General features: G+C 44.4%; 2 protein-coding genes across 2 annotated transcripts; both read left to right on the forward strand.

Moving 5' to 3' along the window:
• The first annotated feature begins 6,871 nt into the window (after positions 1 to 6,871).
• Positions 6,872 to 67,138, forward strand: NDST1 (N-deacetylase and N-sulfotransferase 1). Its single transcript, XM_072145578.1, has 15 exons — positions 6,872 to 7,103; positions 34,242 to 35,040; positions 42,025 to 42,507; positions 42,607 to 42,694; positions 43,387 to 43,541; positions 43,827 to 44,012; positions 44,573 to 44,701; positions 52,173 to 52,355; positions 55,631 to 55,727; positions 56,901 to 57,024; positions 58,018 to 58,192; positions 58,288 to 58,458; positions 58,642 to 58,751; positions 61,582 to 61,684; positions 64,315 to 67,138. Exons 2-15 carry the CDS (start codon positions 34,531 to 34,533, stop codon positions 64,432 to 64,434), a joined length of 2,634 nt encoding a protein of 877 aa, XP_072001679.1. The 5' UTR covers positions 6,872 to 7,103; positions 34,242 to 34,530; the 3' UTR covers positions 64,435 to 67,138.
• Positions 67,139 to 80,610: 13,472 nt separating this feature from the next.
• RPS14 (ribosomal protein S14) lies at positions 80,611 to 86,311 on the forward strand. The gene is made up of 5 exons (XM_072150608.1): positions 80,611 to 80,744; positions 81,590 to 81,740; positions 81,827 to 81,988; positions 85,496 to 85,572; positions 86,196 to 86,311. Exons 2-5 carry the CDS (start codon positions 81,592 to 81,594, stop codon positions 86,261 to 86,263), a joined length of 456 nt encoding a protein of 151 aa, XP_072006709.1. The 5' UTR covers positions 80,611 to 80,744; positions 81,590 to 81,591; the 3' UTR covers positions 86,264 to 86,311.
• Positions 86,312 to 109,416: the final 23,105 nt, after the last annotated feature.

Genomic DNA, 109,416 nt, shown 5'->3' on the forward strand with positions numbered 1-109,416 from the left:
ACTATGGACAACCCCTACAATATAAAATAATAGACAACCCCTACAATATAAAATAATAGACAACCCGTACAATATACAATATTAGACAACCCGTACAATATAAAACTATTGACCGCCCCTACAATATAAAACTATGGACTGCCCCTACAATATAAAACTATGGACAACCCCTTTAAACATCCTTACTACAGCATGCTATTGCTGGCAGCAGCCTCCTGATTAAGTACCTACCACAGCAGTGGTCTGGCAGCTGGGTGGCATGTCTAGGCCCAGATGCTTGTAGCTCTCATTATAAGCGGCGGAGCTTCCTTTTCCCTTCTGGAATGCAGCGGCAGAAGACTTGTCTCAGCAAGCTCCTACATATATAATTCTGCTCAGTTATTTATACGTCTTCTCCAAAGGACCGGTGTGATTTGTAATTATAGCATCGCAGTGAGCGTGCGCTTCAAGGTCTCCATTACTGTACACTACACGCCACAGACACTGGTTACCGGGTATAACTACAGACTACAGGATGTTACCACAACATGCATCTGCCTCAATGCAAAGAAAAACTTACCTTAATACAAAGCAGTGGAGAAATATGGGATATTATATGGCTGCTCTGCACTTGCTGGCAGATACTGATAGACTAATGTCTGACCTACAGTATATCATAGTATCATAGTTTATACAGTTGAAACATGTCCATCAAGTTCAACCAAGGAAGGGATTGGATGAGGAAGGGATTTAGGGGAACCAATTCTATATAACATAACCATCAATATTATTTAGGTGTAAAAAGGCACCTAGACCCTTCTTGAAGCTCTCTGCTGTCCCTGCTGTGACCAGCTCCTGAGGCAGGCTATTCCACAGATTGGTTATGTTTTCTTTAAGCCAAGAGGAAAATCTTGCTCAACTGCTTAAAACAAACATTTACATTCACTCGGTCTATGAATTGAATTAACTCTACCATCTATTCATCTATTTTTACGTTAACGACTTCAGTTTAAAAGGAAATGAGCTGCAGTAACACTACATGACCACTTTACGGTGGACGGAGCCCTTTCCTTCCAGATCCGTCCATGTATAGCTGGAACAGGTGTTGGATCCCACTGACCTTATATAAATGACCTATCTTGAGTATAATTCATCGATATCAACGATATCCCAAACCTAGAAAACCCATTTAACCTTAGACTTGTGCAACTACATCTTTTTAGCATTTCTTATGTCATATTTTGGAAATACCTTGAGATTATCTGGAGATAATTTGTTGGATCCAACCTGTGGATACCAATCTGCAGAAGTCTATGTACTGTTGAGGAATGCAAAGGTAGGGTAGGGAATGAATGGTCCCAGTGCTGCCATTTTACTATGTGAGTAAAATTACTGCACCACTGAACCTAAAATGGCGGTTCTGTTGCTTGATTGTATTGATTCTGTGAGACTCTACACTGCAGAAGTACAGTACAAGTGGGTGTCATTTTATAACCCCAACCATTACTGGAAGGTAGTATTCTGTCCTAATTTGGAAAAAAGACTCTAAAAGGGTTAACATCAGTCTGATACCTAGAACCTAAGGCTACCGGGTAGCTGTATGATAGATCAGATAGGAATGGTAAAGGATTTTGGAGTAGAATCCTGATTACTCTACCCAATCACAGTAATTGGCAGTGACAGTCCTGATTACTCCGCCCACACACAGTGATTGGCAGTGAGAGTCCTGATTAATGATTAATCTGCCCACACTCAGTGATTAAAGGTGAGAGTCCTGATTACCCCGCCCACACACAGTGATTGACAGTGAGAGTCCTGATTACCCCTCCCACACACAGTGATTGACAGTGAGAGTCCTGATTACTCCACCCACACACAGTGATTGACAGTGAGAGTCCTGATTACTCCACCCACACACAGTGATTGACAGTGAGAGTGCTGACTACTCCGCCCACACACAGTGATTGACAGTGAGAGTCCTGATTTCCCCGCCCACACACAGTGATTGACAGTGAGAGTCCTGATTACCCCGCCCACACACAGTGATTGACAGTGAGAGTCCTGATTACTCTGTCCACACACAATGATTGACAGTGGGAGTCCTGATTACTCTGCCCACACACAGTGATTGACAGTGAGAGTCCTGATTTCCCCGCCCACACACAGTGATTGACAGTGAGAGTCCTGATTACCCCGCCCACACACAGTGATTGACAGTGAGAGTCCTGATTACTCTGTCCACACACAGTGCTTGACAGCCTTTGGTGTACACATACTTAGGCTATATTCACACACGTGTGCCTGCTGTACCATAGCACGGCGGACACATGGCGACGGGGAGAGGAGGAGCGCTGCTCACCCCAACCCCTCTCCATAGCAGTGTATGGCGCACAGCGCCGTATTCCGGTGAAAGCTAGGTCATGTCCTATCTTCCTTCCGGGTATGGAATGGTACGGTGCCGCACGGTGTATATATTTCCCCTGTATATATGTCCCCCGTATATATGTCCCCCATACGGCCGTGTGAATGTAGCCTTATACAGGAAAAGCTGTCAATCAGTGTTTGTGAATGGGGTAAGCAGGACTCTTACTAGCTCTCCTGTTCTTTTTCTGGGGAAAGAAATGTGACTTTCCCTTCTATTCCTAGAAAAGTTTTTAAAATTAGAGAATCACTTTATCACTAAACCCAGTTTATAGTTTACATGTGACTTTCTTTTTAATTAATGATTCCTACCTACATCACAATGAGTTACTGCCTTGTAAAGACTTTGCTGGGTTTTGAACGCACAGGACAGCCTCTTCTCCATGCTGATGAGATCTATAAAGTGTTGCACAGGCTTACAGCCACAAAACACTAATGCATAATGTGTAAAACTGTCAAAGCTCCAAGGAATATTTATATCTTCAACCTCCAGCATACTAATACAAACAGCGAGGAAAGACAGTCAGGCAAACAGATAGATTCATAATGATAGATAGAGAGATAGATCGATATGAAATAGATAATAATAATAATTCTTTATTTATATGGCGCACACAGATTACGCAGCGCTGCACAGAGCTTGTCATATCAGTCCCTGTCCCCAATGGGGCTCAAAAACTCATCACCTTACCAATATGTTTTGGAGTGTGGGAGGAAACCAGAGGACCTGGAGGAAACCCACGCAAACCTGGAGAGAACATACTTGAACCCAGGACCCCAGCGCTGCATGGCTGTAATGCTAACCACTAAGCCACCATGTTGCCCTATAGATATGAAATAGATAGCCTGGGTACAGTTACAAGTAAACCAGGGACACTTACTCATAGATCCAGGAATCAGGACTGTGGTAATCTCCTTATATTTGTTAGCCATGGCCTCCTACTTTCTAAAATCAACTTTTAATGTCATGCTAATGAGCCTGAAAGGCCACTGGAGCGGTTCCCATAGGACCTCCATGCTGTAGATTCACAGGCTGATACACGGTCTCCCCACCCTCTGCCTACTGTAATCTCACTGCAGCACATGAAGTTTAAGCACACAGTTGGAAGGGGGAAGTGGACACGATGTGGGGTATGCACATGGGTAAAACATGAAGAGATATTATGGTCTGGTGCCTCAATAAGCAAGGGCAGAATACCTGTGTAATAGAACAGGGTTATTCCTTCTTTCAACTACATACAGTGACAACTTCACTGTATAGAGGCTTCATCACATTCTAACCAGAGACGTTGCAATCTAATCTGTACAGCACAGCAAATATCTAAGAAATTTTCTTTTTAAAAATTTAAAGAAAAAATTCTTAAATGTACTCAGGATAACAAAATAACACATTCTCTAATTCAATGTTATTAACAAAAATACAGCATTTCACAGATATAATTCTAACCTGTCTTCTATCCTTGGATACGACCATAAACTCCTGACTATGGTCAGACATATTCCTCTGGCATGAATAGCTTCTCTTGTACTGCAGGAGGAGGAGCAGGAGAAGGAAGACTCTACAGGATGAGGGACCTCCTGTCCAGCAGCAACTGCAGAGGAGACAGCAGCAACTATATAGGCAAGATAAGCTTTGGATCTGATTAGGGGGGGGGGGGGGGAGTACAGCAGGGAGTTTGTGTTTTATTGATTATGTGAGACACCAGAGCTAAGTGTGTAATTGTGTCTTATATCCATCTCATGACTCTGATCTGTCTCTTTTCCTATGTGTCAAATATTTGTAGAACGTTCAGAGGCTAAATAAAAGTGTAGCTAAACCCTGTACCCTGATAATCTAAGCACATTGACAACACACAGCATCTCATACAGTACATAAATCCTATTGTCCTGGAGGGGAAGAATCCCTTACCAGGATGAAGAAAAAAGCAGACTAAAAGGGATATGAAGAAATATAAAGACTTTTATTGCGTACAGTACATTTTAAAACTTGTTAAAACATCAGATGATGAAATAGGAGGACTATAGGGGACATCACCGGACAATTCATGGAGGCCAGTGGATATATATATCAATGGGAATAGACAAGCTTAAATGTTGGTGAGCTTTCCAAAAAAAGTCACATCAAAGGAAAGTACATATTCAATAAAGTAAGCACCTAACATAAAGTTATGCTGTTGTAAATGTCTTACCCTGGTAGGTAGATAACGCACTCCACAGTCCGGGATGGCACCTTCCCCGACGCGCATTTCGGCTCTATTGAGCCTTCGTCAGTAGCACAGATGAATCATGAAGTGTCTGCTTAGAGAGTCCCCACCCACACTCTGGAATCTTACACTGACCAACACTGAGCTAAAACAGCAATAAAACTGAGTAAAATTATAAAGTAAAGGGAATAAAATTATCTATTGTGTAGACTGGTGTCTCTGTAGTTCCACCAGATGTCCAATACCCCAGGAAGGGAGCTGCTTTTTTCCCACCTTCCACTATTGTGTATAACATCAGATTGGTAGGGGTACCAGGTATCATAGGGGCCTAGGGACTCATGGGCTGATCCCAGTACAGGATTATAATATAGGCGGTTTGGGGAGTAGCCCGAAACAGAAGCCTTCTAGGGGGCCCAGATCACCCGAGGAAGGACCTTCACTCATGAAATCCTTGTACATCTGTTTCTGCTGTCAATATACATGTAAACAAGGGCCATTTCAGGACCTTTGAAGGTCCTCCAAAGGACCTGAAACCACAGATTTAAAGCACGTACAAGGGCCGCATCCTCCATTCCCCGAGAAGCTTATTGTATTACCATATGTAGGAAGTGAATTCAAGGCTATAATATTCATACAGCCCAGGGCCCACGGCAGTCTTAATCCACCCCTGTTCTCTCCATTGGGGTGGGTGACTGCTGTATAATACAGTACACACCTGCTGCTAACATGTGTGCTGCCATCTTGGTTGAGATTGTAACCCTCTAAACAAACACAATAATTAATATGTTGTGAGGGATTCATGAGAGCTTGTAAGCCAGAAAACTGGCCTACATGCCCCGGAATAGAGCAATTCCTGTGGAAATGTGACTATTTACCCCCTTATGCCATCAATACGCCAAATTGTTGGGCAGGGGTATGCCCCGTGTCCGCTCATGTAGATTTGTCCGTCTGCATAGCTGCCAGGTAGATGCATCAGGAGACCCGATATATCAGGCGTGGCAAGAGGGGCGGGGTTTAATCATACGGTGTGCGATATAACAGCTTAAATATCCACCTAGTCATGATCGGGTCTCACAATTTCCCATCCATCAAAATATAACAAAAATTATCCCATGCCGTAAACCCTGAAACGGAAATACACTTTTTAGACTCTTTTTCGCTGTTTTGACAACCCATAAAAAAGTGATCAAAGCATTGTACTGCTCCCAAACTGGTATCAATGAAAACTCATCTCTTATAAGTAGATTGTGGGGCTAAAATATAGTGAAAAGGTATGAAATCATAACAAAAACTATATAAAATTTTGGTATCTTTGGGATTGTACCGACCCAAAGTAAAAGCAGTAAAAACAAAGGCCGGAAAAAAAACGGCGCAACAACGTTTCTCATCAATTTCACCGAATTTGGATTTTTGTCCAACTTCCCAGTACAGGCAGTCCCCGGGTTACGTACAAGATAGGGTCCGGAGGTTTGTTCTTAAGTTGAATTTGTATGTAAGTCGAAACTGTATATTTTAGAATTGTAGATCCAGACAAAAAAAATTTTGGCCCCAGTGACAATTGGAGTTTAAACATTTTTTGCTGTAATGAGACTAAGGATTATCAATAAAGCTTCATTACAGACTCCTTACAGCTGATCATTGCAGCCTGAGACTATAGTAACATCCAGAGAGCTTCACCAGAGGTCAGAGGGGTCCGTCTGTAACTATGGGTTGTCTGTAAGTCGGGTGTCCTTAAGTAGGGGACCGCCTGTACATTGGATATAAAATACTGCCACTTGGGAGTCGAAATTAGTTGTGCAAAATAGGGCTTTGTAAAAGAAAAAGAAAAAAGTTTGGAAAACGGAAACGCGAAATCAGAAAGGGGTTAAAGCCATTGGATCAGATCCTGATGGTTCGCAATATTGGATGACGCTGAAACCTATATACTGATTTTTCGCTACTTTCGCTGATCCGGTAACTAAATAGTTGCTTTCTAGTTGTAATAAGAATATCTTTATCACAACATGTTGCAACAACGGGTAACATAATTTAATGGGCGATGTAACATTTTGGAGACTTTTTTTGATGAATCGTAGACACATAAGATCAGATTTCATTCAGTCTGTTGCGATGTACCGCTACTTTGGTGGAGGAATGCGAATATTCCTTAGCACTGATTTATTCCCATGCTGTGTGCCAGGTTACAGGTTGCCACAAGTTGGTAGGAGTAGACGGGCACAGGCTGTCATGTGGCTTGTGGCGGTGGTTCCCCCTTCGGGTTGAGGGTGGACTCTCAGCCCCTGCGGCACAGCATGGGTTAATGTGAATCAGCCTTTGTGAAGGCTTTGCTAACCTCCCCCTCCTCTCAGCCTCTCCTCCTCCTCCCCCCTTCCCTCCTCCCTCCTTCTGTAGCTGTGTTGCAGGCACTGGATTCCCCCTTGCAGCCTGAGAAGGCTTCTCCCTGCATAGGGAAAGGATCAAGGATTGGGCCCAGGAGATCCACAGCCATGGACATTGCAGGTAAAGCTGGTACCGGTGGTGCCAGGCGAGGCTGAGGGATGCGGTGTGTGTGGACATGTATATAGGAGACGTGTAACATTGTATGTGTTTGTGATACATTGTATATGATTGTGATACATTGTATCGGTGCCGTGTGGAGGGGCATGGGTGCTCCGCAGCCTCCAGTGCTAGGAGTGGCGAGAAGCCTCCACGTGTGGCACCAGTTGTTTGTCTGCGTCTTGATGGGACTGGGCAGGTGAGGGGCACTTAGGCCACATCCTGGGGATAAAGTTACGGCTGCAGGCTAGAGACAGGAGCGGTGGAGAGACGTACCCTCTGGAGCCGTGCCTGGGAGAAGGCCTGAGGACAAGACGCTAATTTACGGGGCAGGGGTGTCAGCTCCTTTAGGGTGAGGGGTAATAATTTCCATGACATAGACTATAGTGGCCAGTAAAGTCCCCCCCCCCCCCCTCCCCTCAAGTTAGGCGACTACCCCTGTTTTTCGGATGTAATGGGTCCAGCAGTCAGTCCTACTCCGAATCTGCGTAAATGAATGGGACGGTGAAGGTGCCCCCTCTTCTGTCTTTGGGGGATTAATAATATGCCTGGAATTTACAGCGTAAAAGGGGTTTTCTGACGTGTTTGCCAGACGCCATAAATAGTGATATCAAGTGGTGACTTCGGGTCACACTCTTTTATTGGAATATCCCTTTAACTCCATCAAAACCTCTATATGGTATAACATCTGTATGGAAAATTCGACACCAGTGATGCTGCTGGATGTTCTCACTCTCTTCCCGGATCCTAAAAATATTGCAATATTTCATCATTTGTATATGCACAATTAGATTAGGTATGGGGTGAGAAATCCAAAAATGTTCTCGTTTTAGATATCGGAAATAAAGAAGCAATTCTGTCATAAAAGTAAACACAATGTGGTTGTGACCGATTATAAGGGGGCTTTATAGTGCCCATGGGGTAGTCACAAAAGTATTAATAGACCCTGAAAAGTGTCCACAGTTATTTAGGGTTTATTTAAGTGACCACACAGGATTTTATGTGTTTTTGTGGAACCTCTTCTAGCCATGACTGGTGGTTGTCATCTGTATCGGAGCGATACTAACTTAGAAAGTTTAATGCACTTCTCAATTTATATGAAAAAAAATTGCAGAAATTATGTGAACGCTGCCGGTTAAAGGTTTTTTTTTTTCAATATGGATATTTATGGTGTATCCCTTTAATTCCATATCTATAGGATCCATAAAATAGGCCAATCTTATTTGCATGAAAGAGAGTTGTTCCCTCATGTCTGAATGTGGTTTGATATTGGATAGATCTTTTATTTTGGGCTTGAAGACCCCTTTAATTAACGTAGGTGCTGGGCATCTATCAGACATTTACGGTTATCCTGTGGCAACAAGATTTAAGGATTTTTAAAATATCTTTCTTTATTTTAATGGTGGAAGCAGTGAAGGTGACCACATATGGCCTGAGGAACATGGACCTCACATTGGTCTCATACCTTGGTTCCACCAAAATTTGTTCAGTCTGGAGTATGAGGCCAATGTGAGGTCCACGTTCCCCCTGGTCATCTTTTCTGCTGGCACCTTTAAGATAAAGAAAAAAAATCCTTTTCCGTCTGTAGTGATTTATTATAATTCGTTATGAAATGTATTTGGGTCACGGACGTATCTGGCCTAGAACTTGCGCCTTGTGTTTTGTATGGGCCCCTTGGATATAGAAGACTCACATTTTGAATGATCCCATCTCCATTTCTGTATTTAAAATGGGTAATGGGGTCATTGGGGAGATTTATCAGATCTGTCTGTGGTAAAACTGTTCTAGTTTTACATGGCAACCAATCAGAGCTCAGCTTTTGTTTTTGTTTGTTTAATAAAATGCTGTGGGAAATTGAAAGCTGAGCTCTGATTGGTTGTCATGCCAGCTGAAACAGTTCTGCTCCCAGGGACCTCTGATAAATATCCCACAATGGATCTTATTTTGGGGGGCAAAAATTAACTACCCTAATGGCCCAGTATGATTATGTCATGCCGCCCCCTCTTTTTATGTAAACTACTTATGGGGACCTATAGTAACTTTTTGGACTGTTGCTAATGGGAATAGTGGATATGTACTAATTTCATGTTCCTTAAAACTAAAACTGTCTCCTGGTGGAGTCTGAATGGCCCCTAAACCCTCATCTAGGCACAAAGCAGGGATTAGAGGTGATAGACTTGCAAATTTTATACACCCTTGTGAAAAGGCCTGTAATCTAAGAAAAACCTTGCCCTGGGGGTAGTCTCTGAGAATGCATGTTAGTGACAGTATGGTTGGCCTCTACTTGTACAGTGTACAAGTAGCTCGGTGTCGAAATTTCTAGATTTTACCTACTCAAAATCACATAATGTCCCAGTTATTACACATCACTTTCATTGATATATAACACAAAGAATAAACTGTAGTCAGTTGTCCTCATTAAGGCAATCGATGACTATAACTAATAGAGTAGATCCACAATTGGCCAAATTTTTTTGTTTTTAAAGGATTAGATCTACATCTGTAGAATAGAAAAACAAGAAGTAGTGTTCCTTGGTCTTCACAGGTGTCTACTCCCTGGTCTTCCTTAGTCCTGTTGCCCTACAGAGAGTTTGTTCCCATAAATTCACCCTATGCGCAAGTAGGATTTGCCGAACCTAGAGATATCTCCGCATGTTTAGTAGTTATAGGTTTGGTCCGGTATATCCTTCATGGGCACATGGGAACAAACTCGCTTGTGGGCAATGGGCCTAAACACAATAGGACACTTGCTTCATGTAGTCATTGACCAAACAGGGTCAGGTCTCTAGTGATTGGTGATGGAGCCCTAGAATTTAAGACCACATCATAGTTTGGTATCATCCGTCTGGCATTTGGAGACCTTGTCCCTGTTTTGGGTGGATGTTGAGCCTTCGTTGTAACTCCAGGTTGAGATATCATAAGAGTCAAATTATCTTTAGCCTTTCTGTCATATTTTCCAGAAATTGTTCTGGTTTCTTGCACCATGGCCAAAAACATTGGTTCTTCGTATCATGGTAAGATGTAAGGTCCCCATACTTTCTTCAGGGCCTAATCATAATGGTGGTTGTCCCTTCTTGAGGAATACACCTTATCATATGCGTTGGAGTAGATCTAATGATTGTCATAGTTTGCACCAAAAAAAAAAAAAAAAAACAAACACCTTCCACCACATTTATCAAGGGTTTTTTTACTCATTTTATTGACATTATGACTAAAGGGGTGTGGCTTTGATAATGGGTGTGGCCTGTATTGAGCCAAAATAAAATTACATCTGAACGAAATACTAGGAGGTGCAAAGTTAGACTAGACCTACATGTGCCAGATTTTTGATCCAGATAAATCCTGTCTATATTACAGGTAGATTCGGTCAAGCTGAGATTTCATATCCGTTGGGAATCTGTAAATTATAGTGCTGACCTGAATCACCTTTGGGTCTTCCCTGGGAAGTTTGGCCAACAACCCAACTGGACCATGTCGGCTTAATACTTGTGACCCTTATGGGGATCCATCCCTGTGTTATGGGTGTGCTTCTTCTTTGAATGATATATGTTTGTACATGAGACCAGGTCTTTAGGGTAGAAATGATCAAAACATAAAACACTTTTAAGATGTTTTAAAGTTAACCTAAATTTTGTAGGACAATGTGTACTATAAAATATTTTTATCTGAATAACATTATAAGTCATTTTAGTGGACATCTATGTAGGACCCAACATGTTTAGCAAGGCACATTGATTTCAATGGGTACCGTGTAATGCTTGGCTTCCCCTGTGGAGGCGCTGCAGGGACTTTGATATCCAAAAATGTAACTGAATATAGAAGTCCCTGAGCTGTCATCTAATATAATGCCTGCTAAAGGTACACTCCAGTGTGTTAATGTTCAAGACAATTGTGTTCGGTGAACCCTTGTGTCATGCCCTGCCCCCTTAGGTCTTGCACTAACATTTACACTTTTGTGTGAAATGTCCCTTTTTAATATTCTCCGTTGTTAGTTTTCTTATCTACAGAAGATAATGGGTCATAACTATCCGTAGTGGATATTATGGGCAGTATGACTGGTAGCCCAGGACCCAACCCTTCTAGGCGGCCCATGGCCACCCAAACCACCCACCAAATTTTATACGGAAAAGGACCTTCACTGGTCCTGTTCTCATCACATGTACATAAGAACCATTTCAGGGCCTTTGAATGTTCTCCAAAGGTCCTGAAACCACAGATTGAGAGCAGGCAGAAGGGACGCATCCTCCATTCTCCAAGAAGTTGGAAGTGATTCCAGACTTGTAGGGGCTATAATATTCTTACAGCCCAGGGCATATGACAATCTAAATCTGCCCCTAACCATCTTCTACTGCTGTGTCAGTCTGCAGTGGAATTCTATTCATTGAAATTAAAAGATTCTGTATATTCGTTACGTGATCTATTATATCATACTTTCATTATTTGTGATGAATCTTGATTAAGATGAATGAAAATAGAAAAATTTGAATATACCCATCGTTAAGCAATCCGTCACTGCTAATTAAGTAAGTGCCCCCTCCCCTCCCTCCGAGGGGCTGTGACCCTATTCCATTTTTGGCTCTGACATTTCATATTCCAGGCTTGTCACAATCGGAGCCAACACCTTTTTGTGTGGATTCCATATAAAGTTCTTTGTTCAGCGTCTCGGGTGTATTGTTCTTCAATGTTCGGTGCCGCCGAATATATTTGCTCTGTTTAAATAAAGGATGATAATTTGTGTCTCAGTCAAAAGCTACAGTGTGCGGCGGTGACAGCCGCGCTCGGTACAGACCTTATGAGAATCCGGCAGTGTTTAGAAACGCACTCTATGAAATCTAATGCTTTTGCATCCCAGAGGCAATTATGGCATTTAAATCCTTTTACGGCACAGCATTACGGGTCCGGCACTGACGTGACTAACAATTTTTCCAGCTTTGTAAGCCGTTTGCTGAGGCTATTATGAAGAATAATAGAGGAGGAGGCCTGGGTTTCTTCTGGGAGAGCGAGGTATCTATGTATTGTCTGTGCAGATATCTCCGTCACCAGATGGAAGCACAAGGTGAGTTATTTAGGGAGAGCGAGACTTTTTGCCGGTCTGAGCGGAGCGCGTTCTGCAGCAGTCATTAGCTGCCTGGGGCAGATGTGCATTATACATGGAATGTGCTGGAGACTGGTTAGCGCAGCTGTAGGTTATGTCTGGGAATTTTTTTTTCAATTAAAATGTGTGTGTAGCATTGTTCCTACAAATAACTTTGTCCAAATAGGGGGCATGTTTTCGAGAAAAAAAAAAAGTAATGCTTCTATCATCCCTTGTTGGTGGAGAAACAATGTTGAGAAAATAATTTTGCTGAGGAAAATGTCAAAATTAGACATCATGGCAAGTATGACACTGGCAGGTTGTATCGGTGAAGCCAATGCTAAGGTGCACCAGCAGGGAGAGATAGTGGGAGAAGAGTCCGGGAGCCACTAGACATGACGGTCTTAAGAGCAGAGAATTTGTAGTGGTAGTGAGAGGTATGTCCATAGTGTTGTGGCCTCAATACAAGTATCTAACAGTAGGACAGTATTAGATAGACCACCCCTATTGTCCGTGAGCCACTAGACATGACGGTCTTAAGAGCAGAGAATTTGTGGTGGTAGTGAGAGGAATGTCCATGGTGTTGTCGCCTCCATAGAAGTATATAACCGTAGGAGAGCATTAGATAGACGACCCCTATTGTCTGGGAGCCACAAGACATGACCGTTTTAAAAGCAGAGAATTTGTGGTGGTAGTGAGAGGTATATCCATAGTTTTGTGACCTCCATACAAGTATCTAACAGTAGGACAGCATTAGATAGAGTTGTCTAGCAAACAATGTATGGCTTATATTGTCCAAGAAGTGCCCCACCCCTACACTTATATTGACCCCTTTCCGGTTCAATGCCTCTTCTGCTTCCATTGTCCATGGTTCTCCAAGGCCCAGTCTTGGGCCGTGGCCCAGTGGTTGAGGAACACTGAGATAGACGACCCCTATTGTCTGGGAGCCACTAGACATGACCGTTTTAAAAGCAGAGAATTTGTGGCGCTAGTGAGAGGTATATCCATAGTGTTGTGGCCTCCATACAAGTATCTAACAGTAGGACAGCATTAGATAGACGACCCCTATTGTCCGGGAGCCACTAGACATGACCGTTTTAAAAGCAGAGAATTTGTGGTGCTAGTGAGAGGTATATCCATAGTGTTGTGGCCTCCATAGAAGTATCTAACTGTAGGACAGCATTGGCTATACGACCCTTAGGGTGGAGATCAGTGGAAAGTCAATGGCAGCCTTGTGGTCCATTCTCTTCATAATTATATCAAGTGAATGCTCAACTTCAGCGGGTCAACTTTACGAACAATCCCATCATCAGCCTGTTAGACTAAACTGCTCTATAAGACGACCATGTGGTGATGGAGATTCCCAATCTTCTACCATGCAAATGTTTCCCTGTTCATTAGTTGTAAGAATACAGGGCGCATCACAATGACCTAAGAAAAAAGAGAAATAATGGGGGCATCATTTTGAAGAGTTTTTAGAGTTAGAGAGTTTCTAAGAATTCTGGGAAAAACTCCAGAAGGGGCAGGGGTTTTACAAAAAAGGAGAGAAGTAGTCAGAATTTCCTGGTTGGAGTGAGGTCGAGCAAGGAGGTTTGGACCTAGGGACACCCTTGTCGCTTTCCACATAGGGTTTTCTGGAATGCCTGGAAAAGCCATCTAATTTTCCTAATTTTATATTGAACTGATGTGTGGCTGAGGTGACCTTATATCTGTGTAGTCTCTATATTTGAGTAGATATGATCCTCCATGTTCCTAGGTGGAGAATCTAGACGACCACTGTTGGCAGATGGAGGTCTAGATCCCTAGAGCAGACCCGATATTCAGTTCGGTTTCTGTCTGGACATATTGTTGGTCCAACAATCATTCAGGCAAATTTATTCCGCTAGCTAATATGTCCAGGACGCATGGACCAAACCCCCAATGGAAACATCGGGGCCACTCATCTCTAATTAAAGGACATATGGAAAAGGGGTTGTTTTGATAAAGTTTCCTAAAAAACTTCCAGTTTCTGAATAACTCCCATGAAACATGTATGTAAACCAGATCTATCTCGTTTTGATAAAATTTTACATTTTGTTTCCAAACGCTCATTAAAACCTGAAGAATACCAGGTACAGATCAGAAATTCCAAAATGTAGTTTGAGGAAGTCTTCTTATCTTTGCTTCTATTACGGCTACAGACATAGTAAATGTTAATGTAGGACGGGTCACTTAGGTCTTACACACGGCTTTTTCTTCGGGTAAAGAATGCTGTGTCCAGATGTTAGGTGTAAGGCTACAGGGAATAATGAAAGCACTAAAGCATTTTTTTTTTATTTTTTTTTTGTGTAGTGTTTTTTTCTTAATGTGGGACGGAGAAAAAAACTTGACTGAAAGAAGTTATAAGAAATGATAAATTTCATGTCATTTTTGTATTTCTAAAAAAAAATTAAGAAACATAATAACACGTAGTAATACAGCCTTACTAATTTAGGCTCCATTTACACAAACGTGAGCGGGACGTATGTACACCCGTACATCCTTCATGCATAGACATCAATAGCTGCATGGAACGTTCCGTTGAACGGAAAGTGAGCTCACCGTTCCGTAGTGGCAAAGAGAGAGAGCATGTGCTATCTACGGCCATGTTTATGGCCGTGCAGCATTGTTTTTTGGAAAGACGGGGGGTCGTCCCTCCTACTATTCAACGCGGCTCACGTTTGCCCGCACAGCTATGGGCATACGTTCTTGTAAATGCAGGGTTATACTTTACAAATGATTGTATAGGTGACAGCTGCAAACTTGATTGGGTCTGAATGATGCCCCCATCCACTAGCTTCTGGGACAGAATCCTTACTTCCCACGCTTTAGTCTCACATCACTTGAGAAAGGAGTCTTCTCTACTCCGAAACGCGTTGTGATCCGAGATTATCAATAAATGTTATCCTTAATATGACGTATCGTTTCTGAACTTGGGTGTGCGCCGCAACAGACAACTCCTGACCTACTTCTGCCCATCCACAAGACAGCATCCAATAGATGGAGCAATAGTTGGGCTAGAACCCTCTCTGATGCCATTCAAAGTCTTTTGCTCTGACGGGGTTAGCCAAGTGTTGTACATAGCTCTCCCCTCAGTCCTATAGAAATGGTTCAGTCTGATCGCCTTCCCATTTCACGATTTCATTTTCACTTCAACATTTAATGGGGCACATGACCCCCATTCAAGGGATTTTTGGAGGTCCCTTTAGTCAGACCCACAGTAATGTAGTGATAACTTGCTATGGCATACCCCTTTAAGGAATGAGTATAGGTGGCAATCAAATCCGGCAGGGCTGTGGAAAGTGACCATAGTCCAGGAGTGGTGTTAAATTACAGATATCGCCTCTTGTCCTAGAAGGCCGCTATTAAATCATTCTAGAGAGAGAGACAATAGACTCTTCCAGTTTTATGTCATGCTCTGTGACTCGGGAAATGACTTGTACAATGGTAGCATTGGTAATGAGAAGGGTGCAGAGGTGTGGGGCATCACTGCGAAATAACCAATGCAAGGGTTGTCAAGTGAACTGCCCTTCAATTTTTATCAATTTTAGGCCTATATATCCTGCAAATCCCTGTACAGTTAAAGATCCCAAATATATAATATTAAAGGAAATATGTTAAACTGGTCTTAAAAGGGGTTGTGCTGAAATTTTTAGGAAACTTGAGAAAGTTTGTAAAGTTCTAAAATAATAAATTCTAAATCTAAATTACATATGAAGTCTCCCACATCATTCACTCTAGTAATGTTGACTTTTAAATATAACTATTGTTATTTATTTTTTTTATTTATTTCCCCCAACCGTTCTTTACGGTAGGCCTCCTTGGTGTAGACTATGAAATTCTAGCCTCCATTGTGTGAGCCTCGTAAATTCCTCCTGATGTCGAAAAAATCTCCCACGACAGCTGTGTATGTGGGGTTCAATGATTTTCTTATCTCTACCGGTTTATGTTTGGGTTTTTCCTCCTTTTTAGAGGATTTTTATTTTGTCTTTTACATTTACAATGGCCGAGTTTGTGTCTAAACAGTTCGGCATTGGGGGAGGGGGATCCTCACCTGTCTGCGGCTCACAGCAGGATACAGCAAATTCCGACTAGTGCTCAGTGCTGACAGCCTGTCTTCCAGACATCTTCCCCAGGGAAAAGGGGGATAATCTTTCCAGGTATCCGGAGAGATGAGCAGATGCTGGTAAACATCACCTCTACAAATGAGAGGTTCCCCAGTGACTTGCTGTGCGAGGAGCCACAATTTCAAAGCCTAGTGAGATGTATCGAGACATTGTGGTCTAACGGCCTGGACTGTAAAGAGTTGACTAGTATGTTTTTTTTGTTTTTTTTTTACATCTAAGAGTTAATTATTTTTTTTACTTTTAGATACTTCTTGGTTTTATAGTGATGTGCAAGGAGACATCTTATTTAATTTTCTTTTTAGATTACTTTTGTTATGGTTTTTGACACTGGTTGGCTGTTATCATCATGATTCATTCAGGATTGTTGATGAAAATCTGCAGTAAATTGCAGTAGTTCTAAAATCCATGACTGCCATGTTTGTTCATAGAAATTGGCATTAAAGGGAACCTGTCACCAGGAGACCCATTTTTAGCTCTCCCCCAGTCCCCACAGAGCATTGTATATACGCTGCCAAAGTGTTTTTGTATTAAAAATTGGTTTTACAGAAAAAAGATATGTTATATTATACCTTTCTTTAGCATCTCATGTGTGACTAGGCAGTTGCCTTTTGGGAGGAGCTGGAAAGGAGCAGTTCCCCCCCACCCTTGGGGAACAGCTTCTCCATGTGACCTTTTCAAATATATGAAAACACCCATCACTGGGCTTAGCGACGCCCCCTGCTCCTCTACAGCCAATCCCGAGTGAGGGGAGTGATTCATATATTTGAAAAGGTCACATGTTTCCCAAGGGTGGGGGGGGAACTGCTCCTTTCCAGCTCCTCCCAAAAGGCAACTGCCTAGTCACACAGCAGATGCTAATGAAAGGTACAATATAACATCTCTTTTTTTCTGTAAAACCAATTTTTTTATACAAAAACACTTTGGCAGTGTATGTACTATGCTCTGTGGGGACTGGGGGAGTGCTAAAAATGGGTCTCCTGGTGACAGGTTCCCTTTAAGCTGCAGATACAAAACATTTTTTAAATCTGGCCCAGTAGGACTTTTTCATCTGGTACAATAATACCCAACCCCCAACAGACAATGCAGAAGTTGGTGGGGTCTTTGATGTACTGTTAGGCTAGATTCATACGAACATATGCCTGCCAGGCCGTAGCCGGTCTGGCATATGTCCGGCGCAATGGAGCGGAGTAGTTGTGACCCCTCCCATACAGATGCACGGTGTGCAAGCCATGCACACAGGGAAAGATGGAACATGTCCTATCTTTTCTCTGTGTACAGAGTGTCTCCATTGTACGTCTTTCTTCTCATTCATTTTTGTGATTATTATTTTTGTGATGAATTAGTAAAATTTATTCAATATTCATAATTACCTTGTGAATATACTATTTACTTGAACTTACACTTTTCGGATCTGATAATCTTAGAGCATAGGATTTAATAGTGGCATTCGAATCAGTTGCCCTTATCCTCGGCTCCCCACCTGTTCGGAGTGGTACGTTGTCATGTGGCGCCCATTGCTGTCTGTGGGGGATGTATGTACGTTCGGAAGCTTGCTTATGTTCCCCATACAGTCGTGTGAATGCAGCCTTGTGCCCTGGCATCTGTTGGAAACAGTATGGACCAGAGCAGAATGGAGACTTTCATCATCTACCCCCCCCCCTCCAAAATCCAATGAAGATATGACTATAGCCTCATATTGGGACAAGTTTTTAGAAGTTTATCAGAAGCTCCGGTCCATGCCCTTGTTTGTTTACAGGTGCATGGAAGTTGTGCCGTGGAACACTTTCCGGCCGGCCGAGGCGGCCAACCATGATCAACCATCACCATGTGATGGTGCTGAGATATGGGGATGGGTGGGCGTGGCCGGCCTCCTCAGCAGGCTATAGGCTGTACTGAACGCAGCTTCTGTACCCCTGTAAACAAAGAGGGGCACGGACCGGAGATATGGCGGCGCAGGACATAGAGAAGGACCGCAGAGGTAATACAACTTTATTTTTTTAAGCGGCCCTATCCCGGCCACATATGTATTTTTCTTTTGTCTTGAACAACCCCTTTGCGTTTACATCACAAAAAATTTGCCAAATTTGCATAATTTTTGGTTCCTGCTCCCTTTTGTGTCTAAAACCCCCTTGATATATGCATTGATTTTTGGTTCGGACAGATTGATAAATTCGCTTCATTGTTTTCCATGTTGTGGAGAGTCCGATGTGTCTCGGGCTAAGGATTCTGATGATCTTTATTGGTCGAGAATGTTAGATCTTGAAGTGAAGTGGTATAAGTAGTGGGGTTAACATTGCTACATTATTAATTTATTTCATAAAGCACATATATATGTTCACACAATGAAGTATGCCTGTTATTGCACACACCCCCCAAAAATTGGCAATTTTAAAAAAAATTTTTTTAACATACACTATATTGTGTAGAACGCAGTAGGTGAAGACATTTCGGGTGAGAAGAATACTAAGCAGATGCAGTTTGAGGAGCTTGTCATTACCTCAGCATCCCCTGGGTAGAGACTCGGAAAGTGGTGATTGTAGAAATTACGACAGTGTGATATCTTTCATTATTCGGCTATGGGGAATCTCCAGTAGAGGAAGCGATATAGATACAATATGGATTCCGTAGAGTAGCCGTGATGGAGGGGGGGGTGCTATTTTTTTTTTTTCTTGTATGCCTTCTCCGTGCTACAGATGAAGAATGCAGTGTGTGGGCTGAGATCTATCCTAATCTTCCATGTTTCAGTAAAGTGGAACAAGTATTAAATCTACCGAGATAAAACGGGAGCTGTTGAGCTGCTAAGGAGTACAGAGTCTTCTGTTCTGCTTCTTATTTTGGGTCAGTGATTTCTTTCTGCCACGTGTATTATGAGAGCTTATGATTACAGAAAGTTCCGAAATTGTTATTTGTGGATAAAAACTAATAATTTTTTTAAAATCTTTTAATTTTTTTGTTAGACGGACAGCATAAAAATAATCTGATCACAGTTAAGATCTGCATCAATCAGTTATGATCTGCAGGGAAACCCAAAGGAAAGTACTTGATTTCCCTACAGCACCTCCAGTGGAGAAAGAAGGCATTGCATGGTGTCTGTTTATCACAATATCAGTTTTGTAACCTACAAGTGTCTTGGGTCCTCCAGAAGGGTTATAGTTGTAGCGGTAGAATGACTAAATGGGGCATTTCGGTGTTATCCAAAACTGATTACCACCTTGAACCCTATACAATGAAGTTAAAGGGATTTTATGGGCTTACCAATAAAGTATAAAGCTAAAACCTACTTGCTTTGTCCAGGCTCAGTTTTGGTCCCAGAGCATCAATGCTGAGGATCTGCTGCAGCTGAGAATAGTGACATCATGGCTGAACATCACCGTTGTGGCTTGAGTCCAGCAGTTGACTGTGGTGGTCCCGAGTCTTGTCTCTACTCCACTTCCAGCCACGTCGGGACCATTAACAGAAAGAACAGGACATGCACCGCTGGACAGGCTTACTATATTTTTATGTTTTTTGTTTTTTTTTAGTTTCCCCAGCTCTATCCTACCAAAGGTTTAGGAAAGTTGTTGGTCAAGATCAACATGACTAGTTGGAGGGAACATGCTACTAATTCAGGTCCCCAAAAACTCCGGTTGGCTAAGGTTCATGAGCCACAAACCTGGTAGAGCTCTACCTTGTAATCGGTTGATGGACCACCGATGTCTCTCAAATGGAGTTTGTCTTGGCTATCCCATTGTCAGTTTTGTTAGGAACAAAAACCTGTATAATGGATCCCTGACATGACAAATGATTATCGAAAAAACTATCTAATTGTGATTATAGATGAATTCCTAAATTGATAATTTATCCTGCAGTCTGACGGAACAGAACAAGATGTTTTCTAATGTGAAATGTGGCGGATGCCCAAATGTGTTTCTCCAACTTTAGATAAATCACTATATACATTGATTGTTGCAAAATCGGGAACCATTTCGTAAAGGGAAACGCTGCTTCCTTAATATCATTATTTGATATTCCGGGTAATGATGGGATGTCTTGTAGGGTGTCCCATCACAGCCATATTGATATAGGAGACTGTCATGTCTGGATCCTGGACTGCTGTTTGAGTAGCGACTGGGAAAATGTACATCAATGCTTTGGGTCCAAGCTGTTGTCACTCAAACGCAGTAAGGGCCCAGAGTTTGATATCTCCTATATGATGGGGTTCAGTTGAGAACCCTCTTAAAGGTAGTCTTCCCAAACTAAAATCAAGTAAAAACTGAATTTTATAGGGCACTTTAAAAGCTTTCTAGTTGTGTTTCTTTGTTTCCCTGTCATTGTAGAGAAAATTCTGTATTTTAATTATTTGCAAATAACATTTTGTGTGCACCATGGGCAGGACTGTGTTTGATGGTGCACTGGTTTTACTCTTTCTACACAACCAGGGCCGGTACGAAGGGTGGGAAAACTAGGCAATTGCCCAGGGCTCCTGTCCTAAAGTGTCCTCTGCCAAAAGACTTGTGTGGTGAAAGGATTATCCACACTTGTACACCAGTCTTTCCAGTACAAGCCTTAAATTAGTGTAATTATTGTAATTACAAGCCAGTAATTGCCCCTTCACACCATCTCCACTGTACGTTGGCAAGGAGGGGCGTGAAGAAGGGTGCGGTCGGCAGACTAGTTATAGCCTGGGAACAAGGAACCCGGCAGGGCTTGGTGTAGAAATGTCTGCCAGGGTAGCCAGAGCCTCTTGATGTATCCAGCAGAGTGGTGGGGAGCACAAGTGCCAACGTATGAGAACTGACCCCCATTGTTTCTATAACACCCATGGGTGAACGTGTAGCGGCAGCTAACTAATTTTGGCAGAAGCTCTGTCCGCTGTCAGTGTAGTAATACTCCTGCTGTTGCCTGTGGAGTCCAGTGGCAGCGCTATTTCCTATCTATAGATCTCTATATCTATGGATCTATAATAAATTTCCTTTTTATCTCCTCTCCATCGTTTTATCTATCTCATATTTGTATTATACTGTATCTATCATGTATATTTACTCTATCTATCTGTATATCTATCTTTCTATGTCTCTCTCGCTCTTATATCAATCTATCTTGGACATAACTACTGTCTGGAAACTACAAAGAGCGCTATTGTTCAGGGCAACAGGGAGCGCGATTACATAATGTGACTATTCATAAGATATTTTTGGGTCCCACTTTTTTAATTTTTGCCCAGGGCCCAACTTTGTCTAAGATCGGCCCTGTACACAGTCCATACCACGGAGCACTGTCCCTTCACGTTGACGTGTAGACAGATACCGCTAGGAACAGCCATGTTTCTGTTGTACTGAACGAAAAAACCTAAAAAACTGAATGAAAGGTTAGCAGGAAACAGGACAGATATTCAATGGAAACAGCCCTACACAAGAAAATAGTAACTTTTGGACTTTACTTATTTACTTCAGTCTCAAAAATCATTACAGATCTGCTAGATGTCCATTGATGTCTTGGGACTTTTAATGACTTCCGGTATTTGAGTAAAAAATTAGACGGAAGCTACGAAACATTTTTTTTTCTGTGTAAAATAATAGAAGTGATAGAAACGGACACTTGCATTACAGATTAGACGTCCATTGACCTCAATTAACATTTTAAAGGATATGGTAGTCATCCATTATTATTTTTGTTAGTGGACGCCCAAAACCAGGTGTGAACTGGCTTAAAGTGGTTGTCCAAGAGGATAAAAAAATGAAAGGTGGCTCAGAGGGGACTGGTTTAAAAAAAAATAAACACTTATCTCCGCTGACTGTCATTTCTAGATCCTGGACTGCTGTTTTTGAGTAGCAACTGGGAAAACGTACTTCAATGCTTTGGGTCCAAGCTGTTGTCACTCCAAGGCGGTAAAGACCCAGAGTTTGAAATCTCCTATATGATTAGGTTCAGTTGAGAACCCTCTTAAAGGTAGTCTTCCTAAACTAAAATCAGGTAAAAGCTGAATTTATCTCCTCGGTCCCTCCCATCACTCCGGTCCGTGCCCCAAGAAAACAAACTGGGGCATGGAAGCCACACAGTGTTCAGCTTACGGCCGGCCGAGGTTGAAGGCCACGACCACCTGTCCCTATTCCCAGCGTTGTATCATGCAGGTCGGTAAGGCAAGGCCGGTCAACTCGGGTGGCTGGAAGCTGAACGCAGCATGGCTATCACGCCCCTCTTTGGGGAACTGACCAGAATGAGGGCAGCGCAGGAAGCCGGAAGGGACCGTAGGTAAGTAATAATAATAATTTCTTTATCTATAAAGCTCACGCAGCACTACACAGGGCTTTCCAATTCAGTTCCTGTCCCCAATGGGGCTCACAATCTAATCCACCTACCAGTATGTTTTTGGAATGTGGGAGGAAACTGGAGGACTCGGAGAAAACCCAAGCAAACACGGAAGTGTTTTTATTTTATTTTTTTAACCAGCCCCCTTCCGGCCGTTATTCAGTTTTTTATACTCTCGGACAACCTCTTTAATAATTTCAGAGTGGACACTTTAAGCATGGGCAGGGACACAACTCCAACTGGTAACACCCACTTGTAACATTTATTCATAAATTTCCGGCATGACTAAAAGAGGAATAATGCAGCACACAGTTGCCGTTGCAGAATTCTTTAGTAAAGAATATAAACTGATCCGGTTCTGATAGCTGATGGCTGGTTAAGAATAGGGTAGTCTCCAGCTATTGGGCTGCACTTGCTGATACACTACAAGCTCTTCAGAAATATTAAAGATCTTTAAAAAAAAAGAATAAAATAATAAAAAGAAGTATAATTTTTTTTTCTACTCTGTGCAAGATGACATTTTATCTCTTCGATTTGAGTACTGTGGAGCAGATAGTGTTTCCGCTCCATGCGAGGCGGTCTTCTAAAGCATGAAAGGCAAAGCAGGCTATTCTTGGCATTATCCTCCTAACTATTGACTTCCTACAATCTGAAATTTCCATTCACGCTCCGCAGCCAATCCGGAATATTTCAGACCATATCTGCTCTATAGGTTTAGATATGCATTTTCCCGATTCCCGAAGTACCAGTTCACGCACAGTTCACACATCTAATGGGGCTTGGTTAATTGACAAGGAACACAGTTTCCACTGTATCCATCTTCCCAGTCTAGGAGTCGATCAACGGCGGCAACACTTTCCAGATATTGCAGGCGCCCAACCGTGTGTCTTCTTTGTGATAAGACGTGCGGAGGAGGGGGGTTAAAAAATTCATCTTGTGGATGCTTGCTGTGTGATAACAAAAATAATCAGCCTTGGGCATTGTTGCTCTAGCATCTTCCATCCGATGGCGGCCTGGAACTAATTGCTGCCGGTTGTGCTCTGGCATTTGATGGATTTGCATGCTGTAAATGCCTTAAATCTTGCTTGAAAATAGAACGTAGTGGGGGTGGATATTCCGACTTTAATGATGTACTTGATAATGGATGAGGAACTTAGAGAGTTAAACATCACCCCCTTCCGTCCTTGAGCAGACCAGACACAGGAATGGTGAGAGGTTGTACAATGGCCGGTATTGTTAGTGATCCCTACAAATATTACTTTACAGGGATCTATGAAAGTGATGACCAGGGGATAGTTTTCACGGCAAAGCGTGAAGAGAAAAAGGTTAAGAAAAGACTCTACGTGTCTGACCCATCCTCGGGAAGGATGATGACTTTGAAGGATCTCCTCTCCTCGAGATCTCGGGCTACTTGTTGGTTAATTTATTTCCTACTTGGTATACGCTGACAACATATTCTGTAGTTCTGTACAAATCGTGTGTTCTTTTTGCTGGTTTTCCATTTAGCTTGCTTGTTTCAAAGGGGGTTTCCAGAAATCCTGGAAGACTCCATGGGGCCCGGGCAATGGCTAAGCAAATAAAACTCAAAAAATGCAGTTTCAATATTATGTCGTAAGTAATTAAATTACGGGGCTAATTATTGTAGCCTGAGTAAGTCTGTACCGTCACCTGGCAATTCCTGTCCAACTGGAAGGGAACCGCAGACCACTGTGAAGTGTGCACACTACCCTGAAGTTTAATTGGCAGCAGTCTAAGCTGAGCTTCGGGTCGGGAAGTATGTTCCATATTTGGAGCACTTGGCCAGTTCCTCAACAGTGCAGCTAAGCTTCAGTGAGACCAGTGAAGGTGGCCAAGATGTGGTCATGCTTAAACACCACTTTACCTCATGTTTTATGTGTATGTAAGTGTGGGGGGAAAGGATATTAGGTAATTTACCAATATACATCTACTAATAGTTCTGCTCTACTTTTTGATATGTAAAGTGAAGCCTCCTGTCTTTTACAAGAAACTGGTTGGTTCCTACAACCCAACCGTAAATTGTAAATCTCTAACCTTTCCAGAACTCTTACCATACCATTTTTGGGGGGCAAATATCAACTGTATGCAGGGCCTGTTTTAGACAAAGTGGGGCCCTGGGCAAAACTTAAAGCGGGGCCCCAATATAAAACTATTTTTGAACCGTCACATTCAGTAAGATATATAGATGGGAAATACAATACACAAATTATAGGAGATAGACAATTAGACAGATAATAATAATCTTCACCCGGGCATTCAACATAGGGGTATTAAAAGAGCAATACATCCTCTGCAGGGGGCCCCTTTAGGACAGGGGGCCCTGGGCAAATGCCCGGACTGTGTGGTATGTTTGTTATAGTTTTCCCAATATACTTTGTCTGTTTAGGCAGGGTGGGGCGGGTGTGGGGGTGGCTCGTTGGACAAATTACTGAGACAATTAGAAGAAACTAGCAGACAAGCAATAAAAAGTTTTACAAAGATCTTGAAGAAGATTCCAATAAGTGAAGCCTGGCAGCAAAGCTTGTGGATTATTGCCTCCGGGGATTTTCTAACCCTGTGCTGTAGGTTATGTGAGGAATTTGGCCACTTTTGGCAACTGTGAGATAAGATGGACATAAAGATAATCTTCTCCCATAAGGAGTTTTTTTAGTCAGTGGTCAGAATCATGGTTGGCCAAGTGGTTTTCTCTTTGGTTTGTGAATGAAGAATACCTGGATTGTTACTGCAAATTCCTCTGGACCCCCTGACCTTTGACACATGACTACTACAAGATTTCTAGTACTCTACTATATACATTTAACGGATTTGGTGTTAATCTGTTTTGATTGTTCTTGATATGGAGAGATTAATTGAGGCCTACACGAAACTAGGCCTTATGTTTACATTGTAGATCCTGTTCTATAGAGTCCGGTTATATAAGTGTAAATGTGTGGGGTGTGTAGTGGCCAAGATGCCACTTAAGATCTGATGTTGGCCCTGTTGTAGTGTATTATTGTGATTTTTTTTATTTTTAGTAATTGCTATGGGCCATGAGTACAGGCAGTCCCCGGGTTACATACAAGATAGGGTCTGTAGGTTTGTTCTTAAGTTGAATTTGTATGTAAGTCGGAACTGTATGTATACTTTATCATTGTAACCCCAGCCAAATTTTTTTTGGTCTCTGTGACAATTGGATTTTAAAAATGTTGGATTGTCATTAGAACCAGGATTAACACTAAAGCTTCATTGCAGACACCTGTGATAACTGTTACATCTGATCATTGTAGCCTCAGGATAAAGTACAGTAAATTGCCAACATCCAGAGGTCCGTTTGTAACTAGGGGTCGTATGTAAGTCAGGTGTTCTTAAGTAGGGGACCGTCTGTATATTGTTCTGGTCGTGGGATATACATTGTAACACAAGTGAAGCTATGGGGACGTTGGACATTCTAGCAAAAGTTAATACCATAGGTGATGATGTTATAGTAGCCTTGGGGTCATTTGCCTGTCTTTCAGAGGCATTGCTCCTGCATGTACCTTCCTGCACTATGGACCATGGTTGACAGATCTCTGGCCTTGGGCTATGGAACTAAATATCTCTTTCTGTAACATCTCATTCACATAGGAGACCATTCAGATGTCTCCATTAGTTATCTGGATGCTCCATACTTTATTGCAAAGCCAACAAGGCTTTTAGTTTTCTTTTTTCTGGCTTGTTTTTGGAAGGATAGGTTGTTATTTTTAATGGCACCATTTAAAGGAGTTGTCTAGGATTGCAGCAGCGGATGATGACCGCACTGCAACCTATGTTACATCTTTTTCTGGACATACTGGAGCTTGTTTTTGGAAGGATTGGTTCTATTTTTTAATGGTACCATTTAAAGCAGTTGTCTATGACTACTGCAACCGGCGATGACCGCATTGCAGGCTGTGTTTACATGTTACATCTTTTTCTGGACGTATTGGAGCTCGTTTTTAGAAGGATTGGTAGTGATTTTTAATGGCACCATTTAAAGGAGCTTTGTAAGACTATTGCAACATTTGATTAGAGCACTGCAACCTATATTACCTGTTACATCTTTTTCTGGACATATTCTGGACATATTGGAGCTTGTTTTTGGAAGGATGGCTTATATTTTAATGTCACCATTTAAGGGAGTTGTCTAACATTGCTGCACCGGGAGATGACAGCACTGCGGCCTAAGTTTACATGCAGAGATTAGTGGTGGAGGGAGGTGCAGTACTGAACTGGATTCAATTTAAGGTGTAAGGAGCCAAAAAAAAAAATCTTTAAAATCTGCTTATATTCTAAAAAGTGCCAATACCCCGACATTGGGGATGTCTACCTAAGACTGTTTTTCTTAAAGAAGTCCATTAAAAAAAGTTTATTACAGAGTGTCTATTACCCATTACTGTAGAAGAAGTGTTTGCTTGCCTGCAGCGCCTCCACAGGACAAATGAAACATTGCAGTTTCTGTCGAAATCAAATTCCTTTTGGACATCCCTTTTTACTGATAGTGGATTATCCGTATGTTTGTGCAGCTGGTGATGGATTGTAATGTGGTATCTAAATTACACCAAATACAACTATCGTCACGCTTCGAGGAGACCTGGAATCTCAGTATCTGTCACCTATTAAGTGCAGAGGTTCCTGAATGAGTTGTGATGACTTAACCCTGGACTCCATTGTTCCTCATGTGTAGATATTCTGTTCGGAGGAGTCTACTGATAAGTCTACCATAATAGACTGCCCTCACTTGTATGGTGCATACTATCTCCAGCGTTAAATATGGATAATGAAACTTAATTACTGGAAACCCCCAATAAGCATTACATAAAATCAGTAGGTAGTCTCTGAATTGAAGGATAGAATAGGTCCTCCAGAAAGCTAGACGTTCTTTGTAACTACCCTCCATTCTATGGAGTGATAGCCTAGAATTAAAGGAACACTCCAGTCAAAGCTAATTCATTGAAGAATACATGGTGCAGGACCTGAAGGAGCAGGACTTGTTTTCATTGTATTCCTTGAACCAGGAGTCCTGCTCCTCCCTTCAGGTCCTGCACAAGGTACATTTCAATGAATCGGCTGTGACTGGAGTGTTCCTTTAAGCCACTACAGATTAGTTCCCATTTAAATAAATGGGAGTTGATCTGCAGTAACCTGGATTGACCACTACACAGAGTATGGAGCTGTCTGTTTCATGTTCTGTTAATCTGATGCAAAGGACAGTTGTTCTGTGATGGTAAATCAATATCTTAATAGACCTAATAATTCTATAGGACTCGGAGGACACGTGTCCTGCAAAAGAGAAAGCATCCAGCAATGCTAAGAGGTTATTTTTTACCCTGCAGCCATGGATTCCTCAATGGGGTATAACGTGTAATTCCAAAACACTGCAGGCGGTATATGGCTCCTGTATAGCTATGTATGGCTAGTAGCTACACGTAGGAACTGGCTGAGTTGGTCCCAAGTTGTGGGAATATATTAGTTTCTATATCAGGATTGTACTGGCAGTAGACTGAATCTACCACCAGGATTAAGGATTGTAAACCAAGCACACTGACATACTTATGTGTGCCCCTTTGGCAGGATCTGCTCTTCTTTTGGCTTCTTATGCCCTGATTTTTACCCCCAAAAGCTTCACAAATTATGCAAATTAACATGAGTGCCTCCGGTCTCATTTGCATAATTTTAAAGCCTTTTTTTATAAAGACGAGTATAGGAAGCTAAACGAAGAGCATATCCAGGCAGAGGGGAATGCACCTGCATGTAAGTGTGCTTGGTTTACAATCCTTCATCCTGGTGGTAGATTTCTTTTAAAATATTTTTATTTCTAGTCTGTGAGAGAAAGGGTCTGCTGACAACCTAAAATAATTGGGAAATGCCAAATTAGGAGAAGGCCTTACTGATCCAATACACACACAATACTAAACTTGCATACCGTTGTGGATTTTCCTTTTAGATTTTAACGAATCAATCTCTGCTCACGGTCTATAGGGATGTGGCCGAACACGGCACTTTGGTATCTCTGGCACCTTCATAATTAGTGATTGGGTTCTTGAGATAGCTGATCTGTGTGCTTAGTGATTTTGGACAATCCCATTGTATTGTTATACCTTCCTACTTTCGGAGAGGCGAAAGAGGGATAAAAGTTGTGGTGTACTTGGCATGCCTCTGAAATACCCCCCCCCCCCATAAACTATTCCTTGTTCCCCCGTCCCAGCAGCTTCCGTCCATACTGTGCCCCCCTCCCAGCAGCTCCTGTCCATACTGTGCCCCACCCTTACCAGCAGCTCCTTTCCATACGATGTCATCCTCTTTATACTGTGTTCCCCCCTCCCACCAGCTCCCACCAATACTTGGCACCCCCCAGCAGCTCTCAAAGGACACTGTTCCAATGTTTCTTCATGCACAGTCTATTCGAGGAGGGCAGTGCTTAACTGTGATAGGGGGAACGCTTGGCTCATCCAGTCCTGTGGGACACGGAGCTGGGGGAAAGCTTGTCCCACACCATGGTTCTCATCCACACGCTGCAAATCTGCAGCTGTCATGTCGGGACCGGGAGGTGTGACACTACGAAAGAGAGTACAGAGGGAGGGAGATAAAAGCTGGGTCCTACAAATCTCCTCTGCATTTCGCCTTCTGGTCCCAATGAGCGATTCTTGGCGTGATGCAATGGAGATGTCCAGGACGGCGGGACAGCCCTGAACAACCCTGACTGTCCAGCCAAAACTGAGATGGTTGGAAGCCGGTGGCATTAAGGATGCTTAACATGCTACTCCAATTAGTGACAATGGGACCCCTGTTCTTGTGATCAGCGGGGGTTCCAGTATTTAGGACTGTCCCATGGATATCAACTTTAAAGTGACCTTCCATCCATAAAACTAAATTTGATTATACATTGTATATGAATAGTAGCCATACTGGATGTCCTCCATTCTCCATCTGTTTCCACAACTCCCCTTCTCCTACAATTTAAATCTCTAAGTCACATCAGATCCACTTTCCACTACCCTGAACCTGAGGAATCACACGGAAGAGAAAAAAAAACGAGTATAAGCCGACCCAAGTATAAGCAGAGGCCCCTAATTTTACCACAAAAACGTGGGAAAACCTATTGACTCGAGTATAAGCCGAGGGTGGGAAATGCATTGGTCACAGCCTCCCAGTATATAGCCTGCAGGACCCTGCCCCATAGTATATAGCCAGCACCTGCCCCCCAGTATATAGCCTGCTAGCCAGCCCCCTGCCCCATTATATAGCCAGCCCCAGTATATAGCCAGCAGCAGGAGAAGCCAGAAAGGTGAGTTTTTATATATATTTTTTTAATCGAGCATAAGCCGAGTTTGGGTTTTTTTTTTGTGTGCTGAAAAACTAGGCTTATACTCGAGTATATATGTATTTACAGTATTCTATGTGCACATTCTTACTACAGTGTAATTGTTTAGCCGCTTATTTATACTGTAGAGACGGAATAAGTTGCAGATTTTTCATCCATGTGTTACATATGCAAATACCAGTTATTAATCAGGGATTTTTTTTTTCATTTTTTTAATTTTCCGCCATACCTTGTTAGGCGTGTACAGCGCTGTATCATGACCTGCTTCTGTCTCATGTGTAAATTGTATTCCGCTGTGCTAGAAAATGCAGTCCCCGGAGGCTAATTACCGGTGTCACCTTCTCATCTACCAGGATCGGGTACGATGGGGCGTTCCGTAGTGTTCTGACAAATGGTAATGGATGGTATCGTGATCCTGTTCTCATCTCTGTCCAGTATATGTCTTTATGTAGATGTATGGAATTGGAACGTTTGATGCCATCTATAGTCCGCCCCCTCAGTCGGAGTTGTCGCTTGTGTGCGTTGGCAGAGCTGTGTGTGGGATTTTGTTAGGGTTGATGAGATCTCTAGGACAGGATTAGGGTGCGGTATGGAGCCATGTTTGTAGAATGCTAATTCTGTAAGTAGTGTTGCTGAAAGCCGTGGGGCAGAATTAGGATGACCCTCGCATTAGTCATGATGGGTACTTGGGAAGCATAGACGGCAGCCGTCCAGAAATGCTATGGGGAGTCTCGGCCTGACCGCTCACCAGTGAGAGATTAGGTCTTTGAGAAGCACCTGTCAAGGTGTGGAGACACGGAAAGACGTATCTCGCTGGCTTCTCCCCAGAGGGAACATGACCTAGATAGTCGCTCTCTCTCTCTCTCTCTTCGCCTGTCACTGGGCAGGTTTGATTCATGTGGAGGACCGGGAGGCGGAAAAGGAGAAAAATTGTTTTGGGAGTTTAGAATGCAAATGAGCCTCAAGTAATGAGGGCTTAGGAATTCCTGCAGGGCGGCATTGTGGATGTGCTCCATGCCTAATCTAGAATTGAAAGGCTGTTTGTAAATGAGGAGAGGTGATATGGTGGAAACCATTGAAATCTATCAGGGATAATATAGGGCTAAAAAGGAATTATGCTAAGCTTTTCTTTAGAAAGTGACAGCATATTAAGCCTTGCTGAGAATTTGGCGCTCACACTGGGCCGTTCACACTGGAGCTTACAATCTACTTCTCAACTGCACTCCCACAAAATACCAGTATGAGAGATGTGTAGTGCACACTGCAAGGGGTTATGTATCTGCAGGCTACATCGTGGCTAGAAGGCAATAGGGAGAGGAAATCAGAATTTTCCAGAATAGGCGGTCGGTTTGTCTCTTTTCTTTCTTTCTTTCTCTTCTTTCTCTTTCTCTTCTTTCTCTTTCTCTTCTTTCTCTTTCTCTTCTTTCTCTTCTTTCTCTTTCTCTTCTTTCTTTCTCTTCTTTCTATTTCTCTTCTTTCTCTTTCTCTTCTTTCTCTTTTTCTTCTTTCTCTTTTTCTTCTTTCTCTTTCTCTTCTTTCTCTTTCTCTTCTTTCTCTTTCTCTTCTTTCTCTTTCTCTTCTTTCTCTTTCTCTTCTTTCTCTTTCTCTTCTTTCTCTTCTTTCTCTTCTTTCTCTTCTTTCTCTTTTTCTTCTTTCTCTTTTTCTTCTTTCTCTTTTTCTTCTTTCTCTTTTTCTTCTTTCTCTTTTTCTTCTTTCTCTTTTTCTTCTTTCTCTTTTTCTTCTTTCTCTTTTTCTTCTTTCTCTTTTTCTTCTTTCTCTTTTTCTTCTTTCTCTTTTTCTTCTTTCTCTTTTTCTTCTTTCTCTTTTTCTTCTTTCTCTTTTTCTTCTTTCTCTTTCTCTTCTTTCTCTTTCTCTTCTTTCTCTTCTTTCTCTTCTTTCTCTTCTTTCTCTTCTTTCTCTTTCTCTTCTTTCTCTCTGTCTTTTTCTCTTTTTTCTTTTTCTCTTCTTTCTCTCTGTCTTTCTCTTCTTTCTCTCTGTCTTTCTCTGTCACTCACTCACTCGGGAAATATGCAAGTAACCTCTTTTAGCTACTTTGCAAGGCTGCCCCTTGACATCAAGCATAGCTTTTAGAAATCCTAATGACATGATGCAGGGTTAAAACCAAATCAGTATATCTATTACAGAAGGAAAACTGTACTGAAGAGATTCAACCACATCAAAACAGCGCTGTCTACAGTTGGGAGTCTGTTCCTACTGGAATAGATATATAGGCAGTCCCCGGGTTACATACAAGATAGGGTCTGTAGATTTGTTCTTAAGTTGAATTTGTATGTAAGTCGGAACTGTATACTTTATCATTGTAACCCCAGCCAGAACTTTTTTGGTCTCTGTGACAATTGGATTTTAAAAATGTTGGGTTGTCATAAAAATCAATATTAACACTAAAGCTTCATTACAGACACCTGTGATAACTGTTATAGCTGATCACTGTAGCCCAGGACTAAAGTACAGTAAATTACCAATATCCAGAGGTCCGTTTGTAACTAGGGGTCGTATGTAAGTCGAGTGTTCTTAAGTAGGGGACCGCCTGTACTGGTTTGTTTATAATCCCACATCATATAATAAGGCTTCCTGAAAGTCATGCTTGATTGTAAAGGACCAGCCTTACAACGTAGCTAAAAGAGGTCTGGTTTTCCATATCCCATCCTGGAAAACAAATTTGCATATTTTCCCAGAATCCCCTAGCGGAGCTTCAATGGCTATAAGTCTCCATAATTATTAATTGACAATGTCTCCATAACTCTTGTCTTTGTTGATCTTTGTCTGTTTTTTTTCTCTGTGTCTTATTCTCTAACTTTTAGTGTTTCTCTTGTGTTCTCTTTATGCCCCCTTTATTTTTTTTCCTCTTGTTCTCTCTGCCTCACTATTGTTATTGTACGTGTAACTCTCTGACATACAGTGCTGTCATAAAAGCGTCTTATGCTTTGGCCAATCTCTTATGTTTAGATGTTTCCCTCGTCGATACGAAAACCACAAGAGATCAGCTGTAAGTATCTGGCCAAGACATGACTTGTAGTTTCACTAAAGATGGGGGGGGACCCAGGATGTCTATTCCATAATCTAAAACATCAGGTGGTATGAGATACAAATCTTACGCCTGCTCCGACATTAATTCATAGTAATAAATGGAGATATGACTCTGTTGGTAATAACGCTGTGGGTAGTATATGAGTGTTACATCTGAGATCTCATCCATTACTGTCAGTCCTGGAACATTTTAATGTCATAAATTACCACCCGGTCTGATATGATCCCGTGGCTAAGTGCAAGAAGAAAAGCTATTATTCTAAAATGTGTACGGTTTATACGTTAATGGAGACCTAATGAAATCTATCAGCAGATGTGGCGGTGTGATGATGTTAAATACATTGGATTTGGATATATGATAGAACATGGCAAACCACCTCTGATCCCATGACTGTGCAATGTGGAGGTGGTCCTGTCTATAGGCCTAGGTTTACATCCGTTTTCCATGACCATCTTTGGAGTAAGGCCTTCACCATTACCCAAGGTGACCATACACATTACTCCGATGTCAACGTTTCTAGACTGGGATCAACCTGGACTGAGACCTTCCCCGGCCATAATTTTTAATATGAATACCCTTTTCTTTCACCAGACCATTGATGTGTTATTGGACAATTATGGTCCCAATTATGGTCACTGTTTGGGGACCACAAATAATCATCCTTAGACAGAACCTTCCTAGAAAGATCATTCATCCTTCAGTTAGTCATTGAACATGTTTGACTTTCGTGAATGATTGTAACTGGATATTGGTTGTTAAACTATAGGCCTACTTCTATCTAGAATGTATAGCAATCTTCAAAGCTATGTGATCCCTTGTAATTCCATGATCAGAAAATACATATTAGTCCTGAAGGCAGCATTGCTTTTGAGCTCCATCTTCTAAGGTCTAGTCTTCAGCTCCTCTACTTCAGGCCTTATCTCTTTGTCCGACTAGTAATATAAGCTTTTTAATACTGTGTGTTTATTTTTTCTCTGGTTCCCAGTGTTTTTTTTTATTTTTTTGAATATCTAAGGATTTTCTGATCTTGAGCGTTGCAACCGTTTTCATGTGCGTGAGAAGAGATATGAGCGGATTGCATGTCTTTCAAGATTCCCATGCTACTGCTTGTACTATTTGATCTACCGCAAAAGTTATTACTTGACTGAACTTTTGAGAAGTTGTTGGACCCAACTTTTGATGTTGATGACTTTGATGTTTTCTCTTACAGCCAATGAATTCCATCAATATCCTACAGCATTGCAATAGTGATTCCACAAATAATGAATGACAGCGAGTTACACCAAAGCCTTCCTCTGGCACATCATCTCTCCAATACCGCCGGAGAATCCTGTGATAATCTAGCCGTACATACTCGATTCATTCTAGGGTTGGACTTCCGATGGACATGCAATGGTGACATGAACAGGATGAGTTAAGGGTACTTTCTACATAACCAAGGTGTGTGGGCTTGTGTTAGTGAGCGCTTGTGACGCTCCTCCTTGGAAGGTACAAGGACCATGAGCTTGTTCCTCAAGTTACGGAGGTTTGGGAGGCCAGTAAGCCCTCAACTAGTTCTCTTACTTCTGTTTGCCTTCTGTCTTCTGAGTGTCTTCATCTCAGCCTATTATCTCTATGGATGGAAAAGGGGACTGGAACCTTCAGGCAATGATCCGCAATCCTTGGACTGTGATGAGCCCAAGATTAGCCCTTCACGTTTACTCCCGGTCAAACACAGACCAGTGGACACTTCTAGAACTGATCCACTGGTGCTAGTTTTTGTGGAAAGCCTGTACTCTCAACTCGGGCAGGAAATAGTGGCTATATTGGAGTCAAGCCGCTTCAAGTATCGGACCGAGATAGCTCCAGGCAAAGGTGATATGCCTACACTTACCGACAAAGATAGGGGGCGATTTGCACTAATTGTGTATGAAAATATCCTAAAATATGTTAACCTGGATGCATGGAACCGAGAGTTACTGGACAAGTACTGTGTGGAGTATGGAGTGGGCATCATTGGCTTCTTCAAGGTAAGATGGTCATGGATCTTTTATGCTTCTAGATCTATGCTTTCTAAGATCTGTTCCCTGCGGAACATGTTTTAAAATGCATCTTGTGTTAGAACAAGGAATATTTATTCTAATTCTCTATGTCTATTAGTTGTAGGACTAATGCCCTGAAATTCCTCAGTCTTATCTGGTTTCTCAAAGACTTGATGTGTTTCTTTTGAGGTCAACTCATTCGTTCTTTTCTCCTTCTCAGTCCCCAAGACACAACTTATTTTGTCCGGTGGAGTGGCCTTAATCCTCTGACAAAGCTGTAAAAGGGACATTGTTCTAGGGTCGGGGTCTCGCTGGACAAACCCTATTCATTCAGCTTCCTCTCCTGATCCCCTACCACTAGGCCATTAAGTTCTATTTAATCCTAAATTTACTAAGTTTTACAGACATTACATTTTTTATGTTATCAATTATATCTGTACTTGGTTGTGGCCGGTTTAATGTAATACTTTGATGCACAGTTGACCAGTTATTACCACCGTTTCATATTTATTTTACTCTTTGCATTATGTAAGTGTATTGACCTTGGTGTCCTGTCTTGCACTCCATTCATACCCAAAGCTAGGTTTGGAATCCATTAGCATTGTGCGGACCAGCACATCCGGCAGCTGAGAACTCCTGTACTAGAATATTTTGTAACAGGAGTTTTTTGTTGTGTCATTGCAGACTGAGGCAATATTTATATGAAAATGCTGTAAACTTCTTTATGTTCTCGACATGACGACAGGTTTTATGACATGTGTGAGAAGTATGGTAAATTTCTTTTTGGATATGAGATTAAAGGGTCACTAGGTTATTTATTGGGAGCAAGGAAAATGTATATGCTAATCAATGGTCAAGTGACCGTCTTTTGATCTTTAAGTTGGGTACTAACCACAAAGGCCACCATGTCCTCCTCCTTCAGAACTAGTGAGAGTGATATATACTTAGCACAAGATTGGCAACGTTTGACTTTTGTATGCGATGATTTTATTCGGGTTGGCTTGTTCATACTCTCCAACTTCTAAAAGTTGGTGTTCCCGTTTACCCCAAACATTTTTTGAAGGAGATGATACAACCCCATGCCTGTATAGCTGTTTGCACATGGCATGCCTGTATCACATAGAATGAGAGGCCGACTGATGTAGAAGAATTCCACCAGTCTTGGGAGTCTTGCCTACTCTTCCAGGGCTCCTAGAGAATTGACAAGTATGACTTTGTTATATGGAGCATAAATATGGAAAATTATGTCAAACGTATACAGGACTAAAGATCCCTAATGTAATACCAAAGACAGGAGCCCAGAATGAGTAAAGTTTATCAATTAATATCTGCTATGACCTGTTGGATTAAGCCGTTAGTGGAGCAGACAATTATTAATAAAGAAATACCATACATACTCGAGTATAAGCCTAGTTTTTCAGCACAAAAAAATGTGCTGAAAACCCAAACTCTGCTTATACTCGAGTAAAAAAAATATAGGTTTTACCAGGTTTTTGTGGTTAAATTAGGAGCCTCGGCTTATACTTGGGTCAGCTTATACTCGAGTATATACGGTAAATGGCCCCTCCATTTAGTTTTGTAGTAAAGTGCCCTGACAAATATTTGCTACTAAATGTAGCCCCCTATGTTGCCCAGGGATAATAAATGCCTGTTCTTGGCGATAACTAAATAGAATGAGTTAAATAAATAATTATTTTGTCTGTCTGACTCTATGGGGCATATTTATCTGCGTGGCGCAGAGGCCCTTAAATAATCGCAAATGCTCTTGCACTTGCGATTATTTGACCCAATTCGCTACCTTCACACCAGTGGACCGGAGACGCGGCCGGCTGAGCGAAGGGCACGGCTGGCCAGGAGTGGGCCGGCGTGGGTTGTTACTGTCCCTGCACCAATGCTTTCGCTGCCACCAGAGACTTTTCTTATGTGAAAAGTCTCCAGCTGCGTTCTTTTCTACGCCAGGCCATGCCTCCCGCCCCGATACATCAAGAGGCTTCTGCAGACAATGACTCCTGTTTATGGTGGTTAATAAGTGTATTTTGGAAAGTGAAGGGTGAAAATTTCAACTCAAAATTTAGTCTGTTTATATATTAGATGTTTTCCCATAAATGATAAGTACTGTTCCTGGTGAATTAGGGACTTTTGGCACCTGCATCATAACATTGCCGTTAACTAAATGATCATCCAGTTGATGGCTAACTTAAATTAAAAAAGTAATTTCATGGTAGATGGTGGCAGCACTGGAATATATGACTGATGTTGACAAGTATAATATTGTTCATTCTTCTCCAGGTTCTGCTCATCTGCTGAGGCAACCAGTAACATGGGTTATGTCTCCTGCAAAAACTGGTCTTCTCTGTATGCTACCAATGTCCACCATTAACCAACCTGATATTTCTGGGGCTCCTTTACACAAATACAACTTATTCAAGCCAGTTTTTAGTAGGATTTTTATCCCCATAACTGATAGAATCAATCCAATGATCATAATGAAGAGAACCTGGAATCTACAAGTTACTATAGACGTGGGGGGGGGGGGAATCAGCCGATGCAGGATCATTGTGAGGCTAAAGTCATGTGACACAATTTACATTGATGTGACTAGCGGGGGAACTCCAAAAAATTAAGATCTATTAAGAACCTAGTTCCAGGGACTTATATGACCCTGGATTCAACAATATGTTGTCACCATGAGGTATCTGAGAAATGTGGAGCGCTTGTTGTATCCCTTTGTGAAATCCACCCCAGGAATTTGTTCCTCACAGAACTCGTCATTGTTGGGACATATGAGATACTCTGGATTCTTCTAGGACCTCATTTATTCGTTCTCTCTGACAGAGTGTAGCCCCTGAATGACATATCATTATAACGGTGTAATTTACACTTGTTTATACAATTTTTGTATGTCTATTTTGACTAATGATGACCTATTCAGGGTGGCAGTCCAATGCATAGATCCTGGATCTAAAAGCTCAACAGAACCTGAAGAAGAAGGCTTAGCCCATTGCTTAGAGGTGGTAGAAAGGTACTACAGACCAAAAAACCAGGGTTACATGCATTATAGGTTCTTTAGGTTTGTACTTAAAGGAAACCTACCACTTTTTAAAATGGTAGTTATAACCCTCAAATACCTTGCACCAGCTCAGGGTGAGCTGGTGCCGGAGCATATCTTCATTATTTTCTGAAACTGATGTATGGCTTGTAAAACTGATTTATTCATTAGATTTCAACCCCCCTTCGGCGCACCATGATACGTTCTCGGCGCACCACGCGCATGACCGTGCGTGCGCCTGAATAGGAAGTGCCGGAGAGCTGGTGACGTCACAGAGCTCTCGGGCACACTCGCGCCTGTTCAACTTTGCACAGCCTACTCTCCGGCACTTCCTATTCAGGCGCACGCACGGTCGCGCGCATGGTGTGCCGAGAACGGATTATGGTGCGCCCAGCTCACCCTGAGCTGGTGCAAGGTATTTGAGAGTTATAACTACCATTTCAAAGTGGTAGGTTTCCTTTAAGTTGAATTTATATGTTGGAACAGGTATATTTTACAATTGTAACAGACAATTTTTTTTTATGTCCCTGTGAGAATTGGATTTCCAAAATTTTGTGCTGCCATGGGAACAAAGATTATCAATAAAGCTTCACCTCACAGCTGATCATTGCAGCCAAAGTAAAGCATCAAGAGAGATTCACCAGTGGTCACAGTGGACAGAGGGGTCCGTCTGTAAGTCCTTAAGCCTGTGAACCCATGTAGAAGTAGCAAGTTCCCTAATGGATTAAGGTCTGTATTCCAGACATGGCCCTGAAGACACAATTAATATCATTTAGATAGTCCTGTCTTGTGACTACAGACCATTAATAGTAGACATCATGGATGTGGGCCTCATGGGTAATCTTCCAAATCCACGCTCAGGAGAGCTGTGCATCAGTATATCCATGTGACGCCCAACAGAAGGCCTTCCTACATAATGAAACAAGATCCGTACTCTAGCAGTCGGACTTATCTAGGGCCACCTGTTTACATAACTTTTCCTAAGTAATCCGGCGTATTTCGCTCGGCTGAATGGAAAAATAAACAGATTATATCCCCTCTTTTGAAATTCTTGTATATGACATAATATGCTGCTTTGTTCTGCATGACTCTACACCCCCCCCATGCCACCTCTTTATGTGAAGAGTAAAATTACTATAATCATAGAAGTTGTTTATTTTTTGTTTTCTGCCTCTTCTGCTCATATATCCTCTCATGTATTGGCATGGTTTTTCTTCTAAAGCAATTCTACCAGGATGATCGGGGAGTTGGAGGCCTGTGTTTCCCTAATGCCGCCCCCCAACCTTCCACTGTATTCAGACTATTAGAAGATCAAACAAGTTTGAGAGAATACATTTGGAGGAGTTAGGCCTATAAACCTCCACCAATATGGTATTTAGGACATGTCAGGAAGCCAATAATCCTTCTATATATTGAGGGATTTTATATTATGCAGAGAAAGATCTTGAAACTATGTATACCAAGCACTTAAGTCATAAGTCATAGGATCAAAGAAGAGACAAGTTAGGATGTCCACTCTTAGTTGAATAATATCCCAAAGGTATAGTACATCATATATTACTGTATCAGCAGGTGACTTGTAAGGATTATGGGTTATCAACCAAGTCAGGAAAAGATAATTTCAATACAGCGATCAAAGATCACAAAATTTCCCCAAATCTAGAAAGATGCCGGTGTGATTCTGTCACCATTCTAGGTGACCGATTGCTATCAGTTAATTCTTTAGTTTAAAGGGGCTGTGCCAACTATTTAAGTTATAACAAGCTGACTGTTGGTGGTCTGACTGCTGAGACTCCTTCTGATCATGACATAGGCACTGTTGAGTTCGGTCCATCTTGCTTAATTGGCCTTCCACAACACCCCCCCCCCCCCTCCCAACTTAGGCCGCTACGCTTCTTTAATTATCTAACCCCTCCCACCTTCCCAAGAAGCACGCACACACCATGGTTGGATAAATATTGGCCACAGCAGCCATTTTATTCCAGACAATATATAACAAATAAAATAACATGGTATTTCTTTATAATATATGAACCCCCAATCCCAACTATAACAGTAGGGAGTCCTAGGAGATACAAAAGAGAGCATGCCATTCTGCCCACCAACTGATATTTTACCACCAACCGCCACATCTGGTTCAATGGCATCGGACCCCAATGCAGGATGGCTAAACCATAACACCGATGCCTCCACCAGCTGCCATGACAGAACAACAGGATCCCGATCCCGAAATCATTACCAAAGGTGGGCGGGGCACTTTCCCCTGCTCCTTACAAAATAGCTAATGACCCCTGAAGGAGGCGACAGAAAACCCACTTGCCTTGGCAACTCCTGCTTCTCCCACCCCATCGCAGCGCTCCCTCCAAACAGGCACTTTCATGCCGGCCTCCCGTTACTATGATGCAGTCCGGCATCTCCTTCTGCACTGGACTCCAAGCAACCTGGAAAATAGTGGTTCCCGTTCTCACTAATGAGTGGAGTGGCAGGACAAGCATGGTCCTGAATCCTAATGGCCTCCTAATTGTCCTGAATCCTAATGACAGGTGTCCATACATTTAAAGAGGTTGTACCACTTACTTAAGTTATCATAAGATGACTGTTAGGACTGCTATGATGGATGGAGTGGCAGTATACATGTTCAGCCTACCGCTCCATCAACTAGTGAGATCAGGACCTAAATTGTGCGCATTGGTGGGGGTTCAGTTCTCATAATCAGTGGGGGTCCCGGGCAGGGATGAACCTAAGCTCTGTGCTGCCTAGATTTTATGCATTGGCCAACAGCACACTACTGTCCCGGATATCATGGGAGATATTGTTGTGTGGCGTGATCATACGCCTGATCGAGTGCCCTTCTTGCAAGTCAACTCTGTTTTGGTTTATATTTCTTTTGGACCTACCCAGTCTGCCGGTTTATTTATAGCATTGTTACCTCATGTAAGTAATCTGACATTCTGATTGAAAGGCTGCATTCCAGACGACACTAATCTTTTGTTCATGACCAGCTTTCTGGTGGTAGGAAGTAGCTTGCAGACACTTCTTGTACAAGTAGGTATCCTACATTGGAAACACGTCGAAAGAAGATGTTGGAGTATAAGTGGGATGACTCTTGTATGGATTACATTTGGTGTCTGGTCTTTCTGAAAAAAGGGACTCTAGAAAAATTCTTACAAAGTATTGGGCTCAGCCTGGCACCTGTACATCTCTATTATCTGGCTAGTTTGTATGACTTGGCTTAGGCAGAGAAAGAAGGGGATTCTTGATTTACATTTTACTTGAGGTTTGCCATTTGGCATTTTTGATTTTGTGATGTATCCTCTTTAAACCAAAGTTTAAAGAAAAGCCAAATCCATTGAGTTTGCATATTGTACTTCTCCTTCTACTTTCAGAGTGGAAAACTTTTTTTTGTTTTTGTCGATCAATACAATAGACTTACTGTATTACAACTTGAAAGTGTTGTTGATGGCACGCAAGTGTTTCCTCATATGTGTGATGTTTGCCGAGGAAAAGTGATAAAATTAATCTGTAATTTTGCTTCTAGTAGCTGAAAGCTGAGACATTTAGCAAATTACTCTTTTGTTGTCACCTGAGCCCAGATATGTGGCTTGTAGCAGGTGTGAATATTTCTTCTCCTGGGTAAGCAAAGCTGTGTACTTGTGCGTTACTGATGTCTCCGGTGCAAACAGAAACCGTGTTAAACTGTGGAAATAAATGGAATATGACTCGGCTCGGGAAGAGATGGATGGGGCATGAAGGATTTTGTGCATGAATAGAATTACATTCTTGATGTATAGTGTATGCTTATACTACAAAGTGAGCCTTATTCCCGCTTCTTGGCGCGCTGACCAGGCATTATTTAATCATCTGCCAAAAAATAGCTGTGGTCATGACTCTATTAGACATAAATTTCTTTCTTTCCACTGCAGGCCAATGAAAACAGTCTACTGAGCGCTCAACTTAAAGGATTCCCCCTATATCTTCACTCCAATCTAGGCCTCAAAGACTGCAGTATCAACCCCAAGTCTCCTCTCTTGTACATAACCAAGCCTAACCAGGTGGAGAAGGGAGAACTACCTGGAGAAGACTGGACAGTTTTCCAGTCCAATCATTCCACCTATGAACCGATTCTTCTGGCCAAGACTAAGTCAGCTGAGACCATACCTCACCTGAGCGTGGACGCAGCGTTACATACAACTGTGGTACAGGATCTGGGGCTACATGATGGTATCCAAAGGGTCCTTTTTGGTAACAACTTAAACTTTTGGCTCCATAAGTTAATATTTGTGGACTCTGTGTCATTCTTGACTGGAAAGAGGTTGTCTCTTCCACTAAACCGCTATGTTCTCGTCGACATCGATGACATTTTTGTTGGCAAGGAAGGAACTCGCATGAAAGTGGAAGATGTGAAGGTAGGCGTTGTTAAATCCCTTCTCATGGACTATTTGGTCTTGTAGTTGTTTATTCATTTTATTCAGTGTCAAGTATTGATTTTACTGATTTTATTCTAGGCCCTTTATGACACCCAAAACGAGTTGAGAGAGCATATTCCCAATTTTACTTTTAACCTAGGCTTTTCTGGAAAGTTCTTTCATACTGGTGAGTGAGATGAACGAGCTACATACAATCATTCCATTTTTATAAGGTGGGTTGTTCCATACATGTTTTTATGAACATGTTACTTCAGTCCATGGGAGTCTGCTGCTTAAGAACCCCACTATGATCCATGATGGATACCCATTGTACAGGATTGTCCAATGTTCTGGCAGACTCCAGCCTTCATGTAATACTAAAGTTTTGTAAACCAACCGCAAAGGGACGGCATGCAATGCCGAAAGCCTTGTATGCTGCTTCTAATGATCACTGGATGGTCGTCCTTGTAATGAATGGTTGTCCTAAGTCTACCCAAATGGGTAATGTTCATTGAGAGCAAATGGACATTCAACCCTTATTTGTCTGTAAAATATTGGTGTGAAAACCATACATCTTCAGATGAAGAATTTAATTCCTTCTGCTGGCTGTAGAGTCATGGTCCAGACTGTCATAAACTGTTGTGTTTTAGCCATACCACCTCCATCATCACTCAAACCTCATCATTTAAGTATGACTACCGTAATTCTAATAAGGTCCAGGACACATTATAAATCATGTTCTATGACCTTCATGCTTGGCCCATCTATCTGACCCTTTAAAGAAATAATTACAATGCATTTGGTGTAAGTTTGAAGGATATACTGTAATAATGTGGATTTCATAGGCTTTTTCCAATCTACTGTGGTTTTTCCTCCTAGGTACGGACGCAGAAGATGAAGGAGATGACCTCTTGCTATCTTACGTGAAGCAGTTCTGGTGGTTCCCTCACATGTGGAGTCACATGCAGCCTCATCTTTTCCACAATCAGTCGGTACTGGCAGAGCAGATGGCACTGAATCGGAAGTTTGCTGTGGTAAGTGTGAAAGTAGAGTAACTTGTTCTTGTTCAACAATTTTGGACATTCCTAATTTCTACATCCCTGTTGCTGTTACCTTTCTCTTTGTCCACAAGAGGTTCTCGGGAGTTAGGCTTGTGTTCTAGCATGTTCCTACTGACCTCAGACACTTGGTACACTGGCACAGGAAGTGTAGATCTTAATAATAGAAATAATAATTCTTTATATAGCGCACACAGATTACGCAGCGTTGCACGTAGCTTGCAAATCTGATTAAAGTGTATGACCATGTTTGTGTCTTAGGAGCATGGGATTCCTACTGATATGGGGTATGCTGTGGCCCCTCATCACTCTGGCGTGTACCCCATACATGTACAACTGTATGAAGCCTGGAAGCAAATTTGGGGAATAAAAGTTACAAGTACTGAGGAATATCCACACCTGAAACCTGCACGTTTCCGAAGAGGATTCATCCATGGTGGCATTATGGTTCGTCCTTCTACTTTTTCTATTCTACATCGGTATCTACAGCCATACAAAAAGCAGGGGTCATTGTTTGGTATAGTAAAATCTCTATACTAGCTCTGGTGGTCTCCTCATGGAGAAAAAAAACGGAGTCTTGCTTCACAGGCCCTTCCTTAGCCAACCAAGCCCCCAGAACATTTTTGACAAGGACATTAATCCCCAAAACAGCCAACTGTTTCATTCATTCATTTTCTTAGGATAAGACATTTTAATAAATTAATCTTTTGCATATCCTGCATTATATGACATTGGGATTGTTAATAAAGGAAAATCTTGTGTATAAGGTCAGTGAGGATCAATTCCTACATTGCGTGTAATAAATCTCAGAGTTTATGATAATATTGTCTAAGGAGGACTTGGCTAAGAGGGTGGGACTTCGTTTGTGAAGGTGGGTGCGGGAGAGAAGGAAATTACTTTCTTTTGGGGTACATATAAATCAATTGTGTATATAATTAATGTAAATTAGGATATTAAAGATTGAAGGAATGGGTCTATTTTTCACAAATTTGCTTTCTTTACCACAGGTGCTACCCCGCCAAACCTGCGGCCTCTTCACTCACACCATATTCTATAATGAATATCCTGGGGGCCCTGTGGAACTGGATAAGATCATTAATGGAGGCGAACTTTTCCTCACCGTGTTGCTAAACCCTGTGAGTTCCTAAGAAAGAAAAATGATGTCTGTGGGTGTGGGCCGCTGCCGCCAGCTGGGTTGTTTATCTTCGGTGTGCGTTCATATCCCCTCGTGACATCATTTGTACTGTTCATCCCTGTCCCCGTGTAGCTATTTGTGTCCGGCGTGTGATCTAGTGCCGCAGCCCGACCCCTTTTACCGAGGCTTTGTGTAGAAGCTCAGATATATAGCGCAATAGATGAGGCTGCAAAGTCCCAGATGCGGATCCCAGGTGCTTGCGCTGAGTCTGTTCCAGTCAATCAGATCAATAAACTGCCCGGCTGTCGTAAACTATAAAAAGCCATTAAATGCTCTATCAATATTTGATGAAGGAGTAATTGTTTCCCAGGCTTCTTCCTGGAGCGTATACATTGCAGGGTAGTGATAACCTCCGCTCCAACATTTTACAGATTCATTGCTGGTAGATAACCAGAGCCAAAGCTCGGTTTCCTATTAGGTGTTTATTGGATGCTGGGGACAAGGCCACCAGGAGTAATGTCACTGAGCAAAGACCTTGATAAAACATTGTGGTTACTTATACATTTTTACTTTAAGGGGATTGTTACGTGTTCTCATAGATATACAATGGTAGCACTGGAGATACTTGCTCAGCAATTTCAGGTGCTCCCATACTATTGAATGGTGCAGCAAGACGCATGGCTGACCTGCTCTTCCATTTTTTACTGAGAAGAGGACCCCCATTCTCTTGATACGTGGGGGTTTTTTTTCCATAATCAAAGTGGGTTCCAGATGTCTGATCCACAAAGATTCAAGGTGCAGATTTTTACCACAGAGATTTTTACCACAGAGATTTTTACCACAGAGATTTTTTACCACAGAGATTTTTTACCACAGAGATTTTTTACCACAGAGATTTTTTACCACAGAGATTTTTTACCACAGAGATTTTTTACCACAGAGATTTTTTACCACAGAGATTTTTTACCACAGAGATTTTTTACCACAGAGATTTTTTACCACAGAGATTTTTTACCACAGAGATTTTTAACCACAGAGATTTTTAACCACAGAGATTTTTAACCACAGAGATTTTTAACCACAGAGATTTTTAACCACAGAGATTTTTAACCACAGAGATTTTTAACCACAGAGATTTTTAACCACAGAGATTTTTAACCACAGAGATTTTTAACCACAGAGATTTTTAACCACAGAGATTTTTAACCACAGAGATTTTTAACCACAGAGATTTTTAACCACAGAGATTTTTAACCACAGAGATTTTTAACCACAGAGATTTTTAACCACAGAGATTTTTAACCACAGAGATTTTTAACCACAGAGATTTTTAACCACAGAGATTTTTAACCACAGAGATTTTTAACCACAGAGATTTTTAACCACAGAGATTTTTAACCACAGAGATTTTTAACCACAGAGATTTTTAACCACAGAGATTTTTAACCACAGAGATTTTTAACCACAGAGATTTTTAACCACAGAGATTTTTAACCACAGAGATTTTTAACCACAGAGATTTTTAACCACAGAGATTTTTAACCACAGAGATTTTTAACCACAGAGATTTTTAACCACAGAGATTTTTAACCACAGAGATTTTTAACCACAGTTCTCTTCAGTTGTCTGCCTGGACAGAAGTTTCAGGGCTGTCACCGTTTCGGTCTAAAGTTAAGTAAAGTTCTTTGGGGACTTCCAAAATCTTCTGGCCAAATGTAGGAAGGAGATTTAAGAGAGGTTTAATGAATCAATTAAAAATCCCATTGACATCAATGTACATTTTATGTCATCCTTTGTGGTCCGTTTGGAAGATATCCGTTATCCATGCATTTTTTTTCAAACTGAGAAAAAATACTGCTCCGTTAAACCTCTGTTTTTTTTTATCGGAGGTAAGGAACAGAAGAGCGAAATGAATCGGAAGCAGCACCCCTTGCCTGTGTATTGGAAAGGGTGTTACAATGTGATATTGATCCCTTATCTTGAGGATAAATCCCTTTAAGCCTCGGGAATGGGGAGGTGATAAAGTGTAAAAACTCGGCCAAGGTGTTTTTGGGTTGTGGTAATGTGACCCAGTACATAGCTACTAGTAACCACCTCAAGTCTTTATCCAGTGCTCTCTTCCCCTCTCCCCAGCTGTTGGAGACATTTCCTAGGATGGCGTCTCCATAGAGATTCCCAGTAATGTGCCATATGTGCTATCACGCTGCAGTACAGACGACTTCTATAATGTAATCTCATTTGGCACTCTTTACTTTGAAGCATAAAAATTGCAAGAGCCCTACAGAAGCTCAAGGCTGCAAACCCATCATCTAGTCCCCACGCCGCTGCGAGCGGGGAATTGAATGTGACCCATTTTGTTTTTAGAGCTGCCTGGTACGTGAGACCAATTACAGAAATACAGGACACATATGACGTCCTTACTGCATTGTTATATATATATACTGGAAGTGCAACTCCCTGGCATTGCCCTATGGCACAGAAATAATTGCCTTACAGCAGACAATATTTTATATGAACTTCTGACGGCAAACCTGGAAGGAATTTATTATAGTGAGTAATGAGTTCCCCTGCTGTATTATTGGGTTGCTCCCGCTCAAAATTTGGCCCCTTGTACTAAAGACTTGGCAGTATTTAAGACGAGAGTGCCACTTTTGAGGTACATTTGCATGGTAACAGAAATCCCATATTTCATTAACTTTATATAAAAATAGCATAAATAAAAGACACAAGACAATGTTTTTAATGGAGAAAAATGGCCGCGATGTTTTATTATTGGGTAACCAAGAATAAATATTAATAAATAATTTCCAACATTAAAATAATAATAATAATGAATATTTAATAAAAACTGTTACTTTAAAACATTAAAACATTCAATCATAAAATATATATTAAACTGAGTCTCCCCAGCATGAGCTGGGACACCAAACCCCCACTAACAAACAATCGCGACAAGATTAAGTGAATCAACTAAGGGCGGGCTGGACGGGCTGCTGCTCTCTGAAGGTCTTGAAGAACTGGCCCAGAAACCCAGGTGACGGCTCCTTATATTCGTAAGTAAGGGCGGCCAGCTGCCAATCAGCTGACCGCCTACTATATTTCACCTGGAGACAGGAATTCCATTGACCCAGCTGATTACCAATCACAGCTGATCTTGCCTAACCACCAATCAGGTGGCATTAATTTCATGAGGAGAATTACAATAACCATCACACAAAAAAGAGCGGCAAAATTCAACTCTGACAGAAACACATGAACCCTTTCATGTACATATCAAGTAAAAAACACTATCTCCAGGAATTGTGTTACCATGTATCCCCTTCAAAATAATTTCAGGGGCCCCTATGCATAACGCCAACCCTTTGAATCTCCGTTTGCTTGGTTTCTTGCTCTTTTAACCCCTTTTAGTGTTGTTTGCTGAAATGCAATAAAGGACATCTACCACCAGGATAAAGGACTGTATGCAAATGAGCCTGAGGGGCTCCAGGTTCCATAGGTGTTAATGGAGCCTCAAGCCCCTCAGGCTCATTTGCATACAGTCTGTCATCAAGTTGGTAGATGTCCTTAAAGGTCTGAAATGTGGTAAAAGAAAAATTCTGCTGCAATTAAGCAAAAATTAAACCTCTACTCTCACAGAAACAGGGCTGCAAAGTCATATAAAGCCTCTTCAATTTCTCCAAATCCAACTCCCATATACGTGGGACATGTTTAAAGACGTTTTTCCCACTATCATAAGTAAGGCCCTATCCTGAGACCCCCACCGATCAGCAAGTTAGGCCCTATCCTGAGAACCCCACCGATCAGCAAGTTAGGCCCTATCCTGAGAACCCCACCGATCAGCAAGTTAGGCCCTATCCTGAGAACCCCACCGATCAGCAAGTAAGGCCCTATCCTGAGAACCCCACCGATCAGCAAGTTAGGCCCTATCCTGTGGATAGGGCCTAACTTGTGTTTGTGGGAAAACCCCTCTAAGTGATAAGTTTAGAGTAATAATCAGTCTTGTTATTACCATTATGATACAACAACTAAGTTATTTAGATAGGACATAAAAAATATTTATTGGAATACAAAGTTAGAACTACAACTTTAATAACTTGTAATTATGCAAAACATAATGGGGCAGATTTACTTACCCAGTCCGTTCGCGATCCAGCGGCGCGTTCTCTGCACTGGATTCGGGTCCGGCCGGGATTTAATAAGGTAGTTCCTCCGCCGTCCAGTAGGTGGCGCTGCTGCGCTGAAAAGCATTTTAACGCGCCGGAATTCACCGAGGCCGTCTGAGTGAAGGTAAGCGCGTCCCGAGCTACACATTTTCCGTTCTTAAATGCGGCGGTTTTTCCGAATCCGTCAGGTTTTCGTTCGGCCACGCACACCTACCCCCCCCCCCCCCCCCCCGATTTCTGTCGCGCGCATGCCGGCGCCGATGCGCCACAATCCGATCGCGTGCGCCAAAATCCCGGGGCAATTCAGGTACAATCGGCGCAAATCGGAAATATTCGGGTAACACGTCGGGAAAACGCGAATCGGGCCCTTAGTAAATGACCCCCACTGTGGGGAAAAAAACCGTTTTCAACAAAATTGTACTGCATAATATTTGTTTAGTGAGTCTTATGAATTTGTTCTTAGAAACATTATCGCCTCTAGCAGATCCTCCTTTATAGACGATCTCAAGTCCGACCTAATCATTTTATTGCTGGAGAACGGGCTCTCTACACTGACTTGGGTTGGTGTTAATGCAGTAACCACACGGGCAGCATCTCTAACAATTTCCGGATACATCCTTATGAACAAGTGTTGAACTTTCAGATACATATGAACAATCATGGGGAACGGTTGAACTTTCAATATCGGGCTTTTCTCTGGGAACAGCTCACATCATCATATTGCTGCATAGTCTTGCAGTGGTAGATAGCCTGAAGGCTTCTATACCTCTAGTACTTTTTCATGAGCATGTTTCTGAATTTTTCTGAATTTGAGATGTTAGAAAATAGTCTTCCCCTCCATAGTCTATGTATAGTGCATAGAATCCATAAGAGCAGCAAACCTCTACAAACATGAACGCAATCTAAAACATAAAGCATAGCTCCCAACCGTCCCGATTTTGACGGGACTTTCCCGTTTTTCGTACCCCTGCCCCGCGTCACGGGCAGCTATGATATTGTCACGGATTCTCCCCCCAGGTCCCGCTGTGTCCCGCTGCTGTGTCCGCATAGTAAATACTTTGAAAGTCTGAACTCACAGTACAGAATGGCTTCTACAGACATCGGGAGGGAATCCTTTTCAGAGAAGTGTCGGGCTTAGCGCAGAGCAGGGACCACGTCATCAGCTTCAGTATCTGTCCATATATGGTCACTGCATCTCCTAGGGTTCCCCAGAGCAGACATCGGGCAGGGAATCCTTTTCAGAGAAGTGTCGGCTTAGCGGAGAGAGCAGGGACCACGTCATCAGGTCAGATCAGCATCTGTCCATATATGGTCACTGCATCTCCTAGGGTTCCCCAGAGCAGACATCGGGCAGGGAATCCTTTTCAGAGAAGTGTCGGCTTAGTGGAGAGAGCAGGGACCACGTCATCAGCTCAGATCTCTATCTGTCCATATATGGTCTCCAGGTATTCCCCAGACACAAGCTCTTTATATAATTAAATTAAATAAAGTTTTGGCCAGGCTGAGATTCAAACCTGGGACCCTCTGCACCATAGACAGGAGCCTAACTAACTGAGCTATAAGCCCAGTGATACAGAGCTGAGGATTTCTGGTAAGTAAGACATGTTATCTGCCATTTACACTGTGACACAGACTAATGCACTGATATATAGAGAGGGATCTTCTCAGAGATTATTATTGTAATTATTGAGACTATTATTATTATTATAAATTTTATTATTATGGAGATGATTATTAATAATGGTAAAAATAATAATAATCATCTCAATAATAATAATAATAATAATAGTCTCAATAATTACAATAATCTGAGAAGATCCCTACCTATATACCAAGGCAGTATATAGTTCTTAGTTACCAAAATTCTCCACTTGTTAATCACTGAGGTGCTGTGTTATTATTGTACATGGACACTGCAGGTTCTGGGTTCAAATCCCAATGAGGATAATTTTTTTTTTTTTTTTAAATTATGATTTTTATTATTTTTAATATGGCTAAAATTTGGGGCGTGGCCAGGGAGTGATTGGGGGTGTGGCTTAGGGGGATCGCCGCGGCACGCTACGCGTGCCGCCATTTTGTCCCTCTTTCCTTTTCCCAAATGTTGGGAGGTATGCATAAAGTAGTATACAGAGAGAACATACACTGGACAATCCTTCCTTAATCTAGTATTCCTGATCACTCTGGAAGTTCTAAGATACGTGCAGACATTCCTTCCCTTCTGATCTGTAGGAGGAGCTTCACTACTGAGCGTGTGCAAAAAGTGCATTCACATTCATCTCAACTAAGAGCCTACATCCTTAGATCAGGAATAGAAAATACATTTATACTACATTCCACAATTTCCCACAACTCTGATGGGAAATAATATTCGGTACATACTGCAGTGAACGATTTGTAACAATTTATTATATATTATTATATTTATTAATATATGGAGGCACAGTCGGTCCATTTTATTCGGACTCCCACTCCACAGCCCTGCATGGAAAACAGTATTCAGATCAGTTTTTCAAAATTGGAATAGTTCATATCGGTGTACAGACTGAGATTTCTGTACACTACCGAGCACTCAGACCTTCATCTGCTATTTTGTTTTTGCCTAAAACCCGTTGCTACCAGTTGCCTGCAGATATTATCCAGCTCATTAGGTACAGCTGGATACTAGCCTGCCCCCTAGTGGTTGCAATGGTTATTGACCAGCTGATTCGTGGGAGTCAGACAGGGGGTCCCATTTTTACTAATAGGTGGACCAGCGGGTCAAGCATGTGTCTTTCCACTTGATTCAGTGCTATGTGAGTGTTGCTTTCACCCTCCTATTTACTGTCTATGGGGTCTGGAGATAATGGAGCGCTGTGCTCAGCAATTTTCAAAACTTCCATAGTATTGCATTGGCAGGACACATGCCCAGTGTGCTGCTTCATTCAAATAGGGCGGGTTCTCATAATCGTGGGGGTCCTAGCAGGGGGACCCCCATCGATTTTAAATTATCTCCTATGCTGTGGATACGGAATAACAATCAAATTTAGTGAAACCCCTTTAAATTATACATTGGCTTAAAACCCACGAGACTGAATCGACTTGCCTAATGCTGCTGCCCAGTAATGACTCCTGTTTAGATACAAGTACGATGCAAGGGCTGGCGGTCATCCCCGGCCCTAGATTGGATACGCCCGATGTTAGTTATAAGAATTTTGGGAGGACCCCTCTAATCAGGAGATTTTGTTTGCATGAAAAACATCTGTCTGATCTTTTATGTGGAGTCTCTTTGTTCGTCTTTCCTGACCCGCCGCTGTGTGACGTCTCTTTCAGATCAGCATTTTTATGACCCACTTGTCTAACTACGGCAATGATCGCCTGGGACTGTACACATTCAAGCACTTGGTGCAGTTTCTGAACACCTGGACGAACCTAAAACTGCAGACGCTGCCGCCTGTACAGCTGGCGCACAAGTATTTCCAGATCTTTCCGGAGGAGAAGGACCCCTTGTGGCAGGTAAGGAAAATACATATTAGTTATAGTGTACTGATCCTTGGGTATGGCCTTAGGACCGGCGCTCGGGACCCTTATAGCTGAGGGCCCGGTGCAGAGTTACGGCTTTGCGACTCAATGTCTCCTTCATTACTCTACTGGTAGTTATAGTTATGGGCAGATGTTTGCCTGAGCTGGTACAATACAATGGGTCCATACATAGTACTATATCTTACTATGATGACTACCATGTCTACACTTCCCATTTGATCGACCAAAAATAAAGATTCCAACTCAGCAATAGGCAGTTTGGGTGGTAGCCTGGGGCCCAAACCTTCTAGGGGTCATCCAAACCACCCACCAAATTTTATACTGAGAAGGACCTTCACCCATGAAATCCTTGTACATCTGTTCCCTGCTCTCAATACGCATGTACACAAGAGCTATTTCAGGACCTCTGAATGTCCACTAAAGGAACCACAGATTGAAACCAGGCAGAAGGGACACATCCTCCATTCCCCAGGAAGCAAATTCTAGGACCAGATATAGGAAGTGATTCCAGACTTGTAAGGGCTATAATATTCATAAAGCCCAGGGGCCCATGGAGGTCTTAATCGGTTCCTACTCCGAAGCCATATATATTTTTATCAAGGACCGGTCCCACTTTCTCAGATTTTCCTTTCATAATCAATTCTCCAAAACTCAAGAGGTCGTTGTACCACCAGGACCAGGCCCTCTGGCTGGCTAGGGCTATCTATCTAGAGTAGGGTACCTCTATGGATCATATTTTAAATTGAAGTTTTCCCTAATTATACCACACCAGTACTTCTTACAACTAAGGTTCTGGGGGTGACAGGACCTGCTTTGGGCACTCCATGGCCTCCATAGACCATTGTTACACCAGGAGGTGATGCCGCATCATCTGACAAAACCACAGATTTGGCAAAGCAGGTCCCGTAAGCCCCTAGAACTTCTTGCTTGTCTAAGGTAACAAAGACTGAACTTACCCACGCGGACTTCAAATCGTGAGCACCTTCTTTGCCCTCCAAAGGTTTTCCTGAAACCCTTTTAATAAGACCTTATGGTGGTCCTATGTGGACAATAGTAAAGTTTTTCATTTTCCTTTTGTGTTTATATTATATTAATACAAGCGTAGGGCAGGAGTTTTCACACACGGGCCCCAACCCTTCTTCTGGCCCCTACTTATAAATAGCTATTAAGATTTATGACTGATTTATTTTTTTTATTTTTTTGTGTGTGATTAACATAAAACTTCATCTTGGTGGGACCCATCACCGCCCTCCTTTCATAGCAGCATCACTTGAAGCCACCGGAGACCCTTTAGCCCCACACATTGCAGTGCACTTTACTGCTCCATTATGTTTCTTTCCAATTATTATGCTAAAAACAGACTGGAATTTGAACAAATTCCAGAACTGCTGAGAAGTGCGGCCCCCGAGGGAAGGTGATAGGTTATTTACTACATGGATCTATCATCTCTTCCCAGAACAAAGCCCAGGACACCGCAACGCAGAGCAGTAAAGGGATCATTACTTTAAGAGCAAGGACTCTTAGCGGTCGGACACTTATCCCCTATTCATGGTGTAATTGTTATTAGGGCTCTGTTAATATAACATCTTCCATTTGTGTTTTGCCATATACGCCAGGGAAATCTTCTAATGTGTCCCATACTGCGGCTTGTGCTGCCCTTGTAAAAAAATAACAAAAAACTACGGTGTAAAAAATAATGATGTGTTCATGTTATAAGAAAGAAAATGCCAAATTAAAATTTTTTGACCAGTGGTTCCATGGAGTGCCACTTCTTGGCAAAAAAAAAATGTCCTCTCTGTAGGGGTGTAACTAGGACGAGGCAGGGCCCCGCAGCAGACTTCTTAAAAATGTACACATTTGTATACTCGCGCATGTGAGTTACTATCACACACAGTATATACACATCATATATACATACATACAGCATGTACACACATACATTCAGTACCACATACACCCATGCATCATATATGTAGACCTACAACATATACACATCACATATATACACACACAGCAATTACACACATACATACAACACCATATATAGACATGTAGTATATACACACCTCACACACAAACAATACCACAGATGCAGGGGGCCTCCTTTAAACTGCAGGCCCCATCTCAGGTACTGTGGCTACTACCCCTGCCTCTGACGTCATGATACTATTGCCATTGCATTTTAGTAGTTTTGTGCCTGCAGTTTCTACTGGTAAAGCACAAGAATTGGACTAGTCATGTGAAGATACTTACTATGGACTCGTTCCCACTCACCTCTCCATAGAGTGAGCTGAAAGTCCAAAGTCTATGGAGAAAGATTCAAAGTAAACGCGGTGAGGTAGCAGGAGAAGAGCTAGATAAGTGGGGAAAGAAGCATTTTTCCTCTTATATGATACATTACAATCAGCGGTGTAACTTTGAGAGGCAGGAGGCAGGGCCCCATAGCAGACTTCTCAATTCGGCCCCACTTCCTGCTTAAAAATATACATATAACACTCATTTACATACCTATATATGTAAACGTACAGCTCTTCTTTCATACACACAAATTTATACACTCTTACACACATATAGAGCATATATACATCACATATACACACCATACCCTATATACACATACAGCATATACACATCACATAAACACATAGTGCCATATACAGACGTACAGCATATATACACATAAAGTATATACACATACAGTATATATACACCATGTGCAACATCCCCCACCGGGGCCTAGCCTTTTCCTGGGGCCTGGAGACAGCCGGGGCCCGCAGTACCTGAGTGGCTGGCGGTTGCGGCCTAGGCATGCTAGTGTCACGGTGCTTGGTATGGGGACCGGAGGGCTGTCCTACAGCCTGGCAGGTCTCCAGCAGGTGGTGAGTGCAAGAAATATGGAGGGAGAGGCTGATGTACTGGTTCTCCCTGGGGCAACCCCTGAGGTGTCTGTAATTACCTATATGTGTGCAATATGCAGAATAATATGTATATAATGGTGCACATCCCCTATTCTTTAGTATCAGTTTGAATGATGGGGGCCCCCTGACACTGCGAGCCCCATTGCAGCTGTTACGTCCCTGATTATAATGACTCTATTACTTTATATATTTATTGTACCAATTGATTTATGGAAGCTTTGATAAAAAAAAAGTCATTTATCTACTACTGTCACCTACTCATCAATTTGTATTTTAGGAGAAGATCCATTGTAAATTTTCCCTCCAATATCAATCTTTCTCTCCCCGCAGGATCCTTGTGAAGACAAAAGGCATAAAGACATTTGGTCCAAGGAGAAAACCTGTGACCGCTTTCCCAAGCTCCTCATCATCGGACCTCAGAAAACGGGTATGTCTCCTTTAAGAGCGGCCAGATGCCTTCCTGCAATAATGACCTGCATATGTGCGAGCGCTGGGGGGAGCGCCTGACACCTCTGATCATAGGATGTTATATTTGTCCCATGGGGGATGGGATTATTAGCAAGTGCGGAGGGGCAGGAAGGATTACAACATGATGAAGAGTCTGAAAAGAGGGGAAACTGAGATTAATACAGGATGTGGCGCGTTCACAGTGGGAGCCGGGATTAGTACAGGATGTCAGGAGGTGGTGGAATTAGTGTGAGGAAAAAAAAAAAGTTGTCATAGCACGGGATGGCAGCGTGCGGAGTATGGAGCTGGCACCCCCTGGTCTGCGGCTATACGCTGGCACAGCGGCGGCGTTGTGTCTGAATATAGTCGCAGCTGTGGCGGATACTTATTAAAGGGGGTTGACACCGGGCGAGGGAGGACTAAATGGGAATTAATTGCTGGAAAATATGGTCATATATCCTTCTACACCTATACATTACATATTTCCTATGTTCAATTTATAATCCCACATTATACCACCACATAGTAGTTCCTACACAAATACTATTACACTACACCGAGTGATCTGAGGCCTACCTCGCCACCATCTGAATGATAGATTTTAAGTTTTAGCCACTTATTTTGCAATAACATTCCCGTACAACAAGGTTTCTCACTATACTGCCCCCTTACAGGAGTTGGCCACTTTTACCTCATGGTTTTTGTAATGTGTGTGTAAGTGTGGAGGGCAGGATATTTGGTAATTTACCAATATACATCTTATTATAGTTCTGCTCCACTTTCTTGATATGTAAAGTGAAGCCTCCTGTCTTTTTTACCTCATGAGCCAGAGATTCCTGACCATAAAATGGCCGCAGATGGAGGGTCATGTGATCTCTATCTGTCCATGAACAATTAACCTTCCAGGACATTGATCTTGTATTCATGAATACTATCATTAGATCTCTTAAATGACTTTACCTCATCAGCCAGACATTCCTGACCATAAAATGGCGGCAAATGGAGGGTCATGTGATCTCTATCTCTCCATGAGCAATCGGCCTGCCAGGACCTTATCATAGTATTCATGAATATAAGATTAAGGTCCTAGCAGGGCAATCTCTGAAAATGCTACAAAGTGATAAAAGAACTTTTCTTCCCTGTTGTTTTTCAGGAACCACTGCTTTGTACCTCTTCTTGGGAATGCACCCGGACCTGAGCAGTAACTACCCCAGCTCTGAGACCTTTGAGGAAATCCAGTTCTTCAACGGCCAGAATTACCACAAAGGGATTGACTGGTAAGTGAATGATGTATATACAGGAGACATTTAAAGGGGTTTTATGGAATTTTTAGATTTATGACATCAGATTATTGGTATCAGATGGGGGGTATCTAACACAACTGACCCCCACCGAGCAGCTGTTCCCCACTAATGGAACAATATCATATACAGAGATGGCAGCAAACAGCTCCATACACTGTTTAGTGGCTGTTCTAGTTATTGCACCTCACACCTAATACACTGACGGACTGGTCCACCTGCATACCAGAGGATCTTCCGATGCTCCCTCGTTCGACACTGTACCCCAGAGGTCCATTAGAAAACAATGGAAGCTGCTAGAGTCTGGGGGCCCACAGATTAAAATTTTCTCTGGTGGGCCTAAGGATCCATAGTCCATCGCTTTAATAATGGCATACTTGTGCACAGTTCAAATTTGCTGGGATTGTCCCATCCATGTACATTGGTGTTGTGCTACATTTCTCTTGTATCCTTTAATTCCATTATTTGGATATGTAGGGCTGTACAAGCCTTGATAAAGTCACAATTCCTGGTGCACAGCGAGGATTTGTGACTATTTCCTTCCTTACATCACGTCTACGCCATTCGTGTGGTGTAGGAAGCTGTGCTGGGCCTCGGATTTTCTGTTAGAATTGTTTAGTTGCCCGGTTGAGCGCAGTATATATCAAAAGATATCACTTCTTACTTTACATGTATGTCTGTCTTTACCCGCCTCCCTCACTTCTCATTAGTAATACAGTGTCACTGGGTGGTGTCCACTTTCTCTATAACGCCTGCCCTAAAAGTGTTTGGTATAGAAGGTGAAGAAATCTGGTGATACTTTTTTGTGGCTGACCGAGTATATTTGATGGTGATCTTTTGAGAATACTAGAATATAGAAGGTAGCTGCCAGACAACCCCTTTAAGGACCCTGTTGTAAGACAAAAACTAGAGCACAAGTTCCTGTGTATATATAGATATTTTGGATGTATATGTATTTCTGTTCCCTAGGTATATGGAGTATTTCCCAATCCCATCGAACACCACTTCAGACTACTACTTTGAGAAGAGCGCCAACTACTTTGACTCAGACGTTGTTCCTCGTAGGGTGGCGGCACTTCTCCCCAAGGCTAAACTCCTCACAATCCTTATTAATCCTGCCGACCGCGCTTACTCCTGGTACCAGGTAATTGTCTCATTTACATCCCCATCTTCTGAGTTGGCTCATTACCCGATGTCTGCCAGTAGGTGGCCTGATTTTAAATTCTCTTTTGCCCTCAGCATCAAAGGGCCCATGACGACCCTGTGGCTCTGAAATACACTTTCCAAGAAGTCATCACCGCCGGAGCTGACTCCCCACCTAAGCTCCGAGCGCTGCAGAGCAGGTGCCTAATCCCCGGATGGTATTCCACTCATATCGAACGATGGTTAAACCACTTTCACGCTAACCAGGTAAGTGCCACTTACCTGCACATTATAAGGGGCCATAGGAATTCTGCATTGCATCTTCATTTGGGCTGGGATACATGAGCAATACAATGAGGGTATGTCACATGCTATTTGCTTACCCTAAAATTCAACTCCAAAAAATTAATTTGAAAAAATATTTATATATTTTTTTTTTCTTCCCGATAGATATTGGTTCTAGATGGTAAGCTGCTGCGCTCTGAGCCTGCCAATGTCATGGATTCTGTTCAGAAATTCCTCGGAATAGGGAATGTCTTTGACTACCACAAAACTCTGGCGTAAGTGATGCGACATGCACACATTATTATGTATATGTCTGTATAGATCTACACTCTCCGGCCACTTTATTAGGTACACCATGCTAGTAACGGGTTCGACCCCCTTTTGCCTTCAGAACTGCCTCAATTCTTCGTGGCATAGATACAACAAGGTGCTGGAAGCATTCCTCAGAGATTTTGGTCCATATTGACATGATGGCATCACACAGTTGCCGCAGATTTGTCGGCTGCACATCCATGATGCGAATCTCCCGTTCCACCACATCCCAAAGATGCTCTATTGGATTGAGATCTGGTGACTGTGGAGGCCATTTGAGTACAGTGACCTCATTGTCATGTTCAAGAAACCAGTCTGAGATGATTCCAGCTTTATGACATGGCGCATTATCCTGCTGAAAGTAGCCATCAGATGTTACAGGGTACATTGTGCTCATAAAGGGATGGACATGGTCAGCAACAATACTCAGGTAGGCTGTGGCGTTGCAACGATGCTCAATTGGTACCAAGGGGCCCAAAGAGTGCCAAGAAAATATTCCCCACACCATGACACCACCACCACCAGCCTGAACTGTTGATACAAGGCAGGATGGATCCATGCTTTCATGTTGTTGACGCCAAATTCTGACCCTACCATCCGAATGTCGCAGCAGAAATCGAGACTCATCAGACCAGGCAACGTTTTTCCAATCTTCTACTGTCCAATTTCGATGAGCTTGTGCAAATTGTAGCTTCAGTTTCCTGTTCTTAGCTGAAAGGAGTGGCACCCGGTGTGGTCTTCTGCTGCTGTAACCCATCTGCCTCAAAGTTCTTCTGCCTACCTTGGTTGTAACGGGTGGCGATTTGAGTCACTGTTGCCTTCTATCAGCTCGAACCAGTCTGCCCATTCTCCTCTGACCTCTGGCATCAACAAGGCATTTCCGCCCACAGAACTGCCGCTCACTGGATGTTTTTTCTTTTTCGGACCGTTCTCTGTAAACCCCAGAGATGGTTGTGCGTGAGAATCCCAGTAGATCAGCAGTTTCTGAAATACTCAGACCAGCCCTTCTGGCACCAACAACCATGCCACGTTCAAAGGCCTCAAATCACCTTTCTTCCCCATACTGATGCTCGGTTTGAACTGCAGGAGATTGTCTTGATCATGTCTACATGCCTAAATGCACTGAGTTGCCGCCATGTGATTGGCTGATTAGAAATTAAGTGTTAACGAGCAGTTGGACAGGTGTACCTAATAAAGTGGCCTGTGAGTGTATATGCGGTATATAGTTTCTGTTTTCAGAATGCTGTGATAACTTAAGAAGCTTCACCTTTTATTTTATTTTATGTTAGTTGTAATGGTGGATGTGCATGTTTTTTTGTTTTTCCAAAAAATAAAAAGGTGCAAAAAAAATATATCTTTTCAACACATAAAAGAAAAAAAAAAAAACAATACATGTACTATTGTTAGTTATACATCTGAATTCGACTGTTACATATACAGACCTTTTTTTTTTTTTATTGTATTTGAGGAAATATTAAAAATTATAGAAATCATTTTTCATTTTCCCACTGCCGGCCACAAGAGGGAGCTTCAGCTGTGTAAGTTGACCATGCACGCAGAACATGGCCCATAGGAAAGTAAGAACGGGAGTGGACCCTGCCTTCTAAGCTGAAAGGGGGTGGACACTTTTACTTAATGTTTTCTGTAATGTGTATTAGGTAATTCACCAATACACATCTAGTAATAGTTACGCTTTCTTGATATGTAAAGTGAAGCCTCCGGTCTTTTACCTCATCAGCCCCAGAGATTCCTGACCATAAAATGGCCGCAGATGGAGGATCATGTGATCTCTAACGGCCCTTTATCAATATCCCTTCCAGGACCTTTAGTTTGTATTCATGAATACTGTCATAAGGTCCTGGAGGGTAGAATGTTCATGGACAGTTAGAGATCACATGACCCTCCATCTTGGGCAATATTATGAGCAAGGATGGCAGCTGATGATGTTCCTGGGGGCTTTACTTTTACATTTTAAGAAAGTGGTTCTGAACTTTTAATAGATGTATAATTGTAAATTACCTGAAATCCTTCCCACTTCACATTACAGAAAACTGTGGTGAACCCCTTTAAGTAGTGCTAAAGATCTGTGATGACTTCATGAGGGAGGAGTCCTTCTGTGGTTCATGTACTGTCCCATGCATAGATCTCTTACAGGTATCTGTACTGACATGTACCTTGTAGACCAGCATAGAACTTTGTACAGTCTCCTAAGTTTCAAAACGTGTGCGTCTCATTTTCGGATAATATAAGCAAGAGACGTTACCAAGTCGAAAAAAAAAAAAAAGTAATGTCCTGTGCTTTGCATGGATACAGTACATGAATGATGCTCCCTCTAGTGGCCACCAGTGGTGTACAAAATGTCTAATTCTTAATATTTTTAATATATTTTTATTATTTTGCCAACACATTCCCTTTTAAAAAGAACCGTGATACCTTTGAGGAAACAAAATAATTTTACTCTGTTATATTTGTACTATTTTGATTTTGTCTGGTCATTAAAACTAAGAAATTAGAAGAAAGTTTTGTGCCCTGTCTCATTAAACTGAGACGGTGATATGGCAATCCTCATCTGAATGTGCCTCTCTGGACATGTCTTTAAGGCACACTAAGTTGGTACAGGCAATTTCTAGTTTTAATTTAAAATCATTAATTGACTTTAAAAAAAAAAAAATCCTCATTTCAACACTTTTCTTTACAGCTGGCAGTGCAGACATGTAATTAGAGCAATTATCTCAGATATATAGCACCAGGCAGGGACTGCGTCCTTCATCTCTTACTGTTCATTTTTTCCAGGTTTGATGCCAAGAAGGGATTTTGGTGCCAACTTTTGGATGGTGGGAAAACCAAATGTTTGGGGAAGAGCAAGGGGAGGAAATACCCCGATATGGACTCAGATGTAAGTCAGTGTTGCGCGGTGTCATTTATGGTTCAGTTTTCGGAATTATGTGAGAGTCTTGGCCATCCATGGGCTATAGAATATACATTAAAGGGGTTTTCCCACAAAACAAGTTAGGCCCTATCCACAGATCACCTCCACAGATCACGAGAACAGGGGTCCAATGTGGTCCGAGGTACCTCCGTCGGACGCCCCGTAGCTCCCCGAGATAAGTGGAGCAGACAACCACGTATGACCGATAGGCTCCATAGAACTTACTGGAGCAGAACTTGTTTGGTGGGAAAACCCCTTTAAAGAAGACCTTTTACCAACTCTACTTCTTGAGCTTCCCACACATTTGGCGAATGGAACAGGAAGTGGACAGCTCCATTCATATTGTGGTGGTCAGACCAGATTACTGTGTATTAGCTCTCTTAGTCATTTGAATGGTCACTTTCTGCAATGACTCGGCTTAGCCACTAAACAAAGAACGGAGCTGTCTGCTTCCTGTTCCAGTCTTTGCTTATCAGTTTCTGATATTAGCTGAACTGTGGGGGGGCTGGGTGTTGGACCCCCACCAATTTGATGTTCAGAACTTATTCTATGGATAGGTCAACAATATATTTAAACCTTAAAATCCTTCTAGGTCACAGACCTGCTGGAGCTCATGCTTTAGTATTTACAGCTAAAGTTGTGTCTATCCAGTCAAATGGAAAAACAAATTCAGCAAAATCGGAAACGAAAATTCTACATGTACCTGGCCTCAAGGAAACGTGATTTTGACCTTCTCTGTCAGTCCAGGTTTATTGACTGCATGGCATTGTGTAGCAGACTGCAGTAATTCGATATACAATAATCCTTTAGTATATATATATATATATATATATATATATATATATATATATATATATATATATATATATATATATATATTGTGCCATATACATTTTTAGATGGATTCCTTTAGATCGTTTCCATTGCTTTTCCAGTGCATATATTAAACATGCATGAGAGATCTGTATGCAGTGAGCTCCCTCTAGTGGTGACACTAGATTATATGACACTCTAAAGAAGCAGGGAAGTAATTTAGTGTTGTGCATTCGTTACCTCATTGTCTGACCACAAATATTCTCTATAAATCATAATTTATTAATTTCGGTTTCTGAGATCTAGAATTCCCTCCTGAAAATGAGCAGAGCAGCAATTTGTGATCTTAGCCTGCTAACATTTTATAAATTATAGTGAAACTATGTGTAACATTTCTTTAGTGTGCCTTTTCCATCATTATTGGTAAAGTTATTTTATTTTTATTTTTTTGCTAATTCAGCATCTGTAAAGTTGATGTCAGATTGAAGGACATCTACCATCAGATTTACTCATGGTCGACCCCCCCCCCCCCCGACTTGCTGGTTATGGTCTCTAGGGGATGGCACCGGTTTTGATTAATCTCGGAATGGCCGGATTCTTATAGAAATTAAATTTATAAAAGTATGCAAATGAGCCTAAGTCACCGGAGCGCCTGTTGGCTCCACTGTCTCCTGATATAGGCACGCCCCCACTCTCAATAGTCCCACCCGCTCACCCACAGACAGACGGAGACATCACCCCGCTGTCTGAATATTGGGTGATTACATTGGCTTTCTGCGGATGAGTCAGCGGGACGAGGGTGAATAATGAGAGTGGGAGCGTTCATAGATTATTAAAAGTCGGAGACAAATGGTGCTCTGGTAACGTCACCCGGCTGTCTGCAAGTCACTGGCATGTGTGATCATACTTCCGGCCGGATAGTAGTATTATGAGACTTGGATGAGTGTGAGGGGCTAGGGGGAATATTGAGAGTGGGGGTGCATGTAGATAAGGTGCCGGAACGGTTCATTTGCATATTTTTATTAAGTCATTCCTACGAGAATCCGTTCCAAGACTAAACAAAAGATGGCGTGCAAGCAAGTTATCAGTAAATCTGCCGGTAGATGTCTTTTAAAGGGATTTTGTGTAACTCATTGGCATAGGGTAATACCATTGTATTACATCACATAGGGACAACCCGGGAATCCCGGTGACAATGGCTTGGTACAGGCAGTCCTCGGGTTACATACAAGATAGGTTCTGTGGGTTTGTTCTTAAGTTGAATTTGGATGCAAGTCGGAACTATATATTTTATAATTGTATCCCCAGCCAAAAACTATTTGGTCTCTGTGACAATTGGATTTTAAAAATGTTGGGTTGTCATAAGAACCAGATTTAACGATAAAGTTTAATTACAGACACCTGTTACAACTGATTATTGTAGTCTAAGGCTAGACTACAGTAAATTACCAACATCCAGAGGTTCATTTGTAACTAGGGGTTGTCTGTAAGTCGGGTGTTCTTAAGTAGGGGACCGCCTGTAGTCATAATCATGCAAATTGTGTGTACAGACACTACTGGGGAGATTTATCCGAAGTAAGAGGTAAAACTGTTCTAGTTGTCCACGGAAACCAATCAGAGCCCAGCTTTCATTTTTTAAACTGTTGTAGGAAAATGAAAGCTTTGATCTCTGATTGGTTGCCATGGGCCACTAGAATAGTTCCGCTCTCCCCTTCTATATCTGTCTTGACAGTGTGTTTGATGATCCAAGCCTCCATAAGTAATCTCCATATTGTTTCTTACAGTCACGATCCTTCCTGACGGATTATTATAGGGACCATAACATCGAGCTGTCCAAGCTGCTCTACAAGATGGGTCAGACTCTCCCCACCTGGCTGAGAGAGGAGCTGCAGAACACGAGGTAGCTGTTGGCTTCTGCTTTTAGGAAGAGGATAAGGTCGTACGAATGTGACCAAGTAGACAAGGCGTCGATGAACTTATGGCCTTGCCCGCTTGGCAAGTGACTTCAATGGAACAACACCGGGATAGACGTCCTTAGCTCCTGAAGGCATCACACAGCGGCTGATATGCATCCATGAAGGGCCTGTTTTAGAGGCCTGGTTTATATTGTGTAGGACCCTCTGCTTTCTAGGGTCTTACAAGTTTGTGTGACTGTTGTACTTGGACTCAACCACTTACAAAAGTATTACTACAAGAGCCCCCAATGATTCGGAATCACCTGGTCAACAAGCGGATCTTGGATAGGTCTGGAAATGGAACTGTCCAGCAACCCGGGCTGATGTCCGAAATCTCTCTGTACTATTGATGGAAGTGCCACTAAGCTACGAAATACCATGTATTTCCTGAATATGTCCTGGTCTTCCCAGAAAGAGACTGCAACTGTTTCCAAGCGCTTCTTGGAATCCTGAGGTCACACACATAACTGAATGTGATATTTGGTGAAATCTTTATTATCCATGTAATTAGTGTACAGTTTGGTGCGAGCAGTGTATTGACCTATTTACTGATTCACTTGCCTCTTATGGCAGCACTAATGACGCCGGTACGAAAGCTTTAAAGGGGTTGTAAATACCAAAATAGTCTTCACTTAATTTAAACCCCATCACCCACAGATAGTATTGTATTGCCATGTGAACAACTCTGTGTCCAGACACTGAAAGAAGGGAGGACACTCTTCCCCTCTCGCAGCAGGAAGTAACAGCGGTGACTGAGAAGCTGCTTTATTTTAGGTATCCCTTTGCACATTTTCACTGGGTCTTTTTCAAATTTGCATTTTAAGAGGCAGATTATTTACATGCAGAAAAGCAGAGGTATTATAGGAGCGATGCCTCCATAAACCAGGCTCCCTTACAGTCACTTGCCCCTGGTGTTTCTCTCCTACTTACAGGACATACTTTAAACTCATGGTCTGTATATCACATGCCTTTCTCTCCTTTGCTTCCTAATTTTCTTCCTCCGGGGGGTGACTGTGTTTCATATACTGGGCTGCCAATGTGTTAGTGGCCAACACCTTTAAATGTCTTCACATGCAAATACAAAACTTTGCCCGGTTAAGTATAAGACTCTAATAGAATCATATTATATTTACCCTAATAAAGTTTGTGTGGTTTCTGAGACTTCTGAAGACCCATGTCCTGCATACTTCCATTCATTACTGTATACACGGCCCCTCTTTCATGGCTACTCCCATATCTGTGGTTGTAAGGACATGCCAAGGACATCTGCACACCCCTCCGACCACTTATATGGGAAGAGGCATGCATGCAGTTATGAGTCTTCTCTTCATCCGCAGGACGCGTAAGTGATGCTGCCCCGGGGTCATGTGACTCACCGATCCCTGAAACTACAAGGAATCTGTACTAGGGTAAATATGGTTTGGGTGACATTTTAGAGTCTTATACTTACTTACCCTGGTAATGTTTTGTTGTTGTTTCAGTATTACCATACACTTTTTGATAAAGGCATGAACGCAGTAAAAATAGGCCAAAATTTGTGGGAAGTAGTACAGCTTACCCTTCTCCTCATTGTGCAAACATCCTAGACATGTCCATGTTTGTGAAAGGGGAGAGGACTCTTATAATATGACCAGCGTCGGACTGGGGGTTTTCTTAGGCCCACTCTTCATTATCCCCCCCCCCCATGAAATATCATCAGCCTTCAAATTGTGTTATTTTCTGAAGGCCCACCGGAGGATCCTCTGGTACTCCGGTGGGCCAGTCCGACACTGAATATGACCAACTGCAAGCCCTAGTGGCATCAAAACAAAGGTCCAGCTCAGATATGTTAGAGATACTAAAAATGAAAAAAAAATCCTACTTGAGAATTATGGTGACATCCCCCGACGAGCGCACAAAAGGTTATTTTTCTATATTTTACTAATTTCAGAACACACTTGTATTACACTTTGCAACACTAAGCATCGCTTTGATTGACAGAGGTGTGTGTGTGTGATTGTGTGTGTGAACAGTCTCGTGCGTCGGACATTTTTGCTGTTTACAACCTCTTTAAAGAAAGAATTGGTATTCCGAAAAAAAATTTGAAATAAATAAAGTAAAAGAGGAGGATGAGTGAAACTCTTCATCATGGGAATCTGCCTAGAATACACTGTAGCAATAATAATCAGGGATTCTGTGATGTGAAGTCGCTTTCGAGGCGGAGCGGCAAGTGGTGGCTCTAGACGGGAAGCGTCCCAGCATGCAATGCTGTTGTAGTATAGCTTAGAGTCCACATATTTGCCACTTCCTGCTCCTTACTCCCTGTGTATCTCCTTGTAATTGGATTTTCTTTTGACGTTTGCTGACACTGAGGATTACTAATGTTATAAAGGTGCGGTCCCACTTTCCTGTATGTGCTGCGGTTATAACTGAGATGCTCAGTAAAATATCTTGTCTTAATTAGCCCAAAACTTTTTTTTTTTGTCCTGTAAGACTGAGATGACTGAACTATGAATATCTCACATAATGCGGCCGGTGAAGCTCTTATAAACAATGTAAATTATATTACTATTAACTTTTTTGTTTGTTTTTTTTACTTTGTAGAATTGTTTTTAAATTTCGCCCCGTTCTCTTATTAACAATGTGGTGATGTCATTAAATGGAATGAAATGAAGATGAATCCGGTATAAATAATTTTGGGGAAATTTGGGCATCAGCCAGGGGCGGATTGGGTACTGGGCCATGTGAAAAGTCCCTGAATTTTAAAAATTTGTTTGCGACAGTAGTGAAGGTAGTTTGTTTCTGGTTTATCAAAAGGTGCAAAGAACTGAATTGTGCTTTTTTTTTTTTTTTCTAATTCATTTGCACAAAATTATTTTCATAAATTTTTTTTTTTCCACCCTCCCCACTTTCCGAGTGAAGAGGGTGGAGCTAGGCTATTGACTGCCTCTTATGTGAGTAGTCCGCACTGCCAGCAGAGGTATTAATAACAGGAGAGCAGTAAGAACATATTCCTACAACTAAAATATCATACAAGCAAGATATAAAAAATATTTCCAAATACACCTAACTATATATACACATTCACACACACATCATGCACTTACAGTTTATATATACATACATACATACAGGTGGTCCCCTACTTAAGGACACTTGACTTACAGACAACCCATAGTTAAAGACAGACCCCTCTGCCCACTGTGATCTCTCTGAAGCTCTCTGGATGTTACTATAGTCCCAGGTTGCAATGATCAGCTGTAAGGTGTCTGTAATGAAGCTTTATTGATAATCCTTGGTCCCATTACAGCAAAAATTTTGAAACTCCAATTGTCACTGGGAGAAAAGAAATTTTTTTGTCTAGAACTTCAGTTTCGACTTGCATACAAATTCAACTTAAGAAGAAACCTCCGGACCCTATCTTGTACGTAACCTGGGGACCACACACACTCACACTGCCGGAGTTCACCTTCTTCTTCCTGGTGCACGTAAGTGCTTGGGCTTGCAACACAATCTGAAAGTTAAAGAGAACCTACCACCACAAATCTACCTATAAAGGTAGATCGGGTGGTAGGTGGATGTAAGGGACGTGAGGAGAGATCTTTTTAGAGCTAATCCTCACGTCCCCGCTAACTTTTGGGAAACTTTATTGACCTAATATGTAAATTTCCGCTTCGTCCCCCATGACGGCCCAACCTGGAGGATGCCCCTTGACCTCTGCAGGGACAGGAAGAAGAGAGGTTAAATGCTCCCCCCCTTGCATCCTCCCGCCAGTGTTCTTCCTGTCCCTGCCGAGGCAGGACAAGAGAGGTGCCCTCTCTCCTCCAGGGGGGGGGGGGGGACGAAGTAAAACTTACGGGTAGTCCTGGCTGGCTAAATCCCGGCGGGCTGGGGCGTTCGGTCGACCTTGTGTCCTCCCTTTCGCCGCCCTTCCAGTCTGTTTGTCCTGGCCGCCGCTCCGCGATCCGTGTGTGAGCGCGCGGCGGCCGAAGAAACTACATTTCCCGGCGTCCCCGAGGTCCGATGACGACTTCCGGTCGCGACCGGAAGTAGCGGCTCACAGGACCGCAATGCATCCCTGGGAACGGGAGCACGGCGCAGGCGAACCCTACAGGGGGATGGGCTCCCCATTAAGGTATTTAAAGTCACCTGGAGCAGGTAGTCACGCTGATCTCAGGTCTATGATCTGTGTGTGACGCTGCGGTGCTGGTTTCCTGTGCTGTGTATTTCTGAAAATATTTCCTGTGTGCTTCCCCGGCTTTATGATGGCTGATGAGGCAGACCCTACCTTCCTGCATCCTCCGGTTTCTGTAAGTGGGTTTTTTTGTGCAGGTTTGGGGTTTTTACTGTGTGTAAAAATAACGGGTCATTTATTATCCTCCGCTTGCCCTTTCAGGAGAAAGACCAAGGGTCTAAGGTGAAAGGCAAGGAGGATAAAGGGGATAAGACGAGCAGGTCTGAAAAACCCGAGAAAAGTCGACTTAGGAAGTGTAACATGTGTGCCCACTCTATGTCCGACTCATACAAAAAGCCGATTTGCAAGTCTTGCATCGACAATTTTATGAGAGAGGAAAAGACATCCTTCTTAGATGAATTAAAGGGGTTTATCGAGGAGAAAATAAGTTCTTCAGTGGCCGCTGCTACGTCCAGGCCCCCACCGAGTAAAAAACCTAGAGTGGAACTGGACTCTTCTATATCCGAGGGGGGGGGATGATTCTGAAGCTCCCTCATGCTCATACGTAGAAGACGATGATCCTACGGACTCACAAAAAACAGAAGACTCACGTCATCTGTTTCAGTTTGAGGAACTCGATGGTCTTTTAAAAGTAATTAGACAGACCTTGGAAATCGAGGAGATTCTTCCCCCTAGATCTAAGGAGGAGGAATTATTTGGGGGATTGAAGGCAAAACGCCAGAGGGTGTTTCCCCTGAATGACACATTAAAGGAGCTGGTTTCTGAGGAGTGGCATGAGCCAGAAAAAAGGGTCATCGTGTCCAAAAACTTTAAGAAGAGACTTGTTTTTGAACCCGAGGAGTCTAAGGTGTGGGACACTTGTCCAAAAATGGATGTGCAAGTTACCAAAATAGTAAAGAAGACCGACCTTCCTTTTGAGGACGCGGCCCAATTAAAGGACCCAATGGATAGGAAGTCTGACTCCCTTTTAAGAAAGGCCTGGGAGACCTCTATGCTCAGTCTGAAGACTAATTTGGCTTCCACCTCAGTGGCAAGGAACTTGCTGTACTGGCTGAATGAGTTGGAATCCCACATCAAGGAGGGGACTCCGAGATCAACAATCTTGGAGAACTTTCCTTTGCTGAAATCGGCAACAGCCTTCCTAGCAGATTCTGCTGCCGAGGGAATTCGTTTCGCTTCAAAGGAGGGAGCACTCACTAATTCTACCCGGTGGGCACTGTGGCTGAAACAGTGGAATGGGGACATCAGATCCAAGGCGAAGTTGTGCAGTCTTCCCTTCTCAGGGGAATTTGTGTTTGGGCCAGAGTTGGATGCTATACTTGAGAGAGCATCAGATAAGAAAAAGGGGTTTCCTGAGAGATCGATACCCAAGAAGCAGCCCTTTCGAGACTTCAAAAAGGATTCCTACAAGGATAAAGGGAAAAGGGGACGCTGGAGCTACCCGAAAGGAGGTAAAGGGAGAGGTTTTCTGTTCTCCACCCCAACAGACCCTAATAGAAACAAGAAACAATGATGCCATAGTAGGGGGAAGGTTGCTAAGATTCAGAGGAGAATGGACAAAAGTCACTTCAAATCCCTGGGTCTTAGATATATTACTGCATGGTTACAACATCGAATTCCTCAGGCTTCCCCCTACGAAATATATGCCACCTTCACCTTCCATGTCTCTTACATCCCACAGCTTAATATGGCAAGAAGTAGCTTCTCTTTTGTCCTCTGGAGTAATTATACCTGTTCCACAAGATCAAGAAAAATCCGGTTTTTACTCTTCTCTTTTTTTGGTAAAGAAACCGAATGGCACAAATCGACTAATCATCAACCTGAGAGGTCTCAACGAGTTTATCGTCTACCGGAAATTCAGGATGGAGTCGGTAAGATCAGCCACACACATTATTCACCAAGATGCATTAATGTGCACTATAGACTTAAAGGATGCATATTATCACATCCCTATACACCATTTCTCACAAAGGTTTTTGAGGTTTTCTGTCTTGTCTCCAGAGGGTGCTACACTACACTTTCAATTCTGTGCACTCCCCTTTGGAATATCATCTGCACCAAGGACCTTTACAAAGGTGATGGCAGAGGTGGTGGCGTCTCTCAGACTACAGGACGTACTGATCGTCCCGTACCTAGACGACCTGCTTATTGTTGGCCAAGACAGGGAGAGCTTACTCTTCTCCAGAGACCTCACCCTAGAAACTTTAAAAAAACTGGGATGGATAGTAAACTATCAGAAGTCAGAACTTTCCCCAGCTACTGTGAGGAAATTCCTGGGTGTAAACCTGAACTCAGTTTACCAAATGTCGTTCCTTCCACAGGACAAGGGAGACCACATCAAGGATCTGATAACAAGGTTCAGGAGAAAGTCAGTGATCTCTATCAGAGAAGCTATGAAGATTCTGGGCTCTCTAACAGCCTGCATCTCCTCGGTAGCCTGGTGTCAGGCCCATTCCAGAACACTCCAGGGATGGATCTTAAGATCCTGGAACAGAAGACAGGAGGGTCTGGACAGGAAAATCCCAATCCCACCTGCCGTCAAGGAGGACCTGCTATGGTGGTTGGAAGACGGAAATCTGAGGAAGGGGATTTTTTGGTCAAACAGCCCTTACATCCCAATCCAGACAGACGCGAGTCAGAGGGGCTGGGGGGCAGTTATACCTCAGCATTTTTCCCAGGGTACCTGGACAGAGGAGATTACAAGAAGGTCCTCAAATTTCCGGGAGTTGCAAGCAGTATGGGAAGCCCTCAGCGCGAACACTCCTCTTCTTGCCCACCAACACCTCCTCATTCTATCGGACAATACAACTACGGTCTCCTACATAAAAAGACAAGGGGGAACCAGGTCTCCTCTCCTGAGTACCCTAGCTCGGAAAATATTTTTGTGGGCAGAACAACACACCTTGTCGATATCTGCCACTCATCTAAAGGGCACAGAGAATTCAAGGGCAGACTTTCTAAGCAGAAGAAGGATCCTACCAAACGAGTGGAGCCTCAAAGAGGAGATCTTCCAGGAGCTAACATCTTTGTGGGGTTATCCTCTAGTGGACTTGTTCGCAACAAGGGAGAATACCAAATGCCCGCGTTATTTTTCTCTGGAAAAAGGGGAGAACAGGGAACAGCTGGACGCCTTCTCTCACTCCTGGGACATTCCACTAGTCTACGCCTTCCCCCCAATTCCCCTGATCGCCAGGGTCCTGAGGAAAATATTCCAGGAAAATACCAAAGCCATCTTCATCTGCCCAAACTGGCCGAAGAAAAGCTGGTATCCGCTCTTGAAGAAAATGTCACCAGAGGATCCAGTCATCCTTCCACTATCAGAGGACCTACTACATCAGGGTCCAATCCATCATCCAAACCCAGGGAAATTACAGCTGTCTGCCTGGATCCTGAATCCAGCTTCTTAAGCTCTCAGGGACTCTCTTCTGAAGTCATCAAGACCCTGAAGGCAAGTAGAAAACCAGTTACTTTTGCCATCTATCATAAAATATGGAAGAGGTTCTGTTCTTTCTGTAAGGACAGTCCACCTTCCCAAGCTAACCTTAATATCTTGCAGGTGCTCGAATTTCTTCAAAAGGGTTTGGAGTTGGGTTTGTCCACCAGCAACCTGAAGGTCCAGGTGTCGGCGCTTAGTGCTTTCTTCGACCAGCCTCTCATCGAGCACAGGTGGGTCAAAAGATTTATTAAAGCTGCCTCTAGGTTAAAGCCTCAGACTGTTAAAAAATCATCAGCATGGGACTTAACTCTAGTTTTGAATGCCTTAATGAAGGAACCGTTTGAACCTATTGATTCCTCCAATATAAAAAACCTGACACTTAAGACGGTTTTCCTGATAGCCATCACTTCTGCCAGAAGGTTAGGTGAACTTCAGGCTATATCGATTAGGGAACCCTACATGAAAATTCTAGATGATAGAATTGTTTTGATGTTGGACCCAAATTTTGTTCCCAAGGTGGTTTCTGACTTCCATAGGAATCAGGAGATTATCCTACCCTCCTTCTGTGAGAACCCTTCTTCGGCAAGAGAACGCGAATGGAGTTCTTTGGATGTAAGACGTTCTGTCCTAAAATACCTTCAGATTACCGAGGCCTGGCGTATTGACTCTAACCTTTTCATCCAATTTCAGGGGAAAAATAAGGGGAGGAAGGCGTCGAAGGCGACTATTGCAAGATGGCTGAGACTGGCAATTGCCTCATGTTATGACCTACAGAAAAGTCCGATACCAGCAGGAATCCGAGCTCACTCGACCAGGGCTATGTCCACATCTTGGGCGGAAAGAAGAGGAGCGTCACTAGATCAGATTTGCAGAGCTGCAACGTGGTCTTCGTCCACTACGTTCTCCAAACATTATAGGCTGGACTTGCACTTGTCAAAAGATCTATCATTTGGACGAAAGGTGTTACAGGCTGTAATCCCTCCCTAAAAGCTTACTAATTTTGTAAGTCTCCAGGTTGGGCCGTCATGGGGGACGAAGCGGAAATTGTGAATTAGATTACTCACCGGTAATTCTATTTCCGTTAGTCCACCATGACGGCCTATATATTTTCCCTCCCAGCTGGATTTCTTCCTTTCTTTGTATTATTATTTCCAGATAAATTTTCTTTTTGTATGTGGAGCAAACATACTAAATAAATCTGGTTGTATCTTCCTCAGCATGGTTATTTTGTAATCACTGGCGGGAGGATGCAAGGGGGGGAGCATTTAACCTCTCTTCTTCCTGTCCCTGCAGAGGTCAAGGGGCATCCTCCAGGTTGGGCCGTCATGGTGGACTAACGGAAATAGAATTACCGGTGAGTAATCTAATTCACAATTTCGTTATGCGGTTACTGGGGCGTGGAGTAGCCGGCACGAGGCTACACAGCGCGGCTACTCCACGCCCCATTAGCCACATTACTCCTACCCTGTTGTTTGCGGCCCACAGAACAGGGCAGAACGCCATCATGACGGACGAGGGCGCGCAGCTACGAGGAGCTGCGCGCCGCACGCAACAGGGTAGGAGGAGTAATGTGGCTACTGGGGCGTGGAGTAGCCGCAGTACTCCACGCCCCAGTAGCCGCATAACGAAATTTACATATTAGGTCAATAAAGTTTCCCAAAAGTTAGCGGGGACGTGAGGATTAGCTCTAAAAAGAGCTATCCTCACATCCCTTACATCCACCTACCACCCGATCTACCTTTATAGGTAGATTCGTGGTGGTAGGTTCCCTTTAAATCCTGCGCTCAGTCCGAATCAGTCGGATCGTCTGATGGTACGGCCCCCGATTCCTGTCGCATGAAAGTCAACGCAGCTGTGCCACAATCTGATCGCATGCGACACAACCCCAGCGCAGACAACTGTTAAATCCCCGTCAAAGCCGTTCAAATCACGAAAATCTTGTTGGAGATCCTTTCTCCCCGTGACGTCACGGGGAGCGGTGATCGGTTGCCATGACAGCCTTGGGTCTTCTGAAGACCCGAGGCTGTCTGGATTTCACCCATTCATTACTATGTGCTTATTGCACATTGTAATGTATGAGGATGAAAATCCCCATATACTACCATACTGTAGTATGGATAGGATCAAAGTACCCTAGGGAGTCTGAAAAATAGTAAAAGTAAAAATAAAATAGTTATATATATAAAAGTAAAAATAAAAAAAATAAAAAAAAAAACGAAAAATTCAAATCACCCCCTTTCCCTAGAACTGATATAAATAAACAGTAAAAATCAAACACATTAGGTATCACCGCGTCCGAAAATGCCCGCTCTATCAAAATATATAACTGTTTTTCACTGCGTTTTACCCCGTAATGGAATTTGAAAATGGTATTTTTTTGCCATTTTGAAAAACAAAAAATTCTATAAAAAGTGATCAGAAGGTCGTACAGTCCTAAAAATGATAACATTTTAAACTTCATCAGAAGTCACAAAAAATGACACCACCCACACCAAAGTATAAAAAAAGTTATTAGCGCCAGAAGATGGCAAAATCTGAAAAAAAAAATAAAAAATTTGTACCGGATGTAAATGTATGAAAACATTATAAAACCTGTACAAATTTGGTATCTCCGTAATCGCAACAACCCAAAGAATAAAGTATACATGTCACTTGGGGCGCACAGTGAAAGCCGTAAAATCCAAGCCCACAAGAATATGGCGCAAATGCGTTTTTTCACCAATTTCACTGCATTTGGAATTTTTCCCGCTTCCCAGTACACAGCATGGAAGAATAAATACCATCACTATGAAGTGCAATTTGTTACGCAGAAAACAAGCCGTCACACAGCTCTTTATGTGTAAAAAATTTTTTGATTTTTGATTGTGGGGAGTGAAAAATAAATGAAAAAAAAACAAAAAAGGGCCAGATCCATAAAGGGTTAAGGGGTCACTGAAGAGTGTACACATGTAATACCACAGTCTACAGAGCTCTGTGTGCCTCCTACATATTCACACTGTGACTAGCTGAGCTGATACAACACAGGCATCATAATAGGGTTTTAGTGGATTTTATTCAGAACATTGTAACATATTTATTCAGGTGAATAAGAAAAATTATCTCCTTCCCCTTATCTCCATGGGGGGTTGTAGGGAGGAGATAAGCTGTGACATCATCTATTGTCAGTAGTGAAGTAACACTAACCCATTATTACATCACTGCCAATAGATGATGTCACAGCTTATCTCCTCCCCCTCCCTGTACAATGACCTCTATATAGATTACACTGACCCATCATTAATTACATCACTACTGCCAATAGATGATGTCACAGCTTATCTCCTCCTCCTCCCTGTACAATGACCTCTATATAGATAACACTGACCCATCATTACATCACTACTGACAATAGATGATGTCTCAGCTTATCTCCTCCTCCTCCCTGTACAATGCCTTCTATATAGATAACACTGACCCATCATTACATCACTACTGACAATAGGTGATGTCTCAGCTTATCTCCTCCCCTCCCTATACAATGCCTTCTATATAGATAACACTGACCCATCATTACATCACTACTGACAATAGATGATGTCACAGCTTAACTCCTCCCCCTCCCTGTACAATGACCTCTATATAGATTACACTGACCCATCATTACATCACTACTGACAATAGATGATGTCACAGCTTATCTCCTCCTCCTCCCTGTACAATGACCTCTATATAGATAACACTGACCCATCATTACATCACTACTGACAATAGATGATGTCACAGCTTATCTCCTCCCCCTCCCTGTACAATGACCTCTATATAGATGACACTGACCCATCATTACATCACTACTGACAATAGATGATGTCACAGCTTATCTCCTCCTTCTCCCTGTACAATGACCTCTATATAGATAACACTGACCCGTCATTACATCACTACTGACAATAGATGATGTCACAGCTTATCTCCTCCCCCTCCCTGTACAATGATCTCTATATAGATAACACTGACCCATCATTACATCACTACTGACAATAGATGATGTCACAGCTTATCTCCTCCCCCTCCCTGTACAATGACCTCTATATAGATAACACTGACCCGTCATTACATCACTACTGACAATAGATGATGTCACAGCTTATCTCCTCCCCCTCCCTGTACAATGACCTCTATATAGATAACACTGACCCATCATTACATCACTACTGATCTGCACAGGTCCTGCTTAAAAAACTCTTAATGAGTCAAGCTAGAATGTCGCTGTCTATGTGTATGAGGCTGCTGTAAATCATGCCACTAAATGCTGTTAACTCCTGCTGATGAGATGCTTAGGCGAAATGGCAGCCTCTATAATCACTGATATAACATAAAATAAAAAATATTGGTGTAAAGTAAAATTAATTGGTATCTGATTTTAAGAAGTAAATAAAATTGGTGACATTGGCTTTTAAAACGAGGTAGTGCTCTAAGCATAGTCCATCGTGTCACTGTCATCAGGGACAGGTCCCCTTTAAGTCCCTAAGGTCTCATTGTCCCCTATATGTTCTGTGCTTTATGTAATGCTAATATCGATCTCCATGGCATATAATGGAATATGGGGACGTAGGGCCTGGAGCGAATGACCTGGTTATGATGAGGTCTCCTATGTACAATGTATACTAATATCAATGCTATAAATTAGAGCAGGAAAGATCACTTGGAGGTCATTGATTTCTATGATGAGATGCCAGGGCAGCGAGTGCTCCCCCCATATACCACATGATAGAACCAGGAACTAAGGTTTTGACATCTATACACTTCACATCAGCTGCCAAGTGATGCAAAACTGTACTACTACACCCATCAGCCAGTGACAACTGGAAAATCACTGCACAACCCATATACATTTAGAGGAATTATGCTTTTCTATACATGGCCCCATCTATTTCCTTATCACCTTTGGGTCATCTTACTATTAAGAAACTACAATATCGAAGGGTTATTTCAATAATCTACAGGATAGGCCATTAATATCCGCACAAGGGTAAGTTGTTAGGCCTAATCGATTGCAGACTGCAGATAGATCAATATATTCATATATACTGCTCTACGATATTTATATTACAGTATAATGTATGTCCAATCATAGGGTTCAAACACCTGAATGGCAGGGGTGGATAAGGCCTTTTGGAGTTTCCAAAACTTAGGCCGCGGTGACACGTACCGCTAGGCGTCCGTCATAACGCGATGCTAGCGCACAGGGGGAGGTCCTCGGCCCGAACGCACATGCGTTTCCCTGGAAACGCATGTGCGTTTGGGCCGAGGCCCCCTCCCTGTGCGCTAATGTCGTGTTATGACGGACGCCTAGCGGTATGTGCGACCGCGGCCTTAGTCTTAGGCTACATTCACACGATGTATGCCCGCCGTAACGTAGTACGGCAGGCATACATCGGCACCAGGGAGAGGAGGAGCCTTTAACACGTTGCATCCTGCGCATTTGCGTTCACACGTTGCATTTTGGTTACAAGGCAGTACTGTATCAGATAAGTTTGGGGTTTTCACCCTGCTCCTCCCTAGTTTCTCAAGCCAGCTGGTCCTACAGATGCAGTTGAGCCTCGTGCCTCAAGCAGCCCCACCTACGGCATGCATAATGAGCGGCAGAATCAGTGGTGCAGTAACCTTCATTAACCAACATTTGACACCTAAAAATAGTGTCTCTTCACTCACATTGTCAGCATGGACATGAGACACTGCATGGAAAACCCATTTACTAAAAAAAAACCCTGAAATTAATTCTGGGTGGGACCGAGAGGGCGCCGTTCTGCAGCAGAGAGTTTAGATTCATCCCTGCCCACAGAGCCGTCTCATCAACCTCTCAGAACTTTAGGATGAACCAGTGTGGAGATGAGTCTGGACTTCTGATCCATCATCAATGTTTGATGTAAAATACTCTTCTAGATCAATGGGCAAAACTTCCCATAGACACATCTTATAGAAACCCCCTCCTAGAAGAGAGGAAGCTGCAAAAGGAGGCGAAGGCAATAGATATATATTTATTGCCCCCAACCGTCCCGGATTCGGTGCAATGTCGGTGAAAAACCGTGACTGTGCCGTCGAATCCAGGGCAGTTGGGAGGTTGTCCTGGACTGCACTACTTTGTCCAGCCTTCTGCTGATCCCGTACACTACAGATACAGAGCAACTGGGGCATGGGGCGGCCACAAGAAGGGACATTATACTATGTGGGGAGCGATTAAGGTGGCACGCCGCCCCTTTTGTCCCTCTTTGTCGGAGTGTGTCTCCAGGAGGAGGGGCAGGGCTTAAGCCAGACTGTGGGAGGAGCCGGAAGCAGGCACATGGCACTTCCTGGTCCAAAACCATGCGCTGCAAATCAGCAGCTAAGTAGCTACAAGACCAAGAGGTGCGTTCCGCCTACTGGTCCCAACAAGTGATTCTTGGCAGCACCAGGAGATGTACGGGATGAGCTGGGTGGGGCACAGTATAAAGGGGAGCTGCTGGGTGGGGCACAGTATAAAGGGGAGCTGCTGGGTGGGGCACAGTATAAAGGGGAGCTGCTGGGGGGACACAGTATGAAGGGGATCTGCTGAGGGAACGCAGTATGAAGGGGAGCTGCTGGGGGGACACAGTATGAAGGGGAGCTGCTGGGGGGACACAGTATGAAGGGGAGCTGCTGGGGGGACACAGTATGAAGGGGAGCTGCTGGAGGGGACACAGTATAAAGGGGAGCTGCTGAGGGAACACAGTATGAAGGGAAGCTTCTGGGGGGAACACAGTATGAAGGGGAACTGCTGAGGGAACACAGTATGAAGGGGAGCTGCTGGGGGAAAACCGTATGAAGGGGAGCTGCTGGGGGGACACAGTATGAAGGGGAGCTGCTGGGGGGACACAGTATGAAGGGGAGCTGCTGGAGGGGACACAGTATGAAGGGGAGCTGCTGGAGGGGACACAGTATGAAGGGGAGCTGCTGAGGGAACACAGTATGAAGGGAAGCTTCTGGGGGGGACACAGTATGAAGGGGAACTGCTGAGGGAACACAGTATGAAGGGGAGCTGCTGAGGGAACACAGTATGAAGGGGAGCTGCTGAGGGAACACAGTATGAAGGGGAGCTGCTGAGGGAACTCAGTATGAAGGGGAGCTGCTGGGGGGACACAGTATGAAGGGGAGCTGCTGGGGGGGCACAGTATGAAGGGAAGCTTCTGGGGGGGACACAGTATGAAGGGGAGCTGCTGGGGGGGCAGTATGAAGGGGAGCTGCTGGGGGGCACAGTATGAAGGGGAGCTGCTGGGGGGGCACAGTATGAAGGGGAGCTGCTGGGGGGCACAGTATGAAGGGGAGCTGCTTGGGGGACACAGTATGAAGGGGAGCTGCTGAGGGAACACAGTATGAAGGGGAGCTGCTGGAGGAACACAGTATGAAGGGGAGCTGCTGAGGGAACACAGTATGAAGGGGAGCTGCTGGGGGGCACAGTATGAAGGGGAGCTTCTGGGGGGGACACAGTATGAAGGGGAACTGCTGGAGGAACACAGTATGAAGGGGAGCTGCTGGGGGAAAACAGTATGAAGGGGAGCTGCTGGAGGGGACACACTATGAAGGGGAGCTGCTGAGAGAATACAGTATGAAGGGAAGCTGCTGGGGGGCACAGTATTAAAGGAAGCTGCTGGGAGGGCACAGTATGAAGGGAAGCTTCTGTGGAGGACACAGTATGAAGGGAAGCTGCTGGGGGGGGGGGCAGTTTGAAGGGAAGCTTCTGGGGGGGGACACAGTATGAAGGGGAGCTGCTGGAGGGACACAGTATGAAGGGGAGCTGCTGGGGGGGCACAGTATGAAGGGGAGCTGCTGGGGGGGCACAGTATGAAGGGGAGCTGCTGGGGGGGCACAGTATGAAGGGAAATTGCTTGGGTAGCTATAAAATGAAGGAGTCACTATGAGTGTGGAGTGGGTGTGCATGGAGCACTGAAGGGGAAATTATACTGTGTGGGGGTGGAATAAGGGCAGGGCTAAGAGAGAAAATAAATTATCCGCTACATGCACCACAACCTTTGTCCCTCTTTCACCACTACAAAAGTTGGTAGGTATACTTAGAGGCACTTGTTGGTTAATTTACATAATAACATATGTTTGTCTGCATAACTGTGCAACAATAATTTTATTAACTTATTCACAAGGCCTACGCGGTTTTTATCATCTTGCCTCAAAATTTTACACTTATTAGATCATAATAATGGATATAATTTACAAGGGACATAACATACTATATGTAATAAAATAAAGATCTAGACTACATTAGAAATAAAAGGCGACCAATCAGTGCTTGTCTATCATCAAATACAATGAGCTAAAAGGTTGCTACCTGCAAGGGAACTTTAATACGTTGCGAGGCTTCCTCACGTGACTCCAAATCCGCCATCTTTGTTTCTGGAAATTCATTTTTACACTCTTTCACTTTTGACTTTTTGAAGTGAAATAATTCCATCTTTCACCGAAACGGAGAATATTACCGACATAATCATCATGTTATTCCCTGAATTCTCCCGCTTTACTGCTATTTTATCCCCTGACCCCTGAGCACGCCGCTCGGAATCACTTCCGGTGAAGGGAGTGACCTTTGCCCCCGCCGCCCTCCTTCCTTCCTTTCCTGTTGCGGCTCCACGAGAAGACGTAGCAGTAAGTGCGGCCCCGGGAACGGAATCCGAATTAATCCTGAGTAACGGCGGGGGCAGGGCGGGCACCTACCGGCGCTATGGATTAGGGTGCTCCTGTGCGCTGTGCACCGGGTGGTATGGGGGCCCGGGGAGGCGAAGGATGGGCGTTAGAGGAGGTTAGATGAAGACTCTGGCGTCCATGGATGAGGCCTGAGCACCGCCGCGCTCTGAGGAGGAGATCACTGCGCGCTCACACCGGCGGAGGCACACATAACGCACTGCTATGTGTGTGTGCACAGGGCTCTATAGCGCGGTAACTACACTAGTGTGTACATGGCTCTGTGGAGAGGGGGGCACCCTTAACTAGTGTGGAAACGGGGTGCTACAAAGTGGTGACTACACGTGTGTGTACAGGCTACAATACTAATGTAGGATACATCTATACTACAGTAATGTATAGAGGGGACTCAACACTAGTGTGAATAGTGTCCTATATAGTGGTGACTACACTAATGTAAACAGGGCTCTATGGGGAGTGGGGCCACCCGAAACGTGTGTATGTGTACATCAATAGAGGGATGACTTTATGTGTGTACAGGGCTCTATAGTGTGGTAACTACACATGTGTTTGTGTGTGTACAGGGTGCTATAGTGGGAACAGGGTGCTTCAAAGAGGTGACTACACTAGTGTGTACACGGCTCTATAGAGGTGATGCATTGCTGTGTACATTGGGTGGACTTTTAGACCAATGTTACTGGGTGGTTACACACACAGCTCTGCTACATCTGAGCTCATCTCTTGTGTTCGGTTTTGTCCTGTGTTTTGCCCTCATGGATTTACTTAATAATTTTAATGTTTGTTCCCAGAAATGGCTCCACGTAAGGGTAAGGAAAAGAAGGAAGAGCAGGTCATCAGCTTGGGACCTCAGGTGGCCGAGGGAGAGAACGTGTTTGGAGTCTGCCACATCTTCGCTTCCTTCAACGACACCTTCGTCCACGTGACTGATCTGTCCGGCAAGTAAGTGCTGCCCGGGGGGTGGATGTAGCGTCTCCATGTGGTGTTGTGGCGGGATCCTCTCCTCACCTGTACATTTCCTTCCGTAGGGAAACCATCTGCCGTGTGACCGGTGGGATGAAGGTGAAAGCCGACAGAGACGAGTCTTCTCCTTATGCCGCCATGTTGGCCGCACAAGACGTTGCCCAGAGGTGCAAGGAGCTTGGCATCACCGCTCTTCACATCAAGCTGCGGGCTACTGGTGGCAACAAGTAATATACCCTACATGGTGATACTCCTCCGACACCTTCATACACATGCATGCTTAGCTTAGCTGGGTGTGCATGTCTTCTGACATGGATAGAACCCTGATGCTATGTAATGGGACAAATCTTGTTGGTGCCACATGGATGTAGATGGGTATTGCATATAGTTGTGTTGTGGGAGTGTTGAACTTGTGATGCATGTGATTGTGTGGTGACATGGCAGCAGGTCTTGCAGGTGTACAACATCAATGTTTCTGTGCTCTGTTTCGGGGGCTAGCACATGTCCATGTGTTTCTATGGGCTGGTGTGAGATGATTGTCCGAGCCACATCACTCGCAGCAATGTATTGTTGTGTGATACGCAGATACCCATGGTCTGAGCAGTCCTCAGTTGTGTGCATGTACCTACCATCTGTAGTAGATGTCATGGCAGATTCCTCCTGTCTCTGCCCTAATCTGTAATTCAATAATCCTGGAACCTAAATTGTAAAACTTTTATTTTAGTAATATGTGAATGAACTGCGGAGGCTACTGAGGCTTGGAGTAGCCTTGGCTCCCAGTGCCCGGCCAGGCTAGTACACACCCCAGTAATTCCTTTATTTATATAGTGCACACAGATTACGCACGCTATCTTCTGCAGATAATTTGCACATTACTAAACTTTCAGCAAATTAGGTTCGAGGATTATTAAATTAGATTGGGGCAGAGATGGGAGGGAGGAATCTACCATCCCATCTACTTCCCATGGTAGGTTTCCTTTAGGAAATCTGCCATCATGATAAACCAGGGACACTTAATCATAGTTCCAGGCACCGTCACACTGGTAATCTTGTATTTCCATGGCCTCCTTCTTTCTAAAATCAACTTGTAACATTATGCTAATGAAGGGGTGTTACCAAAACCTCTGCATGCTGCAGCTTTACAGGCTGCTACGCTGTGCAGGAACACTTCACTTCCCCCCTGTATACCTCAGGCAAACAGGGAAGTGTTGTGGGAGACGGTTTAATAGGCTTTGAAGCCACAGCATTGGGATGGCTATGCTAACACCGAGGAGTGTCTCACGCTTGTTAATATAATTCTAAAACTTTTAGAAGGAAGGAGGCCATGGATAACAAATAAGATTACCACAGTCCGTGCCTGAAGCAACGAGTAAGGGTGCATTCATACGTTGCGTTTTGATTGCGTTAACGCGACGCTAGAGCAGAGAGGGCTGGCCTTTGGCCTGATCGCATATGCATTTAATTGGAAACGCAAATACAATCGGGCTGAGGCCCACCCCCTGTGCGCTAGTGTTGCATTAACGCAACCAAAGCGCAACGTGTGAACGCGCCCTAAGAGTCCCTGGGTTATCATGATGGATCTTTGATGGTAATTTGGAATAGACCAGTCTTTGCAGGGACCTTGTAATGTTCGAAGAAATGTATGTGTGCAACTACATGGTCTCCCCTGTGCACTGATCGCTGTTCTTGGAGTTGAGTCCTAGTTTTAAAACTACATAATGGGGGAAGTACAGGAAGGTTTTTTTTTTTTTGAGGGCCATGTGTGGACTGGAAGAAGCCCTTTAGACCTGTGTAACACTTGTCGTGGTTTACCTGGAGGTGTAGTTTGCAGAATTAGTTTCTGGTACCAGTTTGAGTATTGTAGAATCTGTCCTGCAGGTTGTAAGACGGTTCTCATGTCCTTGACTACTTTCAACTGTTTCCTTTGTAGTCCTGTTTGGCTGTACCAAGTTAGTGTTTATTTTGGGGCTGACCCCCTAATACAATGGATTGAAGTGGTGAACCAATGATGGTAGAAGACCACCAGATAATTGTTTGTACTGTACTAATTCCTAAGACTTTGTAAGGGCTTCCTGGTGAATAGTGTGGGGGTCCTTGTCTCTTTAATGTATTTGAAATGGTTGTAAGATCTTGGGCTTTGCTCCATTGCCCTTTCACGTGCAGAATAGTATTGGATTGCTGAGGTTGTTGGTACTTTGGCTTCGAGTCCAACTTGACACATCATTTATTTAAAGGGAGTTTGTTTCTGAAGTACAAAGGAGAATAGCACCTTGCCACCCTTTACAATCCTATTGGTCCCCAAAATGCTGTATTGATGAGGTCCATGGACTCTAGTCCCTGAACGGTGCGCAACTGATATCAAGGATGTCCAGCACCCACTGTCTTGCTTATAGTTCATGCTCCTCTAGGCCCCTAGCATGCCTGCACATGTATGTATGCATTCTCCGGCTGCCTGGTCCATTGCTTGGTGGCTTTGTCTGGTCCATTCATGAATTGGTTAAGGTGGAAAAGACTGAGCTGCAAACAGACAGGATTAATGTTTAATGTGCGAAAATGGGGATCTTATGGGTGTAACCACAGTAGTCAACTACTTATTCTTTAACATCAAAAGATGAAGGTAACTGCATCCATACAGGATCATTTTGGGTCTAACGGTGCATTTTTGAACTATATCGATACAGCAATCTTGCATTAAATGGCGCACGTGGTCCTGTCTTCTGGTAACGCATCACAACCTCCAGGTTGCTAAAACGCTATGATCCGCTTGCTGTGTCTTTGATCATGTGATGGATTTGGTCTTCTCATTGCAGAAATTTGCCACACGTCACATTTTTGGACCGTTTTAAAGCCTGCGTTTTCAGTTGTTTTGACTGTTTACCATGTGTTTGGCTGCTTTGAACCAGTTAATATTCATTTCTAGAAGTGTCTGCAGTTGTGAAACAGTTTTAAACCGGCCAAGCACACGGTAAACCTTCAAAAACATGTGCGTTTTAAAAATGTACTGAAAACTCATGCTTTAAAAAAAGATCCAAAAACGTAATGTGTGGCATCACCCTAAGTGTACATTCACACAGATGTGCACTGCCCACCCACTCCATAGAGGCGCACAGGACCAGCACCATAACTGACATAGACATAGGATCTCTTAAATTTTGCCATTCGTGGTGCGGGTAGACGACGTGTGCTCAACGCTGACCAGTTGCCAATGGGACTGATACGGCCAGATATCGGTCCCAAATACGTTCGTGGGAATGAACGCTAAAGTTGTAAAAGTTTCATAGCTCAAAGTTACTGCCAAATGTAAGCAGCTACTACTGACTCAATCACATTATCTGAATCAGTGATCGGGAAGACAAAACAACAAGCGCAATTTAATATTAGACTTGAAACAATGGCCTGTGAACGCTGTTATCTCCATCTTTGGAATGTGTAGTTGGTTCCTCCTTTCTATAGGCAGGAATAGGACCTGACCTAGAACTTGGGGCTCGGGCAGTTGTCTTTCACAAAGCGCCATTTTTAAACCAGCCGTGTATGAGCTTATAGAAATGCATGAGGTGGTTGGGACTGTTGGCACATGGTCCCAAACTATGGGGGTGGGACATTGCTGCTGGACATTTTATTTCTGGGACGTGCCTTCAATTTGGGCAATCCTTGTACACTTCATTTTTTAAACATGGTTGATAGTTGGTAAGTGGATCACAAAGTTTACAACTTGTAATCCTTTCCTTTTTAAGGACCAAGACCCCTGGACCTGGCGCCCAGTCTGCCCTCAGAGCCCTGGCTCGTTCTGGAATGAAAATTGGCCGCATCGGTAAGGAATTGTCTTGTATAGTGACCTATGGAAGGCACTTCACTGGTTAATGAAGAACATTGGGCCCCCTCCATCATAAATGGGACATTTTCTGGTTTTGGCTTCAGATATTGATCTTCCCAGAGTAGGCGTTGTATGAGCTTGCAAAAAGTTTGCAGCGTCCCATATGTTCTGCCTAGATGAGGTTGTCCCAAAATGAAGCCGGTCACTGGCATTCATGAGATCAGGCGTCTGGTCATCCCCCTTGTGGTGGTCTGAGACCTCCAAAGATGGCAACAGTACAGTGCCATCTGATATTTGTCAGTCTTGTGCAATGCAGCTGCATGTTAAACCACCCCTCCGTTAAAGGGAGTGGCCCAAGGAGTCAGAGCTAGCTCCCACACCATAGGTGATCAATTTAGTTGATTTTGATCTAGACTACTGTTCAATCTGCTGCCATGTGTAGGGTACGCTGAGAACTGTACAAGGCACTTGAGGTTTTTCTCATATTTCAGCGTCCTATGACTTAACCAGGCACTAGATTAGTCTAGCAGAGCTCAGGGTTAAACTTGTGTAACTATTAAACTAAGGGCTTGTCATGTGTTGCACGGTTTTCTAATTGTGCATTTTTTTCTGTTTTTCAGAGGATGTGACACCCATCCCATCAGACAGCACCCGCAGAAAGGGCGGTCGCCGTGGTCGTCGTCTGTAATCCTACATCTTTGTTCAGTTGTTAATAAAATATTCGACCAAAAAAAAAGCTGTGACTGTCTTGGTCTGTACTGACGTACGGTTGGTTGGACTGTGTCATCTGACCACATCTTGATATCAGATTGTAGTAATCTTTATTATATAGCACTATCATATTCCGTAGCGCTTTACAAATCATACACTGAAAACGGATGGGATGATTAATACTAGCAGTACTGGGAGGTCTCCTTTTAAGCCGCCCACTCTGACAAGGCTTTGTAGATCTGTAGTAAGTCCGTCAATTCTGGAAAGATGGATCACTACTCTGGGACGTCGTTCCAAGCAGTTAAGTATATGATGCAAAGACAGAACCACTGAACAGCACTAATCATGTTCTCAGTATGGCTCTGCAGTCTGGGGAAGAACATTGTGATTCCATTCTAACCGGTTATTTAGCCAAGTTCTTCCAGACTCCAGATCCATACTGAGAACATGATGATTAGAGGTTCTGTCCATCACTTATAGAACTGCTTAGAATGACCTCCCAGAGTAGTGTTCAATCTGTAGAATCCAGCAGCCACACGGTTCACAATTCAGACTAAGCACGTTATTGATAAGCCCCCTACTACAGATTTAGCACTTTGTCGGAGTAGTCCACTTTGAAGGTGACTCCCTTGTGTCAATGTATTTCCCATGCAGTTCCTCTAGAGGAAGTCTGCACTCACTGCAACAGGCCGCATGGGAGAGAAGGCGCATAGTGCTGTAATACAGGGAAAGATATGACATATAGAACAGTGCTGCACTGCAACATAATTGTCTGTGTATATTCTGCAACCATATATACATCTCCCCCCAACGGTCATGTGAATTTGCCCTAAGCCGGTAGTGGGTTACCAAGTCACTCAATGGTCCTACAGTGAAGAAACTTGCTGATCATGGGGGAATAACTCTGTTGTAAAGTACTACAGGTACATACACAGCTAGGAGTGTAGATACATTTTACCTGTGAAACCATTCTAGTGTATTTGTTAGATATGGATAAGATTGAACTGAGCAGCTTCTCTAAAGCACTTACACAATGAAGGATTTTCATGTGAAAATTTTCCAGGCATTCATTGTCCATAGAAAGTTTGGCTTTTAATAGTACACATAGGGAAGTGGCGATGTCTGCTGGAGCGCTGGTTTACTGCATTCTGCAAAGTGTCGATCAGTGTTCAGTGTTGCTGGTGATTTCTTGGAAGCATAAAAAGCAAACTGATTTGCTAATGCAACATGTGAAGGAAGGCTGATTCCCCTTAATCTGCAATGATCATCAAGGCACAAATAGGGGATCTTGGGTCACAAACTGACATAGGCAATAATTCCAAAGGGATTGATCAAACATTTACTACTATTTTTCTAAAATTTCCAGAAAAAACAAACTTGTATGCAACATACATAGCTCTCAACGATAAGTCCAAAATCCAAAGGGCTGGAAACTGGTTCCCAGGCTTAGGCCTCATGCATTCCAATGGGAAATACGGTCATCCATGTACATGGCCATATTGTCCACTGTACAACAGTATAAAAATATAGATTATGTCCTATATTCCCACAATATTTCCCTTCTGTACAGTCCCTGGAAGTCACTGGGAATGTATGAAATATGGGCTAAATACAGCTGTTCACTGCAAGCTGCTGTATATATGTGCAGCATCCAGAACCAGTGGGAGGGGCATTCTGTCAGCCAGCCAATAGTCATCCATCCATTTGCCAGCCCACTTTATTTTATACAGATACATTGCAATACGTCCCGTATGTATGGCCATATGTAGAGACAAACAAAAGGTTGTGTGCATGAGGCCTTAAAGGGGCTGTCTACTTTGGGCTGCTTTCTCCCAGTAACATGTGCACGGTGTGAACACGGCGCCTGGGAGAGGAGGTGGTGGTGAGCGCTCCGAGCCCCTCTCCATAGAGAAACATGGGCCCTGGCGCTGTATTCCAGGGAAAGATGGGTCATGAATAGAGATGAGCGAGCACTAAAATGCTCGGGTACTCGTTATTCGAGACGAACTTTTCCCGATGCTCGAGTGCTCGTTTCGAGTAACGAGCCCCATTGAAGTCAATGGGAGACTCGAGCATTTTTCAAGGGAACCAAGGCTCTGCACAGGGAAGCTTGGCCAAACACCTGGGAACCTCAGAAAAGGATGGAAACACCACGGAAATGGACAGGAAGCAGCAGGGGCAGCATGCATGGTGCCTCTGAGGCTGCTTAATCGCACCATTATGCCAAAATTATGGGCAACAGCATGGCCATGACAGAGTGACAGAATGAAGCTAGATAGCATCTAAAACATCCAATAATTGACCCTGACACTATAGGGGACGGCATGCAGAGGCAGCGGCAGCAGCGGAAGGCTAGAGAGTGGCATGGCAACATACCCTAAATGGACTCAGGCTTCAAACCAATGGGTGTCAGAGAGGAACCAAAGGAGGTGAGCAAGAAGCGCTCAAATAATATTGGTACATGATAAAAGTTTGCCAGTATATTTTGTGGATTACACAGCAGGGTGGCGACAAAGTTAACATGGAAGCCATGAAAACAATCCAAAATTCTGCCTGACACAGCTCGTTTGATAAGGGGACGATGTATGGAGGCAGTGAACTAGTAGTAGATTAAAGGTACTGCAGTTAAAACTATGTTAGTTGGTTCTTGGCATGGAGCTGGCGCTCCGCTGCCAGGCGAGCTTTCGCCAATCCAAGCCCCTGTCTCTAGGCTACTCCCCAAACAGCACTTCTAAGAACCTTTCGGATAAGATCAAGTGTAGTAGCGTTCTTATAAGTTTGGGATATGGCGGGTGAGGGGAATGTAAACAGATGCGCAAGAAGCGCTGAAATAATATCCGTAAATGAAAAAAGTTTTCCAGTATATTTTGTGGATTACACAGCAGGGTGGCGACAAAGTTAACAAGTTTGATGTGGAATGCCCTGCAATAGCTCTTGGGCGGTGTGCCTTTTATCACCTAGGCTCAGCAGTTTGAGCACCGCCTGCTGTCGCTAAGCAACGGCACTGCTGCTGTGCCTAGAGCTACCGACTGATGGCGCCATGCCCACGGATGGTAATTCGGAGGAGGAGGAGGTGGAGGAGGGGTGGGAGGATTTGGAGGTATAGTAGGCCTTTGAGACCTGGACCGAGGTAGGCCCCGCAATCCTCTGCGTCGGCAGTATATGACCAGCCCCAGGGTCAGACTCGGTCCCAGCCTGCACCAAGTTAAGTGTAGTAGCGTTCTTATAAGTTTGGGATATGGCGGGTGAGGGGAATGTAAACAGATGCGCAAGAAGCGCATGATGCGCATGGAGCTGGCGCTCCGCTGCTAGGCGAGCTTTCGCCAATCCAAGCCCCTGTCTCTAGGCTACTCCCCAAACAGCACTTCTAAGAACCTTTTGTATAAGATCAAGTGTAGTAGCGTTCTTATAAGTTTAGGATATGGCGGGTGAGGGGAATGTAAACAGATGCGCAAGAAGCGCTGAAATAATATCCGTAAATGGTAAAAGTTTGCCAGTGTATTTTGTGGATAACACAGCAGGGTGGCGACAAAGTTAACAACTTTGATGTGGAATCCATGAAAACAACCCAAATTTCGGCCTGACAAACCTCGTTTGATAAAGGGACGATGTATGGAGGCAGCTATATGGACGACTTTTGGAGGTAGCAATGGAGACAACGTGTGGAGGCTGCTATGGAGACAATTCAATTTGCATAGTGCCTGTATGTGGCAGTCCAAAAAATTTTTCAAACCAGAGGAGCAGGTAGGTGGCCCTCCAGAAAAATGGAATAGATTGAGTGCCTGTATGTGGCAGTCCAAAAAATTTTTCAAACCAGAGGAGCAGGTAGGTGGCCCTCCAGAAAAATGGAATAGATTGAGTGCCTGTATGTGGCACTCCCAAAAATTGTTTAAAACAGAGGACCGTGTCGGTGGCCCTCCAGAAAAATTAAATGCATAAAGTACTATACCTAGAGCCAGTGGGCCCTGTCAAAAAACCGCCAGTTTCCTCTGCTTTACTGTAGAAAGAGGAGGAGAAGGAGGAAAATGAGGAGGAGGAGGAGTGGATAAATTATTCAGGTTGAGCTTCCTTCACCTGCTGGAGATTGGAAATTAGGAGAAATCCAGCCTTTATTCATCTTGATAAGCGTCAGCCTGTCAGCGCTGTCAGTCGACAGGCGTGTACGCTTATCGGTGATGATGCCACCAGCTGCACTGAAAACCCGCTCTGACAAGACGCTAGCGGCAGGGCAGGCAAGAACCTCCAAGGCGTAGAGCGCCAGTTCGTGCCACATGTCCAGCTTTGAAACCCAGTAGTTGTAGGGAGCTGTGTGATCATTTAGGACGATGGTATGGTCAGCTACGTACTCCCTCACCATCTTTCTGTAAAGATCAGCCCTACTCTGCCGAGACTGGGGACAGGTGACAGTGTCTTGCTGGGGTGACATAAAGCTGGCAAAAGCCTTGTAAAGCGTACCCTTGCCAGTGCTGGACAAGCTGCCTGCTCGCCTACTCTCCCTCGCTACTTGTCCCGCAGAACTACGCACTCTGCCGCTAGCGCTGTCAGAAGGGAAATACTGTTTCAGCTTGTGCACCAGGGCCTGCTGGTATTCATGCATTCTCACACTCCTTTCCTCTCCAGGGATGAGAGTGGAAAGATTTTGCTTGTACCGTGGGTCCAGGAGAGTGAACACCCAGTAATCGGTGCTGGAATAAATTCTTTGAACGCGAGGGTCACGGGATAGGCAGCCTAGCATGAAATCTGCCATATGCGCCAGAGTACCAACGCGTAAGAATTCACTCCCCTCACTGGCCTGACTGTCCATTTCCTCCTCCTCCAACTTCTCCAACTCCTCTTCTTCTGCCCATACACGCTCAACAGTGTAGGACTCAACAATGGTCCCCTCTTGTGTCTCGCCAACATTCTCCTCCTCTTCCTCCTCATCCTCCTCCACCTCCACCTCCTCCGATATGCGCTGAGAAACAGACCTAAGGGTGCTTTGGCTATCAACAAGGGAATCTTCTTTCCCTGTCTCTTGTGAGGAGCGCAAAGCTTCCGACTTCATGCTGACCAGAGAGTTTTTCAACAGGCCAAGCAGCGGGATGGTGAGGCTGATGATGGCGGCATCGCCACTGACCATCTGTGTTGACTCCTCAAAGTTACTCAGCACCTGACAGATATCAGACATCCACGTCCACTCCTCATTGTAGACTTGAGGAAGCTGACTGACCTGACTACCAGTTCTGGTGGAAGTTGACATCTGGCAGTCTACAATCGCTCGGCGCTGCTGGTAAACTCTGGATAACATGGTCAGTGTTGAATTCCACCTCGTGGGCACGTCGCACAACAGTCGGTGAGCGGGCAGTTGGAGGCGGCGCTGCGCTGCCCTGAGAGTGGCAGCATCTGTGCTGGACTTCCTGAAATGCGCACAGATGCGGCGCACCTTCGTGAGCAAATCAGACAGATTGGGGTATGTCTTGAGGAAACGCTGAACTATCAGATTTAACACATGGGCCAGGCATGGCACATGTGTCAGTCTGCCGAGTTGCAGAGCCGCCACCAGGTTACGGCCGTTGTCACACACAACCATGCCTGGCTTCAGGTTCAGCGGTGCCAGCCACAGATCAGTCTGCGCCGTGATGCCCTGTAATAGTTCTTGGGCGGTGTGCCTTTTATCGCCTAGGCTCAGCAGTTTGAGCACCGCCTGCTGTCGCTTAGCGACGGCACTGCTGCTGTGCCTAGAGCTACCGACTGATGGCGCCATGCCCACGGATGGTCGTTCGGAGGAGGAGGTGGAGGAGGGGTGGGAGGAGGAGGAGGCATAGTAGGCCTCAAACACCTGGACCGAGGTAGGCCCCGCAATCCTCGGCGTCGGCAGTATATGACCAGCCGCAGGGTCACACTCGGTCCCAGCCTCCACCAAGTTAACCCAATGTGCCATCAGAGATATATAGTGGCCCTGCCCGGCAGCACTCGTCCACGTGTCCGTGGTCAGGTGGACCTTGTCAGAAACGGCGTTGGTCAGGGCACGGATTATGTTGTCTGACACGTGCTGGTGCAGGGCTGGGACGGCACATCGGGAAAAGTAGTGGCGGCTGGGGACCGAATACCGAGGGGCGGCCGCCGCCATGAGGCTGCGAAAGGCCTCGGTCTCTACTAGCCTATAGGGCAGCATCTCCAGGCTTAGCAATCTGGAGATGTGCACATTAAGGGCTTGGGCGTGCGGGTGGGTTGCACTATATTTGCGTTTCCGCTCCAGCGTCTGGGGTATGGAGAGCTGAACGCTGGTGGATGCTGTGGAGGATCGTGGAGGTGACGATGGGGTTTTTGTGGCAGGGTCCTGGGCAGGGGGCTGACTATCAGCTGACACAGGGGAAGGAGCAGTGGTGTGCACGGCCGGAGGTGAACGCGCTTGTTGCCACTGAGTGGGGTGTTTAGCATTCATATGCCTGCGCATACTGGTGGTAGTTAAGCTAGTAGTGGTGGAACCCCTGCTGATCCTGGTTTGGCAAATGTGGCACACCACAGTCCGTCGGTCATCCGGTGTTTCCTTAAAGAACCTCCAGACTTCTGAAAATCTAGCCCTCGCCGCAGGAGCCCTCGCCACGGGAGCTTCACTAGTTGACACATTTGGCGCTGATGCACCAGCTCTGGCCCTGCCTCTCCGTCTGGCCCCACCACTGCCTCTTCCAACCTGTTCTGGTCGAGGACTCTCCTCCGTCTCAGAAGCACTGTGTTCACCCGGCCTCTCAACCCAGCTTGGGTCTGTCACCTCATCATCCTCCGATCCCTCAGTCTGCTCCCCCCTCGGACTTCCTGCCCTGACAACAACTTCCCCACTGTCTGACAACCGTGTCTCCTCATCGTTGGACACCTCTTTACACACTTCTTCCACTACGTCAACAAGGTCATCATCACCCACAGACTGCGACTGGTGGAAAACCTGGGCATCGGAAAATTGCTCATCAGCAACCGGACAAGTGGTTTGTGACTGTGGGAAGGGTCCAGAAAACAGTTCCTCAGAGTATGCCGGTTCAAATGGCAAATTTTGCTGGGAGGGGGCAGACTGGGGGGGAGGAGGCTGAGGTGCAGGAGCTGGAGGAGTGCCGATTTCGGTGACATGGGTGGACTGCGTGGAAGACTGACTGGTGGACAAATTGCTCGAAGCATTGTCGGCAATCCACGACATCACCTGTTCGCACTGTTCTGGCCTCAACAGTGCTCTACCACGATTCCCAGTAACTTCAGACATGAACCTAGGGAGTGTAGCTCTGCGGCGTTCCCCTGCTCCCTCATAAGCAGGTGGTGTCTCACCCCGCCCAGGACCACGGCCTCTGACCCCTGCAGTAGTTGGACGCCCACGTCCCCGCCCTCGTCCTCTACCCCTAGCCCTCGGGTTAAACATTTTGAAAATGAGAGTTATAACTTGTATTTTTTTTTTAACTTTTTTTTTTTTTTGTTTTTTTTTGTGTTTTTTAGTTTTTAAAACCAAACGATGCTATCCTATTGCTATGGCTATTTTCTAGCCAAGTATTACAGCACACTACTATGCCAGATGAGATGACGCTGAGTTATGAAAAAAATAAACGTAAAATAAAAAAGGAAATGGCAGACTGTGCCTAGTTGAAATACAACCCCGGGCCCTAATAAATTTTCCCACTTCGGTCTTTGCGATGGATATGTGCGTCACTAAAACACAGTGGTCGCAAGTCTGACTCCAAATTGCTCCCAATTTGATAGTAGATGCACTGCAGCAAGTACAGCCACCAGCAGATCAACCAGAAATCAAATATATATAACGCTACTGTAGGCGTAATTAAGACGTTTGTATTCTCCTATGGCTATTTTCTAGCCAAGTATTACAGCACACTACTATGCCAGATGAGATGACGCTGAGTTATGAAAAAAATAAACGTAAAATAAAAAGAAACTGGCAGACTGTGCCTAATTCTACTCAAACCCCTAATAAATTTTCCCACTTTGGTGTTTGAGGTGGATATGTGTGTCACTAAGAGCTAAACACAACGGTAGCAAGTCCCCCTGCTAATTCCTCACAATATGGTACTAGCTGCAAATAAAAAAAAAAAAAAATTATAACGTTATTGTAGCCCTAAGAAGGGCTGTTGGGTTCTTTTAGAATCACTCCTGCCTAACAGTAAGCTAATAGAACACCCTAACACTTTCCCTGAGCAGCAGCAGCTCTCTCCCTAGCGGCATCCAGACAGAGAATGATCCGAGCAGCGCGGGCAGCGGCTAGTCTATCCCAGGGTCACCTGATCTGGCCAGCCAACCACTGCTATCGACGTGTAAGGGTACCACGTCATGCTGGGTGGAGTGCAGAGTCTCCTGGCTTGTGATTGGCTCTGTTTCTGGCCGCCAAAAAGCAAAACGGCGGGAGCTGCCATTTTCTCGAGCGGGCGAAATACTCGTCCGAGCAACGAGCAGTTACGAGTACGCTAATGCTCGATCGAGCATCAAGCTCGGACGAGTATGTTCGCTCATCTCTAGTCATGAACTATCTTCACAGGGTATGAAACTGTAGGGCACAGTGCTGTGCGCCCATTGCCGTCTATGGGGGGGATGTAAATATGCCCACCGTACAGCTGTGTGAATGCATTCTTAAGCTTATTCTAACAAATATTTCATATTGTTTGTTGTGAAGTTATATTTTCCCCAAGTACTTTCTATTACTTTCAATTCTTCAGTTTCCAGGATCTCTGCTTGCTGTCATGCAACAGGAAGCTTCATTTTTTTTTCCTGTAGATAAACACCGGTCCACAGTCATGTGATGTCACACAGGTGCATGGCTCGTTATATCAGACCGTCTAATATAACGAGCATCTGTGTGACATCACATGACTGTGGACCGGTGTTTATCTACAGGAAGTAAATGAAAGTATTGAAAAATTACATTACACAAACATTATTTGCTGTAATGTTCTTAAAGTGGACAACCCCTTTAAGATAAATTGTCTACCTTTAGCGTCTAAAAGTTGCATTAAACGTTTGCCAAAGCTGAAGTTGTGTTGCCTATTCTCTACATTGATTAGGCAGCGTGAGCTGTGCCCCTCTTCGTCAAATCCTCAATAAATATTACACAGGCTGTTTTTAGGTGCAAGACAGCTTTCTAAGCGCCACCGTTCCTTCCACACCCCCTTATGTCCTCCCTCTGTAGACACCACTCCCCTTATCTCCTCCCTCTGTAGACACCACACCCCCTTATGTCCTCCCTCTGTAGACACCACACCCCCTTATGTCCTCCCTCTGTAGACACCACTCCCCTTATCGCCTCCCTCTGTAGATACCACACCCCTTATCTCCTCCCTCTGTAGACACCACACCCCCTTATCTCCTCCAACTGTAGACACCTCACCCCTTATCTCCTCCCTCTGTAGACACCACACCCCTTATCTCCTCCCTCTGTAGACACCACTCCCCTTATGTCCTCCCTCTGTAGACACCACTCCCCTTATCTCCTCCCTCTGTAGACACCACTCCCCTTATCTCCTCCCTCTGTAGATGCCACACCCCTTATCTCATCCCTCTGTAGACACCACACCCCTCATCTCCTCCCTCTGTAGACACCACACCCCCTTATCTCCTCCCTCTGTAGACACCACACCCTTTATTCTATCCCTCTGTAGACACCACACCCCTTATCTCCTCCCTCTGTAGACACCACACCCCTTATATCCTCCCTCTGTAGACACCACACCCCCTTATCTCCTCCCTCTGTAGACACCACACCCCTTATCTCCTCCCTCTGTAGACACCACACCCCTTATCTCCTCCCTCTATAGACACCGCTCCCCTTATCTCCTCCCTCTGTAGACACCACACCCCTTATCTCCTCCCTCTGTAGACACCACACCCCTTATCTCCTCCCTCTGTAGACACCACACCCCTTATCTCCTCCCTCTGTAGACACCACACCCCCTTATCTCCTCCCTCTGTAGACACCACACCCCTTATCTCCTCCCTCTATAGACACCGCTCCCCTTATCTCCTCCCTCTGTAGACACCACACCCCTTATCTCCTCCCTCTGTAGACACCACACCCCTTATCTCCTCCCTCTGTAGACACCACACCCCCTTATCTCCTCCCTCTGTAGACACCACACCCCTTATCTCCTCCCTCTGTAGGCCCCACACCCCCTTATCTCCTCCCTCTGTAAACACCACACCCCCTTATCTCCTCCAACTGTAGACACCACACCCCTTATCTCCTCCCTCTGTAGACACCACACCCTTTATTCTATCCCTCTGTAGACACCACACCCCTTATCTCCTCCCTCTTTAGACACCACACCCCTTATATCCTCCCTCTGTAGACACCACACCCCCTTATCTCCTCCCTCTGTAGACACCACACCCCTTATCTCCTCCCTCTGTAGACACCACACCCCCTTATCTCCTCCAACTGTAGACACCTCACCCCCTTATCTCCTCCCTCTGTAGACACCACACCCCTTATCTCCTCCCTCTGTAAACACCACACCCTTTATTCTATCCCTCTGTAGACACCACACCCCTTATCTCCTCCCTCTGTAGACACCACTCCCCTTATCTCCTCCCTCTGTAGACACCACACCCCTTTATCTCCTCCCTCTGTAAACACCACTCCCCTTATCTCCTCCCTCTGTAGACACCACACCCCTTTATCTCCTCCCTCTGTAGACACCACTCCCCTTATCTCCTCCCTCTGTAGACACCACACCCCTTATCTCCTCCCTCTGTAGACACCACACCCCTTATCTCCTCCCTCTGTAGACACCACACCCCTTATCTCCTCCCTCTGTAGACACCACACCCCCTTATCTCCTCCCTCTGTAGACACCACACCCCTTATCTCCTCCCTCTGTAGGCCCCACACCCCCTTATCTCCTCCCTCTGTAGACACCACACCCCTTATATCCTCCCTCTGTAGACACCACACCCCCTTATCTCCTCCCTCTGTAGACACCACACCCCTTATCTCCTCCCTCTGTAGACACCACACCCCTTATCTCCTCCCTCTGTAGACACCGCTCCCCTTATCTCCTTCCTGTGTAGACACCACTCCCCTTATCTCCTCCCTCTGTAGACACCACTCCCCTTATCTCCTCCCTCTGTAGACACCACACCCCTTTATCTCCTCCCTCTGTAGACACCACACCCCTTATCTCCTCCCTCTGTAGACACCACACCCCCTTATCTCCTCCCTCTTTAGACACCACACCCCTTATCTCCTCCCTCTATAGACACCGCTCCCCTTATCTCCTCCCTCTGTAGACACCACACCCCTTATCTCCTCCCTCTGTAGACACCACACCCCTTATCTCCTCCCTCTGTAGACACCACACCCCCTTATCTCCTCCCTCTGTAGACACCACACCCCTTATCTCCTCCCTCTGTAGGCCCCACACCCCCTTATCTCCTCCATCTGTAAACACCACACCCCCTTATCTCCTCCAACTGTAGACACCACACCCCTTATCTCCTCCCTCTGTAGACACCACACCCTTTATTCTATCCCTCTGTAGACACCACACCCCTTATCTCCTCCCTCTTTAGACACCACACCCCTTATATCCTCCCTCTGTAGACACCACACCCCCTTATCTCCTCCCTCTGTAGACACCACACCCCTTATCTCCTCCCTCTGTAGACACCACACCCCCTTATCTCCTCCAACTGTAGACACCTCACCCCCTTATCTCCTCCCTCTGTAGACACCACACCCCTTATCTCCTCCCTCTGTAAACACCACACCCTTTATTCTATCCCTCTGTAGACACCACACCCCTTATCTCCTCCCTCTGTAGACACCACTCCCCTTATCTCCTCCCTCTGTAGACACCACACCCCTTTATCTCCTCCCTCTGTAAACACCACTCCCCTTATCTCCTCCCTCTGTAGACACCACACCCCTTTATCTCCTCCCTCTGTAGACACCACTCCCCTTATCTCCTCCCTCTGTAGACACCACACCCCTTATCTCCTCCCTCTGTAGACACCACACCCCTTATCTCCTCCCTCTGTAGACACCACACCCCTTATCTCCTCCCTCTGTAGACACCACACCCCCTTATCTCCTCCCTCTGTAGACACCACACCCCTTATCTCCTCCCTCTGTAGGCCCCACACCCCCTTATCTCCTCCCTCTGTAGACACCACACCCCTTATATCCTCCCTCTGTAGACACCACACCCCCTTATCTCCTCCCTCTGTAGACACCACACCCCTTATCTCCTCCCTCTGTAGACACCACACCCCTTATCTCCTCCCTCTGCAGACACCGCTCCCCTTATCTCCTTCCTGTGTAGACACCACTCCCCTTATCTCCTCCCTCTGTAGACACCACTCCCCTTATCTCCTCCCTCTGTAGACACCACACCCCTTTATCTCCTCCCTCTGTAAACACCACACCCCCTTATCTCCTCCAACTGTATACACCTCACCCCCTTATCTCCTCCCTCTGTAGACACCACACCCCTTATCTCCTCCCTCTGTAGACACCACACCCTTTATTCTATCCCTCTGTAGACACCACACCCCTTATCTCCTCCCTGTGTAGACACCACACCCCTTATCTCCTCCCTCTGTAGACACCACACCCTTTATTCTATCCCTCTGTAGACACCACTCCCCTTATCTCCTCCCTCTGTAGACACCACACCCCTTTATCTCCTCCCTCTGTAAACACCACACCCCCTTATCTCCTCCAACTGTAGACACCTCACCCCCTTATCTCCTCCCTCTGTAGACACCACACCCTTTATTCTATCCCTCTGTAGACACCACACCCCTTATCTCCTCCCTCTGTAGACACCACACCCCTTATCTCCTCCATGTGCTATGCTCAGGATCCAGTCCCTGCAAGTATACGGCTGTCTACATGAGGCTTTATACAGTTATACAGACCCTAAGCACCAACTCTCCGCCAATGAAGTTTGCCATCCCCCTGCAGAGTCCAGTCATTCTGGGTTCAGTCCGGTAAATCCTGCACAGAGAGTTTTTTTGGATCAAACTTACTCCTGGGAAAAAAAAGCTGCATTTGGAAAACTGCACATGTGAAAGCTGCCTAAAGGTAACATGGTCCTTGTCAGATTTGGTTTGATTTTGAGGAGGGATTTATCTTTTGGCTGGCATTTATTTTTAGACTGCGTTCACACATTGCGTTTCGCTTTTTTAAACGCATCACAACAGCTGAGAAAAGGAGATTTGCATTTACACAATGTTAACACATCCATAACATAGCGTTAACAAATGCGTGCGTATTGTAAACGCCATAGTGACAGCAATGTAATTAGGCAAATCTGCGCTTCTCAGCGCCCATAGCGGGTTTCTGAATGGGGCCCCACTTATCCCTTAAAAAATATACATACAGTATATATAGTCCATATGTACACACATACATACACTACCATATAACCCCATGCATCATATACACAGACATACAGCATATACACATCACAAATACATACATATAGCATATTCACACCAAATATCCCAGATGTTGGGGCCCCCTGACACTGCGGGGCCCCATAGCAGCTGCTATGGCTGCTACCCCTGTAGTTACGCCCCTGATTGGAGGAATCTTCAAGCAGGATTAAAAACTGCAGCATAGCATAATACATGAGAGGCCCCTGTGGGCCCATTCACATGATGCGTTGCGTCATGTTTTTTTGATGCGTTTTTTGACGCATTCCAAAGGCTTCAGCCTTGATCACATGTTGAAGTAACATTGCGTTTTGGCAAATGCATTGGAAACGCAATGTAACTTCAACATGTGATCAAGGTTGAAGCCTTTGCAATGTGTCAAAAACGCATAAAAAAAAAAGTGACGCAACGCATTTGGTGAATGCGCCCTCTGACCATGAAGAACAAAATCCTGCGCTTTCTGTTGGAGCAATTGCTGTCTTTCTCATTTTTCTGAAGAGCCTGTAGAAATCCTGCAGTAGCTATAATCTGTCAGCAGGCGGCGCCATTGTAAGGGGAATTCACTGCTGTAACCTCTATCCAGTCTACAAACTGAATAGAACAGGCCCATAGGATTGTATATATGTGATAGAAGTGCAAGCTCCTGGTACAACCTGGGGAACAACAGCTGCTAACATTTAAAGCTACAATTTTTTTACTACTAAGATATTAAAAGGAAAAACAATAAGTGTTTGCATTCCCTTATGTTATGGGACCCTTCTTCTTTAGATGTAATGGCTCTGTATAGGGAAGTGTTCTTACTGTAGTCCCCTCTCCGATGATGGTTTGGTGCAATTGTATCCAGACGTCGTGAGGTTCAACATGTGAACTCGCCCTTCGCTTAAAGGGGTTTTCCTGGGAAACAAGTTAGGCCCTATCCTGTGGTTAAGGCCTAACTTGCTGATCGGTGAGGGCGCTCAGCAATCTCCATCAGCCCCATAGAGAAGAATGGAGCAGAATGAACATGCGCGGCCGCCTGCTCCGCTCATTTTTGGTTCCTCAGATGCCCAAACGCTAACACCCCCAAACTCCAGTTTGGTGACATGAAAGCCGTGAAACGTGAGCAATTCTTGGCACACATAAGCACCACGGCCCACGCCGGGGGTTGTGATAAACCCCCACTCTTGAGTTCGGTCACGGGTGCACCTACACAATTAAGCACATAAAGCCCCACCTACGCAAGATGGCTTCTTTAATAATGATTAATGATTAAAAAAAAAAATACTCTTTTGTACTATAACAAAGCCATCTGCCCGGTAGGTAGGTGTTACATTAATTTATAAGGCAGAAGTAAAGATTTGCTTGTAACATCACTGTTCCATTGGATTCCACTGACTCGCAGGACTCCGCAGCTGATATTAATGGTGTGATGTTCTCTACATCTTTCCATATCTGATGTCGGAGCATGGCCCTCTACATCTCTCCATATCTGATGTCGGAGCATGGCCCTCTACATCTCTCCATATCTGATGTCGGAGCATGCCCTCTACATCTCTCCATATCTGATGTCGGAGCATGCCCACTACATCTGTCCATACCTGATGTCGGAGCATGGCCCTCTACATGTCTCCGTGCCTGATGTCGGAGCATGGCCCTCTACATGTCTCCGTGCCTGATGTCGGAGCATGGCCCTCTACATGTCTCCGTGCCTGATGTCGGAGCATGGCCCTCTACATGTCTCCGTGCCTGATGTCGGAGCATGGCCCTCTACATGTCTCCGTGCCTGATGTCGGAGCATGGCCCTCTACATGTCTCCGTGCCTGATGTCGGAGCATGGCCCTCTACATGTCTCCGTGCCTGATGTCGGAGCATGGCCCTCTACATGTCTCCGTGCCTGATGTCGGAGCATGGCCCTCTACATGTCTCCGTGCCTGATGTCGGAGCATGGCCCTCTACATGTCTCCGTGCCTGATGTCGGAGCATGGCCCTCTACATGTCTCCGTGCCTGATGTCGGAGCATGGCCCTCTACATGTCTCCGTGCCTGATGTCGGAGCATGGCCCTCTACATGTCTCCGTGCCTGATGTCGGAGCATGGCCCTCTACATGTCTCCGTGCCTGATGTCGGAGCATGGCCCTCTACATGTCTCCGTGCCTGATGTCGGAGCATGGCCCTCTACATGTCTCCGTGCCTGATGTCGGAGCATGGCCCTCTACATGTCTCCGTGCCTGATGTCGGAGCATGGCCCTCTACATGTCTCCGTGCCTGATGTCGGAGCATGGCCCTCTACATGTCTCCGTGCCTGATGTCGGAGCATGGCCCTCTACATGTCTCCGTGCCTGATGTCGGAGCATGGCCCTCTACATGTCTCCGTGCCTGATGTCGGAGCATGGCCCTCTACATGTCTCCGTGCCTGATGTCGGAGCATGGCCCTCTACATGTCTCCGTGCCTGATGTCGGAGCATGGCCCTCTACATGTCTCCGTGCCTGATGTCGGAGCATGGCCCTCTACATGTCTCCGTGCCTGATGTCGGAGCATGGCCCTCTACATGTCTCCGTGCCTGATGTCGGAGCATGGCCCTCTACATGTCTCCGTGCCTGATGTCGGAGCATGGCCCTCTACATGTCTCCGTGCCTGATGTCGGAGCATGGCCCTCTACATGTCTCCGTAGTTGATGTCGGAGCATGGCCCTCTACATGTCTCCGTAGTTGATGTCGGAGCATGGCCCTCTACATGTCTCCGTAGTTGATGTCGGAGCATGGCCCTCTACATGTCTCCGTAGTTGATGTCGGAGCATGGCCCTCTACATGTCTCCGTAGTTGATGTCGGAGCATGGCCCTCTACATGTCTCCGTAGTTGATGTCGGAGCATGGCCCTCTACATGTCTCCGTAGTTGATGTCGGAGCATGGCCCTCTACATGTCTCCGTAGTTGATGTCGGAGCATGGCCCTCTACATGTCTCCGTAGTTGATGTCGGAGCATGGCCCTCTACATGTCTCCGTAGTTGATGTCGGAGCATGGCCCTCTACATGTCTCCGTAGTTGATGTCGGAGCATGGCCCTCTACATGTCTCCGTAGTTGATGTCGGAGCATGGCCCTCTACATGTCTCCGTAGTTGATGTCGGAGCATGGCCCTCTACATGTCTCCGTAGTTGATGTCGGAGCATGGCCCTCTACATGTCTCCGTAGTTGATGTCGGAGCATGGCCCTCTACATGTCTCCGTAGTTGATGTCGGAGCATGGCCCTCTACATGTCTCCGTAGTTGATGTCGGAGCATGGCCCTCTACATGTCTCCGTAGTTGATGTCGGAGCATGGCCCTCTACATGTCTCCGTAGTTGATGTCGGAGCATGGCCCTCTACATGTCTCCGTAGTTGATGTCGGAGCATGGCCCTCTACATGTCTCCGTAGTTGATGTCGGAGCATGGCCCTCTACATGTCTCCGTAGTTGATGTCGGAGCATGGCCCTCTACATGTCTCCGTAGTTGATGTCGGAGCATGGCCCTCTACATGTCTCCGTAGTTGATGTCGGAGCATGGCCCTCTACATGTCTCCGTAGTTGATGTCGGAGCATGGCCCTCTACATGTCTCCGTAGTTGATGTCGGAGCATGGCCCTCTACATGTCTCCGTAGTTGATGTCGGAGCATGGCCCTCTACATGTCTCCGTAGTTGATGTCGGAGCATGGCCCTCTACATGTCTCCGTAGTTGATGTCGGAGCATGGCCCTCTACATGTCTCCGTAGTTGATGTCGGAGCATGGCCCTCTACATGTCTCCGTAGTTGATGTCGGAGCATGGCCCTCTACATGTCTCCGTAGTTGATGTCGGAGCATGGCCCTCTACATGTCTCCGTAGTTGATGTCGGAGCATGGCCCTCTACATGTCTCCGTAGTTGATGTCGGAGCATGGCCCTCTACATGTCTCCGTAGTTGATGTCGGAGCATGGCCCTCTACATGTCTCCGTAGTTGATGTCGGAGCATGGCCCTCTACATGTCTCCGTAGTTGATGTCGGAGCATGGCCCTCTACATGTCTCCGTAGTTGATGTCGGAGCATGGCCCTCTACATGTCTCCGTAGTTGATGTCGGAGCATGGCCCTCTACATGTCTCCGTAGTTGATGTCGGAGCATGGCCCTCTACATGTCTCCGTAGTTGATGTCGGAGCATGGCCCTCTACATGTCTCCGTAGTTGATGTCGGAGCATGGCCCTCTACATGTCTCCGTAGTTGATGTCGGAGCATGGCCCTCTACATGTCTCCGTAGTTGATGTCGGAGCATGGCCCTCTACATGTCTCCGTAGTTGATGTCGGAGCATGGCCCTCTACATGTCTCCGTAGTTGATGTCGGAGCATGGCCCTCTACATGTCTCCGTAGTTGATGTCGGAGCATGGCCCTCTACATGTCTCCGTAGTTGATGTCGGAGCATGGCCCTCTACATGTCTCCGTAGTTGATGTCGGAGCATGGCCCTCTACATGTCTCCGTAGTTGATGTCGGAGCATGGCCCTCTACATGTCTCCGTAGTTGATGTCGGAGCATGGCCCTCTACATGTCTCCGTAGTTGATGTCGGAGCATGGCCCTCTACATGTCTCCGTAGTTGATGTCGGAGCATGGCCCTCTACATGTCTCCGTAGTTGATGTCGGAGCATGGCCCTCTACATGTCTCCGTAGTTGATGTCGGAGCATGGCCCTCTACATGTCTCCGTGCCTGATGTCGGAGCATGGCCCTCTACATGTCTCCGTGCCTGATGTCGGAGCATGGCCCTCTACATGTCTCCGTAGTTGATGTCGGAGCATGGCCCTCTACATGTCTCCGTAGTTGATGTCGGAGCATGGCCCTCTACATGTCTCCGTAGTTGATGTCGGAGCATGGCCCTCTACATGTCTCCGTGCCTGATGTCGGAGCATGGCCCTCTACATGTCTCCGTGCCTGATGTCGGAGCATGGCCCTCTACATGTCTCCGTGCCTGATGTCGGAGCATGGCCCTCTACATGTCTCCGTAGTTGATGTCGGAGCATGGCCCTCTACATGTCTCCGTAGTTGATGTCGGAGCATGGCCCTCTACATGTCTCCGTAGTTGATGTCGGAGCATGGCCCTCTACATGTCTCCGTAGTTGATGTCGGAGCATGGCCCTCTACATGTCTCCGTAGTTGATGTCGGAGCATGGCCCTCTACATGTCTCCGTAGTTGATGTCGGAGCATGGCCCTCTACATGTCTCCGTAGTTGATGTCGGAGCATGGCCCTCTACATGTCTCCGTAGTTGATGTCGGAGCATGGCCCTCTACATGTCTCCGTAGTTGATGTCGGAGCATGGCCCTCTACATGTCTCCGTAGTTGATGTCGGAGCATGGCCCTCTACATGTCTCCGTAGTTGATGTCGGAGCATGGCCCTCTACATGTCTCCGTAGTTGATGTCGGAGCATGGCCCTCTACATGTCTCCGTAGTTGATGTCGGAGCATGGCCCTCTACATGTCTCCGTAGTTGATGTCGGAGCATGGCCCTCTACATGTCTCCGTGCCTGATGTCGGAGCATGGCCCTCTACATGTCTCCGTGCCTGATGTCGGAGCATGGCCCTCTACATGTCTCCGTGCCTGATGTCGGAGCATGGCCCTCTACATGTCTCCGTGCCTGATGTCGGAGCATGGCCCTCTACATGTCTCCGTAGTTGATGTCGGAGCATGGCCCTCTACATGTCTCCGTAGTTGATGTCGGAGCATGGCCCTCTACATGTCTCCGTAGTTGATGTCGGAGCATGGCCCTCTACATGTCTCCGTAGTTGATGTCGGAGCATGGCCCTCTACATGTCTCCGTAGTTGATGTCGGAGCATGGCCCTCTACATGTCTCCGTAGTTGATGTCGGAGCATGGCCCTCTACATGTCTCCGTAGTTGATGTCGGAGCATGGCCCTCTACATGTCTCCGTAGTTGATATTGGAGTATATTTTAGGGCCAGTATAATGTAGGGTCAGGGTTGGAGAAGATAGCCTCAGATACATAATATTTTAGTTGAAACTATTATAACCGAAAGCAAAGTCCTGATCTCTCTAGAAAGCAGAAATCGCACTGAGATGTGGGAGAGGTGACGGTAGTGCAGAACTTCCCTGGAAACCCCCCCAGGAAGGGGGGTAAGTATTTGTTCTATGGAAATGAACCTTAAATTCCAAAGGTCACAGGTTGTATTTTAATCTGTGTTTTTACATGTAAATGACGCTATGATGGGCACAGTCCATGCACTTGTAGTCAGGCAACTTCTTTTAGGGATAAGTGGAAAGTTAAAAGGATATTCTTGTCTTGCAAAACTTTATTTGTCTTTTTATAGACATAAATAGTCACCGCTGTTACTGGGTACAAAAGGACTTCTATCTTCTGATGATGAACTGATGACCCCCTACTGATCAGACGATGATGATGATGGTGGTAGTAGTGGTTATTCTATGCAAAGCTGTATCACATACAGGCAGTCCCCGGGTTACATACAAGATAGGTTCCATTGGTTTGTTCTTAAGTTGAATTTGTATGTAAGTCGAAACTGTATATTTTATCATTGTAGATCCAGACAAATTTTTTTTTTGGCTCCGTGAAAATTGGAGTTTCAACATTTTTTGCTGTTATTGGACCACAAATTATCAATAAAGCTTCATTACAGACACCTTACAGCTGACCATTGCAGTCTGGGAGTAAAGTAACATCCAGAGACTTCACCAGAGGTCACAGTGCGCAGAGGGGTCCGTCTTTAACTAGGGGTCACCTGCAAGTCGGGTGTCCTTAAGTAGGGGATTGCCTGTATATCACATTCCTACTGTAAATGTTAAAATTTTCTGCATCTTCAATTTATTCCTTCTATTCTATTTGTTCCTTTTTGGGGGGGGGGGGGGGGGGGTTAACCATGTGTCTCAGTTTCCGCCAGTCTCTAGCTGGAAAACACTAGTCTTTTGCTCCACTAGATTTATCCCTCTGATGATTAATTCTGGTGCATCATTCGACTGTCGGTTACTATTTTAAGACCTACTTTTAGTTGGTCTAAACTGTAGACCAAAATTTTTGCCACACGGTCGATTTACCATAAGCCACACCCCTTTCTCGAGAGGCCATGCCCATCTCCCTGAAGGCCACGCCCTTAGGTTGGACAAGTCAGAAAAGTGCCAAAAAAAGGTCTAAAAGTCTTGATAAATGTAGTGCAATGCATTTTTGGGAAGTTAGTTTTCCTTATGGGGAGACTTTGCCAATAAAAGGTGTTGTCTGGGTTTAAAAAAAAAAAATATATATACATATATGCATACCTTGTCTGGCCTACCGATTGTCCCGCTCTGCCACTCGGGGTGACGTGCCTGCACCAGATACTTAATTCGATTCAAGTGACCGGAAGTAGCCGGATAGAAGCGCCTGCCTCTATAACAGTATGTATGTACACTCACCGGCCACTTTATTAGGTACACCATGCTAGTAACGGGTTGGACCCCCTTTTGCCTTCAGAACTGCCTCAATTCTTCGTGGCATAGATTAAACAAGGTGCTGGAAGCTCCTCAGAGATTTTGCTCCATATTGACATGATGGCATCACACAGTTGCTGCAGATTTGTCGGCTGCACATCCATGATGCGAATCTCCCGTTCCACCACATCCCAAAGATGCTCTATTGGATTGAGATCTGGTGACTGTGGAGGCCATTTGAGTCCAGTGACCTCATTGTCATGTTCAAGAAACCAGTCTGAGATGATTCCAGCTTTATGACATTGCGCATTATCCTGCTGAAAGTAGCCATCAGATGTTGGGTACATTGTGGTCATAAAGGGATGGACATGGTCAGCAACAATACTCAGGTAGGCTGTGGCATTGCAACGATGCTCAATTGGTACCAAGGGGCCCAAAGAGTGCCAAGAAAATATTCCCCACACCATGACACCACCACCAGCAGCCTGAACCGTTGATACAAGGCAGGATGGATCCATGCTTTCATGTTGTTGACGCCAAATTCTGACCCTACCATCCGAATGTCGCAGCAGAAATCGAGACTCATCAGACCAGGCAACGTTTTTCCAATCTTCTACTGTCCAATTTCGATGAGCTTGTGCAAATTGTAGCCTCAGTTTCCTGTTCTTAGCTGAAAGGAGTGGCACCCGGTGTGGTCTTCTGCTGCTGTAGCCCATCTGCCTCAAAGTTCGACGTACTGAGCGTTCAGAGATGCTCTTCTGCCTACCTTGGTTGTAACGGGTGGCGATATGAGCCACTGTTGCCTTTCTATTATCTCGAACCAGTCTGCCCATTCTCCTCTGACCTCTGGCATCAACAAGGCATTTCCGCCCACAGAACTGCCGCTCACTGGATGTTTTTTCTTTTTCGGACCATTCTCTGTAAACCCTAGAGATGGTTGTGCGTGAAAATCCCAGTAGATCAGCAGTTTCTGAAATACTCAGACCAGCCCTTCTGGCACCAACAACCATGCCACGTTCAAAGGCCTCAAATCACCTTTCTTCCCCATACTGATGCTCGGTTTGAACTGCAGGAGATTGTCTTGACCATGTCTACATGCCTAAATGCACTGAGTTGCCGCCATGTGATTGGCTGATTAGAAATTAAGTGTTAACGAGCAGTTGGACAGGTGTACCTAATAAAGTGGCCGGTGAGCGTATGTATGTATATTAGAGCATCTATGGATGCAAATCTCCACATGCCTGCAAGGTGGCCTTAAAGGGGTTGTTCAGGTTTAAAAAAATATATATATCTCCATCCACTGTAGGATTCTGGGAAATCAAGTTCAAGAAGCCTCACAATTATGCAGCTTCTTTACTGACAACTCTGCATCACATCAGTCCTCTTTATTCCTCCTGGAAATGCACAATGACACTGATATCAGATACATAGAGGTACATTACTGACACATACATGAGACCAAGACACATACACGGCTCTAATCCAATACTCCTACGTTCCTGTAGAAGACTATCCCATTTGGAGACTGCTAGGGAGTATTTCTTAGGGATTCATGGAAGATAGGTCCCTAGGATATTTTATCTGCTGGACCCAGGGCCGGTGTTAGGTGGAGGCAAACTGGGCATTTTCCCAGGGCCCCCTTTCCTAAAGGGGCCCCCTGCATGTGGACTTTTGTGGGCAGAGGATGTATTGCTCTTTAAATACCCCTTGGTTGAATGCGCGGGTGAAAATGATTATCATTATCTCCTGTGTGTATATCTATCAATTATCCGTCTAGTTATCTATCTCCTATAATTTGTTTATTTCGTATCTAGTCCTATATTACAGATACTTACCATACCACTGTTTGTAAACTAAGTGTTATTATTGTGCAGGGCGAAAGGAGTCTCTTACTGTGACTGTTCATAAAATTTGGGGCCTCACTCTCAGTTTTACCCTGGGCCCCACTTTGTCTAAAACTGGCCCTGGGTGGACCCATTTAACCCCAGTCCGACACTGTACAGATATCTACAGATATTGGGGGAGATTTATCAGAATTGGTTTTCATGACCAATTAGAAAACAATCAGAGCTCAGCTTTCATTTTATAAACAGCTGTGAGAAAATGAAAGTTGAGTTCTGAGTGGTTGCCATGGGAAACTGCTCTCACACACTTTTGATAAATCTCCCCCCCCCCCTAGACACCAATAGACACATAATGCAGTTTTCATGTGTCTGTTTTTCTTCAGACTTCGGAAAGGAAGGGGATTTCTCGGAGGGATGTCTGAGTTGTCAGTAACCACTTCTGAATAGAGAACTTTCGGTGAAAATTTAGCAGTG

Source organism: Engystomops pustulosus, chromosome 4, assembly GCF_040894005.1.
Source record: "Engystomops pustulosus chromosome 4, aEngPut4.maternal, whole genome shotgun sequence".
Classification (NCBI taxonomy): Eukaryota; Metazoa; Chordata; class Amphibia; order Anura; family Leptodactylidae; genus Engystomops; species Engystomops pustulosus.

Coding starts and splice junctions, on each gene's coding strand:
- NDST1 (XM_072145578.1), top strand. CDS start 34,531: ATGAGCTTGTTCCTCAAGTTACGGAGGTTTGGGAGGCCAGTAAGCCCT. Junction 43,542..43,826: donor TGAATCGGAAGTTTGCTGTG/GTAAGTGTGAAA, acceptor TTTGTGTCTTAG/GAGCATGGGATTCCTACTGA. Junction 57,025..58,017: donor TACCACAAAGGGATTGACTG/GTAAGTGAATGA, acceptor TCTGTTCCCTAG/GTATATGGAGTATTTCCCAA.
- RPS14 (XM_072150608.1), top strand. CDS start 81,592: ATGGCTCCACGTAAGGGTAAGGAAAAGAAGGAAGAGCAGGTCATCAGC. Junction 81,741..81,826: donor GTGACTGATCTGTCCGGCAA/GTAAGTGCTGCC, acceptor TTCCTTCCGTAG/GGAAACCATCTGCCGTGTGA. Junction 85,573..86,195: donor AATGAAAATTGGCCGCATCG/GTAAGGAATTGT, acceptor TCTGTTTTTCAG/AGGATGTGACACCCATCCCA.